This window comes from Tasmannia lanceolata, unplaced genomic scaffold (genome assembly GCF_043159265.1).
Source record: "Tasmannia lanceolata isolate RefF3 unplaced genomic scaffold, GAP_Taslan_0.1 ptg000024l, whole genome shotgun sequence".
Classification (NCBI taxonomy): domain Eukaryota; kingdom Viridiplantae; phylum Streptophyta; class Magnoliopsida; order Canellales; family Winteraceae; genus Tasmannia; species Tasmannia lanceolata.
This window is the reverse complement of record NW_027518701.1, coordinates 13,031,157-13,175,335: the sequence shown is the minus strand read 5'-3', so window position 1 is coordinate 13,175,335 and position 144,179 is coordinate 13,031,157. Positions and strand designations below refer to the sequence as shown.

At 38.7% G+C, this 144,179-nt stretch overlaps 1 protein-coding gene and 1 long non-coding RNA gene across 2 annotated transcripts; one reads left to right on the top strand and one right to left on the bottom strand.

Annotated features, from left to right (window-relative positions):
- Nucleotides 1-41,818: 41,818 nt before the first annotated feature.
- Nucleotides 41,819-80,913, top strand: LOC143857305 (uncharacterized). The gene is made up of 2 exons (XR_013238586.1): nt 41,819-42,204; nt 80,681-80,913. It is a non-coding gene; the product is annotated as an uncharacterized LOC143857305 (long non-coding RNA).
- A 32,610-nt stretch (nt 80,914-113,523) lies between these two features.
- Nucleotides 113,524-134,171, bottom strand: LOC143857314 (AT-rich interactive domain-containing protein 2-like). The gene is made up of 2 exons (XM_077367735.1): nt 133,010-134,171; nt 113,524-114,937 (listed from the first exon to the last, which is right to left on the bottom strand). The coding sequence occupies exons 1-2, from the start codon at nt 133,802-133,804 to the stop codon at nt 114,011-114,013; spliced, it is 1,722 nt and encodes a 573-aa protein (XP_077223850.1). The 5' UTR covers nt 133,805-134,171; the 3' UTR covers nt 113,524-114,010.
- Nucleotides 134,172-144,179: the final 10,008 nt, after the last annotated feature.

Here is a 144,179-nt window from a genome sequence, read left to right as displayed (position 1 = left end):
GTTTATAGAACTGATTTTTTCATTTGATGTTCTTGCCGGTGGTTTTTGTCCCTGGGCGATATTATTATGGTCAATTTTTAAATCGTGACTTTATCTTTGATTCATTTTTGCATGCCCTGTATGTAAGGGAATTGGACTATACCTGAATTTCACAGATGGAGTGGCCCAACAAATTTGTTCTCACTCGATTTCTTGGGTTTGGATCCAAATGCACTAGGATTTAATCTTGGGATCAGACAACCTACTTGTGATGGCAATATTGTGTTTACAAATCAATTTAATAATGCTTCATAGTTTAGTGGGTCTAATGCATCAATTTATATCCTTCAATGTCTTGGATCTTTATTAATTCATGGCCTGATAATATCCATATTGTTTGATTATTTCATTTAGTTTGTCAGGTTTGTGATAACTGAAGCTTTAGATAGCATTTGTGCACGAACTATATTGCCAGTTTTGTGTTTTCAAGGTGTTTGATAAAATTTCAAAATTATGTTCCTGATCAACTTGATTTGATGATGGTGTTTTCCTAGCCTTTGGATGTCTCGATATGAGAGTTAAAGTTAAGAGTAGCTTGTCAGGGCATTCTTTCATGACCCATTTTTGTTGATTATGCATTGTTAAATTCTATGTCTCTTCACATCGCATAACCACCTAGTGTTATTAAGTCGTGTAAAATTTAGAGCATAAGTGTTTTTCACCTGAGCAAAAATGAATGCCCTAGATTAAAATTTGTTTTAAGAGTCTACATCGCTCCGTAAAGATTTTAACTCTGCTTGAATGGTTGTTACCCTTTTCTTGAACTGTGGAATTAAAATCTTTTGAATAAAGGTGATTAGTCATATGTATTTGGGTAATGAGTCGGTGTCTCGGCCCGACTTATAAAATTCTCTGAGAATTGTTGATTCAAGTTGTAGGGTTTCTAATGAGAGAATCATTTCGGTTAGTAGAGCGGAGAGTGTAGAGTGGAGGATTTATCATTAGAGCCTCTCTATCCATCCCTTGCCCTTCAAGTCTCTTCTCCTTACCTAGGATTTCTTACGAGACTTAGGGGTCCCACCTCTTTCTAAGCCACCACTTCTTATGGGGCTCGGGGGGTTTTCTTCTTCTTCTATTTCATCATTTCCTGGGAGGCTTAGGGATGCCCTTCTCTCTAGGTTCACTACTTCTTTCAGGGTTTGAGGGGTTTTCTTTCTTTTCGGGATTGTTCTTCATACGTTCCTTGGGATCCTCTTCGAGTTTCGATGTTCCATCATGTTTTGGGAACACTTTGTCGGGTTTGGCGATGATAGGGATACTTTGAGCCGTCCTTTGTATATAGGAGACTTGCCCAGTCTCATCAGAACTCTTGTTTACGTTATTTGTGTCTCAGAGACAAGCCTTGTCTCATATAGAGAGATTCCCCTTTAGGAGGCTTACCTAGCCTCATGTTAGAGTGACCTCCTCCTTTAGAGCGAGTCTTTGACTTGGTAGTATTATTAGAGAGTCTCTGACTCGTTTGTATTCCCTCCCTAGTGTTATTAGTTAGGGGTTTTTTCATTAGAGACTAACTCAGTCATATAGAGCCTTCCCTGCTTGGATCTTAGATTGTTTTCTCTGTTCTTGGGACATTTGTTTACCTGTCGTGGTCCGTCTCTTTGAGACGCTAATTGCTTGTTGTTTGTTCGGGGTTTCCCCTTTAGATTTAGGGCTTTGCCCTAGTTTGTGGTGTTACTTGCGTGTTCCCTTTAAGGGTGAAAACATTTTAAGGTCCAAAAGTATTGGAATATTTGAAAACTCAAAAACATTAGAAATTTAAAACGTCAAAAACATTTGAAAGCATAAAAAACCTTTAAAAATTCTAAAGTGTTGAGTGTTTTTAGTAGCGTAATTGGAAAGTTCGTTTCGAACTACGTTGGCTTGATCCTCTTCCACGAGGTACGTAGTGCAGCTTGGGATCTTCATCCCAAGTCCAGCCAAACTTTGTAAATAAATCATTTACCCCTTTTAAAAAAATACCAAAAATCTTCCAAAACATTGTTTTCGAAAGAATCTTCTTCTAGAGTTAGGACTTTGTCTTAGATAGAGAGTTTTAGAGTTATGGTTTTGTCTTTGATTTGTTTGTTTGTTGTGTGCTTGTTTTAGAGTTAGGGGTTTGTCCTAAAGTTATAGGAGTGCCTCCGTCCGGTCAGTTGGCGATTCACATCTCCGACTGATGACTAGGTCTAAGATGCGCTAGTGATCCCATTATTTTCCTTAGGACACACAGCCTGGTTACACATAGGTTGTAGGAACCACCTGCATTAGCTTAGGGCTAATCTGCGTTTAATTAGGGCATATAGGGTGTCCTAAAATTTACAATTCACTGGAATTTAAATAATCGCACAAGAAGCTATAATGACTCATTCGGTCTTTTAGATCGAGTATAGGATAAAGGTCTAGGTGTCTTAGGCATCCTAGCTTATAATAGGCGCGAAGAACTACGTTGCCTTGATTCTCGTGGAGGCGGGGATACGTAGGCTTCTTTGGATGTATACCAGACCATCCGAGGACTCGGGCTAATCATTTAGATTCTTAGGATTTGTTGTGTAATTATTGTATTTCTTTTGATGTGTTTTCTTACTTTCTTGCACTGATCCTACACCTTTAGCTATAGCTTGCATGTGTTTGCACATCAGAACTTAGACACCCTTTAGGCATGTCACTCATAACCTAGCTATGCTTAGGCAACACACCTTTCATTTTATTTTATGGGTGCTTATTATATTTATCTTCAGGAAATGCATGCTTAGGTAGACGACTCCTGAGGATTGTTCCCATATCACATGATTTTTGCCCAAAACTCTTCGAGGTTAATAATAAATGGCATAAGAGACCAAGTGTTCGCACTCGGGCGAATTGGGGGCGCTCTTCAGACCTTCTCCATTCGTCATCAGGCACGGACCTTTTGTATCTCTGGTTATCCATTGCAAACAGAGCATTTGTTTTGGTTCAATGGCGCATCCATGGATGGCGACTCTGAGTTATTTTCAGATATATCTTGGTTTCGAGCCCTGGCTCCGGATCAGGATGTATCTCTTTCTTTTTATATCGTCACTCATGCTATGCTGTGAGGGTGGCAACAGTTTCGAGAGTTCCTTGGTAGAGCTCTCCTTCACGTTGTGGAGATCTAGAGGAGGGTGTTAGGGACTCGTTCCCTCACTCGCCGTCCTCGTATCGGGGTTCACAGGCTGGCGACTCTGGTGGGGAGTTCTTGAAACATTGCCTGACTCTATAAAAGTGCCATTTTTACTAACTTTGGAGAATTTTGAGCTAAAATCATTTTAAATGGGAATTATATCGTTAGAATCCAGGGGCACCAGATAGGTGCGTAATTAAAACGAGGGATTCACACACTGCACATCATACATTGGCATATTCTTTATTTCTTTCATTATTTTTATTATTGGCCCCAGGGAATAGATATGGCGCGTACCAGGCGGGTAATTATGACCTTGAGGGAACCGTTGTATCTATTTCCAAGCTATGCGTCGGAGCTGCAGCCGTAGACACTGGGTGTGCTGGTGTTCTACAGCAGCCGATGAGCGGTGAACATACTCTGTATAATGCTGGGTGTGCTGGCATTATACATCAAGGGTATGGTCATAAGCATAGTACCCTGCAGAAATGCCTGGGCCCTACTTTTATTTCATTATATTATGTATATATATATTCAGTTGCTCCCTTTAGAACCAAAATTAGGGAACCCTTGCTAGGACACTATATATATGCATTCATATAGGGTCGAACATGTGTTGCTCACACATGTGGAGCCTAGAGCTAGGAGCTTTGTCCCATTTGTAGACTAGGGTAGCTCATTTTATATGGCTACAACATGGTCATAGCACACTCATCAGTATGTCTTGAGTCAAGATCTCCTTGACTCCGCTAGACTATATTTAGGGCTGGTGCCCCTGGTTAGGTTGTACATATATGTATATATGCCTTTTTATTGATTATTAGAATAGGGTTCTCCTCTTAGTTAGGGTTTCTTATCCAATTCAATCGGTTATATCAATTCTTTATTCAGATCCTGATCTGGTCAGTGGCTTTTGCTTGCCATTACCTTGGCCATGATCTGTCCTTCGATCTGTTGTTTATAGGATTTGACCCGTTGTCATATGTTCTCACCTTTGGTCAGTCCTTCATTTGATTACCTTTCTTTGGTAACCATATTTTGTTTACCGATTATGAGCTTATCTTGCTACCATTATTCATATACATTTGGTTGAGTTGTGGGAATCCTTTCTAGTCGTTATGTTGTCAAATTTTTCGCAGAATATTTTGAGCATGACGGCTATCCTTTAGAGTTAGCTAAACCATGAGTTTACCTTACCTCGACCTTCTTGTATAGCTGTTATGCTGCCGGATTTTACGTGGAACATTTTGAGCATAACTGCTATTCTTCAAAGTCAGGGATAGACCATGAGTTTGTTGTATCGTGATCCTTTTGTTTATTCCTATTTATCCATTTGTGGATTATCATCAGATTCTTGACTTTAGTCATAATCTATTTTTTGATCTTTTTGTACATATAATTGATTCATATTTTTCGTCATGGATTTACCCTTCTTATACCATGATCATTGATGGATTAGCTAAATCTAGCCTATCTGTCGTAACTGCATGATTATTGCTGAGGTCTAAACTCATTTAGATTAGGGGTGTTATCATTCCTAATTTTTTTCATACCTCAAAAGAGAGCAGCCATATCCCAAAAAGACTTAAAGGGATAAATTGAAGATTCCTTGAGATCCTGTTGGTGTAGGTCATGTTATCAATGCATACCTTTCTTTGACCTTCGTAGATTGACTTACCAGTTTTGTAATTCAAGCATGTTCGGGATTGTTTTTGTCTCTATTTGTACAAGATATTTTATCCCCGTTATCATCCATTTAACCTAGTGTTTTAACCTCCATTTCAGTGATTCTTAAGGTGAGCAACTATCGTTATCACCCTCAAAAGAGATAACCAATTGAAACCTGCTTGGTCTAGACCATCTTCGGTATCTAGACTCAGTTGATCCTCCCATTTCATCGAGAATACCTTTACTCTCTTTGTCTGAGTTGTCTGAGTTACCAGAGGTTCATCCAATGGCTGACCCAGTTGATCCTATGATAGTCATTCAAGAGATGCTGAAAAATCTTACTCATGCTGTCTCGCCACTAGCTTCGATAAATGTCATTTCTACTGAAGGAGCAATCTTGGATCCTGCATATCTCATTCACCCTATTTCTGAGACCCAACTTGTCCCATCAAGCACCCGATCTGTAGAAGAATCTGTTGAGAAGACTACACTTGTCAGAATGGAAAGCTGGATGGTCAAGCTCTTTGGTCAGATGGCTATGCTAACTGAGGAGGTGAGGGAGATGAAAATTCAGATGCAACACTTGCCCATTAAATGCGACTCTGCTCCAAAGCAACTTGTGGATATGGGTACTATGATAGAAGAGGCCTCTGTTCAGAGTTTAATCCTTGATAGATATGTTGATTTGCATAATGGGAAAAAGCCTTGCATTGCTCCAAAGGAAGTTAAAAGTGTTGGATCTTCTCGCCAACCTCTTAAGAAGCCTCTCATTACTCCGAGAGAGGTTAAGAATGTTGGACCTTCTCGCCAACCTTTAAAGAAGCCAGTGGTAGAGGAAGAAAAGATGGGTCAGAAATGAGAAAGAGATTTCACTCAAATGCCTTGTTCTCTTATAGCCATCATGAAGAAATGGGTCAGTGAAGGTTGTTTGAGACTTCCAGATATTAAACCTGTGCCTGAAGCATTCCCCAACAATTGGAGGATTGATCAATATTGTGAGTATCATAGAGGCCCGGGTCATTTGACAGAGAATTGTTTAGCTTTGAAACATGCAATTCAGAACCGGATAGAGAAAGACTTTTCTGCTCTTGCTGAAATCTATGCTTTTGCGAACCAGGCGCTTGAAAGAACCACTCAACCTCTCAGAGATCCCGTCACTTATGTCACTTCAAAGCCGGGGAATAAGTTGAAGGGAAAAGAAAAAATAACAGAGTTTGAATCTCCTAAGAATGTTGAGGCAGAGAAGGTGCTGTCACCAGCAGGTTTTCAAAGCCAATTTGGGCCAAGTCAACAGGACTTCAGAGGACCACCCTTTCCAAGGTTTCTGAACCAGGGTCGAACTCCTTAGCCAACATTAACATGGAGGAAAGCGTGCTACTTGTGAACTTCAGTGCCAAGTCCTCGCCTCTGTTCAACTGTTATGTTTCAAGAGTCATATGTCAAGTATCTTGTTTCAAGATTCATTTTTTGTCAAGTTTATACCAACTCCTAGGTTGAAAGTTGGTGGGTCTTGTAATGTCAATGTCAAAAAAGAAAAGAAAAAAGAAGTGTCATGTCTATCAGTCTTTCATATATAGAGTCAGTGTTTTGTTTTTTATCAGAACTGATGAAGAGCCCATAGAGGCGTGTCTGTGAGTCATCTATGTACTTCAAAGTTTTCAATTCAATATAGCATTTGGTTCTGTATCTTCAACGTTTATGATTCACTCTTGGATTTAATGTTTAAAACAACTAAAGACCCCCTTCTCGGATGAGAATGCAGACAAAATTCACCTCAAGATCTGAAAGATGGTCAAACGAGAGGAAGAGCGTCGAGCATAGCCACTTGAAGAAGAAATCGAAGCCATTGATAATGGTATTGAAATTCGAAACTCGAGAAAGATGGAGTGGCAAAACTTTATCTCCCGAGGAGCGCAAATAATTGATAAACCTGTTTAGAGGGGTTTGAGGTAGTCTTGCTTGATCCTATAAGGATAAACCAGGGGAATGCCCTGTCATTGAGCAAAGCAAGACTTCATCGGCTTTAAACATCCAGTTGAAGAGTAAAATTTTTAAAGAGATGAGCATCAGACATCCTGTGGAGCTGATGAGATAATGAGGGAAGGCTTTCATCCAAGGAAGTCGTATTATAAATTCGAGCCTTAAAAAGAACAATTGGGCTGCATATTTTCAGTATGATTTCGAGGTGGAACATTTCAAGAGTAAAGACATTCCACATGTTTAAAAAAAAAAGAAAAAGGAAAAAAAAGAGACAAGGAGTTGTGGAACCTTAAGCATAAATTTAAGATTTTCAAGATGGGAGTGGAGCACATCGGTTGAAGTCTTGCCTGACATGCCGTCAGACTCATCAAAAAAAAAATTCTAAGTCTTTGGACTTTAAGCAAAAGAGCTTGTACATCAAATACATCAGGAGGCCATCCTTGGACGTCTGAACTTTTATGGCCAAAATCCCAATGTTTAAAAATCCTTCTATAAACCCTTTGGGCCAAAAGCAAAATTAAACAATTTCTTTTCAAACACATTATAAACCCGGGGCATTTATGCACCTGAACTACGTCGGACCTAATCCCTAACTCTTCAGGGGTACGTAGGCAACTTGATTAATTCAAGTTCGGTCAAACCTTGGGATAAATTCCCTTTCAAAATTTTGAAGCTAAATGCTAAACATTCTTTGAAAAATCCGAAAGCGAACTACGAGGATCTGATCCTCCATTTTTGGGGTACGTAGGTAGTCTGGCTAGACCAGATTCGGTCCAAATCGTTTGAACTTTAAATATCCCACCCTTTTGAACCCAAGCCTTCATAGAAAGTCTTTCTGGTGAAACAAGCAAAAGTTGAAACAAGTGGTCTTTTAGATCGAAAATTGGAAGGCTAATGTTTTGACTTCTTTCGAAAAGAGAAATCAAGGAGACGGAGAAGCAACCACTACACAAGGCAAGATCCCAGAATCCGAGTCATGTCAACAAGACTTACTTCGATACCCTTTTAAACTAGGAGCATTAAAACTAAGCAATCCGAAGGGGGTAATAACCATGACGGAAATCCCGATGGAAGAAACTAGAGCCTCTTGACATGGTTTTCGAGAGTACTCTAAGAGTGGCTAGCCTTACCATAATAAAATTACATATTTTATCTAAGGGTAAATCAAAAGTGAGTCAAGTCCCTTGAGTAATTTGAGTCTTCTTTGATTGAGTCATTGGAAGTCTTTTTCTTATTTTTATCATTTTTTTCTCTCTCAATGTCTGAAGTGTTTGGCACTGGAAGAGAGAGAGTACACCTTCTGAAATGTGAAAAAAAAATTCAGAGTAGATCCTGGTTTAGAAATTAAGGAAAGGGCAAGAGACATTTTGTTCAAGCTTGCAAGAGACATCAAAGCCTCAAGTAGTGAGCAATGAAAGAAAAAAAAATTTCTCAGACTCATCCATTGTGGATATCCTTTTACCCATATACCAAAGAAAGAACCCATGCAAGCTTAAACTTTCTTACCTATCCTGGTTTTGCTCTCCTATGGATCCTGTCATGTAAGTAATCATACTAGGGGCATCTTTTATTACTTGCATCATAAAAGATATCAAATACAAGATAATTGAGATAAATATTTTCAGCAAATAGAAGCAAGAGAAGCTTGAACACTCTCTTGAATCAAATTCCTCAATTGAACTCATTCTCTGAAAGAGTAAATGTTTCAAAAAATCTAGTTCCTAGCGGAATCTGGAGCCTGCTTTTGCAGTTTTCAAACCCAGTAGAATGTAGTTCCCTTGTTAAAAGGAGTCAATACCCCAAAATTCTTTCAAGTTACTTGAGTTTGGTTTTCAGTAATGATCATGCACTCCCATTTATTCTCGGCAGGAGATAGCTATGCTCTCAGTGAGCTCGATATAAGATCGATAAATGTTTTTGTGTTGAGTTGAGACTCTTTGAGTAGTTGAGGCCCTTTGAGTGTTACAGACTCTTCGGGTAGTTGAGACTCTTTGAGTATAAATGTTTTGATGTATTTGAGACTCTTTGAGTAGTTGAGACCCTTTGAGTGTTACAGACTCTTCGGGTAATTGAGACTCTTTGAGTATAAATGTTTTGATGTATTTGAGACTCTTTGAGTAGTTGAGATCCTTTGAGTGTTACAGACTCTTCGGGTAGTTGAGATTCTTTGAGTATAAATGTTTTGTGTTGCTTTGAGACTCTTTGAGTAGTTGAGACCCTTTGAGTGTTACAGACTCTTCGGGTAGTTGAGACTCTTTGAGTATAAATGTTTTTTTTGATGTGTTTGAGACTCTTTGAGTAGTTGAAACCCTTTGAGTGTTACAGACTCTTCGGGTAGTTGAGACTTTTTGAGTATAAATGTTTTTTGATGTATTTGAGACTCTTTGAGTAGTTGAGCCCCTTTGCGTGTTACAGACTCTTCGGGTAGTTGAGACTTTTTGAGTATAAATGGTTTTTGATGTATTTGAGACTCTTTGAGTAGTTGAGACCCTTTGAGTGTTACAGACTCTTCGGGTAGTTGAGACTTTTTGAGTATAAATGTTTTTTTGATGTGTTTGAGACTCTTTGAACAGTTGAGACCCTTTGAGTGTTACAGACTCTTCGTGTAGTTGAGACTCTTTGAGTATAAATGTTTTTTGATGTATTTGAGACTCTTTGAGTAGTTGAGCCCCTTTGCGTGTTACAGACTCTTCGGGTAGTTGAGACTTTTTGAGTATAAATATTTTTTGATGTATTTGAGACTCTTTGAGTAGTTGAGACCATTTGACTGTTACAGACTCTTCGGGTAGTTGAGACTTTTTGAGTATAAATATTTTTTGATGTATTTGAGATTCTTTGAGTAGTTGAGACCCTTTGAGTGTTACAGACTCTTCGGGTAGTTGAGACTTTTTGAGTATAAATGTTTTTGGGTGTATTTGAGACTCTTTGAGTAGTTGAGACCCTTTGAGTGTTATAGAGTCTTCGGGTAGTTGAGACTCTTTGAGTTTAAATATTTTTTGATGTATTTGAGACTCTTTGAGTAGTTGAGACCCTTTGAGTGTTACAGACTCTTCGGGTAGTTGAGACTCTTTGAGTATAAATGATTTTTTGTGTATTTGAGCCTCTTTGAGTAGTTGAGACCCTTTGAGTGTTACAGACTCTTCGGGCAGTTGAGACTTTTTGAGTATAAATGTTTTTTGATGTATTTGAGACTCTTTGAGTAATTGAGACCCTTTGAGTGTTACAGACTCTTCGGGTGGGTGAGACTTTTTGAGTATAAATGTTTTTGGGTGTATTTGAGACTCTTTGAGTAGTTGAGACCCTTTGACTATAAAAGTTTCTTTGATGTGTTTGAGACTCTTTGAGTAGTTGAGACCCTTTGAGTGTTACAGACTCTTCGGGTAGTTGAGGCTCTTTGAGTATAAAGGTTTCTCTATGTAGTTAAGACTCTTTCGAGTATAAAGATTTTTGCATGTGTTTGAGACTCTTTGAGTAGTTGAGACCCTTTGAGTCTTACAGACTCTTCGGGTGGTTGAGACTCTTTGAGTATAAAGGTCTTTGCATGTGTTTGAGACTCTTTGAGTAGTTGAGACCATTTGAGTGTTATAGACTCTTCGGGTAGTTGAGGTTCTTTGAGTATAAAGGTTTCTATGTGTGTTTGAGACTCTCAGAGTGTTACAGACTCTTTGAGTGATTGCTTTTAGACTCTCAGAGTGTTACAGACTCTTCGAGTGATTGTTTTGAGACTCTCAGAGTGTTACAGACTCTTTGATTGATTGTTTTAGACTCTCAAAGTGTTACAGACTCTTTGAGTGATTATTTTAGACTCTCAGAGTGTTACAGACTCTTTGAGTAATTGATTTGATATTTTTTGAGTAATTGATTGATTTACATCTGCATTGATAATGGTCTACATTCTCTGAAAAGTAATTTCATTGTGTTAGTTTTCTTAAAGCTTTGTTGTTAAAAAGAGTGTGTTTGTGTTTACTTTAATAGAGCCCTTGCGTATTTGTTTTAGATAGTTGAGTCGTGAGTATTAGAGAGAGGCCATCTTAATGAGATGTCGTGATTGCCGAGTTAAGGGTCGGTGAGAGGTCTTCTCCCTTCTACTTGTAGTTTTTGATTCTCGTAGGGTTACTTTGTTATGTGCCTTTGTGAATACCATCTTTAGAACCTGAAAACCAAAAAATTCATTTTGCTTTCGGGTCAGCCAAAATGTGTTGTCTTGTCAGCTTTGCCATTCGTGGGACAAGCACACTCTGCCAAAGAGGGGCATCTGTAGACACCCCATTTGACCGTGCCCTGCACGTCCATGTTTTGTGCTTAACTTTTTCAAATTAGTGTGGTAGGACCCCAAATTACATTAGTAGGCGATTGTCCAAGCGAGTGAAGGGGGTTGAATTTACCATTTTCTCATATGAAAAGGGGAATGAATTATATGAAAGAAGAGCTGTCCATAGAAATTGAAAGGGTCGGATTTATCATTTTTTCCTAGGGCTTACTTGTACCCAGGCCCCCATGTAATGTGAAGAGTAACCACAAATGCAATATGTGGCTGTCCAGAAAAGAGAAGGGGGGTGCTAAAATATCATTTCTTTTCCTTTGCCCTCGCTATTGCCCGAGCCACCCCTATAGGATTAAAAGAGTAGTGATAAAATACATTAAATAGGATTGTCCAAGTAAGAAATAGGGGGGGGGGTCGAATGACTCATTTCCTCTTTAAAAAGAGAAAAACGAGTTAGGGTTTCGAGGGGGGAACCACATTTTCTGAGGAAGAGGGAGAGGGGCAGCCGCAAGAATGGCAGAGAGAGGAGGGATGGGGGTTTTGGTGGCTGGCCACCATTTTCTCCCCCACAGCTGCACCTCGCCGCCGTCGCCAGCAAGCCTCGATCATCTCCTAGCTTCTTCTCCTAACAGCCACCTCCTCCGACCACCTCTAGCCGCCTCTAGCCACCGACCGCCACCACCATCATCTCCACTACCTTCGGCCCAATTTTTCACCCCCACCACCACCACCACAAGGTATCTTCTTCTTCCCTAAACCCTTACCACCACAGCCACCACCCGACCAAAACCCACTTCAAACCTCAGCCACCGCCATCATCTTCTCCATCAAACCCTCTCCACCATAGCAGCCACCACTCCAACCGCCTCCACCAACCACCATTAAATCCGCCCAACCTCCACTCTCACCATTTTTGCCCCTAACCCCCATCTTTATTAAACCCATTCCATCTCTTTTCTCAGCCACCATCTTTACATCCATTAAAACCCCTCTCCATCTCCCCCACCGAGCCACCATTTTCATAAAACTCATTTCATTGTTTATCCCCACCATCACAGCCACCATCAAAACCCATCTCCTACGATTCAACCCCATCTTCTTCCCATCTTATCTTCACCAAATCCCTCTTCAGTTAAAACCTCCGCCATCACCGTCCCCATCTAAACCCATCTTCCCAAACCCACAAATCACCACCTTCATAACCCAACTATCAATAAAAATAACCCCTCCCTCAAAACCACCCACCAACCGGTCGACGAAATTCCTCTGGGGGACGTCACTTCATGGACGTCCTCCATTGCTCGCCTTTGCAAACAAGGCCTTCTCTCCGAAGCCGCAACCACATTCTCCAGCATGCTCTCTTCCGACATCGAACCCAATCACGTGACCTTTGTAATTTTGCTCTCTGCTTGCGCCAATTTCCCATCCAAAGCTTTCTATTTTGGTTGTTTAATTCATGGGCACGTCCTTAAATTATCTATGGATGAAGACAATGTAGTACTGGGAACAGCCATAGTTGGTATGTATGTGAAATGCGGTCGTGCGGATTTTGCCCACCAAGTGTTTGATAGAATGACTGTGAAGAATTCGGTTACTTGGCATACGTTGATTGATGGGTATGTGAGGAATGGTGATGTTGCCAATGCAATTTTGTTGTTCGATCGGATGCTGAGAAGAGACAAAGTGTCGTGGACTGCAATGATTGGTGGGTATCACTGCCGAGCCAACCACTGCCTCAACAGCTCTATCAGCAGTGCACCATGGTATCATTTTTATTTCCCCCCTTTTATTCTAGTTTAAGTTTGGTACAGTCTCTTCTTTGAACGTATGGTGATTGGTTTATAGAACTGATTTTTTCATTTGATGTTCTTGCCGGTGGTTTTTGTCCCTGGGCGATATTATTATGGTCAATTTTTAAATCGTGACTTTATCTTTGATTCGTTTTTGCATGCCCTGTATGTAAGGGAATTGGACTATACCTGAATTTCACAGATGGAGTGGCCCAACAAATTTGTTCTCACTCGATTTCTTGGGTTTGGATCCAAATGCACTAGGATTTAATCTTGGGATCAGACAACCTACTTGTGATGGCAATATTGTGTTTACAAATCAATTTAATAGTACTTCATAGTTTAGTGGGTCTAATGCATCAATTTATATCCTTCAATGTCTTGGATCTTTATTAATTCATGGCCTGATAATATCCATATTGTTTGATTATTTCATTTAGTTTGTCAGGTTTGTGATAACTGAAGCTTTAGATAGCATTTGTGCACGAACTATATTGCCAGTTTTGTGTTTTCAAGGTGTTTGATAAAATTTCAAAATTATGTTCCTGATCAACTTGATTTGATGATGGTGTTTTCCTAGCCTTTGGATGTCTCGATATGAGAGTTAAAGTTAAGAGTAGCTTGTCAGGGCATTCTTTCATGACCCATTTTTGTTGATTATGCATTGTTAAATTCTATGTCTCTTCACATCGCATAACCACCTAGTGTTATTAAGTCGTGTAAAATTTAGAGCATAAGTGTTTTTCACCTGAGCAAAAAAGAATGCCCTAGATTAAAATTTGTTTTAAGAGTCTACATCGCTCCGTAAAGATTTTAACTCTGCTTGAATGGTTGTTACCCTTTTCTTGAACTGTGGAATTAAAATCTTTTGAATAAAGGTGATTAGTCATAGGTATTTGGGTAATGAGTCGGTGTCTTGACCCGACTTATAAAATTCTCTGGGAATTGTTGATTCAAGCTGTAGGGTTTCTAATGAGAGAATCATTTCGGTTAGTAGAGCGGAGAGTGTAGAGTGGAGGATTTATCATTAGAGCCTCTCTATCCATCCCTTGCCCTCCAAGTCTCTTCTCCTTACCTAGGATTTCTTACGAGACTTAGGGGTCTCACCTCTTTCTAAGCCACCACTTCTTATGGGGCTCGGGGGGTTTTCTTCTTCTTCTATTTCATCATTTCCTGGGAGGCTTAGGGATGCCCTTCTCTCTAGGTTCACTACTTCTTTCAGGGTTTGAGGGGTTTTCTTTCTTTTCGGGATTGTTCTTCATACGTTCCTTGGGATCCTCTACGAGTTTCGATGTTCCATCATGTTTTGGGAGCACTTTGTCGGGTTTGGCGATGATAGGGATACTTTGAGCCCTCCTTTGTATATAGGAGACTTGCCCAGTCTCATCAGAAGTCTTGTTTACGTTATTTGTGTCTAAGAGATTTGCCCAGTCTCATATAGAGAGATTCCTCTTTAGGAGGCTTACCTAACCTCATGTTAGAGTGACCTCCTCCTTTAGAGCGAGTCTTTGACTTGGTAGTATTATTAGAGAGTCTCTGACTCGTTTGTATTCCCTCCCTAGTGTTATTAGTTAGGGGTTTTTCCATTAGAGACTAACTCAGTCATATAGAGCCTTCCCTGCTTGGGATCTTAGATTGTTTTCTCTGTTCTTGGGACATTTGTTTACCTGTTGTGGTCCGTTTCTTTGAGACGCTAATTGCTTATTGTTTGTTCGGGGTTTCCCCTTTAGATTTAGGGCTTTGCCCTAGTTTGTGGTGTTACTTGCGTGTTCCCTTTAAGAGTGAAAATATTTTATGGTCCAAAAGTATTGGAATATTTGAAAACTCAAAAACATTAGAAATTTAAAACGTCAAAAACATTTGAAAGCATAAAAAACCTTTAAAAAATCTAAAGTGTTGAGTGTTTTTAGTATCGTAGTTGGAAAGTTCGTTTCGAACTACATTGGCTTGATCCTCTTCCACGAGGTACGTAGTGCAGCTTGGGATCTTCATCCCAAGTCCAGCCAAACTTTGTAAATAAATCATTTACCCCTTTTAAAAAAATACCAAAAATCTTCCAAAACATTGTTTTCGAAAGAATCTTCCTCTAGAGTTAGGACTTTGTCTTAAATAGAGAGTCTTAGAGTTATGGTTTTGTCTTTGATTTGTTTTTTTGTTGTGTGCTTGTTTTAGAGTTAGGGGTTTGTCCTAGAGTTATAGGAGCACCTCCGTCCGGTCAGTTGGCGATTCACATCGCCGACTGATGACTAGGTCTAAGATGCGCTAGTGATCCCATTGTTTTCCTTATGACACACAGCCTAGTTACACATAGGTTGTAGGAACCACCTGCATTAGCTTAGGGCTAATCTGCATTTAGTTAGGGCATATAGGGTGTCCTAAAATCTACAATTCACTGGAATTTAAATAATCGCATAAGAAGCTCTAATAACTAAATCGGTCTTTTAGATCGAGTATAGGGTAAAGGTCTAGGTGTCTTAGGCATCCTAGCTTAGAATAGGGGCGAAGAACTACATTGCCTTGATTCTCGTGGAGGCGGGGATACGTAGGCTTCTTTGGATGTATACCAGACCATCCGAAGACTCGGGCTAATCATTTAGAGTCTTAGGATTTGTTGTGTAATTATTGTATTTCTTTTGATGTGTTTTCTTACTTTCTTGTACTGATCCTACACCTTTAGCTATAGCTTGCATGTGTTTGCACATCAGAACGTAGACACCCTTTAGGCATGTCACTCATAACCTAGCTATGCTTAGGCAACACACCTTTCATTTTATTTTGTGGGTGCTTATTATCTTTATCCTCAGGAAATGCATGCTTAGGTAGACGACTCCTGAAGATTGTTCCCATTTCACATGATTTTTGCCCAAAACTCTTCGAGGTTAATAATAAATGGCATAAGAGACCAAGTGTTCGCACTCGGGCGAATTGGGGGCGCTCTTCAGACTTTCTCCATTCGTCATCAGGCACGGACCTTTTGGATCTCTGGTTATCCATTGCAAACAGAGCATTTGTTTTGGTTCCATGGCGCATCCATGGATGGCGACTCTGAGTTATTTTCAGATATATCTTGGTTTCGAGCCCTGGCTCTGGATCAGGATGTATCTCTTTCTTTTTATATCGCCACTCATGCTATGCTGTGAGGGTGGCAACAGTTTTGAGAGTTCCTTAGTAGAGCTCCCCTTCACGTTGTGGAGATCCAGAGGAGGGTGTTAGGGACTCGTTCCCTCACTCGCCGTCCTCGGATCGGGGTTCACAGTTAGACCAAGGTTTCTGTAAGCCCAAGGGTCTACTCTCCTATCTTGTTTTGATGATTCTAAACATAATTGATTGTGTTTTTGAATACTAATCAATTTGCTTTGAAGTGTTGTGTTTGAGATAGGATTGATCATTGAAGAAACCAACACACAACATGGTCATGCTTGGAGATATCCCATACAAGAGTCAAAGGAGCTAAGTGAAGCTCACCTCATCTCTCAAGCAAGCATACACAAGATGGAAGATCAATTGAAGACCAAGACTAAAGAGAAGTTGAAAGCTGCATAGGTATCATTGTACATCCTTTCTCTTTAGATTTCCAAGTCAAGGCAAAGTGTTTTCAAAATGTTTTTCAAAGAACACTTAAGAACTTAAAATGGATTAGTGAATGCTTATGTGGTGGACCAACATGTTGGGACCCTCATAAACATTCCAAAATAATCATAGGAGATGAGTTCCAAAAGCCAAAAATCAAACAAGAAATAAAATCTCAAAATATGTGGATTTTTAGGCTTCTCGGAACTCCGAGATTTTTTCTCGGAGCTCCGAGATTTTTTCTCGAAGCTCCGAGCTCGGAACTCCGAGAGTTCCCTCGGAACTCCGAGAAAAGGTCCAGTAGCGTCTGGACATTTTCTCGGAACTCCGAGAAATGGTCCAGTAGAAAAATTCCATTTTCTGGCCGTTGTCTCGGAACTCCGAGAATATTTCTCGGAACTCCGAGAACCTTGCGACAGCTCAAAAAAGAGCCGTTGGGTTTTGATTTAAAATTTGATTTTTGTTATCTACACCCCCAAACGGTCATATTTTGAGGAGAGACTATTTATACAATATCTAGAGGATTATTTCCTCTCTCTTGATTTTTGAAAAACCCTCTTAAGCACTCAAGCAAACTTGCAACCCTTTCAAGCTTAAGATTTTTGGTTTTTCCCAAACTTGCCTTTCACTTGTGAACCTATTGAGTTTGGATATTTTAGAGCTATCACTTGCAAATCCTTGTTGAAGAGCAATCAAGGAACTACAAAGGGCATCAAGCTTTCAAGAAGAAGCCAAGCTATCAATCCTTCATATCTTGTATAGGTGGCTAGGGTATTCCGTTTTTAATTCCCTAGAGAGCAACCGCTTAGAACTCGGCGGAGAAGGAGAGTCTTTGTAAAGGTGTAAGGGCATCCTTGTTTAATATCCCTTGGAATTGTAACCGCCTCGGAGCCGGGCATCGTGGAGGTCTCCAATAGTGGAATCCCTCAAGTGCGACCTTGAGTAGAGTGGAGTAGGCCGTTGGCCGAACCACTATATATCGGTGTGTCATTTCTCACTCTTGCATTTCCATTATTGTTTGGCTTGGCATTTTCACTTTGTTTTTCAATTATATTTGCACTAACCAAATATTTAATTAAGTGAAGAAAAATTCCAATTAGGATTCATAGGTAATTTTCAAAAGGCCTAATATTGAGTTAAATTCAATTCACCCCCCCTCTTGACTATTTCAATTGGTATCAGAGCCTCGTCTCTAATTTTTAGAAAACCCTAACCGGTCTAGAGTAAAGATTCTAAAATGGCAAACTACCCTCAACACCATGAAGGTTATTCAAACACTAGGCCACCCTATTTTGATGGAACAAACTATGGTTTTTAGAAAACCAAAACGAAAATCTTTTTAACCCAAGACTATCAAATGTGGAGAGCAATTAATAATGAATACATCTTACCCACAAGAAATTTAAATGATTGGACCGAAGTCGAACAACAAGCTTCGAATTATAATGCCAAAGCCATGAATTCTCTTATTTGTGCTCTATCTCCCGGAGAATTCAATAGAGTATCAAATTTGAATTCGGCTAAGGATATTTGGGACACTTTAGAAGTCACCCATGAGGGAACCAATCAAGTAAAAGAATCTAAAATGAACCATCTTTTTCGGCAATACGAACTCTTTCAAATGACATCCGATGAAACAATTGCCGACATGTACACTAGATTCACCAATCTTGTAAATGGATTAAGGGGTCTTGGAAAATAATTTTCCAATAGAGATTTAGTGACTAAAATCCTTAGGTCCTTACCTTTGTCTTGGGAATCCAAAACCTCCGCAATCACCGAAGCCAAGGACATGAACACATTGAACCTAGATGAACTAATAGGGTCCTTGATCACCCATGAAATGATTTTCAAAACAAAAGCACCCGAAATCGAAACTAAAATCGAAAAAGGAAAAGGAATTGCTTTTGCTTGTAATGTAGGTGAAAATGAGGATGCAAAAGAAGACATGGAAGATGAAGTTGCCCTCCTAACAAGAAGGATCAAATTCTTGCAAAGGAACATGGGAGGGATGAGAAATAGAAGGACAAACCCTCCATTCAAGAAGAAAGAAGAACTCGGTGATGGATCTTCTCAACCACGATGTTACGGTTGCAAGAAGCTTGGACACATTCGCCCGGATTGTCCACTCAACAATGAACCCACTTCAAACAACCGCTTCAAGAGAAGAGAAGGCAAGAAAGGAATGACCGCCACATGGGATGAGGAAATTGAAAGCGAAGGCGAACAAAATGATGGCGAAGATTGCTTGATAGCAAGGAACGTATGCTTCATGGCCTCAACAAACGACAACAATGAGGTAAACACTTTAAATGATGTTATTGTTTTAAAAGAAGTTCTTGATTCCCTACAAAATGCAAATGATGAACTTGAAATTCAATTTGATAAAATTGCATCACTTGAAAATTCTCTTGCTAACATGACAAAAGAATTTGGTTGGTTAAAAAAGGATCATGAATTTTTAGATGATAAGAATGAAAAATACAAAGTAGAAATTCATGAGTTAAATGCTTCTATCAAAATCTTAAATAAAAACCGACAAGAACTCTCAAATGAAAACAACAATCTAAAGCATGAAAATGGTAGATTATCTTTTGAGTATGATGAACTAAAGAAACTTTTTGAAAAATTTGAAAATAGTTCATTAAAATTGGATAGGCTTGTAAATCTTCAAAGAATGTCAAGTGACAAAAGTGGACTTGGACATAAATGGAACACCACAATATCCAACTATAAAACTAAACTTGAAAAGGTTTCTTCTAGCGGTACCAAAATTTGCTTTTATTGTGGTCTAGAAGGTCATTACAAGGTTGCTTGCTTACATGCTAAACAAGATAAGATTAAGTTGAACTCTAATGTGAAAACAAATGAACATAGCAAGATTAGGAAGATTTGGGTACCTAAGGGATCTCACTTGCCTATTCATATGTAGGTATGCCTTAAAAGCCATAACAAGAAGAACACATGGTACCTTGATAGTGGATGCTCTAGACATATGACCGGAGACCTTACTCAATTCGCGTCCCTATCGCTCAAGGATGGTGGAGACGTTACCTTTGGAGATGATAAGAAAGGAAAAGTCAAAGGTGAAGGCACCATAGGTAACTCTACCGCTCCCATACATGATGTACTATTTGTTGATGGCTTGTCCCATAATCTTATTAGCATTAGTCAATTATGTGATAATGGTTTTGAAGTTGTCTTCAATCCCGATAAATGCATTGTTAAAAATAAGATAAATGGAGAAGTAAAATTCATAGGGTCTAGAGACAATAACATTTATACAATTGGACTAGATGATCTTAGACTCCAAAATGTGACTTGTCTAAATGCCATTAGTGAGGATTCTTGGCTATGGCATAGGAGGTTGGGTCATGCCGGAATGGATCTCATTTCGACCCTCTCCTCAAAAGAAAGTGTTAGAGGATTGCCTAAGTTCAAATTCATCAAGGATCACATTTGTAGAACTTGTCAATTAGGAAAACAATTGAAAAGCTCTTTTGCACCTAAAAATATGATTTCAACTTCCTACCCCTTGGAGCTACTTCATATGGATCTTTTTGGACCAATGAAGACTAGTAGCATAGGTGGAAAGAGGTACGTGTTTGTAGTTGTTGATGACTACTCACGATTCACATGGGTCATATTTCTAGGACATAAAGATGAAACTTATGAAAACTTTCTTACATTATGCAATCAAATTCAAAATGAAAAAGGTATTGCCATCTCCCACATTAGAAGTGATCATGGAACTGAATTTGAAAATGTACATTTTGACACTTATTGTAATGAACATGGCATAAAACATAATTTTTCCGCACCTAGAACACCTCAACAAAATGGAGTAGTAGAAAGAAAGAATCGAACTCTCCAAGAAATGGCTAGAACTATGTTGCATGAAAATGATCTCCCTAGATATTTTTGGGCGGAAGCGGTTAGCAACGCTTGCTATATCATAAACAGGGTATATCTAAGGCCAATTTCTAAGAAAACACCTTATGAGCTTTAGAAAAACTTGAAACCAAATATAAGCTATTTTAGAGTGTTTGGATGTAAATGCTTTATTTTAAACATCAAAGATAATCTACACAAATTTGATAGGAAATCGGATGATGGAATATTCTTAGGGTATTCTTCTCACAGCAAGGCATATAGAGTATTTAATAGGAGAACCCTAGTAGTAGAAGAATCCATGCATGTGACATTTGATGAAAGAGAGCCAACATCACAAGAAATGCCACATGATGAGGATGAACCCATTGAACATCTTTTTCCAAAATTGAGTGCTCCTCCTCATGCATCAACAAGTCATACATTACCTAGTGAGGAAGTAGAAAATGAAAATGATGACTCATTGCCTAGGGATAGGAGAACATTGGTAGATCATCCTGAATCCCAAATTTTAGGTGATGCCACATTGCCAGTAAGAACTAGATCATACTATCGTAGTGTTAGTAACAATTTGGCGTTCCTATCCGAATTAGAACCAAAATCCATCAAGGAAGCTGAAAAGGATGAATATTGGTTGATGGCCATGCAAGAAGAGCTAAGTCAATTCGAAAGGAACAAAGTGTGGAGGCTAGTACCTAGACCTAGTGATCATCCAGTCATTGGCACGAGATGGGTGTATAGAAATAAATTGGATGAAAATGGAATTATCACTAGGAATAAAGCTAGGCTTGTAGCCCAAGGGTACAATCAGGAGGAAGGGATAGATTATGATGAGACATTTGCTCCTGTTGCCCGTATGGAGGCTATTAGGATACTTTTGGCATATGCATCTCATAAAGGATTTAAACTATATCAAATGGATGTCAAAAGTGCCTTCCTAAATGGCTATATCCAAGAGGAAGTGTATGTTGAGCAACCTCCAGGTTTTGAAGACTTCAAACATCCAAATCATGTCTTCAGGCTTGATAAAGCTTTATATGGATTAAAGCAAGCTCCTAGAGCTTGGTATGAGAGGCTTTGCACTTTCTTAGTTGAAAAGGGATTCGAGATGGGAAAGGTGGATAAAACCTTATTTATCAAAAGAGAAAATCATGATATCCTCCTTGTCCAAATCTATGTGGATGATACCATCTGTGGCTCAACGAATCAAAAATTGTGTGATGAATTTGCAACCTTAATGAAAAATGAATTTGAAATGAGCATGATGGGAGAGTTAACCTACTTCTTAGGACTCCAAATTAAACAATACAAAAATGGAATATTTTTAAATCAAGAAAAATATACAAAGGAGTTATTAAAGAAGTATGGCATGGATAGCAGTAAGACATCAAGAATTCCCATGAGTACTACTGCTAAGCTAGAAAAAGATGAATTTGGCAAATCTGTGGATCAGAAACTGTATAGGGGTATGATAGGTAGTTTGCTCTATTTGACAGCCAGCAGACCAGACATTATGTTTACTGTCTGTCTCTGTGCTCGATTTCAATCGGATCCTAAAGAATCTCACCTATCAGCAGTTAAGAAGATCTTCAAGTACTTAAGAGGAACCCAAAGTCTAGGACTGTGGTATGAAAGATCATCTTCCTTCACTCTCATCGGATATTCAGATGCAGACTTTGCTGGATGTAGAGTAGATAGGAAAAGTACTAGTGGGACTTGCCAATTCTTGGGTAAATCACTTGTTTCATGGTTTAGCAAGAAGCAAAATTCAGTAGCTCTGTCCACAACAGAAGCAGAATATGTGGCAGCTGGAGCTTGCTGTGCTCAAGTCCTATGGATGAAAAGCACATTGATGGACTATGCAATCAAAATGGAAAATATTCTCATCCAATGTGACAATACTAGTGCTATATGCTTAACAAAGAACCCCATACAACACTCAAGAACAAAACACATTGAGATTAGGCACCACTTCATCAGAGGTCACTCACAAAAAGGGGATATTTGCTTAAAATATATCAACACTGAAGATCAATTAGCGGATATCTTTACAAAACCCCTTAGTGATGATAGAATTTGTTATATCCGAAGTGCCTTAAACATTTGGAGTGCGGATCAAATTAAAGAAATTGCCAAATAAATACTTTGTGCCTTTAACCAGCTTATTTATATAGTATTTATATATATAATCTTTGTTTGGTAGTATCTGCATGAATGAGATGTCAAACTTTTAATCTTAAAAATCACTCAATTGATATTCTTAGCCTTCTTAGTTTTTCTAAGTTGGAGAGGTATCTTCACTTTAATTAAAATACCTAACATCTTGACATATGTCAACATCTCAATCATGAACAGGTATATGTGCATTACTTGGTTAAATATTTTTATACCATAAGCATTGATTTAGGGGGAGTTATCTACTCCTAAATTTATTTATTTTATTTTTTTACACCCTTTCTGTCGATGACAAAAGGGGGAGAAGGTTTCAAATTGATTATCTATTCAAATTTACTATATGCACCTCATGCTTATAACTTGTATCATGTATATGTGTGCATATATTGAGGGGGAGTTCTAGTATTCAATTGCCTACTATGTCACTCCACACACACCTCATAATCAATTTTGTTTGTCATCATCAAAAAGGGGGAGATTGTAAGCCCAAGGGTCTACTCTCCTATCTTGTTTTGATGATTCTAAACATAATTGATTGTGTTTTTGAATACTAATCAATTTGCTTTGAAGTGTTGTGTTTGAGATAGGATTGATCATTGAAGAAACCAACACACAACATGGTCATGCTTGGAGATATCCCATACAAGAGTCAAAGGAGCTAAGTGAAGCTCACCTCATCTCTCAAGCAAGCATACACAAGATGGAAGATCAATTGAAGACCAAGACTAAAGAGAAGTTGAAAGCTGCATAGGTATCATTGTACATCCTTTCTCTTTAGATTTCCAAGTCAAGGCAAAGTGTTTTCAAAATGTTTTTCAAAGAACACTTAAGAACTTAAAATGGATTAGTGAATGCTTATGTGGTGGACCAACATGTTGGGACCCTCATAAACATTCCAAAATAATCATAGGAGATGAGTTCCAAAAGCCAAAAATCAAACAAGAAATAAAATCTCAAAATATGTGGATTTTTAGGCTTCTCGGAACTCCGAGATTTTTTCTCGGAGCTCCGAGCTCGGAACTCCGAGAGTTCCCTCGGAACTCCGAGAAAAGGTCCAGTAGCGTCTGGACATTTTCTCGGAACTCCGAGAAATGGTCCAGTAGAAAAATTCCATTTTCTGGCCGTTGTCTCGGAATTCCTAGAATATTTCTCGGAACTCCGAGAATGGTTCTCGGAACTCCGAGAACCTTGCGACAGCTCAAAAAAGAGCCGTTGGGTTTTGATTTAAAATTTGATTTTTGTTATCTACACCCCCAAACGGTCATATTTTGAGGAGAGACTATTTATACAATATCTAGAGGATTATTTCCTCTCTCTTGATTTTTGAAAAACCCTCTTAAGCACTCAAGCAAACTTGCAACCCTTTCAAGCTTAAGATTTTTGGTTTTTCCCAAACTTGCCTTTCACTTGTGAACCTATTGAGTTTGGATATTTTAGAGCTATCACTTGCAAATCCTTGTTGAAGAGCAATCAAGGAACTACAAAGGGCATCAAGCTTTCAAGAAGAAGCCAAGCTATCAATCCTTCATATCTTGTATAGGTGGCTAGGGTATTCCGTTTTTAATTCCCTAGAGAGCAACCGCTTAGAACTCGGCGGAGAAGGAGAGTCTTTGTAAAGGTGTAAGGGCATCCTTGTTTAATATCCCTTGGAATTGTAACCGCCTCGGAGCCGGGCATCGTGGAGGTCTCCAATAGTGGAATCCCTCAAGTGCGGCCTTGAGTAGAGTGGAGTAGGCCGTTGGCCGAACCACTATATATCGGTGTGTCATTTCTCACTCTTGCATTTCCATTATTGTTTGGCTTGGCATTTTCACTTTGTTTTTCAATTATATTTGCACTAACCAAATATTTAATTAAGTGAAGAAAAATTCCAATTAGGATTCATAGGTAATTTTCAAAAGGCCTAATATTGAGTTAAATTCAATTCACCCCCCCTCTTGACTATTTCAGTTTCAGTTATCAAAATCCCCAGAAGAAAAGAAAGATAATCTTTTTGCAAAAAAAAAAATCATGTTGAAGCTTCCTGATAGCGTTCCTAAACCATTCTCGTTAATCATGTTGCATAGTTCCTAAGGTTTGTTGTCTCGTCATTCGTCAAAGTCTTAGTTTCCAATATCTTTATCGGGAAAAATCTCTATTATCCCTGATTTCATTGAGTTCAAAAAATCTAAAATTCATCAAATCCAATCTTACGTCAATTTCAAATTCATGAAAAATCTCTAAATTCTTCGTTGTTGAATTCATCAATCAAAGCTATCTCGTTTCTTTGAGCCCGTTTGGGAACGGTGTCTCATTTTCCTAGTCCATTTGGGAATGGTCTCTTATTTTCTTGTCTCATTTTTCGAATCCATTTGGGAATAGTTTCTTATCTTCTTCGAGCCCGTTTGGGAACGGTGTCTCATCTTCCGAGTCCATTTGGGAATGGTCTGTTATCCTCTTTGAGCCCGTTTGTGAACGGTGTCTCATTTTCTGAGTCCATTTGTGAATGACCTCATATCCTCCTTGAGCCCGTTTGTGAACGGTGACTTATTTTCCGAGTCCATTTGTGAATGGCCTCATATCCTCCTTGAGCCCGTTTGAGAACGGTGTCTCATTTTATAAGTCCATTTGTGAATGGCGTCATATCCTCTTTGAGCCCGTTTGTGAACGATATCTCATTTTCTGAGTCCATTTGTGAATGGTCTCTTATCCTCTTTGAGCCCGTTTGTGAACGGTGTCTCATTTTCCGAGTCCATTTGTGAATGGTCTGTTATCCTCTTTCAGCCTTTTTGTGAACGGTGTCTCATTTTTGAAGTCCATTTGTGAATGGTCTCATATCCTCCTTGAGCCCGTTTGTGAACGGTGTCTCATTTTCCAAGTCCATTTATGAATGGCCTCATAACCTCTTTGAGCTCGTTTGTGAACGGTATCTCATTCTCTGAGTCCATTTGTGAATAGTCTCATGTCCTCCTTGAGCCCGTTTGTGAACGGTGTCTCATTTCCCGAGTCCATTTGTGAATGGTATCTTATCCTCTTTGAGCCCGTCTGTGAACGGTGTCTCATTTTCTGAGTCTATTTGTGAATGGCCTCATATCCTCCTTGAGCCCGTTTGTGAACGGTGTCTCATTTTTTCGAGTCAATTTGTGAATGGCCACATATCCTCCTTGAGCCTGTTTGTGAACGGTGTCTCATTTTTCGAGTCCATTTGTGAATGGCCTCATATCCTCTTTGAGCCCGTTAGTGAACGGTATCTCATTTTCTGGGTCCATTTGTGAGTGGTCTCATGTCCTCCTTGAGCTCGTTTGTGAACGGTGTCTCATTTTCCGAGTCCATTTGTGAATGGTCTCTTATCTTCCTTGAGCCCGTTTGTGAACGGTGTCTCATCTTTCGAGTCCATTTGTGAATGGCCTCATATCCTCTTTGAACCCGTTTGTGAACGGCATCTCATTTTCTGAGTCCATTTGTGAATGGTCTCATGTCCTCCTTGAGCCCGTTTGTGAACGGTGTCTCATTTCCCGAGTCCATTTGTGAATGGTCTCTTATCCTCTTTGAGCCTGTTTGTGAATGGTCTCTTATCCTCTTTGAGCCCGTTTGTGAACGGTGTCTCATTTTCGAAGTCCATTTGTGAATGATCTCATATCCTCCTTGAGCCCGTTTGTGACGGTGTCTCATTTTCTGAGTTCATTTGTGAATGGTCTCTTATTTTCTTTGCGCCTGTTTGTGAACGGTGTCTCATTTTTCGAGTCCATTTGTGAATGGCCTCATATCCTCTTTGAGCTCGTTTGTGAACGGTATCTGATTTTCTGAGTCCATTTGTGAATGGTCTCATGTTCTCCTTGAGCCCGTTTGTGAACGGTGTCTCATTTTATGAGTCCATTTGTGAATGGTCTCATGTCCTCCTTGAGCCCGTTTGTGAACGGTGTCTCATTTTGTGAGTCCATTTGTGAATGGGCTCCTATCCTCCTTGAGGCCGTTTGTGAACGGTGCCTCATTATCCGAGTCCATTTGGGAATGCCTCTTATCCTCCTTGAGCCCGCTTGTGAACGGTGTCTCATTTTCTTCTAAAAACCGTTTGAGAACGATCTTTGTTCCTTCTCTTCAGAATCCATTCGAAAATGATATCTCATTCTCTCATTGCCCGTTTGTGAACGGCGCCGTATCGGGATTATTTTTTATTCTAAGTTGCGTGATTTTCTTTCTTAGATTGAATTCATTTCTCCATTTATTCTGAACTACCAGCTCATGGTAGCAAGAATAAAAATGATTTTTTATTACATTCCAATTCTAGGACTTTGTTTAGGGTCTTGCATTAGGTAAGTATATGTTTGCGTCTAGGTTGCATTTTGTCTAGAGTCCTTTGTTGATTAAAGTTGCGCAAAATGGCTCTGTTACTTTTGCTTTGGTATTCGATGACTACGTCATCTCTACCAAAGAGGGGCATCTGTAGAAACCCATTTTGCTACGCTTTAAAAAGCGAAAGATTCGGTAGTACCATCGAGTCTTGAGTCCGTATTCAGCATTATATTAGGCATCCATACATTTTAGGGTAAATTTCACCTCATTATGGGAGTTTTGAGGTTGATTCGTGATCCTGAAGGTCTCTAGGGGGTTCCTTTGGCATCCGGAAGATGTAAAATCAAGTTTCCAAGCAAGTGAAAAAACCTGCTATTTTTAGAATTTTCAGGGTTTCCCTCATTTTTGCCCATTTTGCACTACAGGGGTATTTTGGTCATTCTTGATGTGTCCCGTTTGAACCCCGAGCTGTGTCCGAGAGATCTTGAGCAATTAGATGAATTTTGAAAAAGCTGCTATTTTTAGAAACTCATGGGGCTTCCACATTTTCATCATCTTATGGATGTTTAAATCATTTCTCATATATCCAAAACCATCTCGAGGGTACGGCTGATGGATTAGGAGTAATTTCGTAAGATTTGGAAAACCTGCTAAATTTAGATCTCTCAAGATTTTCTCTTAGTCTTGCACTTCGAGGGAATTTTAGACATTTCTAATATATCATATTTGATCCCTAAGTTGTGTCTAAGAAATCTTGAGTCCGTTCATAAATTTTCGGAAATCTGCTATTTTTAGAATTTCTCAGGGTTTTTCTTAGTTCACAAATTCTAGCACCTCGGGATAATTTGGTCTTTTCCTGTGTAATTCTTTTGATCCCCGAAATATGTCTGAGAGATTATGAATGATTTCTTGAATTTTGGAAAACCTACTAAATTTAGAATTTAGAATTTCTCAGGGGTTTCGCTTAATTTGGAAATTCTAAGTGTTGAGGGCATTTTGGGTATTTTCAGTGGATATCAAATGATCCTGTTTAATATTACTCACCGAAAGGACCCAATTTTGAAAGTTTCTATTTTTGAAGTTTGACTACAAAGACTTTCCATTTTTAATTTTTACCTTTAGGGGTGAACCAATCTGAGGGTATTTTGGTCGCATTTGGATGTCTAAGAGTCAAATAGGGGCATTTTGGTCGGAAAAGTTATTTTTCAAAAAAGATGGTCCGATCATGTGTGAGGGATGCACCATAAATGTGAAATGGGTTGGGTCCATATATAGAATGTTGAATTTAGAAAGATTTTATTAAATTTTTACGAAAAAATCCGAAACCCGTGTGAAATGACCCATTGCTCTAAAGCCCGCAAAGATGGAGATCATGTGGGTTCACCCATATGGGTTGATCACCATGGTGGGCACCCCACATGGCTGACCCACATGAGTTGAGCACCCAACCTTGATGATGTCACAATGGTGACATCATATTTGTTAAAAGAAAAATAAAAAAGAATAAAAAAAAAGAAAAGAAGGAAAAAGGAAAAGATGAATGATTGCTTAAAAAAGTTTTCTTTCAAAGAAGCAATGTGGAATGAGAATAGCATGTCTTGATTGACAAGAAATTAAGATTGGAATCAAATCAAATTTGGAAACAAGAAAGAAAGAAAGCAAGGGGGGAAAATTGGAAACAAGCAAAAAAGGGAGCTCTCACATTGAAAACTACTATTTATTTCTTAACCCTATCTTTTTTTGTATAAAAATCAAAGCAAACAATCACAGGAATGATCCAAAAAAAAATTCAAATTGGTCATTTTTCTCTCTCCTCCTCCTCCAAAAAAAAGAAAAAAAAAGAATGATATTCTTTTATTTTTTATTCAATATGGATTTAAATCGGATTATCAAAGCAAGTATTTGAAAACGTGGGTTTCCTTAAAAACTGATATTTTTTTGGGATTTCTATAAAATAAAATACTACTGGAAACTTAATTTTCAATCGTGGTTTGGCCGTTTTAATTTTCATTCCATTTTTCAAAAAATAACCCCAAAAGGGGTTATTTCTTGATGAACGAAGCCAAACGTATATCAAACCATGTCTAAAATTTGCGAAATCTTGTTTCCAAACCAATTTTTTAATTTCCAGACAACCCAAAAAGTTTCAAAGTTTTTTGAATTTTTTAAATCCGGTTTTAAATTATTTTAAATTTCGACAATTTTTAATAAATATCAAAAGGTTTTAAAAATTGATGAACCTCTCCAGAATTACTGTTCAATAATAAATTGAATTTCTCATGAATTTTTTTTTTGAAAAAAGGTTTTTTTATTTATTTTCTAATCGCTTCTTCGTTTTACGTGTCGTAATTATTTTTTATATTAAATAAATGAAATTTGAAATCTTTTTCCTACAAACCAGTAGTTTAGGCCATTAGAAGGTTAGTGAAATATTTTAAAAAGATTTTACAAAGGTTTAATATGATTTCACAATTTTCTTTTAAAAAAAGGGGTTTTAATTCCTAGGAAACGAAATCCCCTTTTTATTCAAAAACCAATTTTATGGAGGAGCATTAATTATTAGGTCTTGAAATTTTGGCAGTAAATATATAGGCTATTTTATATCTACTGGAATTCGTACATGATTTTAGGATACCATTTAATCTACTTTTTAATTGATTCATTGTGATTTGTTAATTTGCAATCTGACCTAAATTTTGAAAATTCAGAAATTGATATCAAAACGTATTCTAAATTCATGAAACTCTTCCAGTAGTCTAAACTCATTCATATCTTATTACGAAAAAAGTTGCAATGAATTTGGAGTTCGATTGCTTAGGGTTACTGTGTAATCCTAGCAATCTGGTCTTAATGTTAATAAATCACAACTTAATAGCAAATCAACACAAAAGTCAGTAAAAACTTCCAGAAAACCCTAATTTTTATCATATAGTTACCCTAAAATTGTTTGAAACAAAAACCCTAGAGGTTATAAATTCCCTTTGTAAATTGACTATGCTTTGACGGTTTAACTGCCGAGATCGCATTCATAATCGTATACTAATTGTGATTGTTCCTGCATAATTTGAGCATGTCAATTATAGTATGTTGTTGGCTCCGAGGTCCACTGTCCACGAAAATCCTGAGAATCATGCCAGGCAATAATATACTATAATTTATGTGTTAAATTATACAAGGATTGAGAGCACGATGCCCTTCCATGGATGCAACTAAAGGCTAAAATTTGTGAACCATAGAGCCTTTGGTATTCCTTAGATGTTTAGGAATCGAAAATACTTTGAAAAATAAAAAATCAATAAGTCCAACAAATTGAATTAACTCGATCTATGTCTTTAGAACCGTTGGATTGCGGTCTCCTCTCGTAGGAACCTTTAGGACCCCCTTAGGAACATTTATGTCACGTCATCTCCTAGGTTTTAGGGAGTCCTAGACTTAGGAGTCCAGCCTCATCATGGCTGATTGCTATGGATAGCAACCGTGCCATAGATCTAGTTACACTAGTCACCCAATTTTCCCTTAGGACAAACCTAGTTACCTAGAATGTAGGTTAACCTGCATTAGTCTAAGGGACGTCTTACACTTAGATAGGACCATATAGCATCTTAGATGAAGTCCTAGGATAATAAAATCTTCATCTTGAATTAAATAATTTCTCTTAAACTGTTAAAATAGTCAATCCAGTCTAGGTCGGTGTCCTAAATGAGTTAGGCATAAGTAGCTTAGTTCAGGTGCACCGAACTACGATCGACTCTGATTCCAGTGAGGCTGTGATACGTAGGCAACTTGGATACTTGAGTGGCATACCAAGCCCGAGTCGGCTCCACACATAAGTGGTGGGGTTTTGTATATTAATCCTTAAATTAAAAGTAATTAAATCACTGAGGACTTTCAATGAAATTAGAATTTTAGGAGAACTTTCAGTTAGATTGAATTCAAACAAATTAAGAAAATTAAGATACACATTTAGAAATCATATTAAAATTAGATTTTAGGATGCATGTCACGTAATTCGCATATTAATATAGAGTTAAGTGAGCCATTTAAAAGAAATTCAAAAGAGTTAACTTTTGGAATTGAAGACCGATTATCGGGCAGGAATGGTGCATGTGGTGGTAACTCCCCATACCTTCTATTTTCATAACCAGGTAACGAGTCTAGATTTTTGGTCAATTATGGGTCCTAGATTCCTCATCTAGGTGGCGACTCTGCCACTCTCTTTTGCGTGGAATTCGGATTACCTTAGTGATCTCAAGTTCACAGAAAAGATGAATTAAATCATACCTTGCTAGGCTCGGCGGCTTACCCCTGCCCTTATGGGTACTGGGTTGCACGTTTGTTTGCACCCTATGGCTTGGTTGTTGCCTGCTTGGTTGGGTAATTAAAATCAATAATAAAAAGCACACGCCAACCGCGTGGGTACGAGAGACCAAGAGAGAGTGTAGCGCCTCACGGCCTCGCGACCCTCTCGCGGGATCGGATCCCACACTATTGTATAGTCTCATATGTGTTGGTGGATGTGTTACTGGATCAAGTATCGGAAGGGCATAAGATACCCAATGGCTTTAAAGATGTCGCATACACAGTGGCAAGCAGAGCAATGAATAGTCGATATGGGAAAGATATGACGAAAGAGCATATCAAAAATCGAGTCAAGAACCTCAAAAAGAAATACGTGGCCGTCAACACTATAATAAACACAAGCAGATTTGGCTGGGGATGACGTCAACAAGAAGATCGAAGTGATAGAAGATGTCTACAATGCTTGGGTCGCTGTGACTACAAAGTGACATCTTTGTTTCATTTGTTGATTACTCTGGCTCGTAATATTTATAACTATTTTTTTGTATTTGTTGTAGGTTCACCTTGAAAATAAGAAATATTTTGTAGAGAAACATTTGTTGATAGATGATTTTCGCCACATTTGTGGCGAAGACTATGTCACGGGTGCGTGGAGTAAGGATGACGTTGCCCCTAGTCAGGAGGTGCAGAGTTCAGCTCCGCATATACATGACTTGGGGATTGACGATACCCCTGAGACTGAAATAATTCCAGAGTCTCCTATGGTGGGTGAGAGCAGTAGGGGAGCTGGGCCTAGAACGTCATCTCCGGTCAGAGATTTTACAAGAAACGATGAAGGTCAGAGGGGGACGAAGCGTAGTGTAGCAAAATACATGAATTTGATGGAAGGGTTTACTTCAACTTTGGAGAAGGTTGTAGATGCAATCAAGGATCTATCGAAGGAAACTTTTGACAATGACGAGCTTCATGAATCCGTTTCTGGGTTACAGGAATTTGAGGAGGAAATCTTGGAGAGGAGTACCTCAACAGTAATGCTACGGAGGTTCGTGCTTTTATGAAGTACACCATGAAAAGGAGGGAGCACTACATGTGGAGGAAGATGGAAAACCTTACATTCTGAGTGGTTGTGGATGTGGATGTGGACGTACATAAACATGTGGTTGTTGGATGGTGCTGGATGTGGACATCATTTGGACATTATCTTTTTTTTGGTTGGCTTGTCTGTTCTTTTTGGTGAACATGTTTATGTACTATTTTTGTTAGTTGGCTTGGACTTATAGATGTAAGGACTTGGCTTGGTCATTTTGTTATGCGATATTACGGTCTGCTTCTTATGTGGTATTGTTTTGTATTATACGTTGCAAGCCCCATTCCATGTCGTGTTTGGGGCTTCTTTTTATTTGTTACATACTATTATTGCTTTTGAATCCTTCACTTTGTATGTTATTGTAGAATATAGATATGGAGAATATGTGGAATCTAGATATCGATAGGACTTTGTTAGCCAGCATGGCAAATCAAATAACGGAAGGGAATAGAGGGATGGATTCAACAATGTGGCATTTACCAATACCGTCCTCCATATCAACAATGCTCACAATTTGAACCTAGGCATATCCCATATTAAGAAAAGGTTCAGAACCATGAAGAAGAACTACAAGAAAGTGAAGACACTCTTGGAACAAGGTGGGTTTTTTTGGGATTCAACAACTAAGAGGGTTTCTATTTCCAATGAACTGGGCATAGCACATGTTACGGTATGTATGTTTATGTACTATTTTATGTTCTGTTCTCATATAAAATGACGATTCTTACATCTGTTCTTCAATATTCTTCCATGCAGGAAAATCCTGAAGTGATGGGTATTTTGACAGGGGGAGACAATTTGTTCGAGGAACCCCTGGTTGTTTTTGGGGATGATTATACAACTGGGCAGTGGGCCCGTTAAGTAGGATCTAGTGGGATACATATGTAGTTTTTATGTTAAGTCTATGTTGGTTGGCTGATTTATATCTTGGCAATTCTATCTTGGCAACTCTATATTTGCGACAATTTGATTGGCATTGTTATTGTTCAACTCTATCCTGGCAACTCTATATTTGTGACAATTTAATGTCAAGTCTATGTTGGTTGCCTAATTTATATCTTGGCAACTCTATATTTGTGACAATTTGATTGGCATTGTTATTGTTCAACTTCTGTTTGTCATAGTTTTCTTATTTTGATTGACTTCAGAGGGTTGGACCCACTTATTTTAGACTAGATTCTATGTTGGCATCATTCTGCATGTCAGTTTGTCACAATTTGTATTTAACAGATTCCTATTGAGTTTTCCTGCAACGAAACGAATATTTCTATAGTTTCTGTTAGTTTCTGTGAGGTTTCTGTTAGGTTTCTGTGCAACGAAACGCTCATGTGACAGGTTTTCTGTCAGGTTTTTTTTCCTTCACTTTCCTTTCTGCCACATCAGTTTCCTTCCCTTCACTTCCATTTCCTTTCCTTTCCCGACGAGAGAACTGAGCATAGAGGATGACTTTCCAATGTACTTATGACAGTGCCATTAATGTCCCCTGTCCTAGCAGCCACTTTCCCTCCAATTTTAGGACCCCTGGGTATTGAAGAGATCCCAATAGCATCAACTAAATCCGAATCTAATTGGCTTAAACCACCAGACAAAGTTGAGCTAGCTGAATTTTGGCTATTCAAAGCTGGCCCACTCCTCTTTGTAGCAGGTTTTATTTCTAAAGGAGGAAAAACCAGATTTTCCATGTTCAAGGTGGTATTGGTGTTAATAACAACAAATTTTGCAACTGGAATGGCAGTTTCTGCTTTAGAAAAGTGGTTTTCTTCAATGGAAGAGCTTGAGTAGAGAGAATTCATATTTGCATATAGGAAGGGGATGATGTCCTCTTCATCTTCAATGCGATTCTTCATTTGAGACTTATTCTTATTCCTTGAGTTCTTCATTTTTTTGGCTGATGAACTTGATTGTGATATTAAATAACTGCAAGTGCACGGATCGTGTAAATACGGATCGAACTCAGGGAAGAGCTTATTGTGATTTCTAACCTTATACTACTTAAAATAAACTTATGATATATTGTTGCCTGGAATGGATTCAGGATTTCCGTGGACTAAAACCTCGGATCAAACAATATATTTTAAATTTATAAACTAAATAGACACGGGTTGAAAACAATAAAGAAACGATTACAAATTTAACTCTTATATTTAGACAAAGTGAACCAAAAGGAATTCTATTAATTATCTAACCTAATTATAAAACCAAAATCTAAAGCCTAAATTGATTGGAAAAATTGATTGGAAAACTACTCTAAACTGAATTGAAATTCTATTGGAAAAGTAATTGGACATCTAATTGAAACTTTAATTCAAATTATCCACCATGGGTTTGGATTGGATAATCAATTATACCAATTTTTGTATTGAATTGTATATTTTATAATTAGTCTATGGGAAATAAGATCAATGGATGTCATTGCCCATGAGTAATTTATCAAACACACTATCCAATTTATATTAATTATATAGGAATTATATTTGTTTATCGGCAATTACTCATACAAAAGGAGAAAGCTAATGGCATGAGTGAATGGGATCCAACAAATATAAACTCCTATATATGATGTTATATTATGCCATTGATTTTAGTTAACCATCTTGCTCCTTCCCCATGGCTTCATCTAAACCCCAAGTAGATGGGTTTAGTTACTCATGGAGAAAGAGAAAGAGAAAGAAACAAAGAAAATAGAGAGCGAAATTAGAATTGCCATTAAATTAACTTAAAAGGAAAAAAAGAACAAAGGGAACTCTTCTTTAATTGAAAGTAAAAGCAAAAGTACTTGAAATGAAATTGAAACTAAATAATAAAACAAAGAAACTTATTCTTTTTCTTCTCCTCAAGCAATGGTTGAATCATTGTCCTTCTTCAAGCTTTGATGTCACCCTTTGATTGAATCTTGAAAGGTTGGACCGAGCATTGGTTGAGAGAGAAGAAAAAGAACTTGAAAGAGAGCAAGGGAGAACAAGAGAGTAAAGCGAGAGTAGAGAGAATGTGTAGAAAGTGAGAGAGAGCTTTGTTGATTCCAATATATAGAGGACATACACTTCTACTTTCATCTCTCAAGGAAAGACACAAACTTAGCATCTTTTGTGTAGTTTTAGCAACTACCACCTTGTGTATATAATTTCAGCAACTTCTACTTTAATTTTGTAATTTTCAGCAACTTTTACAATTTCAGCAACTCTGTACCGGTCTTGGTAATTTTAGGTTGACTTTTCTCTTGCCTTAGGTGAGAATGGGTTGAAATTGTCCAACAAGACAAAAGAAAACATGAGTGGGTCTGACGTGCTTGCATGTATTTGCATGGCATGGAAATTGAAAGTACTATTTTTCAAATCAACCAAAAGTGTGTGCTGCTGTGTACCAAAAAAAAAGTTGCATGCATTTGTAATTCCAAGTGGGTCCCACATATATTGTAATAGAAATAAGTGAGAGACCATTATTTTAAGCCAAAACATTGGAAGGCATCAAGCTGGGCGTGAATGGAGAGTTGCCAAAATTTGATTGCCGCCATCCATTTCGGGAGAGAAAAGGCTAATCCAAAGGGGAAGAGAGACGAATTTGGAAAATGGAAGAGAGACAGAGAGTGTCGGTCGAGACTCTTCCCTATTTTTAGGTAGTGATGAGTCGACCCATATTTTCTTCCCCTGGATGATCCTAATCGTTCAACTTGATGGGCCCACATAAGTTGCATCCAAAATATCATTTTCATTAGTTGATGCTACCCCTTTCATATAAACAGAAAAATCAACCTCAATAGAATGGAGTGTTGCAGCAGGTTGCTCCCCAAAATATCATCTTCACTAGTGGGGTCTATAATTCAGCCTTAATGTTATGTACGATCCTCACCATAGATGATCTCAACCACTCATTGGTGGGCTGTAGTGTAATTAAGATTTGTCCCTTAACCATTTCCTCATGATGATCCCCATAAAAATTATCGCCCATCACATGCTTGATTTGGATCATCCATGGTGTAAGCAGTACACTTAATTGGGTGATAAAATATCGTCCACTTGATTAAACAAATTGTGCCCAAAAAAATAATTTCCATGGACAATCTAAACCGTCAAATAGATGGGCTGCAACTAAATCATTCTTGTGAGCTAATCCAAACCACCCAATCTATAAGTCACGGCTAATATAAAATGCACCCACTAATCATCTCCATAAAATGATCCGAACCACTCTTTTAAAGGGCCACTAGTTATGTAGATAAATTGTGCCTTCCAAATCATTTCCAAGGATGATCCTAACTGTCTGAATGGTGGCTACAAACATGGAATCCCAAATTCGTTTCTGTAGAATGATCCACACCACCCATAAAAAAAAAAACTATTCGACTCCCACAAAGAGGGATTGGGCGGCTAAAAAGTAGGGAGATATTCCGAATGAAAAAAGGAGGGGAGAAAAAATTCGAAAACTAGGGCAGATAAAATTGTGCCTTCCAAATCATTTTCCAAATTTTGCTTTTTCACTTGAAATTCCATCTTTTAAGCTATATTTTCCATGGAAATCTAGAAAACAACCTAAAACACCAAAAACAAGAAAAATACCTTAGTAGTACCGCTATAAATATGAAATATGCATGTTTTTCCTACCTACTATTCACACATAAATGTGCTCATCGGAACTGCTCCCCAAAGCTGATGAGTTGAGCTCTTTCTTCAAGAGTTCCAAGTAATTCATTTTATCTTTCACTGAGACCTGTAAGTGATCAAGATCTCCCCTGACTATTGAATCTCGAATTTTCCTTAGTTTCTCATATGGAGATGGTGAAGCATCAATTTTGGATTTGACCAACTCTCCAAAAGTTGCTGGTTGAACATCGCTATTTGAAATTGCTGGGTCAGTAACAGGTTCTTCATCAATGAAGCTGTTATTGTGAGGAACTTGTTGGAGCAGCACAACTTAATCAGGAGAAGTAGTAACTACCTCTGCTTCAGGTTCATCTTCAGCTTTAGGGGGGCCAACTGGTAGGAGACCAGGAGACCATCCTTTCAGGTTAGCAAAAGAGGTTCCATCTTCTTCCTCTGAGGAGTCAGAGTGAACGGTGAGGTGGTAAGAAGTTGGGGGGAGGCATTGAAGGAGAGTTGTTTCAATTTCCGCAACAATGGTGTTCTGAACTGAAGAGACAGTGGGATTTTGGACTAACTCAACTCCATCATCGGCCTCAGATTGGAGGGAATCCATGGGTGCCGGATTGAACTGAACTGATCCACCAGTGCACTAAACTTGAACATAAATGGTGGACAGAAATCACAAATCTGAACTTAAAACCAGGGAATCACAAAGACTGAACCTAAAACTAGGGATTCACCATTGAAAAAGAAACTAAAACTAGGGAAGAACCATTAGAAAACATCACGATCCCAACTAAGATTTGTCAATCCCATGGATGATCAAGAGTTGTGAGAGCTTTATGGGAACCGTGTGTCTAGCCTTTATTGAGTCTTGGACTACAAGCCTTTTCATGTAATCTCGATAAATATGAATGAGAAAGAGGGAGATGGACTTTTGATTGCTGTAAAAATATTCTCTACGAATTTCCGTACTTTGGAGTTGAGTGATTCCTCCTACAAATCAAGCTTCTGGCTTGGTCGGGTTGAGTGACTTCCGCGATTAGCAACGTTGAGTGACGTCGGTTGCCTCCGGTTGAGGATTCACGGAATTATCCATTTATTCTTGGTTGAGATCATTTTGATCGTGTCCATCCTTGTAGACTCCGGCATGCGTCAAAGTGGTATCAGAGCTACAAGAACTTGTGGCGCACTTTGTTCAACAACACAATCTAGAATTATCATAGTCTAGAAGGTTAGGGTCTGTTTCATGCTGTTTTTGAAGGGGTTATCGGTGTCCGATCTGAGCAAGCCATATACCAACAAAAAGATCTCCGAGCCTAGCTTCTAGCGCAACAAACGGATCATAAATCGGAGTTTTCTACAGCGAGACATTAGCGTTTTACTAAAGGCCGACGGAGGGCACTACAAATCCAAGTTTCCTTGATTCTTCATGCTTATAAAATGCTTCGTGGATGATGAGGTCATGGACAACCTATTACTGAAATATATGATGATGACATGCGAGCTGAACTTGCTGCACTCCGTCAATCTAATTAAGAATTTTGACAAATGGTAAATGAACTCTTACAAAGATAGTCGGCCCCCTCTTCTCCTCGAAGTAGGAGAAGTGCATCATTTGATCGTGAAAAGATGAATACGAACGAAGACGGTCACTCATACCAAATGATCGATGGAATATGGAATGCTTGGCTAGAGTTCTTGAAGGATCCGATAGAACCTTTGAAGTTAATGTCTCTGATTTTGAAGAAAAACTCAATCCGGATGAGTATTATGATTGGATCGCCTCTTTGGAAGCATTCTTTGAGTGAAAGGATCTCTCGGACGAGAGGAAGGCACAATTCATGGCTACATAATTGAAGGGACATGCTCTTTACAAAATTGAAGGGACATGCTCTTGTTTGGTGGCTACAATACCAGTGAAATCGAGATCGAAGAGGTGTTCGAAGGATTAGGTCATGGCCAGAAATGAAATTGAAGTTAGATGAGAAGTTTCTTCCGTTGGACTACCCAAACACTATATAGTAATTTTCACTAGTTACATCAACGTAATTTTCACTAGTTACCCTCAAACACTTTACAGAATTGAAGGGACATGCTCCTTACAGAATTGAAGGGACATGCTCCTTACAAAATTGAAGGGACATGCTCTTGTTTGGTGGCTACAATACCAGTGAAATCGAGATCGAAGAGGTGTTCCAAGGATTAGGTCATGGGCACAAATGAAATTGAAGTTAGATGAGAGGTTTGTTCCGCTGGACTGCCCTCAAACACTTTATAATAATTTTCACTAGTTACATCAATGTAATGACCAATCAGTGGCTGATTATACAAAGCAATTCTACAAGCTAATGAATTGAATTAATTTGAAGGAAAGTGATGACCAACTTGTTGCCTGATATAAAATTGGTTTGAAATTTACTCTTTGTGGTGAACTAACGATGCACTCAATTCAGTGGATTATTATACAGAGCAATTCTACAAGCTAATGAGTCGAATTAATTTGAATGAAAGTGATGACCAACTTGTAGCCTGATATAGAAGTGGTTTGAAATTTAGTCTTCGTGGTGAACTAATGATACACTCAATTCAATCTCTTGAAGCAGCATATCAAATGGCACTCGAAGCAGAAGATAAGAGTAAATGGAGCTCTTTTAGAAGAGGTGAACGTTCTAAAGTTTTAAAGGAAAAGATGGTTGCAAAAGGAAAGAAAAATTACGCACCTACTTTTGAACTTGCAAACCCACGTGATGGGGGAAGAAATAAGGACAATGGAAAGGGTGTCTCTTCCTCAAATAAATGTTTTAGATGTGGAGAACTGGGCCATCAATCTTATGAGTGCCCAACAAAGAAGGTTGAAGTGAACCTTGTTGAAGAGGAACTTGAGAAAGAAGAAAAATAACCAATTTATGATGACTAACCTGAAAATGAAGGAGAAGAAGAGTATAGTAATCCTAATTGTGATGCTGAAGGTCTTGTAATTCATCAGGTGATGACAGTTCAAGAAGATGACCAGTGACTATGACATAATATTTTCGCACTTATTGCTTGTATTATGGGAAGAAATGTATGATGGACGTCGAAAGTTATGAAAACATGGTTTCAAAGACTATGATTGATAGGTTGAAGCTCAAATGTGAACACCACCCAAGCCCTACAAAGTGTCATGGTTCAATAAGTTAGGTGAAATTATGATCTCACAGTAGTGCCGAATCAAGTTTTCAGTTGAAAAGTATGAAGATGAGATCTACTTCGATGTTCTTCCTGTGGATGCTTATCACCTACTCCTTGGGAGGCTGTGGAAATTTGATCGGAATGCTCAACATGATGGAAGGAAGAACACATACTCTCTTGCCAAGAATGGGGTAAAGTATATGTTGAATCCGTTGAAAGTTATGCCCACCATTGTGCAATCTGAAAATAAAGTAAGCTTGATGTGTTTTAAAGCTTTTGAGCATGCTTAAATGAAGGAAAATGTGGCTTATGCTTTGGTAGTTGTGGGAGAGAGCCAAGGCAATGTCAAAGTGATTCCGGAAGAAGTTTCAAAGTTGATAGACAGATTTAAAGGCTTAGCTACTAAAGAACTATCGGTTGGTTTTCCTCCACTTCGTGATATTCAAAACCAAATTGACCTCATTTTAGGTTCTACCATTCTTAACTTTCCTCATTATAGATTGTCTCCTAAAGAACATGCTTAAATACAAATACAAGTTGAGGAATTGGTATGTCTTGAAGAAATTTATGGGCAAATTTGTTGTCTATTTTGATGACATCTTGATTTACAGCCGAGAAAAAAATTCAACACTTAGAGCATTTGGCGAATGTGTTTCAAGTCCTTCATGAGCACCAACTGTATATCTGTTAGAGCTAGTGCCCTAAAACTCAGTGCATTTTGTGTTTCTTTTGATTGAAGTACCAATAAAGTTTCTTTTCATGATATATTATGGGTATTAAACATAAGAATGTGTGTGTGATGTACTTACTTTATGACACGTATTCGTCCTTAGTAGCAAAGTAGGAATGCGATCCTCAAGGATTCATAGATCCAAGGGAGAAAAGAGATATGGCATTCCGGGTCTTTGTAGACCTTAAAAGTTCCTGGTTGGGGCTGAGATTGGACATCTCTTCCTATATACAACTAGCACCATCCTTGCCTACATGTACGTGTCGTGAGATGACTTATCTCGGTTATCTGGGTAGTGGACCCTAAGCAAGAAGAGTGGGTGCGACGATTGGATCGCGCAGTGAACATGATCACATTGGAACACGTATTTGTCCTTAGGTAGCAAAGTAGGAAACCTATGCTCATGGATTCATAGATCCTAGGGAGCAAGGAGATATGGGATTTTGGTTCTTTGTAGACCTTAGTAGTTCCTAGTTGGGGTTGAGGTTGGACACTTCCTCCTGTTGTAGACACCCTATTTTGACCGAACCCCTTTACATCTCATTTTGAATAAAAATCCTTCAAATAGTTGAACTAGAGTCCCAAATTTGTGCCTCAAGGTAGGTTAGGATCCCAGGTAGGTTCCTTTAAAATTTCGTCCAGATCCATTGAGGTTTGCCCAATAAACGAGTATAGTTCTTAGTGTAGTGTAGTGTAATGTAATAGGGGGTGAGTTATCCTGCAGGGGTATGTCAATACCAATCTGTGAACGTAAAGAAAATACCAAAATATTCACTCCTTATTTCTATCCCAGACCACGGATTTGTTTATAAGAGTAACCAAATTACACCATAAAGGGGGTTGTCCAAGAGAGAAGGGGGGTACTTGTATCATAATTTTGTTTTGCTTTACCCTTTTCCATTACAAAGCCCACCCTTAAGAGCAAAAAGTGTTGTCATAAGTATACATGAGGGGGCTGTCCGGGTGAGATTTGGGGGGGGGGGGGGGGGGGGGGGTCAAAAATATCATTTTTATGTATATACCATCGACCAAAGGTGAACAAGGGTGGTGAATTAGCTCGTCCAAACCCCAACCTATTTCGCGCGCTCATCATTTTTTGGTGCGCCCATCAATTGGGGGTTGCCAATATCAGTGGCCTCTTCATCACGATAAAAAAAGGGGAAGAATTTCATTTTCGTAAAAAAAAAAATTCGAGAGGGAGAGTGAACTGAGAGAGAAAACCCAAAAATTTTGAAACCCTATATCTCTTCTTCTTCGTTTGATTTTTCTTCCGATCAAAGCTCATCTTCTACGGCCAACTCCGGCAACTTTTTCAGCCGAATTTTCACTTCAATCATTTTGTTTTCTTCTCTTGCAAGCCTTGATTGCTGTCATTTTTCTTTTTCCCTCATCATCTAAGTTTCAAAACCGATCTTCCTTTCAATTGTTTTGAAATTCCTTTAATCTTCGCTGAATCAGAGATATTAAGAAGGTTACACATGAACATGAAAGGAGCAGAAAAAGAAAAGTTGTAGTTGTGTGGATCTTATCATCTCGTTTCTCATCAAAAGTTTAAGTAGTTCTCAATCAGGTATTCTTTTATTATATTATGTGAAATATGCTGCTCTGTATGTTAGATATTTGTATTTTGTTTCCTTGTTATAGATTAAAGTAATTATCACAGGTTTTCATAAGCAATATTTTAGGTTTTTCTTTCGATTTGGGGGTCTGTTGTTGAATTGACGTTCAAAATTCATAAATCTTACTCTAATCTTTGCGATTGTTACATTCAAATCATTTTTAGTGTGACAACCATTTTTTTTTTTTTGAGAAGTAATAGTGATTAGAAGGTATATCTCAGGTTTTTATTTGTTTGTTGAAGGCCTAATCACATATTTCTGTGTGAACTTATTCAATTCCAATATTAGTTGGCATATGCTCTTGTTGTAATTCATGCTTGCGTGTGGACTTATCCTTATGGTTTAGCCGTCGCATGCTTTCAATAATCCTTTGTGATTCGCACAGTTCAATTTCTTTTCTGAACTGAGTTATTCATCAGCTTTCACTTTAAATTGATTTTGATCATATGTTGGGGTTTGAATAGATGTTTGTCTCTTAAGAGTCTCTGGAAATCATATTTGTATGATCATCATATCATGTCTGTTTGTATTACTATATCTTGTATAAGTTTTTGAGGAGTCAGATGATATTGTCATTATATCAAGTTTCAAGTTTCAGAGCACCTTTTGCATACTGAAAGTATTTTGTTGTTTTAATTTCCCAAGCAAAAGAAGATTAGAATATTAGTTTATGTCTTTATCATGGGACGGAGTTCAGGTTGGTTGTTCCCAATTATGTCTTGATTTGACGACCTGTTGGTCGTAAAATTATCCTTTCTATAAATTTAGAGATTATTATATTGTCATGCTAAATTGAATAAGCACTCTGTTGGATAGATTTCATTGTGATTCCTAGTATGTCCTCAAGTGTTTTTAGGTTTTTGTCGAACAATTTATATCTTAAGTCTCAAGTTGTACACCATTAAAATGGTGATAAATGAGTCATAGGCAAAGGGGAATGGGTGTTTTGAGTATTTGTACTCTAGTAGTTAAGATATATGGATATGACTTTGTGATTCTTGAGGAGTACGTACTAGCACATGTTTGTGATTTCACTTGAAAAAGTAATGATAGGTTCATTACAAATTTATAATTTGCTTTGGATGGTCACATGTAGGTGGATATGTTGATATGTGTGTTGGTATAAAATGTCTTAGTGTGTGTTGTGTGTGTTTGTGTGTCTTTGTATGTAGATGTGAATGTATCAATGTGCTTATGTGTGTATGTGTGAATGTTTGTATGTAAGCGTATATGTGTATGTGAGTGGCTGTGAGTGTGTATGTGTGTGTGTATGTGTATATGTCTGTGTGTGTGTGTGTGTGTGTGTGTGTGTGTGTGTGTGTGTGTGTGTGTGTGTGTGAGTGTAGGTGTCTGTGAGTAGGTGTGTATGTGTATGTGTGTGAGTGTGTGCCTAAATAGGTGTATACGTATGCTTGGATTTTGATTCACAATTGAATTTTCAAATGCTATTAAAGTAGCTATTCTATTTGAGATGTGTGTCAGTAGCATGTTTGCATTTCATATGTTTTGGTTGAGAGATTAGAATAACATTGAGTGTGTATATGATAGGGGGCTTTCCTAACCGACTGGAAAGGGTTGGATGGGCATATTTCTTCTTGTTTAGGTTGTTTCTCTAAGATTGAAGTCTGAAATTGCTTAAAAGGTTGATGTCTATTTTATTTTTTATGGCTGGTATTTCACAGTTATAAGATAGGCTTTTTTTTTTTTTTGAAAGTTAGAACTCAGGTTGTAAACACAACTGGGTTTACTTCATCTTGCACATAAGTGGTTCAATTTTATTTGTTTTTTTTCTCTTCTGACCTTGTATGAGAAATGATATCAACATAACCATGTTTTATAGCCATACAGACCTTGCCCATTTTTTATATTAATCTCAACATCGCAAAGATTTTGGGTTAATTTGCCCTAGTGATATCAACCTGGGTAGATAAAATAAAATGACCCCCCATGATTCAAGTGAATTTTTTTCCTGTGTATACCATTTTGGCAATTGTTTAAGTGACCATCTGTAGACACCCTCATTTTGCTCCGCTTTAATCAATTAATAAGTTAGTATTTTCCTATCGGTTTTTCAGTGTTTTCCATTTTCGTGTCCGTCTCTTATGTTTTGCCGATCTTTTCAGTCATCTTCGCAATGTTTTGCATTTTTTCACCGGGTGTTGAGAAGGGTTATTCACAGGAATCTAAATAAGAGAGAGAGCTTTGGGATAATTTGCTTCGGGCAGAGTCAATCGAATGGTCCCACGCAGTGTTTTGGAGAAGAAATGAATTTGGCTTACTTGGATCCAATACTTGAGGTTGTTCGGGAAACTTTCTTTGATGTATCATAATGAATCTATGGTTCGGATCATATGGGGTTAATTTCTATGCGCATCCCGTTGTGGCCTCGTAAATGAATGATTCAAATTGCTTGTAAAAATAACTTTGGGGTGTGTAATCAATTTGTCTCATGACGTGTCAGATGAAATTTAAGATCATTTTATTGAAAGTGGTTTTGAGGTATAACTTATTGATATTGCAGCCTAACAAGATCAATGGCTCGGATCCACCTATGGCGGTGGGTTGTGAGGCGTAAATCAATTTACATCATGGATCTCCAATTAAGTGGTTCGGATTATCCAATGGAAACGGGTGTGGAATATAACCAACTTACATTGGGTTTCAACAAGCGGACAGTTTGGATTGCACTCTACATTTTGTTGGTGTGGGGTCTGCCATTTGAAACCCCATGATTTGAAGGTGGGCTGACCATTCGATGGAAAGGATTTTGGGCGCCATGTCATGTACAGTATGTCTATCCAATGAGTGGTTCAGTTCATCCCAGGGAATTATTTTGGAGTGTAACCTATTTACATTGCAACCTACTTACATTGAGTCTCATCAAGTGAATGGTTGGGATCATCCAATTGAAATTGTTTGCGGGCGATTAATTTACGGTTTGGATCATTCTCTGGAATGGGTCCCACTGATTCCGAGAATTTTGATGGATTCGGCCACATTTGAAGTTGGACCCACCATTATTTAGAAAGCCAAATAAGTTTCAAAAGGATTCGGTTAACACATGTGAGGCCTATATGAAGAAAATAAAAAGTTTCTAACTTTGGGTATAAAATTGATCCATCTAAAGTGAACCCTACTTGGAGTTGATTCAAAACCCAAGAGTGAATAAGACACAGACTTTATAGGTTGACCATTATGGGTTGATGGTGTAAAAAAAGGACTCTCTTTTTAATACTATATATAATATAGACTCACAGATTACTAATCCAACGGGAGTTTTTTGTTTTGCTTCCATGATTTGGTGGGCCCAGCTCTACTCGTTCGCATGATTGGATATATTGATTTGAGCGGTCAAGATCATCACGTTTTAACCCATCAAATGGACGACTTGGATCAGCCAAAGGGAAATTGTTTTGGGGGCCACGTTAATTCATGTTGTTACTCACCAAATGAACGGTTTGGATCATCCCACGAATATGATTTATGGGATACACCAATTTACATTGTGGTTTGTCAAATGAACAGTGAGGATTATCTCATTTGGTTCAAGTTTGAAGTGCACCAATTTACAGTGGGGTACTATCGAATGAGTGGTCAAGATTATCAAGTGAGAATAATTTGAACACAAGTCCAATTTACATTGTGACTCACCAAATGGACGGTTTAGATCATCCAATGAGAGAGACTTAGGGGGCGTGTCTGATTTTCAAATTGAGGCCCCCAAATTATATTGTCAACCATCAAATGAATGGCTCAGATCAGCCCACTAAAATGCACGGTTAGATCGTCCTATGGAAACCAATTTGGGGAACCTTAGATGAATGTGGCAGGGGGCAGTTTCGTCATTTGAAGAAAAAAGTAATCCAAGTTGAGTCGGTTTGCTCATTGGGAAAGAGAGAGAGAGAGAGAGAGAGAGAGAGAGAGCCCAACGAATTTCTATTCAAGGATAGGACAAAAGGAGTGTTATTTTTAACAATAGTGAGAGAGGACAGCTGCTGTAATGGGCATATCAAATGCTATTAAAACAAGCAACTTACTAATTTACATTAAAGAGCTTTAGGAAATGTTAGAGATGAAAGAGAAGGTCATTGTTCGGATGCACCATAGTGGAAAGTTGGTTTTTTTTAGCCATAACTTTATTAGGAAATAAGAGGCTGAGTTTTTAGCATCTTCTGTAGGCTAGGAAGAATATAAGGTTCCCATTATACCCTCTTTTGTTTCTTATGTAGTAGGAAACAAAATTAGGTGATTGGAAGGATATTATAAAAACTTTCATTCTTTGAAGAGCAAATAAAAAAGAGAACGACCAAATTGTTGGGGATCTTTGATCTCACAGAGCTCTTTCTCTCTCTCTTTTTCGAATCCTCCAACCCTCTCTTATTATCACTCTCATCTCTCGGTTCTCTCACTCGAACCTTCTATCATATCTCATCACTCATCTCTCATTCTCTCTCTCACTAGATTTCAACTCTACCCTCTCTCATCTCTATCTCTCACAAATCTCTCTCTCATATATCTCTCCGACTCCCTCAACCATCTTTCTGCGGGACTTCACACATAGCTTTGGTTCGCAACTTCATCAAATGGGTTTTCTAGAGCGTATAAAAGGGTGCGACAAAGCGTATACCTTAGATTTACGCACCCTAGTGACAAGGAGCGCGATCAACGGTAGGTTCCTTGATTTTTTATAATATCAAAGGTAGAAAAGCATGCTTAGGGCCGTTTCTTCTTTGTTTTCTTCATGATTTTCGTAAAAGCTACCATGCATGATCTAATATGATTTTGGTAGGTTAGTTTATTTGATTATTAATTTTGGTAAAAAAATGAATCGTTATATGAGAAAATTGGGCGTTTAACCGATTGGGATATCTAGTGGCTTTTGAATCGTTTTTACAAAGTGAGTGTTTTAAAACCAAGGGTTTTTCATGAAGCTATGTATTCTTAGTCTTAATGTAGTTAAAATAGCACCAAAAATCAAAAAATTCCTGTAGATTTTATTTGTTTTGATGGCTCAAAAATTCGTTTAAATAATACCCGAAAATAGGATTTTGATGGTTCTAAAAATCATTCATATAACAAAACCATTCAAAACTGATTGAAATTTGGTTCTCAGTAGATTTTCAATGTTTAAATATTATAAAAAAAATTTCAAAAGATTTACAGTTTATTTATTATTTTTACTGGAATTGTTTTGATAAAATCACTGATTTTCATGTATATGAAGGACACATTATTAAACGAACTCCTTAAAATCTGGAATTTGGTAGTAAGATGAACTGATCAGTCAGAATCATATTGTAAATTTCTCGGGAATTTTTGACATATTTTAATATTTTTTATTGACTTTTAATTGCTCTAACCAGAACATAAATATATCTGTTTAAAATAGCAAATTATCGAAATAATATCTGAAAATTTTCTCATAATTTTCTATTCATCTGAGAATGTGTTAGTAAAAATTTGGTTGGATTTAGAATTCATTTTCGGTATATTGTAGTGAAATGTCATCAATCTGACCCGAAAGTGGAAAATCAATTAAAAATTGAATTTCAATCTTTAAAATCATGAAAAATTCAACCAGAATATATTTTTCAAGAACACATCATATCCTAAAGTTTCTAGAACAGATAACTTAATTAGGTATAGGCTTCTTTGTAAAGTCATTAATCTGATCCAATTGTGATAAATTCATTTAAAAATCCAAATTAATTCAACCTTGAAAATTTTCAGAGAACTCTAACTTTTCATCATGTATTCAGTCACTAAGCCATCTGAAATAAAAATCTTAAGAGTAATAGATTTCCTTTGTAAAATAACATGTTAGGATAATTTAGATGTCGAGATCGTAACCATAATCGTATACTAATGGCGATCGATCCAGCATAATTGGAGTGCATAAATTATAGTATGTTATTGGCTCCGAGGTCCACTGTCCACGAAAATCTTGAGAAATATGCCAGGCAATAAGATACTATAACTTACGTGCTAAATTATACAAGGGTTGAGAGCATTATTCCCTTCCATGGTTGCGATTCGAGGCCGAAACTTGCGAACCATAGAGCCTTTGGTATTCCTTAGATGTTTAGGAATCGAAAATTCTTAAAATAAAAAATCATCAAGTTCAACAAATTGAACTAGCTTACTCCATGTCTTTCGGAACCGTTGGATTGTGGTCTCCATCGTAAGAACCATTAGAGCCCCATTTAGGAACACTTGTATCATGTTGTGTTCTAAGTTTTAGGGTGTCCTAGAGTTAGGGAGTTCAGCCTCATCACGGCCGTTTGCTACTGATAGCAACCGTGCCATAGATCTAGTTACACTAGTTACCCCACGTTTTCATAGGACGGGCCTAGTTACCTAGGATGTAGGTTAACCTGTATTAGTCTAAGGAACGTCGTGCATTTAGCTAGGACCATATAACATCTTAGATGAAGTCATAGGATAATAAAATCTTCAACTTGAACTAAATAATTTCTCTTAAAATTGTTAAAACAGTCAATCCAGTCTAGATCGGTGTCCTATATGAGTTAGGCATAAGTAGCTTAGTTTAGGTGTACCGAACTACGATCGACTCTGATTCCAGTGAGGCTGGGATACGTAGGCAACCTGGATACTTGAGTGGCATACCAAGCCCGAGTCGGCTCCACACATAAGTGGTGGGATTTTGTATATTAATCCTTAAATTAAAAGTAATTAAATCACTTTGGACTTTTCATGAAATTAGAATTTTAGGAGAACTTTCACTTAGATTGAATTCAAACAAATTAAGAAAATTAAGATACACATTTAGGAATTATATTGAAATTAGATCTTAGGATGTATGTCACGTAGTTCGCACATTAATATAGAGTTAAATTAGCAATTTAAAAGAAATTCAAAAGAATTAACTTTTGGAATTGAAGACCGATTATCGGGCAGGAATGGTGCATGTGGTGGTAACTCCCCATACCTTCCATTCTCGTAACCAGGTAACGAGTCTAGATTTCTGGTCAATTGTGGGTCCTAGATCCCTCATCTAGGTGGCGACTCTGTCACTCTCTTTTGCGTGAAATTTGGATTGCCTTAGTGATCCCAAGTTCACGGAAAAGTTGAATTAAATCAAACCTTGCTAGGCTCGGCGGCTTACCCCTGCCCTTATGGGTACTGGGTTGCACGTTTGTTTGCACCCTATGGCTTGGTTGCTGCCTGCTTGGTTGGGTAATTAAAATTAATAATAAAAAGCACACGCCATTCGCGTGGGTACGAGAGACCAAGAGAGAGGGAGGCGACTCGCCCCCCGCCCCTCTCGCGGGATCGGGTCCCACACCATTAAGTTAGAGAAAAAATGTCAGGAGTAGGGTCCCCTGTTTATTCTCGAGCCATGATTGTTTTTTACCCATGCCCTGATTTTTGTTTACAAAAATGTATGAAATGAATTTTGGTTAAGCTTTAAATATAGGTGTTGCTTTACTCGTGAGTAATTTGATGGTGTGCTTGCCCCCACATTGTATTATCTCTTCTGTATGAAATTTTCGAAGCAATGGTAACTGAAAGATTTTGGTCTTTGGCTTTAGAAAAATTTAAGAGTAAAGATCATTTGAACTAACTAGGTAATCGATTAGACTTTTATTTCCCCTCTACATGATCTTGATTTGTTTCTCTTGTTGTATATAAAAGGTTTTTCTAGGATTAGTTTATAAATTTCAATGCCTGCTAGTTTTGTGGCTTTATAAATTTCCAAATTAAGAGCATGGTCTACTAAAGCAATACGAAAGTTCTGTCTATTTTTTTTATCTGCTATATGCCATCAGTTTTTTTTAGGGGTAACATGTCACTTGATTAGGGCCTTTATACCCCATTTGCTGGTAGAGGGAGAAGTATCCGCTTCTCTCTAGTTTGTATAATATTTACTTGGGATTTAAATGATTTTTTCCTTTGGGTTCTTTTCCTTAGAAATAACAGGTTAATTATTTCATTTTTTTGCCTCGAATTTTGTGCTATTGTTTCCATTTTGAAAAGAGGTGAATAGAATTTTTTGATTTATCTCGCTTTGTTATTTGGTTGATACGAATGAAATGGATTGTGATTTGAACTATGAATTGACTCTCTTTTGTTCCCAGTGATGAGTAAAGAATTTGGCAAACATGATTTTAATCACATGATGCATATGGTAAAATGCTATAGTTATTATATTGTTGTTGAGGAACTGAACTGTTCTATTCTGCTGGAGATATTATTGCCTAACGATGGGAATTTAAGAGCATGAATTCCATAGTAGTTTTAAGCTCTTAATTCCAAGTTGTAGGATATTAAGCCATTAGAAGAAGCTAAGTGAAGAATTTATTTTCTAAAAGTGTGTCTTTTAAAGAAAATCAATGACATATATGTATTTTTTACATGTGCAAGATAAGTCTGGTGGACTGTAATGCTTATGTTATGGTCGAAGTTCCTAGCTAGTTGTATTATGAAAGCTATGTTGGTGATGTCATGTAGTATGTGTTTCTATAAAAAGATTTTTGGAGGAAGAAGTTGGTTTTGTATCTTAGGGGTAAGATGGAATATGGTAAAATGTGCCATTTTCTTAGTATGAAGAGTTGTAATAGTGTGGTTATTCAAAATAATGTGCGATTGTATGAGCTGAAATGAGAACAGAGTAATCATGACCATGTATCCTAGTAAGTCGATTTGGTTGAATGATATTTGGGTGAAAGAGTGCATAACCTGTCTTGTTTGTCTTGATGATGGTGAATGTCATTAAGGAATTCCCATTCAACATGCATTACACATTTAAATAAGCCTCACAGGTCTGAAATTATGAACATCATAGTGTGGTCTGCAACCTGAATGTATGAGTTGTGCTGATGTTTAGATGCTTGGCATTATGAAATCATGATATGCTAAGGTGTAGGCTGCATTAATCATTTTGCAATGATTTCGAATAAGTGCTTATCAGGTACTAGAGTGATATGATACTTTACATTTTATCTGTTCGTCTAGAAGTGATATCAGTTTAGCCATGTTCTGATATTTGCATAACTCTAGTGCTAATATATATGCAAAATTATTGCTGGAGTCTTTTAACATTCGGGTTGGCTATATCTAGAAAATTATATGCTTCAGTTTATTTTTCTTTGAGGGACGTTGGAAACTATAGAAAATTTGACATCCCTCAAGATATCGAGTGGCAAGATATATTAGTACAAGAAATGAACCTAGTTGTGTTGATGTGGTTTCTCCTTAAGTGGCCACACAGGTTAAATTTGTATTTGTCTTTTATGTTTGCATTTGTTTCAAGTTGTTACAAAGGATAATATTTGTCTAGGTCTTCAATGGGTTGATATTTGCATTGCTATATATTGATAACAGCAGTTACATTGTTTTTCAAATGGTTGTTCTTTAGAGAATATTCCTTATAGTTTCTTTTAAGTAACAGTTACTTTATCAATACAGTGGGAATAAATTATACGTCCTTTTCAGTGTACTAGTTATCAACAGATGTTACATTTTTTATAAACCTATAAGTGAGAAAGAGCAGGGTAGGCTTATAGGCAATATATAGCATATTCCTAGTTTGTGTAGAGGATGTTTTCATTGCTTTGTCTGGGTTAATGGATGAGGGCGATGAAGGAGTTATCTTAAGCCCATATTTTAGGGGGCTTGCTTAGTCTTGGTAGCATTCCCCTCTCTTATTTAAGAGACTTCTTTAGTCTTTTATACATGAACCCTTAGACATTTGTTCTTCCTCATTACAAGGGCGAGGAAGGTGTTAACCCAAGCCCATTCTTAGGGGACTTGCTAGGTCCTAATAGCACTTCCTTGTTTTATTTAGTAGACTTTCCCAGTCTTTTAGACACCTTTAAATATAATCCTTCCCTCATTGGAAGGGCAATGAAAGAGTCATCTAGAGCCCCATTAGGAGACAAACTTTGTCTCATTTATAGAGTTTGCCTATAGGAGACTACCCAAGTCTCACATGTAGTTGCACCCCCTATTAGTTGAAGACTAATTTAGTTTATTAGTTCCCTTATTCCCTATTTATCATTACAAGGACAATGATAGGGATACTTGGAGCCCACCTCTGTATTTAGGAGACTTGCCCAGTCTCAGTAGCACCCTATTTAGTGAGTCTTTGACTCATTTACCCTTTTGGTAGAGTTATTAGAGAGTTTTTGACTTATCTGCACCCCCTTTAGAGCGTTAGTCATACTTTGACTTATTTGCCCCTTATTTATAGAGTTGTTAGACATATTTGGTCTTATTAGTACCCCTTATAGTGTTGTTTGTTAAGGAGTCTATCCTAAAGACTAGGAGTTTATCCTTTAGTGTTGTTGTCATTTTTCTTTATTAGAGACTAATACAGTCTTATTAGAGCTTTGCTTACTTGGGATCTTAGATCATTTCTTTCCTTGGGACACTAGTTTACTCGTTTTGAGGTCATTTTACTTTTAGTGAGTTTGTTTGTTTGGGATTTCCCCTTTGCCCTAGGTTTGGCCGTAGGGTGTTGCTTTGTTTGTTCCCTTTGGCCTTTGACCAAAAGGGTGAAAATATTTTAAAAGAAAATCTAAAAAACATTTGAACATTTTAAAAATCTAAAAAACACTTGAAAATTTTTAAAAATCCAAAAGCATTGAAACATCTTATAATCCAAAAATAATAGAAATTCAAAACTTAAAAACATTAAAACATCTTAAAAGAACAAAAACATCAGAAGATTTTTATAGTTCTAGGAGTGTAGTTAGGAAGTTTGTTTCTGAACTACGTTAACTTGATCCTCTTTCACGAGGTACGTAGGCAACTTGGGATCTTTATCCCAAGTCTAGTCAAACTTTGTAAATAAAACTTTTGAAAGTCTTTTAAACCTGTTTTTGAAAAGATCGTCCTTTAGAGTTAGGAGTTTGGTCCTAGATAGAGTGTTTTGGTTGTTGTGTGTTTGTTTTAGAGTTAGGAGTTTCTCTTAGCTAGGAGTTTGTCCAAGCCTCTGTCAGGTCAGTTGGCGATACTCTTCGCCAATTGATGAATAGATTAGGAAGCGTTAGTGACCTTATTGTTTTCCTTATGGTACACGGCCTAGTTGCACATAGGTTATAGGGACTACCTGCATTAGCTTAAAGCTAACTTGCATTTAGTTAGGGCATATAGGAAGTTTTAAAATCCACAGTTCGCTTTAACCTAAATAATGTTCAAGAAGCTTTAAAAATCAGTCCGGTCTTTTAGGTTGAGTCTAGGGTAGCGGTATAGATGTCTTAGGCATCATAGTTTAGAATAGGCACGCAAGAACTACGTGGCTTTGATTTCTGTGAGGCGGGGATACGTAGGCAGCTTCGGATGAACACCAGACTATCCGAAGATTAGGGTGAAAATATTTAGAGTTTTAGGGTTTGTTGTTAGCATTTTTTTATTTGAGTCCGTTATTCAGCATTGTTTCATTGCATAGGTACATGCTAGTGTGTTTACTACTTTCTTCTAGTTATCTTTATTTTTGCACAGCCTCACATGTTTGTTCACATTTAGCTGTAGTGTAGGGTTGTTCTTTCTTTATTGTTCTCACATGTTTAGACTTAGTTTATTTACTCCTTTATTGCTTACCTTATTGTTTATTCACATGTATAGCCATAGTTCTTTGCTGCTTTCTTTGTTGCTATTTCACATGTTTAGTTATATCTCTTTATTGTTTTTGTTAGCCCAAGGGTTCAACAAGTACTCCCATTGAAATATTTTGATGATTAACAAACTAAATTTATTATAAAATAAAAGCTTTATACACTAATGATTTCCATTGGCAAAGTTATAATGTTCACAGCATAGAATCTTCAAGAGTGCATGACAAATGGCAATTCATTCAAGCTCGAAGTGATATCAAATGCATCACCATCTCAAAGGTACTCAAATACAAGGTTGAACTCAAGCCTAACAAGAATGGTAATCATCTCAAAAGTTCAAGCTTGGCTCAAGCATCAGTGGAGTTGAGTGAAGAGATGTCAAGGCCTCTACAAGGTGCCAACAAGATTGAAGACCAAGTCAATTTAGAATGTAAATGGTCCTTCATGTTTAATCTAGGTCTATGGCACAAAGGAGATTTAAAATCAATCTAATTAGAACTTAATAGGTTTGTGAATGATCATAGTGGTGTTCCAACATTGTTGGACCCTCATGACATTTTAATTATCTTGATAAATCAAAGTTCCAAAAGCCCAAACGAAAACAGCCAAAATATAAGAAAAAATCTGCTGTCGTAGGCTTCTCGGAACCTCCGAGAATTGTTCCAGGTTAAAAAAAAATAGACTCGGAGCTCCGAGCCCGGAGTCCGAGAAGACCGTTGGAGAGCTAAAAAATTGTGTATTTTTTCTCCTCTATAAATAGGAACCATGGGACTCTTGGAAGATCACCTAAGGAGTTTACAAAGATTTCAAGAGCACTAAAAGGCATTTATTCACCTTCTCTTGAAGATCTTCATTCTCCATCTCTCTCTTGTGCCATTTACCTTAGATTATTCTTGAGAGACTTTAGAACCTTCATTTGTTCATCTTGTTCTTGTGAGAGTGAGTGAGCTTTACTTTAAATTAGCCTATCTAGAGGCAAGCAAGCTTTTTCATTTCATCTTCTTTGTATTTGGCACAAAGGGCGCCGTAGAAGACCCTTGGAGCGTGAAGCTCGATTTATACAAGGTGGAAGGAACGCCGTATTTAAGTTCCTTGGAGAAGATAGTGGAATCCTCAAGGAGAGTAACTTGAGAAGAGTGGAGTAGGTCTTGAGCTAAGACCGAACCACTATAAAAATCTTTGTGTCAAAGCTTCCTTGTCTCTTCACCTCTTCTCTTGTGGTAAGCTTTTTACTATTGCTTTAAATACTATTTTTGATTTCCTATTCAATCTAAAACTAGTGCAATCTAAGTTTTCAAAATCCTTAAAATTTGAAAAGAAACCCAATTCACCCCCTCTTGGGTTGCTAGGTGGAATTTCACTTGGTATCAGAGCATAGGCTCTTACATAGGATTTCTCTTTGAAAACCTACAAGGGAAAGATCTAAATGGCAACCTTTTCTCATAGCAATGAGGGGCAATCCACTACTAGACCTCCCTTCTTCAATGGCTTAAACTATCCATATTGGAAACCTAGAATGAGAGTGTTTTTAAAATCCTTAGATTTTGATGTTTGGAGAAGTATCCAAACTGGATATAATGAACCTAGTATTGATATGGAACTATGGGATGAAAATGAAAGAAAAGAATCCACTATCAATGCAAAAGCAATGAATGCCCTGATTTGTGCCTTATCTCCCGAGGAGTTCAATCGAGTTTCTACTCTTGAAACCGCTAAGGAGATTTGGGATATGTTAGAGATAGCTCATGAAGGGACAAATCAAGTGAAAGAGTCCAAGATGAATCTTCTCTTTAGAGAGTATGAATTATTCATGATGGACCCTAATGAAACCATTTCCGAAATGCATACTAGGTTCACAAACATAACAAATGGGTTGAAATCATTAGGTAAACAATTGTCTAGCAAGGACTTAGTTACCAAAATACTTAGGTCATTACCTAAAGACTGGGATCCCAAGGTCACCGCCATTGAAGAAGCAAAAGACGTATAAAAAATGGGCTTAGAAGACATAATAGGTTCCTTAATAACTTTTGAAATGGTTTTAAAATGAAGAGAAACCTTAAACAAACAAAGGAATATACAAAAAGGAAAGGAATAGCTTTCAAAGCAAGAGTTGAGAGTGAAGAGGAAGAGAGTGAAGAAGACACACAGGATGATCTTGCTCTCTTCACCAAGAGATTCAAGAAATTTCTCAAGTTCAAGAAAGGAGGCAACTCTAGCCAATGAAGAAATAGGCCTTCAAGCAAAGAGGAGATGAGATGCTATAAATGCAACAAGGTTGGTCATATACGACCAAATTGCCCACTCACCAACAATAATGACAAGGATAGGAAGAATAGAAGAAATGGCAAAAAGGCTTTGTGTGCGGCGGCTTGGGATGAAGGGAGTGCTTCATCCGGAAATGAATCCAACGGAAAGGATGAAGATGACCTTTGCTTCATGGGACTCGCCGATGTGACACAAGATATCTCCGTATCCGAGGTAAATGATGTTGATGATATGTCTCATGAATTCTCTAATGATGAACTAATATTTGCTTGTGAAAAACTTCATAAAAATTTGGATTTACAACTTGCCAAAAACAAAACAATGAAAAATTCCTTACAAGATATCACTAGGGAATTTGGGCTCTTGAAAAAGGAATTCGATTTGCAAACCAATACAAGTGAAAAATTGATTTTGGAAAACAAAGCTTTGAATGAAGAAATAGACAAATTAATCCTTGAACACAAAAGCTTGAAAGAGGAAAATGAGACACTTGTTTTGAAATGCAAAGAACTTGATTTAACGTTTAGAAAATTCTCATGTGGCAAAAACAAACTAGATGAAATTCTTGAAAATAAGCTTGTCTCTTTAGAAAAAAATGGTCTTGGTTACCAACCCTTTTCTAAAGGAAAAACTTCATTCAAAAATAAGTTTATAATAAATTCCTCCCACATCCATGCTAACACTAGTGCCTTTATTCCTACTTGTCACTATTGTGGTAGAATATGACGCTTAAGGTTTGCATGCAATGTTAAGAAATCAAAAGCATCTAAATTTATGTGGGTTAAAAAGGATGAGCTTTATGATGTTGCTAACCTTGAAGGACCCAAGAAAAAGTGGGTACCTAAAACTTCAACATGAGCTTTGATTCTTGTAGGTGTGCTTGAAAGAAAAACCCTCAAAGGACAAGTGGTTCTTGGATAGCGGTTGCTCAAGGCACATGACGGGAGATGTAACCAAGTTCGCCTTTGTCACCATGAGTCATCAAAGAAATGTCACCTTTGGAGATGATACAAGAAGCAAAATCATCGGTGAAGGTACCATTAAAATTAAGGACATTAAAGTTGAACATGTTTTGCTCGTTGACGGTCTTTCATTTAATTTAATAAGCATTAGTCAAGTATGTGATCTTGGTCACAAAGTTCTTTTTGAAAAAGATAGTTGTAAGATTTTGAATGCTAAGAATAATGAAATTGAATTTGTTGCATATAGAGATGGCAATATGTATTCATTAGCATTAGAAGACCTTGAAAATCAAAACGTCCAATGTCTCTCCGCCATGGATGATAACCCTTGGTTATGGCATAGGAGACTTGGTCATGCTCATATGGATTTGATTTCAAGATTATCTTCTAAGAATCTTGTGAGAGAGTTACCTAAACTCAAATACATTAGAAATAAAGTTTGTAATGCTTGCATTCATGGAAAACATGCTAAAAACTCTTTTAAACCCATAAGTGTATTATCTACCTCTTGTCCACTACAACTCCTTCACATGGACCTATTTGGTCCCATGAAGACTAGTAGTAGAGGAGGCAGTAGATATGTATATGTGATTGTTGATGACTACTCTAGGTTCACTTCGATGTTGTTTTTAACTAGTAAAGATGAAACCTTCAAAAAATTTCTCAACTTGTGCAAGCGAATTTAAAATGAACAAGGGGTTTTCATAAATGAAATTAGAAGTGATCATGGAACCGAGTTTGAGAACATTGAGTTTGATACATTTTGTAATGAAAATGGAATCAAGCACAATTTCTCGGCTCCAAGAACTCCCCAACAAAATGGGGTAGTTGAAAGGAAAAATAGATCACTTATTGAAATGGCTATAACCATGTTAAATGAGCACAATGTTCCAAGAAACTTTTGGGCGGAAGCCGTTCACACGGCTTGCTATATTTTAAATAGAGTGCTCATTAGACCCCACCTTAACAAAACACCTTATGAACTATGGAGTGGAACACCCCCCAAAGTTAGCTATTTCAAAGTTTTTGGTTGTAAATATTTTATATTAAACATGAAAGACACCTTGCACAAGTTTAATTCAAAATCCGATGAAGGTATCTTCTTAGGCTATTCAACCCATAGTAAAGCTTATAGAGTCTATAACAAAAGAACTCAAATTGTGGAAGAATCCGTGCATGTCAAATTTGATGAGTCATTTGAACCTCCTAAAGTCATTAATGAAGATGATGACGGTGTCAATCTTCTAGAGCCTCATAGCCAAGTAGAGTCCATTGTTCAACCCTTAGAAAATCTTGATTTAGAAGGTCAACATATAGAAGAACTTGAAGTGGAAGGTCTTCCTAAACATAGTAGAATCATGTCTAGTCACCCTTCTACTCAAATCTTAGGTGAAACCTCACAAGGAGTTAAGACAAGATCTTACTATAAGAATGTTTGTGCCAACATGGCCTTTATCTCCCAAATAGAACCCAAGTCCATAAAAGAAGCTGAAAATGATGAATTTTGGATGATTGCTATGAATGAGGAACTAAACCAATTTGAGAGAAACCAAATATGGAGGTTAGTTCCTAGGCCTAGTGATCACCAGGTTATTGGGACTAAATGGGTGTTTAGAAACAAACTCGATGAGCATGGAGATATTCAAAGGAATAAAGCTAGATTAGTAGCCCAAGGTTACAACCAAGAGGAAGGTATCGATTATGATGAGACCTTTGCTCCGGTTGCTAGATTGGAAGCCATAAGGATACTACTTGCATTTGCATCCCATAAAAACTTTAAGTTGTATCAAATGGATGTGAAGAGTGCATTCCTAAATGGGTATATTATGGAGGAAGTTTATGTTGAACAACCTCTCGGTTTTGAGGATTTCAAATACCCTAATCACGTATATAGGTTGGACAAAGCCTTGTATGGTCTAAAACAAGCTCCTAGAGCTTGGTATGAGAGGCTTAGCTCCTTCCTATTAGAGAGTGGCTTTCAAATGGGCACGGTTGACAAAACCTTGTTCATTAAAAGAAAAGGAAAAGATATGCTTATTGTTCAAGTCTATGTAGATGACACAATATTTGGTGCTACCAATGATAAGATGTGTGAAGAATTCGCACAATCCATGCAAAAAGAGTTTGAGATGAGTATGATGGAAGAACTTACCTATTTCCTAGGACTTCAAATCAAACAATGTAAAAATAGAATTTTCATCAACCAAGAGAAGTATACTAAGGAACTCCTAAGAAATTTAGCATGGATAGCTCACAAATCAAGCCAACTCCTATGAGTACTTCCACCAAATTAGAAAATGATGAAATTGGCAAACCGGTTGATGAGAAAAAGTTTAGAGGAATGATAGGTAGTCTATTATATTTGACCGCTAGTCGGCCGGATAATGTTTTGCGTATGTATTTGCGCTAGGTTTCAATCGGCTCCTAAAGAGTCTCATTTGAGTGCCGTTAAGAGGATATTCAAATATCTCAAAGGAACTCCTTCTTTAGGTTTATGGTATGAACGATCGAATGAATTCAAACTAGTAGGATTTTCGGATGCCGACTTTGCCGGTTATAGAATTGATAGAAAAAGCACAAGTGGCACTTGTCAATTTCTAGGAAGGTCTCTAGTGTCTTGGTTTAGCAAAAAACAAAACTCGGTAGCCTTGTCTACAACTGAAGCAGAATACATTGCGGCCGATGCTTGTTGTGCACAAATCCTATGGATGAAGAACACTCTCATGGACTACAATCTTGCATTTTGTAATGTTCCAATCCATTGTGATAATACAAGTGCCATCAACTTGACAAAAAATCCAATTCAACATTCTAGAACTAAGCACATAGAGGTAAGGCATCATTTCTTAAGAGATCATTCTCAAAAAGGGGATATTGAAATTAAGTACTTCCACACCAATGAACAATTGGCGGATATCTTCACAAAACCCCTTAATGAGGATCGATTTTGTGACCTTAGGAGTGGACTCAACATTTGGAGCTTGAATCAAGTCAAAGAGTTTGCACATGAAGCATGAATAGAAGACACAATTCTCCATGTATTTATATATATATATATATATATATATATATATATATATATATATATATATATATATATATATGAAATCCAAGTAGTGACTTGGTTTGGCAACCTAGAGGGGGGGTGAATAGGATGTTTATAAAACTTTTACCTTTTGAAAACTTTTACTAAAATTTCACCCAAGACTTATCCCTTGTTTAATTAAGTTTGAAATAGTTGAACTTAAACAATATTACAAATTAATATAAGTTCAAAAACCCTTGTTGATTAGCAAACTTAATTATGTGATTTATAGCCTAGTTAGCAAGGTACTAATATTCAATCAAAACCAAAATGCTAACTACTCACTCAATTCCAAATATGTAAGAATGCAAGCACAAATAAATAAGAAAGTGAGAGGGAGAGAAAGATAGAGAAATACCAACACAAGTGACACAAAGATTTATAGTGGTTCGGCAAACGGCCTACTCCACTCTACTCAAGGTCGCACTTGAAGATTTCCACTATTGAGACCTCCACGACGCCCGGCTCCGAGGCTTTTACACTCCAAGGGAATTAGATAAGGATGCCCTTCCACCTTTACAATGACTCTCCTTCTCCGCCGAGTTCTAAGCGCTTTCTCCCAAGGGAATTAAACACGGATGCCCTTGCCACCGATAGAATAAAGAAGAAGATAAAAGCTTTGCCTCTATGTAGGCTACAATGCAAGTTGAAGCTCCAAAGATGCTCTCAAGAATAAACAAGTTTAAGCCTAAACCAATCTCAAAAGATTTTCTCAAATCAAGGCACAAAGAGTTTGGTTGGTGAGAGAATTTAACCAAAAATAGTTCACAAATGATTTTCTATGGTTTGTTGAAGTTGGACAATGTTCCTCTCTTGTTTTAGACCCATTAGATGGGTATATATGGTGTCCCAACTCCATGTGACCGTTTGGGGGACAAAACAGTCAAAACTGGGTCAAAAATTCAACTAGCCGTTGGACAACAACGGCTATATTTTTTTGAATTCATAGTGTTCTCGGAGTTCCGAGACATTTCTCGGAGTTCCGAGCAAATTCTCGGAGTTCCGAGCAAAATTCTCGGAGTTCCGAGAATCCAAACAGAGCCTTTATTTTTAGAACCTGGACCATTTCTCGGAGCTCCGAGAATGGTCTCGGAGTTCCGAGCTCGGAGCTCCGAGAATAATTCTCAGAGTTCCGAGCCTGGATTTCCAGCAAACAGTGTTTCATTTGAAAAATTCATATCTCCCTCATTTCTCGTCAGATTTCGATGTTCTTATACTCTACGGATATGAGAAAAATGAGAGCTATCTGGTAAAAATATTTTCAAAAATATTTGAAAATGTTTTAAATAAGTTTTGATAGGATTTAGTTGCTGGTCCAGGTTGTTGCTTCGGAACTCTGTTTTGTTCTTTCTTGTGTTGAATGCCATATGGGTTCCAACATGTTGGTACACCACCATGGCCATTCACTTATCCATTTAAGTCCTTAAAGGGTGTGTTAGTCTCTTTGAAAAATATATTTTAGGGGTTTTAAGATGTGCCTTGATCAAGAGAAAACACAAGAGAGAAAGGTGATACATACTACCCTTTTGAACACTCTCTTGAATGAACTCTTGAGCCAATCTTCATTTGATCTTCAATGTGGTTCTTGGATTGCTTGTGGGATCTTCACTTGAGCTCCTTGCTTTAACATCTTCCAAGGATGATGCCACCAATGTGTTCAAGCTCCTTTGCATGTTGATCCTCAAGCATGTGTTGTGTTGCATTGTGTAATGGCGATATGACATGTCAAGCATGTCAAGTTCCTGTCTAAGACACAACACTCAAGGCAACTGATCAGTCCATAAACGACTAATCAATTTGTATTTGTTAATCATCAAAACAAGGTGATTCACTGAACCCATGGGGAACCCTTGGGCTTACAATCTCCCCCTTTTTTATGATGACAAACCAAATTGATTAGATAGGTGGGAGGAACCTCTTATGAGGATTAGATGGACAATTTAATCATGACTACTCTCCCTCAACATATGCATGAGATATATTCAACAAGGTATAATACAAGAATGCATATGATAATGGATCTAATCAATTATACAAATTCTCCCCCTTTTGGCATAAGCAAAAAGGAAGAATTAAGCACTTAAGCACAATACATAAAGCATCAAGATATACAATGAGAATATGATGCTCCCCCTAGTTTCTTGTCATGATTTACCAATTAAATTAATGTATATATGGCATGATAAGAGATAATCAACATAGGAAAGGAATGACACAAAATAAATCAAGCCTATGTTGGAAAAAACAAAGAGACATTCCAAATTTAGCACAACTTTTTAGGGTATATCTTAGTATATATATATATCCAATATAATTCTACCCTATGACCCGTAATATAATAATAGATTAGCAAGTTAAAGCTTATATTTTACTTATCATGAAAGAAAACAAGCAAGTTTAAAGTTTAGCATGATAAGCCCCCTTTTCTTTTTTTTCTTTTTTTTAAATTTAATGATATGCAATTTTTAGCATAATTAGTGGGAAAATGCTTGAATGGATAGTGTAAGCATCTTACAATGATCCATATAAACATAAAGATAGCAATAATTAGCTCTCCCCTTTGGTATTTGTCATTGGCCTTAGATAAACCTAAGATTTAAGGCATGACATGACCTAATAGGCCAAAGATATGACAATGGAATACTTGGCCACCAAAACTTATTCTTGGAATAGATGATATCATATTAGACCATCCAAGATAAGTCAAAAAGCCTAGAAGAATATGTCACTAAGACCTAGGCTATGGGCTTCTTGTCTTAAACTCTAAAACACACATAAAAGCACAAGACAAGCCCGAACAACTCATGTGGAGCAATCATGCTCCAAATGAGTGTACTTATCATATGTGAGGTGATAACCACATTAAGAATCATATGATAAGTAACTAAGGACAAATTTACCTTTAAGCTCCCCCTTTGAAAATGAATCATGCAATGCATGAATCCAAAGGGATGTCCTTGCATAGACTCCAAAGGTTTTTGGATATATTTTCTAAAAGATACCAAGTTAAACTCAACCCTTGGGCTACAATGACACTTGCTCTCCAAGTGTCAGTTTATCATGATAAAATGATAGCCATAGTCTAGCTCATCATGATAAACAAGCATAGCACAAAAGATTTTCAATCTTTGGCTCATGCTCCCCCTAAATGTGATATCATATTCTCAAATTCACGCTTTACTTCCCTAAGTATGTAACATACATAACTAGCTAGGGAGATCACATATAAATGTATACTTATTCATGTTTGAGATGTTGGCACAAGGCCAATTTGTTAGATATTTTAATTAAGGTGAATGTACCATCTCCCTCTTAGAATCTAAGAAGGCTAATGGCACCAATTGAGTGACTTTTAGGATTAAGGTTTAACATCTCATACGTGTAGATATTATCAAACAAGGGGTGATAACTATAGAATATATATATACCAATTTGAGTTCAATTCTATAGGACTAAGACATAGTGAGAATGGTCAATAAAATACCATGTCTTAGAGAGACATCCATGATTCATGAAGGTGAGAGTATACCTTATGAGAAAGATATGATCATCAAGGTTTCCATGGATAATCTACCATGTTTGGACACAAAGGGCATAACACATAATGTGCATGGTCCAAACATTACATCTACATCCACAACCACATGTAAAATGACAAGGCAGTAGGCACAAGGTGCATAAGCCCTATTGAAAACCAAAAATGTGTGGGAGGCACATGTTCCCATCACAATCTAATGTATACAACCACCTTAATGAATTTTAATTTTACTCAAGTGAGTAAATGCCCAAATATGATTCTAAATATCTATGATATTGTCATTTCAAGTCATACATTGAATCTAGATTCATGTTTCAACTTCTCTACATATTATATCATTTTGTGATTCTAGGGAAAGATCCAAGGAAAATAGAGTTTAAAGAATAATATTTTGGCATATTCACAACTTTCACTCAAAAACTATTTAATTGCCAAAAAAAATTTCCATTTAAGTTCAAGTCTTTAAACCTATGGGTTTCTTCTCTTTTTGGTTTTGCTAGAGAGATGTGATAGATCGTATAACCTAGCTTCTAGCAACTACCAAAATAATGTTCAAATATGATGATATACTTGTGAGTACAATTTGAACACAAGGGCACAAAGGTGTGGTTGAATATCCTGTAAGCACAATTTATGGTTTTCACATTAATGCTCTATTGTGGTTGTCATGTGGATGAAAGACATATTCTAAGTGCGATAAGATTTAAGTCATAGTGTGTGCACTTAGCAAAAATACATATAGATACATACAAGTCAAACAATATAAGTATATTGTATATATAGGTTGTTTCGTCACAAATGATTTGATCATGAAGCACACATCAACTAGATATTAAACATAAAATATCTAGGGGACCTTTTCCAATAGATATAACATTTTAGTGCAAGATATCAAAGCCTTATCAAGTTTCAAGCATAAAGACTTTGGATTTTCAAGGATGATCATTTGAAGCACAAAATATGGATACATGGCATTCAAGCAAGACAAGTATATTGTATCCAAACAAATTTTCATATGATATAAAATTAAAGCACATCCCCTAATCTAAGATAAACACAATACATATCATGTTGGGGTTTTTGGAACCCAAACTATCTTGGTTCCAAGCAAGTTTGCTCTAGGTGATAAGTCCTTTTTAACCCAAACAAACTTACTGCTTTTTACAAATCTAAACATACATTTAGATTTGTAATGTCCAAATCTACCACAAAAATCACAAGACATATATGAGTAGGTAGATGGACGGGATGAACATGATGATCTACAAGAATGGTCATGATGGCAATTATGTTTTACACTTTCTTGTAGTTTGTAATTTTCCAACTCAAGTTTCTCATTCTTGATTTTCAAATCATTGATTTCCATTTTAAAGTTATTTGTTTCAAGAGATGAGGAATTCTTGATTTTATCTTCTTCTTCTTTAAGAAGTTCATTTTCTTCTCTTAGTGATTTAATGGTTTCACTTAGTTCGATAAAATTATTTTCAAACATTTCATTCTCTTCACTAAGATGTGCATGGTCTATTTCTAGTGACCTAAACTCCTTGTGAATACTAGCTAAATTATTTTTTAAGTTTGAATTCTTAGTTAGTTGATCCTCAAGTTTCTTATTCAAATCTTGAAAAGCACAATGTAGTTCTTCAAATGTGAAATCAATATTTTCCAAAGCATTTTCATTAGATTTCTCAATTATTCCACTTAAGCATAGGATTTCACTTTGACAAGATTTTTCAAGTTTGTTTAAAATCTCTTTAGCATTAGTACATGAGGATACCTTCTCATAAATGTGTGGTGGTAATGTACAACATGTTGCAATTAGGGCTTTTGTATTTAATAAAGATAATTTTTTATTATATTCATTTAATCCTTTAGATTTAGCATTTAAAATAAATCCATTTTCAATTATCTTTACCATATCTTTATCTAGACCTTTTAAGTATGTCTTCATATGGATCAACCATGATCCATAATCCGAACCATCCAAAATAGGTAGTCTAGATCCCATCTTTTAAGTTGCCAAAAAAACTAGATCGTTCAACTCTTAACCGGTTAGGGTCTTAATCAAGAGCCCAAGCTCTGATACCAATTGAAATCCAAGTAGTGACTTGGTTTGGCAACCTAGAGGGGGGGTGAATAGGATGTTTATAAAACTTTTACCTTTTGAAAACTTTTACTAAAATTTCACCCAAGACTTATCCCTTGTTTAATTAAGTTTGAAATAGTTGAACTTAAACAATATTACAAATTAATATAAGTTCAAAAACCCTTGTTGATTAGCAAACTTAATTAGGTGATTTATAGCCTAGTTAGCAAGGTACCAATATTCAATCAAAACCAAAATGCTAACTACTCACTCAATTCCAAATATGTAAGAATGCAAGCACAAATAAATAAGAAAGTGAGAGGGAGAGAAAGATAGAGAAATACCAACACAAGTGACACAAAGATTTATAGTGGTTCGGCAAACGGCCTACTCCACTCTACTCAAGGTCGCACTTGAGGATTTCCACTATTGAGACCTCCACGACGCCCGGCTCCGAGGCTTTTACACTCCAAGGGAATTAGATAAGGATGCCCTTCCACCTTTACAATGACTCTCCTTCTCCGCCGAGTTCTAAGCGCTTTCTCCCAAGGGAATTAAACACGGATGCCCTTGCCACCGATAGAATAAAGAAGAAGATAAAAGCTTTGCCTCTATGTAGGCTACAATGCAAGTTGAAGCTCCAAAGATGCTCTCAAGAATAAACAAGTTTAAGCCTAAACCAATCTCAAAAGATTTTCTCAAATCAAGGCATAAAGAGTTTGGTTGGTGAGAGAATTTAACCAAAAATAGTTCACAAATGATTTTCTATGGTTTGTTGAAGTTGGACAATGTTCCTCTCTTGTTTTAGACCCATTAGATGGGTATATATGGTGTCCCAACTCCATGTGACCGTTTGGGGGGCAAAACAGTCAAAACTGGGTCAAAAATTCAACTAGCCGTTGGACAACAACGGCTATATTTTTTTGAATTCATAGTGTTCTCGGAGTTCCGAGACATTTCTCGGAGTTCCGAGAAAATTCTCGGAGTTCCGAGAATCCAAACAGAGCCTTTATTTTTAGAACCTGGACCATTTCTCGGAGCTCCGAGAATGGTCTCGGAGTTCCGAGCTCGGAGCTCCGAGAATAATTCTCGGAGTTCCGAGAATAATTCTCGGAGTTCCGAGCCTGGATTTCCAGCAAACAGTGTTTCATTTGAAAAATTCATATCTCCCTCATTTCTCGTCAGATTTCGATGTTCTTATACTCTACGGATATGAGAAAAATGAGAGCTATCTGGTAAAAATATTTTCAAAAATATTTGAAAATGTTTTAAATAAGTTTTGATAGGATTTAGTTGCTGGTCCAGGTTGTTGCTTCGGAACTCTGTTTTGTTCTTTCTTGTGTTGAATGCCATATGGGTTCCAACATGTTGGTACACCACCATGGCCATTCACTTATCCATTTAAGTCCTTAAAGGGTGTGTTAGTCTCTTTGAAAAACATATTTTAGGGGTTTTAAGATGTGCCTTGATCAAGAGAAAACACAAGAGAGAAAGGTGATACATACTACCCTTTTGAACACTCTCTTGAATGAACTCTTGAGCCAATCTTCATTTGATCTTCAATGTGGTTCTTGGATTGCTTGTGGGATCTTCACTTGAGCTCCTTGCTTTAACATCTTCCAAGGATGATGCCACCAATGTGTTCAAGCTCCTTTGCATGTTGATCCTCAAGCATGTGTTGTGTTGCATTGTGTAATGGCGATATGACATGTCAAGCATGTCAAGTTCCTGTCTAAGACACAACACTCAAGGCAACTGATCAGTCCATAAACGACTAATCAATTTGTATTTGTTAATCATCAAAACAAGGTGATTCACTGAACCCATGGGGAACCCTTGGGGAACCCTTGGGCTTACAATATATATATATATCCTTTTTTATAGTGACTACATTGTTTTAGATGATCCAACCGTAACTCTAAAACTCACTCAATTGGTACCCATAGCCCACTTCAAGTCAAGGGGGAGTCGGTACCATCACCCTTAATCAAGATACCTAAAACTTTGGCCATGTGTCATCATCTGAACCATCGATAAGTCATATGTGTAACTTACATGCCTTGGATCATGTAATCATGTCATCCAACCATTCAAAAAAAATAAAAATTCTCGGAACTCCGAGAAAAGGGACAGAGGGCACCTGGAAAGGTTCTCGGAACTCCGAGAAAATGTCTCGGAACTCCGAGAGTTCGTCCAGGTGGTCCTCGGATCTCCGAGAAATTTTCTCAGAACTCCAAGTTTAGGTCTAGTAGAAAATAAAAATAAAATGAGTGTGTTCTCGAAACTCCAAGATTTTTCTCGGAGCTCTGAGAATCGGGCCAGGAGCGTTAAAATCCCTGGACCCGGTTTTTTTTTTCTTTTTTTTCTCTCTTCTTTCCCTCTTCCTTCCATTTCTCCTCAAACCCTACCTCCATTTTCGTTGTTTTTCTTCCTTTTCTCCCTACACCTTCCTCCACAACCCTCTTCTCCCTTCAAAATCCCTCTCTTCTTCCTAAAAACTTTTTTTTCTTCTTCAAACCCTAAGATTTCACCCATTTTTCGTTCTTTCCTTCTTCTTTTCTCCATTTCTCCTAATTTCCTCCATTCTAGGGCTATTCTCTCTTTTTACACCATTATCCCTCTCTATTTCTCCTATTTTCCTTCATTTTAGGGCTATTTCTCCTTTTTATTTTTCTCTCCCCTCACATTTCCTCTCACAATGCCTCCTAAAACCAAAAATCTCAACATTGGAGGCTCTTCCCAAGCTGCAGACCCCGAATACGTTCCTGAAGAAGTTCCCGAGGAAGAAGGGCCTTCTCGGAAGAAGGCGAAGGCGAAGGCTGTGGCGGCCGAGGTTATGCCCAACTCATTTTTCACTGGGGATAAGGCCAAGAAACTCTGGGCCGACGTCGGCACTAGGGGCATCCTCACCGGCAGGTACATTGATCCCCCTATCCTTCAACATTTTGATTTACAGGCCAAATTTGATGCCCTTCATTGGACACCCATCCTTCACCTCAATGAACCAGTATACCCTCGATTGGTGCGTCTCTTCTATGGCAATCTCACCATTTCCCCTTCCTTCTTCAAAATCGAATCCAAAATCAAGAAAACAGTCATCAAACTCAACTATCACACCTTTACCACACTTCTTGGGATTAGCTCTGATGGCCTCTCACACTATTTCTGGCCGGAAGATGGGACACATTCACTTGATGATATTGATCATGACACTGTCTATGGTCGGATTACGCGGCGCTACCGCTCTAATATGCCCGTCCAATCCGCCGACCTCATTCCGGTTGCGCGCATGCTCCATAACTTCATGTACCACATCTTCATCCCTCGTGCTGGGATGCGTGAAGCCCTAAGACCCTTAGAGGCCTATATTATCTACAACATCCTAGAGGGCCGCCAGCTTTGTCTGCCTTATATCATGTTTCGCTACATATTTCAGACCCCTGGCCGCTACCGCTCTTCGTTACCCTATGGCATAGTTCTCACCCGTGTCTTCCGTCACTTTGGCATCACCTTGGATGGAGAAATGACCATGACTCCGACTGCCCCGTTTGATGATCAGACCTTTAACCGCATGGCTCTGAATCAAGCAGCAATTGACGTTGATTCTGACGATGGAGGCGGCTACGAAGCTGAGGCCCAGGCTGCATCGGCACCCCAGCCGTCACAGGATACATCTCAGTTCTGCACTCGCCAGGATTTGGCTCACATGCAGGAGGCTATTGCGCGATCCATGGCCACACAGTTTGCGCAGCTGTCTACCCATGTCGACTCTGCGATTTCGACTCGCTTCCAGACCCTGACTACCCACGTTGATGACCAGTGGGCCGCCTATTATCGCTACATCTCCAGTGATCAGTGGGGCCAGGCGCCGGGCAGTTCTTCTCATCAGCCACCGCCTCCTCCGGAGCAGTAGATGTCTCTCGTTCTCTGATGATGGATCCCATTTTGCTCTGTTTTAGGCTTCTCTATATGTTTCTATTTGCCTCGTCCTTGTATTATAAGTTGGTTGTATGGATCCTCTTTAGCTAGATGTTTCTCAAAGTCAGTTGGATCTTTTTGGGATGTATTTAGTTTATCAAATTCTGTCACTGTTATGATGTGTAGTGGATGCTATGTCCTTTGACTGATTGTATGCACTTTTATATATGCCATTTCACATCATCTATATATATATATATATATATATATATATCTTTGCTTTACTGTGCCGTGTGCTTCTCTGTTCTATTTTTTGCTCACATACCTTGTCTTATGCCTGCTTTCTCTGTTGCATTGCACTTCACTTGTCTCATTGGCTCTCACCTACCCTCTTTCCTTTTGTTCCACCTTTTTGGTGATGACAAAAGGGGGAGAATATTTGAGCTCCCAATGCATATATTAAGAGGAGCAAAGCTCTATGCTTATAATTTTGCAATCAAATTTCAATCATTAAAAGTAATGCCTTACATGTTCAATTAAATCAAACTCTTAGGGGGAGCCCAAATTGTTTTATTCATCCCTAAAGGGGGAGCTCCTACCCTAAAACAAATTATGTTTGTCATCATAAAAAAGGGGGAGATTGTTAGCCCAAGGGTTCAACAAGTACTCCCATTGAAATGTTTTGATGATTAACAAACTCAATTTGTTATAAAATAAAGGCTTTATACACTAATGATTTCCATTGGCAAAGTTATAATGTTCACAGCATAGTATCTTCAAGAGTGCATGGCAAATGGCAATTCATTCAAGCTCGAAGTGATATCAAAGGCATCACCATCTCAAAGGTAGTCAAAGACAAGGTTGAACTCAAGCCTAACAAGAATGGTAATCATCTCAAAAGTTCAAGCTTGGCTCAAGCATCAATGGAGTTGAGTGAAGAGATGTCAAGGCCTCTACAAGGTGCCAACAAGATTGAAGACCAAGTCAATTTAGAATGTAAATGGTCCTTCATGTTTAATCTAGGTCTATGGCACAAAGGAGATTTAAAATCAATCTAATTAGAACTTAATAGGTTTGTGAATGATCATAGTGGTGTCCCAATATTGTTGGACCCTCATGACATTCTAATTATCTTGATAAATCAAAGTTCCAAAAGCCCAAACGAAAACAGCCAAAATATAAGAAAAAATCTACTATTGTAGGCTTCCCGGAACTCCGAGAATATTCTCGGAGCTCCGAGCTCGGAACTCCGAGAATTGTTCCAGGTTAAAAAAAAATAGACTCGGAGCTCCGAGCCCGGAGTCCGAGAAGACCGTTGGAGAGCTAAAAAATTGTGTATTTTTTTCTCCTCTATAAATAGGAACCATGAGACTCTTGGAAGATCACCTAAGGAGTTTACAAAGATTTCAAGAGCACTAAAAGGCATTTATTCTCCTTCTCTTGAAGATCTTCATTCTCCATCTCTCTCTTGTGGCATTTACCTTAGATTATTCTTGAGAGACTTTAGGACCTTCATTTGTTCATCTTGTTCTTGTGAGAGTGAGTGAGCTTTACTTTCAATTAGCCTATCTAGAGGCAAGCAAGCTTTTTCATTTCATCTTCTTTGTATTTGGCACAAAGGGCGCCGTAGAAGACCCTTGGAGCGTGAAGCTCGATTTGTACAAGGCGGAAGGAACACCGTATTTAAGTTCCTTAGAGAAGATAGTGGAATCCTCAAGGAGAGTAACTTGAGAAGAGTGGAGTAGGTCTTGAGCTAAGACCGAACCACTATAAAAATCTTTGTGTCAAAGCTTCCTCGTCTCTTCACCTCTTCTCTTATGGTAAGCTTTTTTACTATTGCTTTAAATACTATTTTTGATTTCCTATTCAATCTAAAACTAGCGCAATCTAAGTTTTCAAAATCCTTAAAATTTGAAAAGAAACCCAATTCACCCCCTCTTGGGTTGCTAAGTGGAATTTCAGTTTTCTTTATTGCCATATCACATGCTTAGCTGTAGTCTTTTACAGCTTTTTCAGTTTATTATATCTCATCATATTTGTTCTTTTATCATCTGCTTAGCTGTAGCTATGCATGTATTTGTTTACCGCTTTCTTAGATGTGTTGAGTTAGGATCAGATGTGATGAGTTAGGACTTCGAGGTTTACTTTTCTTTATTTATCCCTGAGTCATGCATGCTTAGGTAGACATTTTCTCCGGGATCTTTTTTCCATTACACATGATTTTCGCCCAAAACTCTTCAAAGTTAATAATAAATGGCATAAGAGACCGAGTTCGCTCAGGCGGATTGGGGTGCTCTTCGGACCTTCCTCATTCGTAATCAGGCACAGACCCATATATATTTCTGGTTATCCATTACACAGAGAATTTATTTATTTTTGTTCCATGGCCTATCCATGGATGGCGACTCTGAGTTATTTTAGGTACGTCTTGGTTTCAAAGCTTTTGTCTCCGGATCAAGAGGTATCTCATTTTATATCGTCACTTGCGCTATGTTATGGGGGGTGGCACCGTTTTGAGAGTTCCTTGGTAGAGCTCTCCTTCATGTGGAGATCCCAAAGGATCGACGGGGGACCCGTTCCTCGCTGCCTCCTCAGGATCGGGGTCCACACCTGTATACAACTAGCATCTATCTTGCCACATGCATGAGATGTGGAGTGACTTATCTCAGTCACTCGGGTAGTGGACCCTAAGCAAGATAGAATGGGTATGTGTGGACCCCAATTCGAGAGGACAGGTGTTGAGGGACGCGAGATCCCCCTGCAATCCTATGAGATCTCCACAACGTGAATGAGAGCTCTACCAAGGAACTCTCGAAATGGTTGCCACTCTCACAGCATAGCACGAGTGGCGATACAAAATGAAAGAGATACCTCTTGATCCAAGGATAAATCCCCAAATCAAGATGTACCTAAAAATAACTCAGAGTCGCTATCCATGGATAGGCTATGGAACCAAAAAAATAAATGCTCTGCTTGCAACGGATAACCAGAGATACAGAAGGTCCGTGCCTGGTTACGAATGGAGAAGGTCTGAAGAGCACCCCCAATTCGACCTAGTGCGAACACTTAGTCTCTTATGCCATTTTTATTAACTCCAAAGAATTTTGGGCGAAAATCACGTGAAATAGGAATGGAATATCCCCAGAAGATGTCTATCTAATCATGCATGACTCGCGGATAAGAAGCGCACACAAAATAATAAAAGAAGTGTCACCTAAGCATTATTAGGTTATGAGTGACATGCCTAATAGGTGTCTAAATTCTGATGGACAAATACATACATATTACAGCTGAAGGTATAAGGTTTGCACAGGATAAGGAATCTAAAAATAGCAGTTAATCATGAAATGAATTAAAATACAATAAACGAAGTAAAGAATAAACAGAAATGTAGGTAGATAAAAAGAATGAGCATATGAACGAAGTAAAGAATAAACAGAAATGCAGGTAGATAAAAGAATGAGCATGCGAGAAAGCCAAGAAATGAACACACACTATCATGATTCTATGCAAAAATCATCATCAATATACAAACACAAAGCCCTAAAGTGCTAACAACAGACCCTAAGACTCTAATGCTCAAGTCTGAGTCTTTAGATGATCTAATGTTCATCCAAAGAAGCCTACGTATCCCCGCCTCCACGAGAATCAAGACAACGTAGTTCTTCGCACCTATTCTAAGCTATGATGCCTAAGACATCTAGACCTCTATCCTAGACTCGACCTAAAAGACCGGACTAGTTATTAAAGCTTCTTGTGCGATTATTTAAATTCCAGTGGATTGTGGATTTTAGGACACCCTATATGCCCTAACTAAATGCATGTTAGCCCTAAGCTAATGCAAGTGGTTCCTACAACCTATGCATAACTAGGCTGTGTGTCCTAAGAAAAATAATGGGATTACTAACACATCTTAGACCTAGTCATCAGTCGGCGATGTGAATCGCTAACTGACCAGACGCAGGCGCTCCTAGCTAGGACAAACTTCTAACTCTAACACATACACATCAAGCACACGACAAATCAAGGACAAACTCCTAGCTCTAAAAAACTTTATCTTGAACAAACTCCTAACTCTAAAGGAAGAGCTTTTTGAAAATAATTTATAAAAGTTTTTTGTGTTTTTTAAAGAATTCAAATAATTTATTTACAAAGTTTGGCTGGACTTGGGATAAAGATCCCAAGCTGCACTACGTACCTCGTGGAAGAGGATCAAGCCAACGTAGTTCGAAAGCAAACCTTCCTAACTACTCACAAAATACTTTAAATTTTCAAGTGCTGTTAATGTTTTTGGAGTTTAAAGTGAGTTAACACCCTTTCGGATAAAGGGGATCCAATAGAAGAGCCTCTAAACCCACCATATCGCTCCCTAAAGCCTAAGGGGAAAGAAATCAAAACGGGGAGAACCAAAACCCCAAGGAAAAGAACAATCTCGAAGAGACAAAAATAAAACTAATGAGCCCTAATCAATCTCCAAAGGAGACGATATTTAACCCGCGAAGGAAAACCCTAAACAAACGAGAGATGAAAAGCATCTAACCCTAAGGGTAAACTTCTAAACAAAAGGGGACAGAAAAACTCTATAAGAAGATCTACTAAACGATTAGTCACTTAGTAAGGGTCCTAACTAGTTAAAACACTATAAGATGAGGGAATCTCTTAACCTGCGAAAACTCTAAGGCAGGAAGGAAAGAGATTGGCTCAAGAAATGCTCCATCGTCGCCGCCTAAACCCGAGAGAAGTGTTCCCAAAATCGATGGAATCCCAAAATTCGAAAAGGATCCCGAGGAACTTGCAAAGAATAGTTCCGAAAAGAAAGGAAACCCCTCAAACCCTGCGAAGACCCTAAGATGGGGAAAATGATAGGAAGGGCAAGGGGTTGGCTCTCAAGAAACATTCCGTCATCGCCTCCTAAACCCGAGAGAAGGATTCCCAAAATTGATGGAATCCCGAAACTCGAAAAGGACACCCGAGAAAATGTCCCCATAATCAATGGAATCCCGAAGCTTGAATAGGATCCCTAGGAACGTGAGGAGACTAAACCCGAAAAAGAGGAAATCCAGAACCTTGTCAGAAATAATGATCATGAAGAAGAGGAAACCCCTAAGCCCCATGAGAACTGATAGCTTCGAAAGAGATGAGACCTCTAAGTCTCATAAGAAACCCTGGACAAAGGGAAGAAACATAAGGGCAAAGGGTGTCTGACAATAAATGGGAGTGACTCAAATGAGTGCCAAACCACTCTCTGATAGAAATCCTAAGTACGAGAGAGGACTCTAGAAACTTAGAACAAGATCCGAATAAGAATGCTGAATCCAAAGGAGAATGAGGAGACATAAGAATCTCGAAATAACATAATCGATGTCCCCTCCCCCCAATCCCCTCCTTCAAATACTCCTGAAATAGTCACTAAATCCAAATGAGATCAAGCTCGAGAGTGAGCATTCACTTTGCTTATCTTCTTATGGGAAAACATCCTCCATGAGTAATTCTCGAGGCTAAATTATATATATATATATATATATATATATATATATATATATATATATCCATGAGAGTGAATTTCAAAGGCTGCAGTGCGACACTCTATTGACCAATCAACACGTCAAACTCAAAATATGAAATGGGTATACATATTATGAAAACATGTCCTACTGTGATAAAACAAAAGGACGGTCCAATTCCATATATGTTTCAATATGATCCTGGTATCATGATTCATTAGAGTTGTAAACATGAATGAACATAAACAATGGCAAACCTTCATGATTGTATATATTCAGATCATCGCATCTATAATGATATCAGATTTTTCTTTTTGTATCAAGTAGTTGATATGAGGTTGAACATCAAAGTAAATCCTATGTTCTATAGAATCTACATGCGCCATTTGGTAACCGAACTCAAATTTCAGCTGTAGTTATTGAGACTACCATAAGAGATAATTACCCACACCATAGGCCTCTCAAACTCAAGTACTTCTAATTCAATTAGAATATAAGACCACACAGACCTTTTTAAGGATTTTTAAATCAAATTATTGTCAATAACCACCTGAAACCTTAGAGCATGCAATAGACAATGATTATGTAAGAAGATGCATTTCAGTTATGTCCAAAAATAATCTAGTAAAGAAATATTCTATGAGAGTTAAAATTCCAGTACTATTTTCTTTCAGTTTTCAGGCTTATAGCATACATAGATTTATGAGTTAATGGGGCCAGTTACTTTGAGACATCATACATATAATGATTTCTTTGCAAATTTATTACCTTGTCTTCACAGGACTATTAAATTCAGCATGTACAAGCAATCATCATGAATATAAACCGCCATATCTTTTATTGACAGAACATTTGTCAACCCTTTAGAAATGCTCAAAAGAGGATTCAAGATAACAAAATCAGCAAGTATAAGATATTGGTATATTTTTTTAATTTTTTTCTTTTTTAGAGATGCAATCTCTGTAAACCAAGCAGGGTTATTATATGAAATTTGTAATGGTTACTTCATTCCATGAGATATGAACAATGCAAGCATTAAGATGAAAACACAGTTATGGAGCTGACTACAACATTCCAAAGGAAATGGAATGGCACACTCAGTAGAATTGATCATCATCTTGTAGTCTCAAAACACATTGGATAAGACTAATCCCTTTCATGCGAAACTTAAGGTTTTTGCCTAAGATCCAAAAGAGAATTATAACAGATCTTGACAATATAACACGACCTTTTTGCTATCTAAAAAAAAACTAAATGATACATCTCTCATGTCAGAACCCAATATTGGCCAAGCATGAAACTGACCCAACACTTTTAGTATCACGACTAGCATCACAAACTAGGAAAAGCATCACAATCAAATTATGCTATTATTACAAACAGATAGAGCAATCATCAAAGGAGAAAAACATGTTAATCAGGTATAAAACAAAGCCAACATCTCTATCATCAAGATCAGCACTGAAGTGCTAATTGAAACAACAGAATCTTCATATGGACGCTAGGGATTACCTTACTAGGGAGAGATTTCGGAGATTTGTTGGAGATGTTTGATCTAACAATCTTCTTGATGGAGGAACTGCTATCGTCAACAAGCAGTGAGATGATTGAAGGAGCCAAGGTAGAGATCCCAGAATTGCGGAGAATTCCAACAAGATTCTCAGTCTTCCATGATATTCAAGGGCTGGATTGTGAGCAACGGAAATGGATCTCGGTTTTTTTTTAAGAGGAGAAAATGAGCTGGGTTTAGAGTTTGGATGGATTTGGGGCTTTAGATCTAGAGTTTCTGATGGTGGAATTTCTAAACCTAGAGTTTGGAATTTCAGTAGTGGTTTCAAAGATGGTAATAGCTAAAACGGATGGGGAGAAGCGGGTGAGAATGATGGTTGGTGACAATGACGGTTGGTGGCTGTGATGGTATAGAAGTAGTTAGAATGGGGGTGGGTCGAATTTGTAGAGGGATTTTGGGTGGCAAGGAAGGTGGCGTTAATGGGGACAACGAGGATGGTCAGAAAAATGGTGGCTGGAGATGGGGATTCTCTGAAGTAATGGAGGAATGAAGTGGGTTTTGGTGAAGGATCAAAACAGAGGAAGGATTTGATAGTGGCTGTGAACGATGGTGATGGAGGAGGTGGTTAGAGGTTGAAAATGGTTGGGTTAGAGGCAAGGGCCGGATTTGCAGAGGTGGTTAGGGTGGAAGAAACGGGTTTGGGGTGAAGAGATGAGAGGGGTTTAAGGAAGGAAATGGGGGGAAGGGTTTGGATGGGGTTTGATGGAAGAAGAAGAAATGGGTTTAGGTGATGGTGGATGTGATGAAGATAGGGGTGTGGGTGCGGGTTGATCGGAGAAGATAAGATGGCTGGCCGGATTCCGGCGAAAATCCCACCAGAGAAGAAGAGGGAAAGGAGCAAAATCTAAGGATTCAATGGGGTTATAAGAAATGAAAAGGGGGGCTGTGAAGATGGGAGGTGGGGTTTTGAAGATGATGGTGTGGTTTGGCCAGAGATAGGGGTGGAAGATGGGGTTTTGGATTGGGTTGGATTGGGGATGGCGTTGAGGAAGAAGAAGATGGGGGTGGGTTTCCGGCGAGCTTCTCGCCTGAGAAGGAGAGGAAGACCGGCCATGGCCTCTTCCATGGATATGACCGACACCTCCAATGAAAAACCTGTCAAACTGACATCGTCTGCCTTCCCAGCCATAGGCTCCTGTGAAATCTGCCCAATCTCTAAATCTGGGTCACCCTTTACAGTCACTACCCTGCTGTTATGAATAAACTTCAACTTCTGATGAAGGGTAGAGGGGATAACTCCGACCTTATGCAGCTAAGGTCGACCCAATAACAACAAGAAAGAAGCTTTAATCTCCAATACTTGGAATTCTATGTCAAAGTCTTCTCCCCCTATCTGGATTTAAGTGGCCAGGGTTCCGTTGACATCTCGCCGGGTGCCATCATATGCTAATATACCCTGCTCTTAAGGAATGAGATCCCCGGGCCCAAAGCCCAAAGTTGCAGCAGTACTTGGTGGACAAATATTCAGAGCAGACCCATTGTCGACTAGTACTTGGGTACCCTCTTCTTGTTGCAGATTACAGTGATTTTGAGTGAACGGCTGTGATCTCTTCCTTCAGGAGGTAAATCATCGTCTGTGAAATATATGGCATTGGAAGTCTTAGCCACAACGACTAGGCTTACCAATTCATCGGGTGTAATCTTAGTTGACACCTGAGCAGCATTCAATTCTCTGAGTACAACTTTCCTGTGCTTAGACGAAGACATAAGTAGACCCCAAATGGAAACGTTTGCTTGGGTCTTCTTCAACTGCTTTAACAAATTATCTTCTTCCTCATCTGCACTCAGCCTATTCTGCCCCTGATTCTCGGCTGCTCTTACTGCTTCCGTAGGATTTTCTGCTCTCAACTCCGCGGGCTTGAATACACGGCCACCCCTGGTAACATGACGAAGCTCGTCACACTGATCTTCTAATAGAAGCAAATCATTTGCATCCATTCTCAAAACATACGGAGTTTCATTTATCTCTTCTTCCTCAAAATCATCAATCCTTAGCACATAAGGAGTTTCTTTCTCTGCCCCAATATCTTCGCATCGAAGGACATATGGGTGAGAGGATGCCTCTGCCAGACCGGTACTACCCATCCAGAGGGCATAAGACCCTTCTCTTTCCATCTTATGTTATAAGGTTCATCAGAAGTGATTACACAAATGAGAGCGGATGGATCAAGAACTGGCTCCTCGACAAAAATGGCGTTCGTCGCTGGAGGAGGAATAGCACGATGGTTAGGAAGGGGATTCTGAGTTACATTGGGCCTCTCCACCTCAAGCTTTCGCTTCTCTAACATAGTCTGGAGCGCATGCTTTAAAGCCAAACATCTTTCAGTGAGGTGACCCGAATTTCTGTGGTACTCACAATACTGGTCTAATCTCCAGTACGGGGGCAGCGAGTTGCGTACTGGCCTGATTTCGGGTAGTCTAATTTTCTTATCCCTTATCAACCTTTTCAGAATCATAGGTAAAGGATACAGGAGTGGATCAAAGTGCCTCTGAGGTTTCTGCTCTACTGGTGCTGGCGCTGGCTTTGCCACTTCCGTTACAGTCCTGGCCGCTGGGCGAACATAGTTCACATGGTCTACTTCTTTCTGTACGACCACAGGTCTCTTTCCTTCTCTAATGTCCGATGGAAGTCTGGCCCTCAGACCCTTAGCTATTGCATCCTCAGTCCTCGTCCCAGTCTTAATCAGATGATCAAAGTTGGTGTAATGCTAAGGGGACATGAAATGGAAATACTGCGGCGACAAACCCCTAATCACCAGCTTGATCTGATCTTCTTCTGATAGCCTCTAACTTAGCTGGGCAGACTTTCGACGCCAACGATGGATGAAAAATGTAAAGGTCTCCAAAGAACCTTGCTTTAACTGCTTGAGGTCTCTCTTGGTAACCTCTATTCCTTCCTCCATAGAAAACTGCTCTACAAATTTGTTGGAGATGCTTTGCAAGGTCTTCACCTCTTCGGGTTTCCGACGCATAAACCACTTCTTTGCAACCCCGGTAAGAGACATCGAAAAGACCCTGGCCATTTCCTCAGGAGCTAGCCAATACACCACCTCATATGATTCCGGGGACACCCAGTCCCATCATATTTGTCATAATCGGGGGTTTTGAATTTCGGGGACAAGGTGACTCCAGGAGACATTATCAGCTCGGATATATCAAACTGCTTTGGGTCTTGCTGCTTCAAACTTTCCATGTCTTTTGTCAGCTTCTCCAATTGATTAGCTACCTGCTTCTCCTTATTATACCGGGCCATATCTGGAATGCAATATTCTTCAGCGTACTACTCTTCATCTAGGTAGACATCTACTGGTGGAATGAAAGGACGGTTCAAGTTTGCAGGGCTCAGATTTGTAGGTATAACGGGAGGGGGTTGAACTGCAGGTGCTCTAGAAGTAGAGACCTTTTCATTAGACTGGGCTTTCATTTGGGCCATCTCTTCTTTCATAGAGGCCATATCCCGAGTAAGATTCACCATCATCTCTTGAATTTTAGCTAGCGCATCATTGGGTTCAGCCATTTGGACAGATTCTAAGGATTCAGATGACTCGGATAAAGAGGGCGCAGATTGCTCAGGTAAGGTTAGCGGTTCAAATTGACGAAGGAGTCTAGACGTCATTGACTGTCTAGACCACGCAGGTTGACTGACACTTGAGGGAGCGATGTTTGCTCGATTTTAGAATCCTGTACTGGAAATTAACATACTAAATTAAAACGATAACAATTGAGATAAAGTATTTTGTACCAATAAAGATAAGAGAAAATCATGAGTACTATTCCATTGATCAATAGTCAAACCGTAGTTACAATCAAAACATTAATCTTTGTTAACTATTTACAATGAAATTTGAAGAAATTAAAATGACAATTTCATGCAAAAAGGAATCTTTAAAGCTCTCTAATTCGAGCTTTCCGGTTCGCAGGCTCCTCCAGTATTTCTCCCTTCCGAAGCCTAGACGTGAAAGCAAATCTCTTCTCTGTGACTTTGTCTCTCCAAGCAGCTACTATGGGTCCAATTCCATATATGTTTCAATATGATCCAGGTATCATGATTCATTAGAGTTGTAAACATGAATGAACATAAACAATGGCAAACCTTCATGATTGTATATATTCAGATCAACGCATCTATAATGATATCAGATTTTTCTTTTTGTATCAAGTAGTTGATATGAGGTTGAACATCAAAGTAAATCCTATGTTCTCTAGAATCTACATGTGCCATTTGGTAACCGAACTCAAATTTCAACTGTAGTTATTGAGACTACCATAAGAGATAATTACCCACACCATAGGCCTCTCAAACTCAAGTACTTCTAATTCAATTAGAATATAAGACCACACAGACCTTTTTATGGATTTTTAAATCAAATTATTGTCAATAACCACCTGAAACCTTAGAGCAAGCAATAGACAATGATTATGTAAGAAGATGCATTTTAGTTATGTCCAAAAATAATCTAGCAAAGAAAGATTCTATGAGAGTTAAAATTCCAGTACTATTTCCTTTCAGTTTTCAGGCTTATAGCATACACAGATTTATGAGTTAATGGGGCCAGTTACTTTGAGACATCATACACATAATGATTTCTTTGCAAATTTATTACCTTGTCTTCACAGGACTATTAAATTCAGCATGTACAAGCAATCATCATGAATATAAACAGCCATATCTTTTATTGACAGAACATTTGTCAACCCTTTGGAAATGCTCAAAAGAGGATTCAAGATAACAAAATCAGCAAGTATAAGATATTGGTATATTTTTAATTTTTTTCTTTTTGAGAGATGCAATCTGTGTAAACCAAGCAGGGTTATTATATGAAATTTGTAATGGTTACTTCATTCCATGAGATATGAACAATGCAAGCATTAAGATGAAAACACAGTTATGGAGCTGACTACAACATTCCAAAGGAAATGGAATGGCACACTCAGTACAATTGATCATCATCTTGTAGTCTCAAAACACATTGGATAAGACTAATCCCTTTCATGCCAAAACTTAAGGTTTTTGCCTAAGATCCAAAAGAGAATTATAACAGATCAAGATCTGAGACAATAAAACATGACCTTTTTGCTATCTAAAAAAACTAAATGATACATCTCTCATGTCAGAACCCAATATTGGACAAGCATGAAACTGAACCAACACTTTTAGTCTCACGACTAGCATCACAAACTAGGAAAAGCATCACAATCAAATTATGCTATTATTACAAACAGATAGAGCAATCATCAAAGGAGAAAACATGTTAATCAGGTATAAAACAAAGCCAACATCTCTATCATCAAGATCAACACTGAAGTGCTAATTGAAACAACAGAATCTTCATATGGAAGCTAGGGATTACCTTATTAGGGAGAGATTTCGGAGATTTATTGGAGATGTTTGATCTAACAATCTTCTTGATGGAGGAACTGCTATCGTCAACAAGCAGTGAGATGATTGAAGGAGCCAAGGTAGAGATCCCAGAACTGCGGAGAATTCCAACAAGATTTTCAGTCTTCCATGATACTCAAGGGCTGGATTGTGAGCAACAGAAATGGATCTCGGTTTTTTTTTTTAAGAGGAGAAAATGAACTGGGTTTAGAGTTTGGATGGATTTGGGGCTTTAGATCTAGAGTTTCTGATGGTGGAATTTCTAAACCTAGAGTTTGGAATTTCAACAGTGGGTTTCAAAGATGGTAATAGCTAAAATGGATGGGGAGAAGAAGATGAAGAAGGTGAGAATGAGGGTTGGTGGCTGTGATGGTGGGGAAGTAGTTAGAATGGGGGTGGGTCGAATTTGTAGAGGGATTTTGGGTGGCAAGGAAGGTGGCGTTAATAGGGACAATGAGGATGGTCTGAAAAACGGTGGTCGGGGATGGGGATTCTCAGAAATAATGGAGGAATGAAGTGGGTTTTGGTGAAGGATCGAAACAGAGGAAGGATTTGATAGTGGCTGTGAACGATGGTGATGGAGAAGATGGTTTGAGGATGAAAATGGTTGGGTTAGAGGCAAGGGCCGGATTTTCAGAGGTGGTTAGGGTGGAAGAAACGGGTTTGGGGTGAAGAGATGAGAGGGGTTTAAAGTAGGAAATGGGGGGAAGGGTTTGGATGGGGTTTGATGGAAGAAGAAGAAATGGGTTTAGGTGATGGTGGATGTGATGAAGATAGGGGTGTGGGTGCGGGTTGATTGGAGAAGATAAGGTAGCTGGCCGGATTCCGGTGAAAATCCCACCGGAGAAGGAGGGAAAGGAGCAAAATCTAATGATTCGATGGGGTTATAAGAAATGAAAAGGGGGGTTGTGAAGATGGGAGGTGGGGTTTTGAAGATGATGGTGTGGTTTGGCCAGACATAGGGGTGAAAGATGGGGTCTTGGATTGGGTTAGATTGGGGATGGGGTTGAAGAAGAAGAAGATGGGGGTGGGTTTCTGGCGAGCTTCTCGCCGAAGAAGGAGAGGAAGACCGGCTCCCTCTCTTCCTCTTTCTCTGCCTCTTTTTTTTTTTTTTTGCCTCCTCCTCCCTCTGCTATCTCCCTTCTCTCTGCTATGCTCTTTCTCAGTATTTTTCTGCAAGATGAGAAACCCTCTTTGCGTTGGGTTCTATACTCTGTGGGGCAATGGAGGTGGTAGTTCTAAAAGGGGGGTTGGATTTCCATTGGGGTAGGATTTAATGGGATCCTTGGCCAGACTTGGGTTGGAGAAGGCAGGATTTCGGTGGTAATCGCCGGAGAAGATGTCTTAAATGGGTTTGAGAGTGATGGCTGTAGAGATGGAGGTGTAGAGAGGGTGGAGAAGGTTGCCAGAGATGAGGTTTGTGGTGGTGGATGAAGGAGATGGGGGAAGATGGGTTTGGATATTAGGGATCTCTCTTTTCTTCCTCTCTCTGGTTTTTTTTTCAAGAAAATTAGTCTCCTCTCCTACAAACCCTAGTTCGATGGATTTTATTAAAGGGAAATGATAAATTTGACCCCCCAACTTCACCCTTGGACAGCCCTATATAGTGAATTCGTAACCACTTTTTAGATTAGCAAAGGGGGGCCTGGCAGAAAACAGGGGTAGATGAATTCCCTTTTCTCTCTCCTAATCTCAACCCTTCATTTGCCTTCGCAAATGAGGGGTTAAGATCAAAACCCTAAAAATATCTAGGAAGCTTCCTAAGATGCTTCCTAACTAATCATAGTCTTAAGCTTCTCACTAACCTAGCTTAGGGCCTAATGGTGACTTAGAGGGGAGGAAAAGCATCTTCACTATTTACAAAATTGTCCTGGCCTCGGATAATGCACCCCTCAATTATGTAACACACACTAATTTGCACTCCTGCTTATTCCACTGGACAGCCCACCGCAGTAAACTTAAACTGGCTTTCCAGGTTCAAGCGCACCCCCTTTTCTGGCTAAATTGCCACCCTTCTTAACTTGCATCACACTACTTTCTGAGGTTCATTGCTGGGCAAATCAGCTCGGATTTCGATGAAATTTTGTCGGGACCTCGGTGGGACCCTAAGCTAGCCTAGGGTGTAATTTGGGGGTCAAATTCGATGATTTGAAAAAGTTATACACAAAAACATGGAGGTGTAGGGCACGGTCAAAATGAGGTGTCTACAGTATGATAATGAGTTTGCATACTGAACAGGATCACATTAGAATAGGTTGTGGACATGAGACAGTTGAGCTATTCTACCAGACAGGACCCTTTACATCTCCTCTGACCTGAGGGTTCATATTGGTCTGATGGCGAGTCTTTCTGAAATTAGGGTCTTTAGAACCAAGAGGGGGGTGAATTAGTTTTATCAAAAGTTATACCAATTTAAATTTAAGTATTAATCCTAATTTGATTTTTTCTTCTCTTGATTAGATTTTGGTTAATTCAAATAATATCAAATCAAAAAGGAAATGCCAAACCAAACAAAAATGAAAGTGCAAGACAAGGAAGGAGCACACCGATATATAGTGGTTCGGGCAAAGCCCTACTCCACTCTTCTTGAGATCGTCCTCAAGGATTTCCACTATGTGAGACCTCTACGATGCCCAGCCCCGAGGCGATTACACTCTCAAGGGGTATTAAATGAGGATGCCCTTGACACCTTTACACCGACTCTCCTTCCCTGAGTTCTAAGTGTTACTCCTTAGGGTATTAAAAATAGGATGCCCTAGCCACCTTTACAATGAATGGAAGATGAAGATTGCTTGGCTTCTCTTGAAAGCTTGATGCACAATGAAGTCCCCTTGACTGCTCTCCACAATAGGTTGCAAATGAAAGCCCTAAATCCAAACTCTAATGATTTGCGAGTGCAAGGCAAGTTTGGTGGAGAAGAAAAACAAAGTCTCAAGCTAAAGGGATTTGCAAGTTCTTTGAATGCTTAAGGATGTTTTTCAAAATATTCAAGAGAGGAAGATAATCCTCTTGAATGAGTATTTATAGCTTTTTGAAAAGATATGGCCGTTTGGGGGTGTGAGTATCAAAAGACATCAAAAACCAATTTTTAATTTCAAACCCAACGGCTCTTTTCTGTGCTGTCGCGGCGTTCTCGAAGTTCCGAGAACCATTCTCGGAGTTCCGAGAACCATTCTCGGAGTTCCGAGAAACATTCATGGAGTTCTGAGAGAATGGCCAGAAGATGGAAAATACTGTTGGACCATTTCTCGGAGTTCCGAGAAAAATTCTCGGAGTTTCGAGAGAACGGCCAGAAGTAGGAAAATACTACTGGACCATTTCTCGGAGTTCCGAGAAGCCTAAAATCAGTAGACTTTTCTGTTTTTGTTGCTATTTGACTTTGGGCTTTTGGAACTCAAATCTTATGATAATTTTGGAATGTTATGAGGGTCCCAACATGTTGGTCCACCACATAACCATTCACTTAACCAATTAATTTTAATACGGGGGAGTGTGGTTAGTTTTGAAAAAACATTTGAAAGATTTTGCCTTGACTTAGAAATCAAAGAGAGAGGATGTACAACAAATCTAAATATGGTTACGCTCCTCTTTGATCTTGGTCTTAATAGATCTTCTATGGTGTGCTTGCATTGCTTGAGTGTATTGAGGTGAGCTCCACATTGATTATTCTTCCAAGGTGAGTTGTCTCATGTGGTCTCTAGCTCCTTTGACTCTTGTGTGATACATCTTCAAGCATGACCAAGTGATGTGATGATTCCTTCTATGATCAGCCTACCTTATCACAACACGTCAAGGCAAATTGATTAGTATTCAAGAACATAATCAATTATGTTTAGAATCATCAAAACAAGATAGGAGAGTAGACCCTTGGGCTTACAATCTCTCCCTTTTTTATGATGACAAACAAAATTGATTATGAGGTGTATGTGGAGTGACATAATAGGCAAGTGAATGCAGGAACTCCCCCTCAATATATGCATAGTGATAAATGATAACAGGTAAAAGCATATAGTGTATATAGGCAAGTGAATAGACAATCAATTTCCAAACTTCTCCCCCTTTTGTCATCGATAGAAAGGGCGAACTTAATCAAGGTTTAAGCGCATACATGAACAATGTGATATTCGAGAAGTAGTTTATGTTGATTAGTTGTAAAACCCCCTCTTAAACTTTCAAATGAGGCAAACTAAGATGTATAGCAAATATGAGTGAATGATGATTGAGTTAGGTACTCCCCCTAAATCAATGCTTATGGTATAAAATATGTAGCCAAGTAATGCACATATACCTGTTCATGATCGAGATGTTGACATACTGTCAAATTGTTAGGTATTTTAATTAAGGTGAAGGTACCTCTCCATCTTAAAGAACTAAGAAGGCTAAGAGTACCAATTGAGTGATTTTTAAGATTAATGTTTGACATCTCATTCATGCAGATACTACCAAACATGGATGATATATATATACTATATAGATAAGCTGGTGAAAGGCATAAAGTATTTATCTGGCAATTTCTTTGACTTGATCCGCACTCCAAATGTTCAAGGCACTTCAGATATAACATATTCTATCATTACTAAAGGGTTTTGTAAAGATATCAGCCAATTGTTCCATAGTGTTGATATATTTTAAGCAAATGTCCCCTTTTTGTGAGTGATCTCTAATGAAGTGGTGCCTAATCTCAATATGTTTGGTTCTAGAGTGTTGTATGGGGTTCTTTGTCAAGTTTATAGTACTAGTATTGTCACATTGGATGGGAATATTTTCCAATTTAATTCCATAGTCCATCAATGTGCTTTTCATCCATAGGACTTGTGCACAGCAAGCTCCGGCTGCCACATATTCTGCTTCTGTTATGGATAGAGCTACTGAATTTTGTTTCTTGCTAAACCATGAAACAAGTGATTTGCCCAAGAATTAACAGGTCCCACTAGTGCTTTTCCTATCCACTCTACATCCAGCAAAGTCTGCATCTAAATATCCAATGAGAGTGAAGGCAGTAGATCTTTCATACCATAGTCCCAGACTTTGGGTTCCTTTTAAGTACTTGAAGATCTTCTTGACTGGAGATAGGTGAGACTCCTTTGGATCCGATTGAAATCAAGCACAAAGACAGACAGTAAACATAATGTCTGGTCTGCTGGCTGTCAAATAGAGTAGGCTACCTATCATACCCATATACATCTTTTGGTCCACAGATTTGCCAAATTCATCATTTTCTAACTTAGCAGTTGTACTCATGGGAATTCTTAATGTCTTGCTGCTATCCATACCATACTTCTTTAATAACTCCTTTGTATATTTTTCTTGATTTATAAATATCCCATTTTGGTATTGTTTGATTTGGAGTCCTAAGAAGTAGGTTAACTCACCCATCATGCTTATTTCAAATTCATTTTTCATTAGAGTTGCAAATTCATCACATATTTTTTTATTAGTCGAGCCACAGATGGTGTCATCCACATAAATCTGGACAAAGAGGATATCTTGATTTTCTATTTTGATAAATAATGTTTTATCCACCTTTCCCATCTCAAAACCTTTTTCTACTAGGAAGGTGCAAAGCCTCTCATACCAAGCTCTAGGAGCTTGCTTCAACCCATATAAAGCCTTATCAAGCTTGAAGACATGATTTGGATGTTTGTAGTCTTCAAAACCTGGAGGTTGCTCAACATACACTTCCTCTTGGATATAGCCATTTAGGAAGGCACTTTTGACATCCATTTGATATAATTTAAATCCTTTATGAGATGCATATGCCAAGAGTATCTTAATAGCTTCCATACGGGCAACAGGAGCAAATGTCTCATCATAGTCTATTCCTTCCTCCTGATTGTACCCTTGGGCTACAAGCCTAGCTTTATTTCTAGTGATAATTCCATTTTCATCCATTTTGTTTCTATACATCATCTTGTGCCAATGACTGGATGATCATTAGGCCTAGGCACTAGCATCCACACCTTGCTCCTTTCGAATTAACACAACTCTTCTTGCATAGCCATCACCCAATATTCATCCTTTTCGGCTTCCTTGATGGACTTAGGTTCTAATTCGGATAGGAACGCCAAATTGTTACTCACACTTCGAAAGTATGATCTAGTTCTTACCGGCGATGTGGCATCACCTAAGATTTGGGATTCAGGGTGATCTACCAATATTCTCATATCCCTAGGTAATGAGTCATCATCTACACTCTCAACTTCCTCACTAGGTAATGTATTATTTGTAGATGCATGGGGAGGATCATTTGTCTTAGGTAAGAGGTGTTCAATAGGTTCATCCTCATCATGTGGCATTTCTTGAGGTGTTGGCTCTCTCTCATCAAATGTAACATGCATGGATTCCTCTACAACTAGGGTTCTTCTATTAAATACTTTATATGCCTTGCTATGTGTAGAATACCCTAAGAATATGCCATCATCTGGCTTCTTATCAAATTTGTGTAAGTTATATTTGATGTTCAAGATGTAGCATCTACAACCAAACACTCTAAAGTAGTTTATATTTGGTTTCAAGTTTTTTCAAAGCTCATAAGGTGTTTTCTTAGAAATTGGCCTCATATACACCCTATTTATGATATAGCAAGCGGTGCTAACCGCCTCCGCCCAAAAGTATCTAGGGAGATCATTCTCATTTAACATGGTTCTAGCCATTTCTTGGAGGGTTCGGTTCTTTCTTTCTACAATCCCATTCTATTAAGGTGTCCTAGGTGCCGAAAAGTTGTGTTTGATGCCATGTTCATTACAATAAGTGTCAAAGTGTATATTTTCAAATTCTGTTCCATGGTCACTCCTAATGTAAGATATGGCAATACCTTTCTCATTTTGGACTTGATTACACAACTTAAGAAAGTTTTCATAGGTTTCATCTTTATGTGCTAAAAATATGACCCATGTAAATCGTGAGTAGTCATCCACAACAGCAAACACGTACCTCTTTCCACCTAGACTACTTGTCTTCATTGGTCCAAAAAGATCCATATGAAGTAGTTGCAAATGGTAAGTGGTTGAGTTCATATTTTTAGGGGCAAATGAGCACTTCAATTGTTTGCTTAATTGACAAGTTCTACAAATGTGATCTTTGGTGTACTTAAACTTAGGCAACCCTCTAACAATGTCTTTTGAGGGGAGGGTTGAAATGAGATCCATTCCGGCATGACCCAACCTCCTATGCCATAACCAAGAATCTTCACTAATGGCATTAAGACAAGTTATATTTTGGAGTCTAAAATCATCAAGCCCAATACTGTAAATGTTATTGTCTCTAGAACCTATGAATTGCACTTTTCCATCTATCTTATTCTTAACAATGCATTTGTCGAGATTGAAGAGTACTTCAAAACCATTGTCACACAATTGACAAATGCTAATAAGATTATGAGATAAGCCATCAACATAAAGTACATCATGTATGGGAGAGGTAGAGTTACCTATGGTGCCTTCTCCTTTAACTTTTCATTTCTTATCATCTCCAAAGGTCTCCACCATCCTTGAGTGATAGGGATGCAAATTGAGTGAGGTCTCCGGTCATGTGTCTAGAGCATCCACTATCAAGGTACCATGTGTTCTTCTTGTTATGGCTTTTAAGGCATACCTACATATGAATAGACAAGTGAGATCCCTTGGGTACCCAAATCTTCCTAATCTTGCTAAGTTCATTTATTTTTACTTTAGCGTTTAATTTGATTTTATCTTGTTTAGCATACATGCAAGCAATTTTATAATGTCCTTCTAGACCACAATAAAAATAAGTTTTAGTACCACTAGAAGAAGCCTTCACAAATTTGTTCTTATAGTTTGACATTGTAGTATCCCATTTATGTCCAAGTCCACTCTTATCATGTGACAATCTTTGAATATTAACAAGCCTATCCAATTTTAGTGAACTATTTTCAAATTTTTCAAAAAGTTTCTTTAACTCATCATATTCGTGGGATAGTTTACTATTTTCATGCTTTAGTTTGTTGTTTTCAATAGATAGTTCTTGTCGATTTTCATTTAAAATCTTGATGGTAGTATTTAAATCATGAATTTCAACTTTATATTTTTTATTTTCATCATCTAAAAACTCATGATCTTTCTTTAACCAACCAAATTCTTTTGTTATGCTAGCAAGAGAATTTTCAAGAGATGCATTTTTATCAAGTTTAATTTCAAGTTCATCATGTGCACTTTGCAAGGAATCAAGAACTTCTTTTAAAATAATAACATCATTTAAAGTACTTACCTCTTGATTGTCATTTGTTGAAGCCATGAAGCATACATTTTTTGCTATCAAGCAATCTTCTCCATCATTCGGTTCATCTTCACTTTCATTGTCCTCATCCCATGTGGCGGTCATTCCTTTCTTACGTTCTCTTCTCTTGAAACGATTGTTTGGAGTAGGCTCATTGTTGAGTGGACAATCCGGGCGAATTTGTCCAAGTTTCTTGCATCCGTAGCATCGAGGTTGAGATGATCCGTCACCGAGCTCTTCTTTCTTCTTGAATGGAGGATTGGTCATTCTATTTCTCATGCCTCCCATATTCCTTTGCAAGAACTTGATCCTTCTTGTTAGGAGGGCTACCTCATCTTCCATGTCTCCCTTTGCCTCTTCATCATCACCTATATTGCAAGCAAAAGCAACAACTTTTCCTTTTTCAATTTTATTTTCAATTTCGGGTGCTTTTATTTTGAAAATCATCTCATGGGTTATTAAGGACCCTATTAGTTCATCTAAGTTTAATGTGTTCATGTCCTTGGCTTCGGTGATTGAAAAGGTTTTGGATTCCCATGACAAAGGTAGAGATCTAAGGATTTTGGTCACTAAATCTCTATTTGAAAATTATTTTCTAAGTCCCCTTAGTCCATTTACTAGGTTAGTGAATCTAGTATACATGTCGGCAATGGTTTCATCGGGTGTCATTTGAAAAAGTTCATATTGCCTAAATAGATGATTCATTTTAGATTCCTTAACTTGGTTAGTTCCCTCATGGGTAACTTCTAAGGTGTCCCAAATTTCCTTAGCCGAATTCAAGTTTGAACCTCTATTGAATTCTCCGGGTGACAAAGCACAAATTAAAGAATTCATTGCTTTGGCATTGTAGTTTAAGGCTTGTTGTTCGGCTTCGGTCCATTCATTTAGCCAAGGTATATCCATTATGAATGGCTCTCCACATTTGATAATCTTAGGTTAAAAAGATTTTCATTTTAGTTTTCCAAAATCCATAATTTGTTCCATCACAATAAGGTGGCCTAGTGTTTGAGTATCCTTCATGGTGTTGAGGGTAGTTTGCCATTTTTAGAATCTTTTCTCTTGACCGGTTAGGGTTTTAAACAAAGTAGAGATGAGGCTTTAATACCAATTGAAATTAGGGTCTTTAGAACCAAGAGGGGGTGAATTGGTTTTATCAAAATTCATACCAATTTAAATTTAAGTATTAATCCTAATTTGATTTTTTCTTCTCTTGATTAGATTTTAGTTAGTTCAAATAATATCAAATAAAAAAGAAAATGCCAAACCAAACAAAAATGAAAGTGCAAGACAAGGAAGGAACACACCAATATATAGTGGTTCGGGCAAAGCCCTACTCCACTCTTCTTAAGATCGTCCTCAAGGATTTCCACTATGTGAGACCTCCACGATGCCCGGCTCCGAGGCGATTACACTCTCAAGGGGTATTAAATGAGGATGCCCTTGACACCTTTATACCGACTCTCCTTCTACGCCGAGTTCTAAGCGTTACTCTTTAGGGTATTAAAAATAGGATGCCCTAGCCACCTTTACAATGAATGGAAGATGAAGATTGCTTGGCTTCTCTTGAAAGCTTGATGCACAATGAAGTCCCCTTCAGTGCTCTCCACAATAGGTTGCAAATGAAAGCCCTAAATCCAAAATCTAATGATTTACAAGTGCAAGGCAAGTTTGGTGGAGAAGAAAAACAAAGTCTCAAGCTAAAGGGATTTGCAAGTTCTTTGAATGCTTAAGGATTTTTTCAAAATATTCGAGGAAGATAATCCTCTTGAATGAGTATTTATAGCCTTTTGAAAAAAGATGACCGTTTGGGGGTGTGAGTATCAAAAGACACCAAAAACCAATTTTTAATTTCAAACCCAACGGCTCTTTTCTGTGCTGTCGCGGCGTTCTCGGAGCTCTGAGAAACATTCTCGGAGTTCCGAGAGAATGGCCAGAAGATGAAAAATACTACTGGACAATTTCTCGGAGTTTCGAGAAAAATTCTCGGAGTTCCGAGAGAACGGCCAGAAGTAGGAAAATACTACTAGACCATTTCTCGAAGTTCCGAGAGAACTCTCGGAGTTCCGAGAAGCCTAAATCAGCAGACTTTTCTGTTTTTGTTGCTATTTGACTTTGGGCTTTTGGAACTCAAATCTTATGATAATTTTGGAATGTTATGAGGGTCCCAACATGTTGGTCCACCACATAACCATTCACTTAACCAATTAATTTTAATACGGGGAGTGTGGTTAGTTTTGAAAAATACATTTGAAAGATTTTGCCTTGACTTAGAAATCAAAGAGAGGGGATGTACAACAAATCTAAATATGGTTACGCTCCTCTTTAATCTTGGTCTTCATAAATCTTCTGTGGTGTGCTTGCATTGTTTGAGTGTGTTGAGGTGAGCTCCACATTGATTGTTCTTCCAAGGTGAGTTGTCTCATGTGGTCTCTAGCTCCTTTGACTCTTGTGTGATACATCTTCAAGCATGACCAAGTGATGTGATGGTTCCTTCTATGATCACCTTACCTTATCACAACACTTCAAGGCAAATTGATTAGTATTCAAGAACATAATCAATTATGTTTAGAATCATCAAAACCAGATAGGAGAGTAGACCCTTGGGCTTACACTTTCATTTTTTATCTATCTAACTATGATTCTCTTGGAGTCACCAGAGGGTAGTACTGGAGTGTTGGACAGACCTTCGAGGTCAATAGCGATACCCGACATGGAATTCTCCACCTATTTTATTGGATAACATCTACGGTTTTGGTCAGAGCAGTAGGCCTAGAAAAATAACTTACCAGGTGGATTTGATAAAGTGGTTATGAAAAGGATTTCATAAAATAAGTTTTGAAATGGGTTTAGCAAATGCTTTTTCCGGCCAACACTGCTTGACTGAAAGGTATACCATGAGTGAGCCTATGGGGTAGTTGATGTCCAACCCCCGTAGGACTCAACTCGGTAGATGTAGACTTGGAGAAAAGACTTACACATTTGATGTGATTAGGGGTATGATGATTTGACGGCTATCTTTAGGGTTACGTCTCGATGGAGGCCACTGACTCAATGTGATTATAGCGTTAGCTACGGAGCAATAATTGTAGTGGGGCCTACTTGTGGGTTCTGCCGGATCTACCTTTAAATCACTGCTATGATCCCACTCACTACTCGATTGACCTATTATAATCTATTAGATAGAGGTTAAAATACAAGGTGACAACCCAAGAGGGGGGTGAATTGGCTAATTAAAATTTTGAGGCTTAATTAAGTGGATTACTAAAATCAATTTACCAACTCAGCCTTAACAAGTCTAATCCATGATCAACCAATATAATGTAGGCTAGGGATTAGATATTACTTTATGCCTATATACTCTAACCCTTGTTCAATGAAGCATAAACAAAAATAAAGGGTAGAGATTTACCAAACACCAAAGTGCAAAGAGAGAGAGAAGAGAAAGCATTCACAAGGCACAAGTTATATAGCGGTTCTGTCACAACTTGACCTACTCCACTCATTCCAAGTTTTCCTCCTTGGGATTCTTCACTAAACCAATAAGATTCTTCAACAGGCGAATTTCAAAGCCGTACACCAATTTCTCCTTCAAAGGGATCACACCCTTTCTGCATGAAGCCTTGCGATGGCACACTCCATCTTACAATGATTCACCTTTCTTAGCGGGCTGAATCGGAGACCCTCAATGAAGAACAAATGAAAATGTAAATGAAACTCTCCCTTGTCTCTTAATAGGCTAATTACAACTTTGAAAGTTCACAAACTCTCCAAGGAATAGATACAAATGTAAAGCCGATGGAGATCCTCTTGATAGAATGTACAAATTCAAGTTCAAAGAGGTTTAACCTTTCATATAAAAGTTTAGATTCAAGAAGATAGGATTTGATCTTTGCAAAAGGTTATTTAGAAAGGTTTTGATAGAGTATATAAAGCCCACAAGGAAATATGAACGTTTGGGGGTAAAACTATAAATTACAGAGTTGAAAAAGTCAACCTGCGAAAGCCCCAGCGGATCTATTTCCAAGCCGCGGCGGTCGACCGAGGCACGGCGGTCGCCCGCTCTTATCGGGCTTTCATTTTGAAATTCAAAATTCCTACAGTCGCAGTAGACCGACCCTAGGGCGGTCGCCCGTCGACGGCTACCTGTTTGAAATAAATTTTCGGCTCAAAACACTATCGCGATCGACCGGACCTATGGTGGTCAACCTCCAAGCCCAACCTGGATGTTTTCTGAATTTTCAGAAAACATATCCCCGGTCACCCGGCTTACCCCGGTCGACCGGCACGATAAATTTCAAGATGCCCTGGAATTCCAGGTAGCATCCCTCGGTCCCTCGACATAGCCCAATCGACCGACCCTAAGTAAAATTTCATTTTTAACTTTTAAATCCAGGGGCTTTGGGCTTTGGTCTTTGGGCTTAAGTCCTAGGTTTTCAAACACATATTTGGGTGTGTGAAATGATTTTCAAATATATAAGAAGGTAAGTATGAAAACCATTTGAAAACCTATTGAAAGTGCATTTAAACATAAAATCAAGAGGACCCCAAATACATTCTAAAAATAAGAACCTTGAGTCTTCTTGGAATGTCTTGGCTCCTTTGCACTTCCTTGGACTTCTTCTGCTTGAGTGAACACCTTGAACTTTGTCTTGGCTCTTATGACTTCCTCCAATCTTCACTGCATGTTGAGAGGTGCATGAAGAGTCACCAATGGCTTGTTTAACACCAAGCTTTTTCTTGACACTTGCTGGGGAACTTGTGAGATCTTCATGTTGAGCTCCTTGACTTGATCATTTCCAAATGGTGATGACTCCAATGTAAGTGCAAGCTCTTTATTTCTTGCTTTCTTGATCCACAAGCTATGTGTTGAGTTGAGTTGTGTAATGGCGATTATGACATTAAATTCTTGTATATGACACAACACCTCAAGGCAACACATTAGTCCATAAAAGCTAATCAATTTAGTTTGCTAGCATCAAAACAAGAAGGTAAGGTGAATGATTAACTCATGGGAACCCTTGGGCTTACAGATGTCTAGTATTTATTTAGTTGCTACACAAACTAGTTTCGTGGCATTTGATGCATTGAAAGGATATACACAATGTATATAGTGTATATACACTATGGGATGCATTGGAAATACCAAAATGGTTAAGTATTAACCATATGGGGTATTTGGGTTAAGTATTAACCATATGGGGTATTTGGGGAATATAATGAATTATATTGGAGCTTTAATCCTAGTGGAATGCAATGGGAATTTGAAATGGATAAGTGGACCCACATGGGATGAATTTGGGTGGGACCCATGGCCACACGCCCCATGTGGTGTGTCATTATCAATTTGAAATTCAAATAATATTTAGAATATTGTTGCTTGATTTGGTTTTCAAAATTAAAGCAACACATGTGATGAAATTGGAAAGAGAGAGAGAGAGAGAATCAACAAACAAAATTGAAAACTTGGAAACCACATGGGGCAACCAAGGGTTGCTTGGGCAGCAAGCAATCCCTTGCGGGACGTCCCATGTGGGTTTCCCATTATGGGGTTGTTTGCTTTGCCCAATTGGAGCTTCCAATTGTGGCTAGTATCCATAGTTTTTGGGATTTCTCTAGAAGCTTTGGATTGTGCATATGAAAATTGAAAACTCTATAAATACAAGACATATTGCTGGAGTTTTCAAGAGCTCTTCCATAATTCCATGTGCTGAAATTGGTAGAGACTGTTAGAAAGGTTAGAAAACTCCGAGCAAAATTGCAACATGTAGCAGAAAATTAAACTGTGTATCTAACCAAGGATTCCTAGGGACTAATGAATTTTATAGTGATTTAATAAACATAAATATAAATACCTTATTTTGCTGATGAGAAGAAAAATGTCTGCGTGATCTACTCCTCGAAAATCCGCCAACGATCTAATCGTTGCTCAAAGGATCTTGTAAACAACTCTTTGTTTACTCTATAATCTGATTTAAATCAAACTATAATATGGGAATATGTATTTAGATCAATGGAGCTTGGTTGGATGTTTGTCTTTGACTTAGAAAAGACAAAACTAGTTGATGGAATTGAATAAGAAGAAGATAAAAACTTTGAGGTGTCTACCAATTTCCAGCACATGAAATTCTGGAAGAGTTATTGCAAACCCTATTCCTTTGTGTTGTATTTATAAAGTTCTCAATTTTCATATGCACGATCCAAAGTTTCGAGAGAAATCCCAAAAATAATAGAAACTTAGGTGCTTCCAATTTGGAAACAAGCTAGTTTGCTTTGTCAAAATAGAAACCAAACAATGTGGGAATATTTTTAGAAATTCTTAGACTTTTAGAAATCCCTAAATTGAGTTTTCCAAGTAAAAAATGTGGGTTGCTTTATTGGATAAAAACAATCCCTAAAATATCGCCAACACTCTTTCCTTTTTCTACATTCCCGCTATAATATTGTAGGTCAAATTTTGACCTCATTTTTGGACAAGTAAATGGCTTAATTATAAAAACTCATAAACTATAAAGTTGTAGATACTTCAAATATCTTCGAAATGAGTACTTAAACATTAATTGTGGCCCAGAGATGAGTAAGTTATGACTGTTTTAGTAATACAAGTCTATAAGCTAAACTTACAATTGTTTATTTAATTTTTTAAATTAAATAAACATATTTCCTCCCATCCAATGGGATAAAAGCTCCATCCATATTTTTCTAAAATTTCCAAAATAACCTTTATGATTAATACTTAACCATTTTGGTATTTCCAATGTATACCATAGTACAAATACACTATATACATTGTGTATATCCTTTCAATGCTTCCAATGCTACGAAACTAGTTCGTATATGCAATGAAATAAATGTGGGACCTCTATCTAATAGATTATAATAGGCCAATCGAATAGTGAGTGGAAACGTAGCAGGAATTTAATGGTAGATCCTACAGAACCCACAAGTGGGTCCCACTGTGATTATTGCTCCGTAGCCGATGCTACAATCGCATTGAGTTAAAGGCCTCCATCGAGGCGTACCCTGAAGATAACCGTCAAATCATCATACCCCTAATCACATCAAATGTGCAAGTCCTTTCTCCAAGTCCACATCTACTGAGTTGAGTCCTACAAGGAGTAGACATTAACTACCCTCTGGGCTCACTCATGGTATACCTTTTAGTCAAACAGTGTTGGCCCGTAAATGCATTTGCTAAAATCATTTCAAAACTTATTTTGTGAAATCCATTTTTATAACACTTTATCAAATCCACCTAGCCAGGTATTTTTCTAGGCCTACTGCTCTGACCAAAACCGTAGATGCTATCCTATAAAATTGGTGGAGAATTCCATGTCGGGTGTCAATATTGATCTCGAAGGTTTGTCCAACACTTCATACTACCCTCTGGTGACTCTAAGAGAATCACGGTTTGATAGACCAAAAATGAGAGACTCGCCAACAGACCAATATGACCCCTCAAGTCAAAGGACATGTAAATGGTCATGTCTGGTAGAATAGCTCAACTGTCTCTTGTCCACAAGCTATTCTATGTGATACTGTTCAGTACGAAATCTCATTGTCATACCCATTCTATCTTGCTTAGGGTCCACTACCTGAGTGATTGAGATAAGTGACTCCACATCTCATACATGTTGGCAAAATAGATGCTAGTTGTATGCAGGAGGAGGTGTCCAACCTTAACCCCAACTAGGAACTACTAAGGTATGCACATAACTGGAATCTCATATCTCCTTGCTCCCTAGGATCTTTGAATCCATGAGCACGAATTTCCTACTTTGCTACCTATGGACAAATACGTGTCAATAACAAGTATTATATCACATATATTTAACCTTTTATACCCATAATTTATCATGAAAAGAAACTTATATTGATTAACATGCGAAATATACTAGGTTTTAGGGCACCAAATCTAACAGTCTCCCACTTGCACTCAAAGCCAGTTATGCATATATCTCAGACCCATCCCTTCAACATGCCTATCAAACACCTTTTGACTAAGAGGCTTGGTAAAAGGGTCTGCCACGTTATCCATTGAAGCAACCTTTGCTATAGCCACATCCCCTCTGTCAATACCCGTGTCGCATGATACTTTCGAAGTACATGCTTGGACTTCTGATGAGACCTTGGTTCTTTTGCTTGAGCAATCGCTCCGCTGTTATCACAATACAGCGTAATGGGTCTCTCAACAGAGGGCACGACTCCAAGGTCGTCCAAAAACATTCGCAGCCATACCGCCTCTTTCGCTGCTTCACTCGCAGTGATGTACTTAGCCTCAGTCATGGAATTTGCTATTGTGTCTTGCTAAGGTGAACACAAAACCCGATGATGATTTCATATCATCAAAGTCAGACTGAAAGTCTGCGTCGGTAAAACCAGAAACGACTAACTTATTTGCACCGTAAACTAAATAATAATGTTTAGTTCTCCTAAGATACTTAAAAATATGTTCGACTGTCGTCCAATGCTATAGACCTAGGTCTGACTGATATTTGCTTACCACACTTACAGAGTGACAGATATATGATCTTGTACATAACATAGCTTACGTAAGACTTTCCACAGCCAAAGCATAGGGAATGTTGTTCATAACCTGCTTATCCTAAGGTTTCTTGGGAGACATCTTCTTAGATAGCTTGATTCCATGCCTGAAAGCAACTAATCCCTTCTTAGAATTTGCCATGTTGTACCATGCCAATATCTTATCTATGTAAGTTTCTTATGATAGCCCAACCTACCTATTCTTACGGTCCCTAAACAATTTAAGTCCTAGAATGTATGAAGCTTCTCCCAGATCATTCATAGGAAACGTGCTTGAAAACCACAACTTGTACTTGATAACATTCCTATATCATTCCCAATGAGTAGGATGTCACCACATAAAGAACCAAGAATGTCACCCCGCTCCAACTGACCTTCTTGTAAATATAAGCATCATCTACGTTTTGACAGAAGCCAAACTCTTTGACTGCTTGATCAAAACGAAGGTTCCAACTACGAGAAGCCTGCTTCAATCCATAAATGGATCTCTGTAACTTGCATACTCTTTTACTACCCTCTCCAGCAGCCTCAAAATCCTCTGGCTGGATCATATAAATATCTTCTTGAATGTTTCCATTCAAGAAGGTTGTTTTGACGTCCATCTGCCAGATTTCGTAATTGTAAGCCCAAGGGTTCCCATGGGTTAATCATTCACCTTACCTTCTTGTTTTGATGCTAGCAAACAAAATTGATTAGCATTTATGGACTGATGTGTTGCTTTGAGGTGTTGTGTTGTTTACAAGATTTCATATCATAATCGTCATTACACAACTCAACTCAACACATGGCTTGTGGATCAAGGAGCAAAGGAACCAAGAGCTTGCACCTACAGTGAAGACATCCTCATTTGAAGATGTTCAAGTCAAGAAGCTCATCATGAAGATTCCACAAGTTCCCAACAAGTGTCAAGAAGAAACTTTGAGTTGAACATGCCATGGTGACACCTCATGTACCTTTCAACTTGCTGAAGATTGGAGGAGAAGTCACAAGAGCCAAATCAGTTGCAGAAGTTCACTCACAAGCCGATGAAGTCCAAGAAAGTGCAAAGGAGCCGATACATTCCAAGAAGACTCAACGGTATCATTTTTAGAATGTATTTAGAGTTCTCTTAATATTTTGTAAATTGCACTTTCAAAAGGTTTTCATACTTAACTTTTTACATCTTTGAAAACCATACACACACCAAAAAATGTGTTTGAAAACCTAGGACTAAAGCCGTCCAAGAAAGTGCAAAGGAGCCGATACATTCCAAGAAGACTCAACGGTATCATTTTTAGAATGTATTTAGAGTTCTCTTAATATTTTGTAAATTGCACTTTCAAAAGGTTTTCATACTTAACTTTTTACATCTTTGAAAACCATACACACACCAAAAAATGTGTTTGAAAACCTAGGACTAAAGCCTAAAGATCATGGCCCAAAAGCCCCTGAACTTTAAAGTAAATATGGAATTTCATACAGGGCCGGTCGACCGAGGGTGTCCCCGGCGACCACTGCAAGCTTGCTAGAATTCTAGCACTTGCAGGAAAATATTGGGCCGGCCGACCGGGTCAATCCGGGCGACCTCAAAGGTGTCCCTGGAAAGCCAGGAACAATCCATCATGGGTTTGGGCGGGCAACCGTTGTGGGTCGGTCAACCGAGATAGGTTTTATGAGCCGAATTTTTAGCAAACAGGTAGCCCTCGCCGAGCGACCGCCATGGGCCCAGGCGACCACGAAGGTAAGAAATTTGAAAATATAAAAGGGCGCCCGATAGGGGCGGGTGACCGCAATGGCTCGGTCGACCGCCGCGGTCGAGTAAAGTAGCCGTTGGGGCGTTTTCTGCTTGACTTTTTCAAGCTAGTTATTTTCAGTTTTACCCCAAACGGTCATATTTTCAAATACACTATATATACATTATTAAAACCTATCTCTACAAGCTTTTGAACATTTGAGAAAGATCAAAACCCATTTTCCTTGAGCTAAAACCTTCTATCAAAAGCTAAACCTCTTTGAACTTGCATTTGCACATTTTATCAAGAGGATCTCCACTAGGCTTCTTACATTTTCTATCTTTGGAGAGTTTTGTGAGCTATAAGTTTGTAATCCGCCTATCTAAGAGGCAAGAGAGTTTTTCTTTTATTTTCTTCATTGTATTTGAGGGTCTTCTCTTCAACCCAATAACAAAGGTGAAGACATTGTGAGGGTCTACTCTTCGTACGAAAAAGGGTGTGTCTCCTTTGGAGTTGAAGAAGTTGGTGTACGGCTTGGAGATTCGCCCATTGAAGAATCTCATATTTTAGTGGAGATCCCAAGGAGGTAAACTTGGAAGAGTGGAGTAGGTCTTGTGATAGACCGAACCACTGTAAATCGTGTGTTCCTTGTGGTTGCTTCTCTTCTCCTTCATCTCTTGCACTTGGTGGTGATTGGTAAACTCTACCCTTTCTTGTATTTATGTTTTATTAAAATAAGGGTTAGGGGAAATAGGCTTAAAGCAATATCTAAACCCTATATTTCAATATCTTGAATATTTGAACAAGGGTTAGATTAATAAGAGCTTAATTAGTAAATTAATTTTAATAATCCATTTTATTAAGCCCAAAATTTTTAATTGACCAATTCAGCCCCCTCTTAGGTTGTCAGACCCGTATTTCAGTAATCATAATGTCCAGAGATAGCTAGTAAAATCCTAATGGACTTTAGCATGGCTACTCATGAGAAGGTTTCCTCATAGTCAATATCAGCCTTTTGACAATATCCCTTCGCCACTAGCATAGCCTTATAGGTCTCCACCTTTCCATCAGGACCCTTCTTCCTCTTGAAGAACCATTTGCATCCAATTGGTTTAATTGAAGGAAGGCTATCCCCTTCCGGCAAGATCGCTGTGTGCAGCGGAACAAAAATCACATAGAACTTTAAAATTTTCTTTTCAATCTTGCTTTTGGCCAAGATCCTAGAGTCTAGATTAGTTAATTATGTTAATCAAACATAAATAAATACCTCTTTAAAGAAGAAATCAAGGAATCACGCTGTTTGATCTACTCCTCGAACCGTTGCGATCGTTCTAAACGCCGCGGACCCCGCAAGTTGAACCGATGGATTCTTTTTCTTTGCTTGGACTATTGTAGAAGTGAATAACACTAATTCACTTATTTAAGGTCGGATCTAATCAGTACCTTTGTTGTAGAGAATAGAGAAATTGATTGGAAGTTTTTCTCTTTGAAACTATTTCAATTGGAAGAGAAATATAGAGAGAGATGGAAAACTATTTTTCTAAAGGGGGAAGCAAGGGAGAACAAATTTTTTAGTATTCCACACACCAAAGTCATTCTCCCCTCTCTCCTTTATATAAAGTAGAATTTTGGTTTGATAAATCCTTGTTTCTCTCTCCCAATTCCAATTCAATTGAGAAACCAACTTGAATTGAGACTCCTCGAGTAAATGAGACTCTCTCAAATCTCCAAGGCTGGGTGGGGACAGTTAAGATACATGGGAGAACGTGTATGGATGCCCTCCTCCAGCCCTTGTGGCCTTATCTCATAAGAGTTGATGTTGGAAACAAATTGCTTGCTTTATAGATTCTATAATTTAGCAATTCTTATCCAACAAGGAGTTTGAGTGCAACTCAAAGTAATTTTTCAATTGAGACTCTTTTTCCCAGCTCTCCAACTGATTTAGGAGTTTTGTGGGTACCACAAACCTTATCCAAATGTGTAGTCCTATCCTAATTCCCAATTCCGCTCCAATTCTGCAACTTTCGCAAAACCAGTTTGAGAATAACTATCCTCATTTATATTACACATTATTATGCTTATTATTAATCAAATTAATAATACATAATAATGTATAATAATTGAATAATTAATTAATTAATTAATTAATGATTTAATTGATTAATAACTTACATCCAGTGGGAGTTATTTCGGCTCCAATTTGTCATTGAAAAATTCTCTTACTGTCTCTTGGTACTTATTTAACAAGGACATATATATATATATATATATATATATATATATATATATAATTAATATGCACATTAATCTAACAGATCATATCCGTCCGTGCAATTACATAAAATGTGGAACCCTGATCTATTTGGATGTTACTAGGTCATTCGAGTTATGAGTGGGATCGTCGCAGGGATCCGACGGTCACTCCTGCAGAACCCTATGGTGGGCCCCACTACGATCTCGCTCTGTAGTTAAACTACACTCGCATTAGGTCAGTGGCCTCCATCAAGACGTAACCCTGAAGATGACCGTCAGATCATCTTACCCCTAATAATATCATGTATGTGCAAGTCCTTTCTTCGTAACCACATCTACTGAGTTGAGTAATACAGGAGGTTGACACCATTTACCCCCTTGGCCCACTCTTGGTATACCATTTTGATCAAGCTGTGTTCGGCCTCCAAATGCACTTGTAAAATCCTTTGAAAATAATTCAATGTTTCATAAAACTTTCCGATAAACATTTTATCAAATCCGCCTGGCCAGGCTATTTAATAGGCCTACTACTCTGACTAAATTGTAGATGTCAATCCCTAAATTTTAGGACAAAGAATCATTTGTTGAGTACCACTATTGGTCTCGAGGGTTGCTTTAGGATATAGCTTTATCCGAATGTCACTCTAAAATAGAATCACTATAAGATAGACTAATACCCTAGAACGGGCCAACAGACCAATAAGATCCCTCAGGTCTAAGGACTTGTGAAGGGTCCTGTATAGAAGAACAACTTTATACTTTCTTGTCCACAAGTTGTTCTTTATTTGATCCGGTTCGGTTACGCGATCCAATCGTCGCACCCACTCTTCTTGCTTAGGGTCCACTACCCAAATGACTGAGATAAGTCACCTCATGACACGTGCATGTAGGCAAGACTGGTGCTAGTTGTATACAGAAAGAGATGTCCAGTCTCTTTCCCAACTAGGAATTATTAAGGCTTGCATAGAATCGATATGCCATATCTCCTTGCTCCCTTGGATCTGTGAATCCTTCGAGCATGGCATTTCTACTATACTACCTAAGGACGAAAATGTGTAAATAAACAATCACATCACACACATTCATTAATATAATTACCCATTCATGTCATAAAATATAATATACAGGTGTGACAACCCAAGAGGGGGGTGAATTGGTCAAATAAAAATTCATGGCTTAATTAGGTGGATTAATAAAATTAATTTTCTAATTAAGCAAATATGGTCTAACCATTATTTAAATATTCAATATGATGGAAGCTAGGGTTTAGATCTTACTTTAGCATACATTCACTAACCCTTATTAAGTTAAAACATAAACACAATTAGGGTTAGAGATTACCAATCACCAATGTGCAAGAGAAGAAGGAGAAGAGAAGCAACCACAAGAAACACATGATTTATAGTGGTTCGGTCTATCACAAGACCTACTCCACTCTTCCAAGTTTACCTCATTGGGATTCTAAAATGCAAGATTCTTCAACGGGCGAATCTCAAAACCGTACACCAACTTCTCCTTCAAAGGGATCACACCCTTTCTGCACGAAGCCTTGTGAGGACACACTCCCTTTTACAATGATTCACCTTTCTTAGCTGGCCGAATCGAAAACCCTCATATACAAATGAAGAATTAAAAGATAAGAACTCTCATTGCCTCTAGATTAGGCGGATTACAACTTTGAAAGCTCACAAACTCTCCAAGGAATGGATACAAATGTAAAAGCCTATGAAGATCCTCTTGAAAGAATGTGAAAATACAAGTTCAAAGAGGTTTAAGCTTTCATATAAAAGTTTAGGTTCAAGAAGATAGGATTTGATCTTGCAAAAAGAAAATGTTGTTTATGAAGGTTTAGATAGTGTATATATAGCCCACAAGGAAATATGACTGTTTGGGGGTAAAACTGTAAAATACAGGTTTGAAAAAGTCAACCTGCGCAAGCCCCAACGGCTCTATTTCCAGGCCGTGGCGGTCAACCGAGGCACGGCGGTCGCCCGCCCTTATCGGACTCTCTTTTTTTAATTTCAAATTTCATACCGGAGCGGTCGACCGGCCCTATGGCGGTCACCTGGCAACGACAATCTGTTTGAATAAAAATTCGGCTCAAAAATACTATCACGGTCGACCGGACCCATCGTGGTCGTCCACCAAGACCAACCTTGAATGATTCTGTTTCGACAGAACCATTTCCGCAGTCGCCTAGCTCACCCCGATGGACCGGCCCGATAAATTTCGAGATGCCCTGGAATTCCAGGTTACATCCCGCGGTCGTCCGGCATAACCCGATCGACCAGCCCTGAGTAAACTTTCATTTTTAGCTTTCAAATCCAGGAGCTTTGGGCTTTGGTCTTTGGGCTTTATTCATAGGTTTTCAAACACATATTTGGGTGTGTGAATGATTTTCAAAGATATAAAAACTTAGGTATGAAAACCATTTGAAAACCTATTGAATGTGCATTTAAATATAAAATCAAGAAGACTCCAAACTACATTCTAAAGTGTATATCATTGAGTCTTCTTGGAATGTCTTTGCTCTTTACACTTCCTTGGACTTCTTCGGCTTGAGTAACCATCTTGAACGTTGTCTTGGCTCTTGTGACTTCCTCCAATCTTCACTGCATGTTGAGAGGTGCATGCGGAGTCACCAATGACTTGTTCAACTCCAAGCTTCTTCTTGGCACTTGTTGGGAATTTGTAGGATCTTCATGTTGAGCTTCTTGACTTGAACATCTTCAAATGAGGATGCCTCCAATGTAGGTGCAAGCTCTTGGTTCCTTGCTTTCTTAATCCACAAGCTATGTGTTGAGAAGAGTTGTGTAATAGCGATTATGACATGAAATTCCTGTATATGACACAATACTTCAAAGCAACACATTAGTCCATAAAAGCTAATCAATTTAGTTTGCTAGCATCAAAATAAGAAGGTAAGGTGAATGATTAACCCATGGGAACCCTTGGGCTTACAAAATAAACCTTTATTGATTAGAAAATGCCATTCTACTAGCTTTTCAGGGTATATACTCTAACAATCTCCCACTTGCCCTCAAAGCCAGTCATGCATGTATCTTAGACTCATTCCCTCCAGATGCTTGTCAAATACCTTTTGACTAAGGGACTTGGTCAAAGGATCCGCCACGTTGTCCACTGAAGCTACTTTAGCAATGGCCATATCCCCTCTTTCGATAATCTCTCGTATCACATGATATTTTCGAAGGAAGTGCTTTGACTTCTGATGAGACCTTGGTTCCTTTGCTTGAGCGATCACCCCACTGTTATCACAATACAGCGTAATAGGTCTCTCAACAGTGCGCACAACTTTACGTTTGTCTATAAACTTTCACGTCATACCGCCTCCTTCGCCGCATCAGTCGCAACGATGTATTCTGCCTTAGTCGTGGAGCCCGCCGTGGTGTCTTGCTTGCAACTCCTCCATGAAACTGCTTCATTAGCTAAGGTGAACACAAAACCTAATGAGGATTTCATGTCGTCGACATCTGACTGAAAATCCGCATCAGTATATCCAGAAACGACTAATTTGTCTCCTCCATATACTAAACAGCAATGTTTAGTTCTTCTGAGGTACTTAAAAATATGCTTAACTACCATCCAAAGCTCTGGCCATGGATTTGATTGATATTTACTAATCACACTTACAGAGAAATAAATATCTGGCCTTGTGGACAACGTGGCATACATCAAGCTTCCCACTACCGAAGCGTAAATAATCCTGTTCATTTCCTCCTTCTCTTCAGATGACTTAGGAGACATCTTCTTAGAAAGTTTGATTCCATGCCTAAAACATTTCCTCTTCCTTGTGTTTGAGACTTTTTCTAGTCTTTTCAAGTTGGCAAAGTTTGCCAATTATCGAAGGAACAAAGAAGGAATCATCAACTAAAATGCCTTGCAAATAAATTTGACTTACTATGTGTTGAATTTCATGCAACTGATTAATAATAGATTTATCACCTACCATGCGCGTGCAATGTGGGCAGTGAGCTGTAAAGCACTGGTGGCGCTTTTTGGCTCACTTTGCATGTATGGGCAGTGATAAATTCAACCCCTTATAGGATAAATTGGCATGTATACAGCGAAAAGCATTAAAGTCTGCTAGCTTCCCTTTTTTAACCGGTTAATAGGATCTCTCTCTCTCTCTCTCTCTCTCTCTCTCTCTCTCCTTCATTCCCTTGGTGGGGCCCAACTGCACACTCTCTCTCTCTCCCTACCCTTGGTGGGCCTCATTGTATTGTTAAAAAAAATACACACAGGGACGTACTAAGATTTGTACATAAAAGTGTACTAAAAAGTACTCACTTGGGGTCACTTTGTTAAAAGATCCAAACCGTTCATTTGTTGGCCTCAACATAAATAGTCTTGCCCATAAAATCTTCTCCGCAGGATGATCCTATCCCTCCAATCTGTAGACGGGCAACACCATACATAAACCTCTACATTTCAAAGAGTTAGGACCATCCTATGGAGATTATTTTTTGGGAAATGCTTATTTACATAGGGGCTCAACAAAATGAACAATTTGGATCTCCAAAAAGGTGGGCGCCAGTGAATTTTCTAATAAATACATGCTATGTGAGGTCTGTACGTATGTGCATGTATTTTTTTTTTAAAACGAAAATGATATGGAGACCGAGAATAGGACCTAACAGGGGACCTGCAATGAGAATATGCCACGTGTTGATAAAAAATTACTTTTCTCAGATTTCCCTAAAATAAGGGTTTGCTCACGTCACTTGTGATGCTGTGGCATGAATCAATTTGCTGGGTCCCCTTCTAGGTCCTATTCTCGGTTTCCCTAGCATTACTATCGGGGCCTGTTGTTAAACACATTGTTCAAACATCTATCTAAATAATCAGTTGTTGAGGCCCAACATAAATAGGCTATACCAATAGAGATGACTTTTGGGGCACGAAGTGGGCCCCACGAACTAGATGGTTTAGATCTTTGAAATATGTGGGCCCCATGTTTTAAACAAATATATATACACACACACTAGTAAAAAACCCCGTGCGATGCACGGGCCGTCAAAGAACTGTACGGACCACGTCATAGGTTGATCCAAACCGTCCATGTGATGGAACACAACATAAATAGGTTGTGCCCCAAAAATCATTTCCATAGGCTGATCCTAGCCGTCCAATCTATAGAGGTTTCCATAATTCCTCTTAAATCGGATGGTTAAGATCACCCTATAGATTTTTTATTAAAAAAGCATAAAGGAGGGGGGTAAGATTGAAATTATGTGGCTTTAATGGGTGCATTTGTTAAAAAGCATAAAGGAGGGGGTAGGATTGAAAATATGTGAGTTGAATGGGTGCATTTGTTAAAAAAAGTCAAAAAAAGTGATGTATAATTCTCATAGAATTTTCTAAAAATTCAAAAAATTCTCTTCTTTTCTCTTCTGCTATATATATATATATATATATATATATATATATATATACTAGTAAAAAACCCGTGCGATGCACGGGCCGACAAAGAACTGTACGGACCACGTCATAGGTTGATCCAAACCGTCCATGTGATGGAACACAACATAAATAGGTTGTGCCCCAAAAATCATTTCCATAGGCTGATCCTAGCCCTCCAATCTATAGATGTTTCCATAATTCCTCTTAAATCGGATGGTTAAGATCACCCTATAAATTTTTATTAAAAAACCATAAAGGAGGGGGGTAAGATTGAAATTATATGGCTTTAATGGGTGCCTTTGTTAAAAGCATAAAGGAGGGGGTAGGATTGAAAATATGTGAGTTGAATGGGTGCATTTGTTAAAAAAAGTCAAAAAAAGTGATGTGTAATTCTCATATAATTTTCAAAAGAAATCAAAAAATTCACTTCTTTTCCTCCCAGCTTATAGTAGTAGATACTTAAAAAATCCCCGTGCGATGCACGGGCCGACAAAGAACTGTACAGACCACATCATAGGTTGATCCAAACCGTCCATGTGATGGAACACAACATAAATAGGTTGTGCCACAAAAATCATTTCCATAGGCTGATCCTTGCCCTCCAATCTATAGATGTTTCCATAATTCCTCTTAAATTGGATGGTTAAGATCACCCTATAGATTTTTTTATTAAAAACCCATAAAGGAGGGGGGTAAGATTGAAATTATATGGCTTTAATGAGTGCCTTTGTCAAAAGCATAAATGAGGGAGTAGGATTGAAAATATGTGAGTTGAATGGGTGCATTTGTGAAAAAAAGTCAAAAAAAGTGATGTGTAATTCTCATAGAATTTTCAAAAAAATCAAAAAATTCTCTTCTTTTCCATCCAGCTTATTATAGTAAGTATATATATATATATATATATATATATATATATATATATATATATGAGAAAACGGTTCCTACACACATGTGTAGATAAGTTATCTACACACTAGCTTAAAATACAGTGGGGGCCACATTATTTGGGTGATCCAAACCATTCATTTTTGTAAGCCCAATGGTTCCCACCTTGGCAATTCCCATCTTATTTTGATGATTCCAATACACAAGTGATTTAAGATCACTAATGTGTTTGATTGTCTAAGTTGTAGATCATAATTGCTTAAAGTCAAGATTGCTTGGATTGAGGCCAAGAAGCTCTCATTGGACCACATTATGAAGGCAAAAAATATTGGAGATCCAAGGCTTGGAATGAAGACTTGAAGCTCAATTGAAGATCAAAGTCATATTAGATTGTATTAGATCCAATCTTAGTATTAGATTTTAAGAGGCATAAATAAAGTAAATAAACACACTCTCAAAATGCTTAAGTGATTGTCCTTGTAGTGTTCCAACACTTTCGAACCCTCATAACAATCCCAACTTGGTGTAAAGTTGGAAGCCCAAAAACAAGAATTGAAAATCTGCCTGACATAGGCTTCTCAGAACTCCGAGAGAATTCTTGGAGCTCCGAGTTCGGAACTCCGAGAGATTCCTCGGAGCTCCGAAAAATGGTCCAGTAGCTTTTTTCCAATTTCTGTTTGTATTCCCGGAACTCCGAGATTTTTTCTCAGAACTTCGAGAAAATCTCTCGGAACTCCGAGACCACTATAACGGAAAGAAATGTGACGTTAGGAACTTTGCCAGATTTACGACAATGCCCCTCCAACGGTCATATTGGGTTTTCCTATATATATGGGTATTCTAAACTTCCCAATTATCAATCCTAACACTCAAAAACTCTATTTGAACATCCGAAGAGTGATCAAAGCTTGTTTATGCCTCTCATCCTCTAAGATTAGGATTTGGATCTTTAGGCTCAAATTTGTACATCTTCTACAATTTGTAAACCCTTGTGAGGGATTGTTTTTAGTTCTTTCTTTCTTTATCAAGATTGTATTCGAGCGAGTGTTCGGAGAAGCGGAGCCCACTCTCCGTGGTGAAGATTGCCACCAAGGTTAAAGGCATTCAGAATTGTAATCTGCATTGATCTTCGCCGAAGTTAAGAAGATCAAATAGTGAAGCTATCAACGAGTTTGGTTGGTGGAGTGGAGTAAGCCTTGTGTGTTTGAGGACCGAACCACTTTAAATTTCGGGTGCACTTTCTCTTATCTCATGCTCTTAATTTGCATTTGCACTTAGGATTTAACTTGTATGCTTCATTGTCATTCTTGATCTCTTAATCTTCAAAATTGGGTTTGAAGTTTTCAAAAGATTAAAACTCATTAGCAACCTAATTTTACCTCCTCATAACTTGCCGTACTAGGGACCACCCTTGGAATTTCAATTTTTAAGGCCCTCTCATAGATAGGGTGTCCACAAAAAATCAGATCCATAGGATCATCCTAACCATTCGAACTTTGGAGGCAAAAAATGAACTAATTTGTGAAGGTTTAAAGACATCCATTTTACCTCCACAAATCGTAGGGTTGGGATGATCCTATGGATCTGATTTTTTGTAGACACCCTATCTATGTGAGGGCCTTTAAAATGGATGGCTTGGATCACCCAAACAATGTGGGCCCCCACTGTATTTTAAGCTAGTGTGTAGAGAACTCTCTACACATATGTGTAGGAACCGTTTTCTCATATATATATATATATATACACCCCACATAGCATGTATTTATTAGAGAACTTATTGGGGGCCACCTTTTCAAAGATACAAACCGTTCATCTGTTGGCCTCAAGATAAATAGGGATGCCCATAAAATCTTCACCATTGGATGATTCCAAGCCTCCGATCTATAGTCGGAATGTAGATATCAAGGTTAGATCCTCTGTATAGCCAGAGGAGTAGAGGAGGCGGGTAGGAAAAGCACTGTCGTTTCGCACTTAGGCGCACAGAGTGCCGTTGCTAATGATTCTACTACGGTGCCACAAATTCGCAAGCGGATCCTAAATAATCGTTGTTGACATCTAGAGTTTTTATATGATGCCTGACCATCAAGTAGCGTCAAAAAGCTACCGCCCTTGATATTTGATCCAACAGCAGCCCACTTTTAAAGAGGCTGTTGTTGGATCAAATATCAAGGGTGGTACTTTTGAAGTACCCCCTTGACGCTACTTCACGGTCGGACACCATATAATTTCTCTGCCATCTAACACCCCATTCACCCTCTCACCTTGCCTTTAGGGCTGCAAATGAACCGAGACGGCTCATGAACATGTTTGGGTTCGGCTCGTTAAAAGCTCGGCTCGGGCTCGTTCGTTTACTAAACGAGCCCAACCCGAGCCCAAAAATTAGGCTCGCCAAATAAACGAGCTGAACTTGAGCTTTGTATAGTTCGGCTCTGAAAAGCTCACGAGCTTTTTAGGCTCGATTCATAAACGAGTCGAGCCGAGCGGAGCATTAAAGCTTGGATTATGTTTGTTTTTTATATATAAAATAAAAGAATGTGGGTTGTTGATTACAAATGAAAGTTTGGCCGAGCGGTTAAGGCGCCAGATTTAGAGGGGGCTTGGGTTCAAATCCCACAAAATGTATGTTTTTATCATTCTTATCTTCTTGAGACGAGCCGAGGCCGAGCCGAGCCGAGCTTTTTCGGAAACTAAACGAGCTGAGCCGAACACGAGCCTTCATAAAAACTAAACGAGCCGAGCCCGAACACCCCAAAGCTTGGCTCGGCTTTGTTCATTTGCAGCCCTACTTGCCTTTGCAAATACTAAAATGTTCAGGTCCCTGATTATATAAGTGCACCCCACCGTTGTTGTTTTCCAACCCTTCTCTTTTTTACCTACCTATCCATCTGAAAGTTAATAACCACAGCCCTTTTTGTGCTTTTAAGCAAATGTCCACCCCTCATATTTGATAGTGCATTCATCACACCTTTGATGTAGCTGATATTTGCAGTCATTATCCCAACTGCTGGTTGTCTCTTCCTCATTTTTTTTCATGTTTTTTTTTTTTTTTCATTTCTTTTTGACATTTCAGCTTAGGTACCTTACTTAGGTGCGTGTTTGAAATACTTACCTTCCTCTACCTAGTAGGTTGAGGTGCCTCGTTTTCTTGAGGTGCGTGCCTAAAATATAGTTTCTAATTCCATAAGGATAAAAAATGAAAACCGATCTATGATGTCTTGCCCATCAAGGCTGATTCTTACCAATTGTAGCATTGGTCCATAGTGAGTCATTTTGATAATGATTGATATCTAAAATTGGTCTATGAAAACTCGCTCGTCGAGGCTTGAGTATCATCTATCTACACCATTGAAGCTCTTCACGGCATATCAACTAGGGGTGGCCAACAGGTTCGGTTCTCGGTTCCTTTTTTTTCGGTTCTCGGTTCTCGGTTCCATGAACCGTAAGAACCGAACCGAACCGTAGTACACAGTAGGACCGAACCAAACCGGACCGAACATAATCGGTTCGGTCCGGTCCGGTTCTTCAGTTCAAATGGCTAATTATTAATTATTAATTATAATTTATAAAAACTTTTAATTAAAGTTATAATATAAGTTACTTTCTTATTATAATAATAGTATTAACTATTACTTATTAATATTATAAGTAATTTATATTATTAAGTATATGTATAATAGAAATATAAAAATATTATATATATATATATATATATATATATATATATATATATATATATTATATATATATATATATTCAAAGTTCGGTTCTTCGGTTCCGGAACCGAACCGAGAACATTAGACCCGGAACCGAACCGAATAAGTTCGGTTCTTCATCAGCAGAACCGAACTGGACCAAAAATATTTTTTTACAGTTCGGTTCCGGTTCGGTTCTTCGGTTCTGGCCACCCCTAATATCAACAACGCAACGCCTTCTTCAACAATTAGCATCAGTTCCTATCATCGGCAACATCAACAACCATCATCAAGGGGTTTTCATCATCAACGAATCAAAATTGTTGAATTTTACTTTTCTTTTTGGGGATATTTATTGAAATCAAAAGTATCAGTTTCCACTCCATATACATTTGAGGCATGCTAGAATATGTGATATCCAACCGTTGGATTGGGTGTAGCTCTCTTCGTTGGATTATCTTGGTGTTAGAATAAACAATTTGATTACATCATGTAACCTAGGTATAATAGGCACCAAATTAGATTAGATTAGGATGATTCTATCTTTATCTCATCCCATAATTATTCCTTAATTAGCTTTCTAAGTTTATCTTTTGAGTGTTCTATTTAAGCACTCATTTAGGGTCATTGTAATTCAATAAAAGTTAGTGAAATTCCTAAATTTATCACTTTTTTATATTCCCCTCACCACCACGCTCTCAAGTTTTTCCCTCTCCTGCCTCTTTTACAATTGGCCTCACAGATATTCCATGGAATATTTGTTCAAGGTTGCCAAACATGACCAAAAATAAATAATTTGGATCTTACCATGAAAACTCATAACGGGCCGCAGACAGGAGATCACTTGACTGACACTTTGAGCTTTCAAAATAAAATGCTCCATTGTTTCAGGCTCCTAGTATCATCAACCAGCTGGATTGCTGCCTCCACTGCCACTAAGCAGCAAAATCCAACAAAAAATGTTGAAGAAAATTGCCAAATCGCTCCCTTAACTCTGGAAATATTTGATGCTGTGATGGTTGATGTATTGATTAGAAAAGACAAGAAAGCGCCCATGATCTTCACTGAAAACCTCCACGCTTGTAATTCATATAAAACCCAAAAATTTACACCCCCAAAAATCCTTGATTCCTAATCCATATCTGTATAATCATCCAGATCCACACATTGCTTATTCTGAGTGCACAAGATAGACTTGGACCCAGAAACCTTCACTGCGTCATGACCATAACTATTACTTACAAATCCAAATTCTGATTCGTCATTATCACTGTCAATGCTGTTTGGAGTCACCCTGTTCTGGTAACTTCTGCATCTGAGAAGATACGCATTGAAATAATAGCTCACCAAGGCTTGCCTTCTTTTTGAAGGAAAGCTTATGTAAGCCTTATCCCAGAAATTATTGTGTAGAGATTTAGGATTTAGACGCACCATAGCCTTGAACCTCAGTTCTTCATCACCTGTCCAAGACAGCGAAACTTCCTCACCCATGTGATTGAATCTCCAACTGCTGAAGGCGGAACCCAACTCTTGTTTTAGACGGAGCCTTTTCTCCGCCACATGAAATCTTACACACTCTACAGAACCTCGAAGTTCGCAGCCACATGAATGTGGTCTTCCCTTCCCAATAGCATTATCTTCAGTTAGTACTTTAAAATCTTTCACTTTGGGGGGCCAGTGCAGTGTACCCAACCATTTGGATTCATAGGAAGACTCAGAAACCGGACCAGTCCAATCTGGCACTTCGGCTTGATAGAGTGAACCAACAGGGACCCGCTTCCGGAATCGATCTTCACAGAATAAGTCAACTATATTTTCTGCACTTAATGATTCAACAGTGCCGAGTACTAGTTTTTCAGGGTCATTCTCCAGCGCTGGAACATATAAATGCGGACATTGATCCAAATCATTGTTATTGATGGTTGATGTCTCCAAACAAGAGCAAGAGTTACTTCTCTTGTGCGGGGAAAGGGTCCTCAGGCTGCATGTTAATTTCTCCGTAGCCAGATCAGAACCAACATAATCTTCACACATGATGGGATCCATCTTCTGCCTCTTCTGTAAGGCCAATCAAAACCCACAGATTATGTCAAAGCAAATACCAATAATATTCCATTTAAAAAGTTGGTGTCTAATTATTTTTTATTTTTTAAGATAGAAGTACAACCTAAATCAAACACTATAAGCAATAGCCTTTTAAGAAGAATATAAGTTCCAATTATTAAGAATGATTAATGACTCCGTTCTCAAGATTGCAGACCCATGGATAAGATGGCGGCAAAGTTGAAAATTCAAATTATTTCTCCTACTTTGCCCATGCATTCAGCTCCAGCTGAAGTGTGGAGACGGGTCATCAGTGTTTTCTAGAAGTACAAAAATATCGGATTGTGGTGTTAGTATTCTAAATTAAAAGAAGACCTACATTATCAATTCCAAACAAAAGATTTTGGACCATTTCACTACTTCTTAGAAAATGAAGGTCAAAGAAAGATATCAATCTATCTCAAATAAAAGATGTAGTTGATTTACTTAAGGAGACTGGTTATATCGAGCAAAGTCAGTTGTCACTCCTAAGGAGGTTAATAGTAATGTACTTGTCGATGTGGGAGAAGTTTGAAGAACAAAGCAGTTATTGAAGAATGGTTGGTAAGCTAATCTACTTTATCTCTTTTGTTGTGAGTGGGGGCTTATCAATTTATGGAATCTCCTCAAGTGCTACATTGGAATACAGTTTGTTAGAATAAGTCTAGTAGGGACATTATTGTCATTGTACTTCTCTTATTATATAAATACATCAGTGAGGGGGAGCCATGCCCTAACTCACTATTCTCCTTCTTCCTCTTTCTCTCATGTAACATGGTATCAGAGCCTTAGGGTTTCCGATCCCTAGGGACAATCGTCAGCCTTCATCTTCTCCATCTCCTCCAACCTCCACCCAAAGCCAAATCCATCTACCGCCCCTCCTCAACCCACCTTCTTCCTACCCTTACCAGTCTACCATAACCCTTACGGCACCCCACCCACCTACCGTACCCCTTACAGCATCCCACCCCATCCTACGACACCCCCCATCCTTACGGCATCCCACCCCATCCTACATCTCCCCACCCCCGTACGATTCTGCCCACCCCATCCCCCAAGCCAGGTAGTTCACCCACGACCTTACTCTCTAGCTCTGAGTCATGGATTATTGACTCGAGAGCCTCCAATCACATGACCGGCAACTCATCTCAGCTCTCATCTTTTCATTCATTTTCATCTAACTTTCAAACCATTACCCTAGATGATGGGTCCACGACTCCCATCACTGGTATTGGTACGGCGTGCCCCTCTCCTAGTATTTCATTATCTTCTATACTATGTGTCCCTAAATCACCATTCAGTTTACTGTCTGTTAGTCAACTAATGAAAAATCTTCACTGCTCCATCTCATTTTATCCTTCTTATTGTTTGTTTCAGGATCTTTCGACTGGGAAGACGATTGGATTGGGACCGTGAGGTGGATGGCCTTTATCATCTTGATTGCCGACCTTCTACTACTGTCTTGCATAGCTCTGTGTACACCTTTCAGTGGCACTGTCGTCTTGGCCACCCATCATTTTAGCGGCTCCAGCAAACGTCTTTAGTTCCTGCTTCTGTTTCATCATTCCAGTGCGAGTCTTGTGAACTCGGTAAGCACCATCGAGTGTCCTTCGTGGTACTTCTCCCTTTCAGATCTTATATCCTCAGCAGGATCATTTCCCACTCACACCTCGTGTCTTTGGTTGTATCCGTTTTGTTCATCATTTAGGTCCTGGTAGGGACAAATTAATCCTAGGTCGGAACGTTGTGTCTTTCTGAGTTACTCTCGAACTCAGAAAAGCTATCGGTGTTACAGTCCCTGCCTTCATTGGTGGTTGGTGTCGGCCGATGTTACATTTTTTGAGTCTGAGCCCTTCTTTAGTTTTCCGTCCGCGTCTAGTTCCACTATCCTGGAACCCAAAGTTTCCATCTCCCTTCCTGTCATTCTTGACTCGGTTCCGGTACTAGTTCCTGCACCGTCTGCACCACAGTCTCAGCCTCTTCCAGGTGACTCCTCTGACACACCATCGACTCCACGACCTACTACAAAGCACTATCAAAGGCGTCAGCGCAAAGATGGGCCTCCGCCTACTCGACTCAAGACATTGTCTTCGCACGTCGAGATCCCAGTACCATCTACTTAGGTATCCTCTCTACCTTCCTCTGTCATTACTTCTAACCCACCTATTGCCTCTTGTACCCGTTCTCACTCTACTGCACATCTTATTTCTAACTTTGTCTCATATGATCGTCTGACTCCTACTTTCAAAAGCTTTGTTTGTTCTCTTTCTTCTGTTGTGTTACCACAGTCTTTACAGGAGGCTCTCGCTCACCCTGGATGGCGGACTGCCATGGATCTTGAGATGAGTGCTCTACATTCGAACTAGACATGGGATCTGGTTCCCCTTCCCTCTGGTGCTAGACCGGTTGGTTATCGATGGGTATTTTCTATCAAATATTTACCTGATGACACCATTGAGCGATTGAAGACCCGCCTGGTCGCTAAAGGATATACCAAACCTTTGGGGTTGATTACAATAAGACCTTCTCTCCGGTTGCCAAGATACCTTCAGTTCGTGTTCTTCTCTCCCTTGCAGTTAATCATGGTTGGGATCTCCATCAGTTAGATGTCAAGAATGCCTTTTTACATGGCAACCTCCACGAGGAGATTTACATGGAGCAGCCTCCAGGGTATGCTGCTCAGGGGGAGATGTCCTCCTCTGTCTGTCGCCTGAGAAAATCCCTCTATGGCTTTAAACAATCTCCACGAGCATGGTTTGGGAGATTCAGTGAGGCTATTATGCGGTTTGGTTTAAGACAGTGTGTTGTAGATCATTCAGTATTTTGTCATCAGTCCTCAGCTGGGTGCATTCTATTAATTGTATATGTTGACGATATCATCATCCCAGGCAGAAACTGAAAACCTTCTTACAGAGAGAGTTCGCTACAAAGGACTTGGGACGCCTTAGATATTTCTTGGGATAGAGGTGGCATACTCCTCTCGTGGTCTCTCTATTACAGAGGAAGTCTTGGATTTGTTGGAGACGGGGAATCTTGGCGTAAAACCTATGGATCCCAATGTAAAATTAGTTCCAGAAGGAGATTTGTTGGAGGACCCTGGCAGGTATAGAAGACTTCTGGGCAAGCTCATATACCTTATCGTTACTCGTCCTGATATATCTTATGCTCTAGGAGTAGTCAGTCAGTACATGAGCTCCCCACGTACCTCACACTGGAGTGCAATGATCCAGATTTTGAAATACCTAAAGGGTGCACCAGGAAAGAGCCTATTATTCAAGAGACATGGTCATATGCGAATTGAGGGATTCTATGATGCTGATTGGGCTGGATCTACCGCAGACAGGAGATCAACTACAGGGTACTATACCTTTGTAGGAGGTAACCTGGTGTCATGGAAAAGCAAGAAGCATGATATTATTGCAAAGTCAAGTGCTGAGGCAGAATACAGAGCGATGGCACACACGAGTACAAAGTATATCCGGTTGAGATCACTCCTGTCTGAGATTGGTATTTTATCTTCTTCGCCTTCACAGTTGCACTGTGACAACAAGGCTGCCATCTATATTGCAACAAACCCAGTCTTCCATGAGCGAACAAAGCAGATCAAAGTTGACGGTCACTTCATTCGTCAGAGAATTCAGAAGGGGGAGATATGTACTGTATTCACTCGTTCTGCAGATCAGTTGGCTGATATGTTCACAAAGCCGTTGAATAAAGCAAAGTTGTGCAATATTTGTAACAAGCAAGGAGTATATAATTTATACATTCAAGCTTGAGGGGGAGTGTTAGAATAAGTCTAGTAGGTACATTATTGTCACTGTACTTCTCTTATTATATAAATACATCAGTGAGGGGGAGCCATGCCCTAACTCACTATTCTCCTTTTTCCTCTTTCTCTTACGTAACACAGTAGTTCACATCTTGAGGTATATCAAGGAAGGTTTTCAATTTCAGCTTCAATTTCAGTTTCAAGCAGCATGGAAAAAGAAATGTTTCGGTTTTGATTGAAAATTTCAATAGAAATCTTCTAAAATTATGGACACGTATAGAAAAATATGCAAATGATTTACATTTAAGATGAAGCTCCAGAAAGTGCTACAACAAGCATAAATAGAGACTAAAATATTATCATAGAAGTAAAATCTGCCCCTAATGGTTTAACATCAAAAGCATGGTGGCATGTGTTGTTGGAAAGTCTAATAATTCAGTACATATCACATTTTACATGTAATTTTGTATAAATATAATTATGTAACACGAACTAAATATAGTACTAATACAGTTGCGGTTTTGGTTTCGATGTGTTTCACTTTCGGCATGTGTTTCGGTGTGGTTAGAAATGAAAACACTTTGGTTGTTTCAGGTCGGATTCCGTGCAAATTTAAAATTATGATCTCAAGAGAAGTCCAATCAAAGGAATTCTATAAAGATATGGTGGGCATAAAAAAGTAGAAGGGTACATAGAGAATATGACACTAAGATACTTGTATAGGCTCATAGCACCCATGTCAATAGGATATGGCACAAATACGGGTACAAGATGCAATTTCTTGCAAAAGAAGCTTTTATTTTCATTTCATCAAACTAGATGTTCCATTTTCCACGTAAGATCCAAGCGTAGTGGAAGGATCACCCATAATAGTGTTTGTATGAACAAGCACAATAATGGATATTCAAGCACAAATAAAAAGAGGGGGCGGGGGGCAATGCACGCAGCCTTACCCCTGCTTTGAAGAGAGGCTGTTTCCGTGACTCGAACCCATGACCGCCAGGTCAAAATGGAGCAACCTTACCGTTGCGCCAAAGCTCGCCCTCTATTCAAGCACAAATAAATACTAAAAAATTATCACATAACTAAAAAAAAAACTAACCACAAAGGTTTAACAAAAAAAAATGTAGTGATGTGTTGTCGGCATGTCTAATAATTCAATACATACAACATTTTACATGTAATTCATATAACTAATTATACATAATACATACACTGTATTTAACATGCAATTTATATAAATATAATTATGTAAAATAAATTGGTATAGTATATTACTAATACACGTGGTTTTGGTTTCGTAATGCGTTTTGGTTTCAACATGTATTTAGGTGGGGATGGAAATGGATCAATACTATGTTATAAATCTCTCATAAGGAAAGCTCACTAGGAAATTCATTTGGTACAAAATGCTCAAAATGATGTAGCATTCCTTGGATCTCTCTTGGGAGCTCTCTAGCACCAATTCATATTCAATTACTACCTTTCCAATAAGAGCATAGATCTGTCCACTCACTTGATTTTCCTCAATTAGTTGACGAGTACTTAAGAGATTAGATGCATCTACCCTTTTAGGTTTAGGACGAACTACTTATTTCATGGGTCCAAGGTGAAGTTTTATCTAATCCTTATTCAAAGTGTAAGAACTCGATTTTCCATAGTGGATAATTTTTTGATAAAAAAATCCATGTACTACTCAAGAGTATATGACATGCGTCTATGGCCAACACATTGTACCAAACTGAATCTTTGTAATCTTTGCCGAGAGAGATATTAACCAATAGGGATTTGAGCCATAGTTCAATGGTCAAGGCTTTGTTCTTCAGCCTCGAGGTCAGAGGTTCAATCTCAGCTTACCTACAAAAAAAACAGACATTAACCAACCAACGTCCATCAATAAGAACTTTTGCACATTTATTGAACCATGCCACTTTGAAGGGTTGTGGGCATAGTTGTAAATACCGTTTCGTTTCGTCCGGAATGGACGAAACGAACCGGTTTCGTTCAAATTCCGGAATGAAATTGACAAAATTTCGTTTCGGACGAAATTTTGTTCCATTTCGTCCATTCCGGACGAAATTTTCCGAAATCCGGAATTTCGTCCGGAATGGACGAAATTCTCCATTCCGGCCGAAATCGTCCATAACGGCTAGTTTGACTTGCAGAATTTACGACAATGCCCCTGCAACGGCTCTTTTTGGTTTTTGACCATTTTAACCTCAAAATGTGACCGTTTATAGCTGTTGGGAAGGGTATTTTAGTCATTTTTAAATGCACAATCAATAAAAAAACTCTATAAATAGCATTTTCCCTACCTTCTTTTCCTCCACCTTCACATAAGTGATTCTCCTTCTCTTCTCTACTTTCACTTACACTATCTATTCTACTAAATTTCCTACAAGTCTACCCTCTTCTTCAACTCAATCCAAGTCTATTTTGGAGCAAAGGGAAGGCATACATTCAACTTACCACTACAAGAAGTCAAGAACTATTTCCAAAGGCTTATTTCAAGTGAGTGAAGGCTAATTTTTTCTTCTTCTCTTCAACTCAAGTTCAACCCCAAGGTTCTCTTTATTTCTTTCCATTTCCTTTCTTTTATTTCTTAGTTTTTCATCTTTTTCTATTGATTTTTATTTTTTTGGATTTTTCTCATATTTTTTAATATATTTTTTGTGTGAACGAAAAGTTTCGACCGAAATCCACCGAAATGACCGAAATCCCACCGAAATTCCGTTTCGGTGGCCAAAACGAAATGGCGACCGAAACGGAATTTACAACTATGGTTGTGGGTGTTTCTTCGCCTTCAAATAAAGGTTTGTCACCGTCTTCGTAAAATCTTCTGAGCTAGCATTTATGATGATCACAGTTCATACTGTCTCCACAAACCACCCTAGTCCAAAATATGATCCCGAGATGCCAATCCTCATCTAGCTCTTGGTTAGGTGGGATCATCACAATTTATATATGAAGTGACTCCATTTTCTAGATCTCAGTTTAGAACATATTCATCTTCACAATCCTCTTCATGAAAAGAAATTATTCTGTCATTAAGGACAATTTCCCAACTCCTCCACACTTGTCACAGGGTTCTATTAGAGCTGTCCTTTCACATATTAGGAGAAGCTTTCACATGTACTCGCACAATTGGACCTTCCCTTACTTGATGGTTTGGTTTGTAAACCATAGGCTGAAGCAGCAGTTTAACGGTCGCTATTAGTACTTCGGGCGGCACTAAAGTCCATCCTTTGTTGGTTACAGTTGAACGGATTCACTGATTGCCAATTCATTTGAGTTTTTCTTCAATGCAAAGGGCTAGTTGAGATCTTAAAAAATCCAAATTGTTAGACCACGGATTCATCCTGAATTCGAGTGCAAAGGCCGAGAACATAATGGGCAATAGTTCGTTTCTGGTTTCAACTAAACCATCCCATGTCACTAATTCGAAAGATTCATCCATATAATCTTCCACACTCCTCTCGTTGTCGTAAATTACCGATTGAAGAGAGCTTAGGCACAGTAGGCCGCTAGAAACCTTCTCCTAAGCTTCTCTTTCATCAGTTACCATCATTGAATTAAGGACAGTCCTTATAACTCCCTTGAATCTTATATTTCTTGCCACCAAATTGATGCAGATCCCTATGTTTGGCCTTGACAGACTTGACCTTTTGATCTTCCCTCATATCATGCCAATCAGTTCTCCAGGACCCGCTCTAGGAAAGTTTGAGGGCGAAGATTTCTGTAAAAATCAGTCACATCAAGCTTAACACCCTCTCTCTACCATAGAAGGATCAATCTTCCAAATCGCCATGTTGCCCCAAGAAGTAATTCTCGGTAGTATGTTGGTTGATTTTAAGTTCGTCATCTGACATCTTCTACTTTGGTATGATCAGTTTGGTTTGTCAAAATTTCTCTATCCCGATTCCCGCCAAATCAAACCCTCTTTCCACCTCTCGGTTGGGTTGGGGCTTGAGTTCCACCTCAGACACCTTTCAACTAATTAGGGAATCCTCTAGAGAATTATCGGCCTCCGTTGGTGTCGCCCCAACTAATCATTATAGCAAAGGTTGAATCTCTCAGATATATCAATCCATCAGTCTCATCAAAGTATCTCCTTGTCTTGTCAGGGCATTAACAAAATATTGATTGATATTCTCTCGACCTACAGGAATATTTCAACAACACCATAGTTCCTTGCAGCGATATTATCAAATACAGGCATATGCCTCAATAAAAGACAAGGAGAGTCGGTGATGCAGACGGCTCAAAGGGGATGCTCAAATACCACTTGATGTAGGACAGATGCCAAGAAATCACTTCACGGATGCCAAGAAATCATTTCTCATATAGCTCCAAGCCTCTAATACCATTTGGTTTGTTTTCTTTTGTGCAAATCGTAGGGAATTCATACACCCTCAAGGTGAGATGCCTAGGAACCCTTGGTGAGACAGCCGAGAAAGTGAGATGCCAACTTATTAATCTCTGTATTCCTTTAAATAGCAAGTTATCGTTTGTGTTATCACTGTTGTAAATATATTATCTCCTTGTTGGTTTTGTGTCTGTATCTGTTGTTTGCTATCTTTCATTCCTCCTTTCATTTGGAATAGTGAGAGCAATGTTGCAAGGGGTCACCCTCCCACCTGCCGACCCACGATCCGAAATGTGGGTCGTTTGCGACCTGGATCGCCAAAAATGGGAGCCCACGGAAAAGGGAGAGATGTATAGAGAAAGGGGGGAAAGAAGGGGGAAGAGAACAAAAAACAACTCTCCTTCCCATCTTTAATCAAATCATATCTCATTGGAGGTAAAAAAATAGAGAGAAAAAAAAAAAAAAAACAGAGAAGACCTAAAACAAAACAGATGTTGTTCCGAAGAAACTAACTTGAAACAGATGTAGTTCCTACAGTATTGTAAAACCGCCTTCCCTGTTTCCTTCATTTTGCAGAGAGAGAAAGGGTTTCTATATGGCATAAAAGATGAGGGAAAAGGGAAAACTTAAAAACCCTAAACAAAATATCCGACCAAAAGCCTACTAATATTAGCACTATAAGTTTTAACCTCTTTTTTAAACAGCTGCAAAATGTTATTGCCTTTCCCAAAAACTGATACTGGCACTACATGTTTTAAGACGTAGTGAGACGTTGCGATCTATTTCTTTCTTTGTTTCTCTTAGATTTCATGGTTCCTCTTCTTTCCATGTTCCAAACAGATTTCTAGTAATCCATGTTATCATCTTGTAGTTAAAAAAATCAAGATCTGTAGTTCTTGCAAATTCTGGAAATTTCTTGTATTTTCTATAGTTTTCTTGAGTTCCTCTTCCATTCCCTAGTTCTCCTACATCAGTAAGATATGGATACTGTCTCAAAGAGAAAACAATAGAGAAAAGACAAAATTACTTTCATAAAACTTCAATTTTCATAATGATTACAAAGTCAGCCCAAAGATCCATCACATGGACCATATACTTGGCCTTTATAACTCCAAAACTTCCCAATAAGGACTCCTAATCCTAGACAATTTCCATCTTTAAAACATACGCAAAAGATTTCTAATTTAATTTGGGTTCTGATCACATTTAAGTATGAAAACTTCCCACCTAAAACCAGTCTCTAAAAATGCGAATTGAGGCATTATAGAAGCCACATAAAATCCATCCATAAGGGTAAATAAAATAATAATAATCTCTGGCATGCTAACTTCAGCAAGGTTTTGTATACATGTCATCATAACAACACAATAAAGGTCAGGTTTGACCCTTCTTTCTTATTTTCCTGGTTTAGACTTCCCCTCCTTCAGTACTAGGTTTGAATGTATCAGTATTAGTCAACCCAAACAGCATAACAACCATTTATAAAGACATTGCTTCCTTTTGAAAGCAATTTTCCATTTATCTTCTTCTTTCGATCCCCAATAAGGTGGTAACTAGACTTCAGACCTAATTTGGGAACATATTTAATGTGCTTCCACTAAACAAACAAAATATCAATGAATAAGGTGTACCTTTTCTTTATGGTGTTCTTCTTAGGAACACAATAGTCTATGCACATGCATCCATCCTTTGGCACACGCACAAACAGAAAACTTGCAAGCAAGGAAGTAGGTCAAATCAACCCAAGGTCAATCAATACTTTCACATGTCACTCCAGTCCATCAACTTCAAGGATTGACTGTCAATACAACCATATATTCAGCAGTAGAGCATCTGAGTACGTGAACTCCACGCTCAATCTCTCCGATCAGCAGTAACCTACTTGGTTCTTGCAAAAATATCATGGAACTCATTCACTAACTTTGTCACTGCTTTCTTTTGCACCATAGAACTAACATCACCCAACAAGCATTCCTCATCATGCATCTCATAGTTAGTGCCCTAATAACCACAGAAACAAATCTATAACTAGCACACACCAAATAATTTGTGCGGAGTAAACTAGCTAGAGCTTCTTTTCTTCCAAACCAACAATTCAGTATCCTATGCCATCTTTCAACAAATCTCCATTGATTTAGCTTTTAATAAAAGCATATATCCACATCCCACGAATAGGGGCTCTTGGAAATCACAAAACACACATCAACCGAAACAACATCTCATGAAATTTCATTTGAATTAGCACTGATTACAAATTTCCAAGTGTATTTTTCTTTTAGATTTACCTTGAGTCCTTGTATAGCCATCAGAACTAGGACAACCAACGAACCCAGACAGTCCAACAGATCCTTTGGATCCGACTTCATTTGGATGTGACTACAGAATATAACAAGATCTATCGGATCTCCCAACTCTCTCATAATTCAAATCCCCACTGCAAGAGAATGGTACTCATGCTTTGTCACCTCCTTTAAGAGTGTAAGAAACACTCTTCCTTTTTCTTCACCAAGGGAGATAAATGGGATAGGTTGGTTTTTCTCCAAAACCCCATTAGGCCACATGTGGGTCTCACCAACTACAAATGTGCTAACTTTTTAAACCCATCAACAAATCATGAATCTAGATGGAACAAGTCTAATCCTACTCCCTATTCTATTCTTGAACAGTTGGGGGTTCAGAGATTGAAGAACAACCAAAATCTGGAAGAAGATGATTTGAAACTTAAAGAATATTTCACTCCTTTAACATCAACCATCATGCAATCAAAACTTGAGATAAAAGCATTAAAGAAGTTTATGACAAAGATGAATGTACATGACAATTGTTGACTACCCTTTAACCTGTCTCAGTAACCTCTATTAGATAACCTAAATTTTGAATTTAAGAATATGAAAATCAAACTCAATCAAAGATGCTTAGACTTGAAAATTGTGGGGATAATAAAGATTACACCCTACCATAATTCCAAACCAAACTACAGCTTTTGTTAGTGTTGGGAAAGTTGCCTCGTTTCCCAAGTATAGCGGGAAGTGGAAATAGGAAACAAGTTTATTATAGATTTTTGGTAAAAACCTATGATACAAAAAGAGAGGTATTTTCTCTTATGTGGTTGGCGGCTGCAAAACATGAGCAAGAGAGAGAGAGAGAGAGAGAAGGGGCTTTTCTACACAGGGGGTTTTCTTTTGGGTTTTCTTTTAGGTTTTCTTGGGCTACTCTCTTGTATATTGCTTTTCTGATAGTGGAAGATCGTGTTTTCGCCCGTGAATCTAAGAATCTTGGCCGAACCATGTAAAATCTCATTGTGCATTCTGTGGCTTGCTTTTTGTTGTTTCTTTTTCATTAATTTGTACACGATCGGATCGGATCGGATTTGCCCGACAGATTTTCTCAACAAGTGGTATCAGAGCTCAGGTTGGAGCGATCGTCGTTGGGCCACATTTCGAGTGATCGTGAGTGTTGTGATTGGATCGCGGTTACAATAATCGTCGAAGGGTGTTGAAAGAGGAGAATAGAGAAGAGAGTGAGAGAAAAATGAGTTATGAGACATGCTCCCCTCACTTATGTATTTATAATAAGTGAAAGAATACAATGACAGCTATGCCCTTAGGCCAATATATATATATATATATATATATATATATATATATATATATATATATATATATATATATGAGGAAAGTGTTGGTGAGCTTAAGCTCACCAAACTTATGGTGAGCTAGCTTGCCCAATCACATGGGTCCCACATTTTGGGGAGTGATCAAAACCATTCATTTGCAAGGCCTTATCATAGATAGGGGGTGTACCAAAAATCAGCTCCATAGGATCATCCTAACCCCTCCATTTGTGGAGGACAAAAATGGGGCAAATTTGTGTCTGTCCATTTTTGTCCTCCACAAATGGAGGGGTTAGGATGACCCTATGGAGCTGATTTTTGGTACACCCCCCATCTATGTAAGGGACTTTCAAATGAATGGTTTAGATCATCCTAACAAAGTGGGCCCCCATGTGATTGGGCAAGCTAGCTCACCATAAGTTTGGTGAGCTTAAGCTCACCAACAGTTTCCTCTATATATATATATATATATATATAGAGAGAGAGAGAGAGAGAAAACTGTTGGTGCACTTAAGCTCACCATTTTTTTGGTGCGCTTAAGTTGTTATAACGCCTCCCATTTGTTTAAATGTTTGGGTCCCGCTGGGTCCCGCTTAAGCGCACCAATGGGAGGCGTTATAACAACTTAAGCGCACCAAAAAAATGGTGCGCTTAAGCTCACCAACAGTTTTCTCATATATATATATATATATATATATATATATATATATATATATATATATATATGTTTTAACACCCCTTCTAAAGCTGGAAAGTATATATCATACATTCCAAGCTCGTTACAAATATCGCTCAACTTAGCCCTTATGATTTTGTAAGCATACCAGCCAGCTGATCCACTGATCTAGTGAAAACTGTGCATATCTCGCCCTTTTGGATTCTCGGACAGATGAAATGGCAATCCACCTCAATGTGTTTAGTCCACTCATGGAAGACCGAATTTGTAGCAATATGAATCGCATGCTTAATATCACAATACAACTGAGAAGGAGGAGCGATACCAAGGGAACGCATACAGATGAGTTTTGTACTCGTGTGTGTCATGGCCCTGTATTCGGCTTCTGTACTAGATTTTGCTATGACATCTTGTTTCTTGCTACGCCATGACACCAATTTACCTCCTACGAAGGTGCAGCATCTAGTTGTTGATCTCCTACCTGCTAAAGATCTAGCCCAATGTGCAACAGAGAACCCCTCTATCTTTGTAAGACCATGCTTCTTAAACAATAGGCGTCTCCCTGGGGCGCCTTTCAAGTATCTGAGAATCTGATGAACCGCAACCCAGTGAGATATACAAGGTGAGCTCATATACTGACTGGCTACACCTACAGCGCATGAGATGTATGGGAGAGTGACTGTGAGATATATGAGTTTGCCAACCAACCTCCTATATCTGCCAGGGTCATCTAACATGTTGCCATCTTCTGGAAGGAGTTTCACATTAGGGTACATGGGCATAATAGCAAGTTTTACCCCAAGGTAACCTATCTCATCTAATAGATCCAATACATACTTTCTTTGTGAGAGAGACCTCTAGTTGATAGGTTATCTCTATCCCAAGAAAGTACGTCAGGCGCCTAGATCTTTGGAGAAGAACTCTTTCTGTAAGAGGGTCTTCAATTTCTGTATACCCCCCGAGTTACTGCGAGTAATGATAATATCATCAACATATACTATTAAAGAACGCAGCCAGCTGCAGACTGATGACTGAAAATGGAATGATCGACATCACATTGTTTAATGCCAAAACACATGACAGCCTCATTGAACCTCCCAAACCATGCTTGCAGAGATTGTTTTAAGCCAAAGAGAGATTTTTGCAAGCGACACACAGAGGACATCTCCCCCGGAGCAACGTACCCTAGTAGTTGCTCCATGTATACCTCCTCAGTGAGGTCGCCATGGAGAAAAGCATTTTTCACATCTAACTGATAGAGGGGCCAACCATGATTAACGGCCAGTGAAAGTAAGACACGAACAGATGGAATCGTGGCGACAGGAGAAAAGGTTTTTGTGCAATCGACCCAAAAAGTCTAAGTATATCCCTTCACACCTAAGCTCGCCTTTAGGCGCTCAACTGTCCCATCCGACAAATAGTTGATAGAGAAAACCCAGCAACATCCCACGGAGCGAGCACCCAAGGGAAGGGAACCGAAATCCAAAGCACCAATCTCAAGGCAGCACGCCATCCCGGGTGCGCGAGAGCCTCTGCCACAAACTGCGGCAAAGAAACAAAAGACAAAGAAGACACAAAGCTCCGAAAAGCAAGGGTGAGATTATCATAGGAAAAAAAGTTAGAAATAGGATGGGCAATACAACGAGAACGGGTACGTGAAGATAGGATGGGCAGTATAATGAGAACAGGTACATGAGGCAATAGGAGGGGCGAGCACCCAAGGGAAGGGAAACCAAACCCCAAGTATGATTCCAGTAAAGAGCGCCCATCTCAAGGCAGCACGCCATCTCGGGTGCACGAGAGCCTCTGCCACAAACTGCGGCAAAGAGACAAAAGACAAAGAAGACACAAAGCTCTTAAAAGCAGGGGTGAGATTATCATAGGAAACAAAGATAGAAATATAATGGGCAGTACAACGAGAACGGGTACGTGAAGATAGGATGGGCAGTACAATGAGAACGGGTACGTGAGGCAATAGGAGAATCTAGATTAACATCAGAAGAAGGAAGAAGGAACCTAAGTGGTAGACGTCGGTATCTTCGGCTGAGAAGAAGATGCCTCAAGAGGAGGTGGAGGTGGATCTGCGTGCCAACGCCTTTGATAGGTCTTCGTAGTAGCACGAGGAGGAGCTGTCGAAACCTATAATGGTGCAGAACTCGATACAGAGGAACCATTGACACCTCTACAGGAGGAGGAGAGGGTGAAACTAGCCCAAGGAGTGGCGGAAGAGGAAGAGGAACCGCCAAGTCGAGCACAGCAGGACTATGCTCATGTGAGAGAGAGAAGGGCTCGGACTCATAGAAGGTCACGTCGGTGGAGACAAACAATCGGTGTAAATGGAGACTATAACAGCGATAGCCCTACTGGGTACGAGAGTAGCCCAGGAAGACACAGTGCTCCGCCCGAGGATCCAATTTACCGAGGCCAGGACTGAGGTTGTGAACAAAGCAAACACAACAAAAGACACAGGGTGCAAGAGGAAAAGGATCCCGCTGAGGAAGTAGGACTATGAACCTAGAGGCATCATCAAGAACCGAGGAAGGGAGATAGTTAACCAAGAAACAGGCGGTAAGGATGGCGTCACTACAATAGGCTTTATGGACTCGCATTTGAAAGAGAATATTGCGGACTATATCAAGTAAGAATCGTAGCTTCCTCTAAGCGACACCATTTTGTTGAGAGGTGTAGGCACAAAAGGACCGATGGATGATGTTGTAGGTAGCACGAGAGGAAAGCGGCGCCTGATGGTGGGGGCGAGGGTGACATGAGGGAGAAGGAGGAGAAGAAGAGGGTGGGGGCAAGGGTTTTGGCTAGGACTAGGGTTAGGGTTTGATGATGGAGAGAAAGAAGGAGAAGGAGGAGGAGGAGGGAGTGGCTATAGTAGAATGGCTATGGTGGGCCCTAGGGAATCAAAATCCTATGGCTCTGATACCATGTTGAAAGAGGAGAAGAGAGAAGAGAGTGAGGGAAAAATGAGCTAGGAGACATGCTCTTATGTATTTATATTAAGTGAAAGAGTACAATGACAACTATGCCCTTAGGCCTATATATATATATATATATATATATATATATATATATATATATGTGTGTGTGTGTGTGTGTGTGTGTGTGTGTGTGTTCTAACAAAGGGAAACGATGGGAAGTTGGAGAAGATGATGGATACCTAGTGAGAAATATTGAGTCGAAGGCGGTCAGAACAATTCGGCTATGTCTGGTAGATAATGGTATGTTTAATATTATGGAAGAAGAAGATGTGCTTAAGTTATGGGAGATGTTGGAAAAGCTTTACATGTCAAAAAGTGTGGCCGACAGATTGTATATGAAGCGGCAAGTGTACGAGCTGAAGATGCAGAAAGGCGAGAATCTTCTAGAACACATTACCGTGTTCAACGGACTTCCAGATCAACTCCACAAGGTTGATGAAAAGTTGATGGAGGAAGACATGATCATTTTGCTTCTTACTTCACTTCCTGATTCGCATGACAACCTGATGACAACTTTATTGTATGGCAAAGATATGGTGACATTAGAGGAAGTCACGGCGTCTCTCTTATCGAATGAAATGAGGAAGAAACATGTTCTTGATGGGAGTTAAGAGAATAGGATGGTTGTTCATGGTGGGAATCAAAGAGGAAGGTCGTCTGACAGCAGCAAAAAGGCTGGTCAAGATCTAAGGTCAAGATCCAAGGTCAAGGGAAAGGGAGTGCAATGTTATCGTTGCAAGGAATACGATCACATCAAGCAGGATTGTCCGAAGCGAGCTGACCAATCGGACATTAGTTCTACAAATACGGTGGTAGCCATAACGGATGAGCAGAGCAAAGAGGTTGGAGACGTTCCCACAGTCTCTATAGTCATTCCACTTCCCATGATGGGGGAATTCTAAATTCAGGGTGCTATATTCATTTATTCTAAAGAAGGAAATATTTTTATACGTTCCAAGACACAAAGTGAGGTGTAGTGTCTTTGGCTGACGGGCTTGCTTGTGACGTCACGGGAATTGGGACGGTGAAGATCAAGATATTCAGCAACATGTGAAGACATGAAACTCAAATGCGACTGTATGGTTATTGTTGAATAACGTGTATTTAGGGTAGTTTAGTCATCCCTTGTAGATTAGGGGTATTGTAGTCATTGTATATTGGATGCCTTATTTGGGGCTTATATATACATCATTTACATGATAAGCTCCCTAGTGGAGACTCTCCATCTCTACATTCCTCTTCTTCTTCCTCTCTTCTAACCCTAACTCTATTTCTAACAGTTATGATGAAAGGAGAGAAGTGTGATAGATTATATCGTCTGGTTGGGGACACTGTGATTAGTGTTCCTAAGATCTCGATGGTTTAGAGACGGGTTTCCAGGTTGCAGATGATGGTCAAAAGGTGTCAGTACCTTTGTTAGGGAGCATAGATCGAGATCCCTCTTTAGGGTTAACTAAGTGAGTCAACGGGTTGGCAGTTACACATGTGCATTGGTTGTGGTGATCGAGTGGGGAGGAGTCAAAATTAGGATGATTGGATGGTGTGTAACTGGTACTTCAGAAGACCAATCTTGGTTTGCAAAAACAGTGGACTGGTGGCAACATCAACGAAAAATCTTTAAGTGGCTGGGAAATAAGTCAAGGTCGAGATTGTTAGGAAAGTTGCCTTGTTTCCCAAGTTTAGTAGGAAACATAAATATGAATAAGTTTTTTATAGGTTTTTGAAAGAGAAGTATTTTCTCTTGTGTGGGTGGCGGCTGCAAAATGTGAGGATGAGAGAAAAGGAGAGAATGGGAGCAAGGTTTTCTCTTGGGTTTTCTTTTAGGTTTTCTTGGGTTACTCTCTTGTAGGATCTTGGGTGAGAGGGCAAGTTAACGGTTACAGGTTTGTGGGTTTGCGTTAATCCATCGTAATCCTTGTATATTGATTTTCTTATAGTGGAAGATCGTGTTTTCACCCATGGATGTAAGCATCTTGGCCGAACCATATAAAATCTTAGTGTAAATCTTGTGGCTTGCTTTTTGTTTTTAATTTTCCGTAGCTTTGTGCACGATCAGATCGCATTTCCCAACAGATTTTCTCAACAGTTAGGCTAATAAACCTTAATGCCTGCAACAAAGAACTAACCAATTATTCTGATGGAAATTTCACTATTAGAAATTAAAATCTTATCAACCATAATATAACATTACAAAAATCGCAAGCATACCCTTCAATTTCATACACATGCTATTACTGAAAATGTCCAACACTAAAATGTAAATAACCAAAATTCTCCATATTGAAGAAATTCCACACAAATTTGCATCACATACAACTGGAACTATTGCCCTATTTGGATTGCAAGAAAAACTTTTTTGAGAGAAATTTATTTCTTTCGAAAAATTTTCTTCCCACAATTTAGAGGAAAATGATCTGATTATGGCTAATTCAGGGGAATAACATTTTAAATTGAATGTCCTTCTATATAAAAATTGAATGGGGCTAATTCAAGTTATCTTTTTTCATGTGTAAGAAATTTTAAAAATATTTTCCTTTCCCAACTTTTCCAGAAAATTCTTGCAATCCACACAGTGCCTAAAAGTTTTTCCATGGTGAAATAGTAACAAGGGGGGGGGGGGGGAACTCCATGGAATACCTGCAAAAGAGATCCTTCAAGGCTCAAACAATCATTCTTTTTCACAAGTAACACTTCTCTAGCTATAAGGGCCTGAGCAAAGTAATACTCCTCTCCACGTTCCCACCTAAATCCTTCCAGTCTCTTCCCAATAGCTGTATCTCTAGGGTTTCTAGCTATCTTCATCACCCAATCGAGCATACCTAAAAGAGTCTCTCTTTCTCGCTTTCTTTTAAGAGAAGAAAAATCCACACCTGCAAAGCTCTGATCCAAAATAATAACCTCATCATCATCATCATCATCATCACACCCCTTTTTAGAAACATCAAAGAGCAGCCCTTTGATCTCCTTTTCCAATTCAATAGACAACAAACTGCCCAAAATCCCTTTCTCTTTAAAAATTCTAGGTAGCCAAAGATCAAAAGGATTCAAATATTTCAAATAGAGCAATTTCAAACATGACCCAACTTCAAAACCTAACCCAGATTCCTCTGCTACCAAACCCCAACAGCCATTTTCTGCCACCAAATCATACCCACCTTTTCCCCTCACGATCTGATACAGATTAAACAAATCAACAGATCGTCCATCACCAAGCATAGCTGGTTGAGGCTTAATCTCATGGTTTTGGGACTTTACTTTTAAGAAAATGGTGAGAATCTTATCAAATAAGCTTCTGAGTTTATCATCGCTAGGGTCTGGACTCTCTTTCGGAGGAGCGTTAAGATCCAAGCAAAAACCGTTGTTCTGAAGGTTATGAAGGATCTCTTGGCAATCTAAAGCAGGCCCATCTGATAAAAGAGACCATCCGGCCATGGAAGTGAATGTTGGATTTTTAAATTCAAACCCTAGATGAAACTGTGATGCAGTCTAAGAAACAGAGGTTCCCCGTTTGTTCCGCAGCGGGTGCAAAATAGATAAAAAAAATTAAAAATAAAAGGACCCTTTGCTCACCGTCGTAGGAAATAGAATACTTCAATCATCATCGTATCAAAGTCGAGTTTCTCCGAGCGAAACTAAAAATTGCTCCCAGTCATAAGAAATAGATACTTCCATCACTACAAAAAAAAAAAAAGATCAAAGTCGAGTTTCTCATAGCAAAACTAAAAACTACTCCTTTACGGGCTAATCCTAGGAACCCAATAGTTATCAAAAAACTCAAAAGCTCAGAAGGCAAGTTTCATGATAGAAAGCTTTCATAACATCTATTTATAATAAGAAAAAAACCCTAAAGGGTAACTTAAGACCTAAGAAATTAACCTCAACCATCTATCTAAAGTAGCCTAAATAAGAGAAGCAATTAATCTCAACCGTTAATTTAAAGTAACCTAAATAAAAGTTAAAAGACAATGAAAAATTCACCACTTTGAAGGATAAATTCACCAACCCCTACCGGTAGTGACCCCACAATCAGTACAACATTGGTACACTTTGTACCTCTCTCCGCCCTTTCTTCTCTCTCTCTCTAAACCCTTGGAGAGTCCTAACTGAATTGTTTAGATCTTTGAATAAGGTAGGCCTCACCCAAATTTATTCTCACAACTTGTACTCTGTCTTCTCTCTGTCAACATGAATTCTTAGTGGGGCCAACAATGAGTGGTCTATACCTTTGTAGAAGGTGGACACCGTAAAAGTGTAATTTAAAAAAAAAAATCACTTGAGCTCACTCTGTTCAAAGATCTCAACCGTTCATTTGTTGCCACCTAACATACACAGGGCTTGCCCCAAAAATCATCTCACTAAGGCACGAACTCTCTAAACGGTATCGATTTTTATATGAGGTGTCGTCGTATTATATTGGAAGGTTAAGATCCGACAGGGATGATTTTGGGGGCACAACCTATTTACGTTGAGGGGGGAAAGGCCTATGTACATAGGATACACACATTTTTGGTGGGTACAGACCATTCAGTTGACTCATGAACGTAGGTGAACGTATTTTCTTAAAATTAAAATGAGGCAACCACCAACGTAAATACATCGTCCCACGAAAATCATTTCCATTGGATGATCCTTGCTCTTCAGTCTATGGAGATTTTTATATGGTATAATTTATCTACAAATTAGAAGGTTAGGAACATCCAATGGAATGATGTTTTGGGCACAATCTAGAAACATAAGGGCCCAACAACTGAATGGTTCTTCGAGAGCTCACCTATGAATGCCCATAGATATTCTGTAATTTCGTACAGACTAATCATTAATTTCGTACAAAATTTGAATATTTAAAATTTCCTGGGAGTACTGACTTTTCGAACGAATTTTCCCCATTTTCGTATGAAAATAGGCTAGAAATTCATACGAAATTCCAGTTCTTCAAGAATTCTTGCTTAATTCTCTGGAAATTCTGAGATCCAAACTCTAGTGATGTTAGATGGGTTATTAGAAACCTAATTCTAATGAATTACCTACTAGATCTATTACACATTCTTTAGAAAATTCATTGGGACCTCTTTGTATGAAGATCCAAACCTTTAAATTGTTGAGCCTCAATGTAAATAGGTTATGCCTCAAAAATCATCGCCAACGGATGTTCCTAACGCTCCATTCTAATACAAACCCTCTAATCTAAAATTACAACACCTAATACCACAGTTCCAAGAGATAGGATCATTCCAAGGAGATGAAGTTTGGGGCAAGGCCAATTTATGTTGAGTCACAACAAATGAACGGTTTGGATTTTCGAACAGAGTGAGCTTGAGTGATTTACTTTTAAAATACGTTTTTATGGTGTCCACCTTCTTCAAAGACCATTCATTGTTGGCCCCACTAAGGATTCATGTACCAGTTGTGAGGATAAGTATGGGTGGGAACTTCCTTGTTCAAATATCTAAACAATTAGTTGTTGGGTCCCACCAAGGGAGGGAGAGAGAGAGAGAGAGAGAGAGAGAGAGAGAGAGAGAGAGAGATCAGTACAAGTGTACCGGTGTTGTACAATCAGTAAAGCCCGGGTGAATTTATCCTTCAAAGGGGTGGGCTTATCACCACCTGAGTTAAAAATTTGACAAAAATAACCCTAAAATAGAAATATTGTAATAGACACATCATGTACATAAATCTTCCACAAGTGCCTCAAATCATGTTCAAATTGCGTGATCTAATGATACCAAAATCATTCGAAATGAACAAGATTTATAGCTAAAAAATATGCTACAAATGAAATGACAAAAATAATACATGAAGAAGGAACTTGTTCCACGCTTTGTAGTCAATGACCATGGCATATTATTCTTCGTTGATTTAGCCTCCATTAAATATGAATTTTCATTTTTCTCAAGATTTTGAACATTGGAAAGGAAAAAAGAGATTGCCGATTATATCTCCAAGAGATGGGTTTGGGAAAGAATTGATTGATCAAGGGCAAGAGAGCTCTTGTTGCCTTATAATTGTGTTTCACTTTTGTCTTTCAGTTTCCTCTCCTCTTTCTGTCTACCTCTTTCTCTCCCTCTCAATAAATGCCAAATTTAAGAAGGGCCAAAAATTCGGCAGAATAACGGCGCTACTCGGACGAAGGGGCTTCGGGTTTTCTAAAAATTCGGTAGAACAACGGCGCTATTCAGACGAAGGGACTTCGGGTTCTCCCAAAATTCAGCAGAACAACGGCCCTATTAAGACGAAGGGGCTTCGTGTTCTCCGAAATTCGGCATAACAACGACGCTAGTTGAAGGATGTCGCTCTGAGTCTTCAGAAATTCGGCAGAATGCCGACGTCCAGTGTGTGCTTGTAGACACCCCATTTTGACCTGACCCAAATTTCCCAAAAATTGAATAAATCCTGAAATCGACTAAAGTTCCTAAACCCTTGGATCTCAAAAACAATTCCCTGATGTCCTAAAGCCGCACTTCAACTTTAAAAATGGAAGAACCGAACCCAAAATGCAAAAGACCCCGACAAATCTTCATTTGCAGATTATTGTCGAAACCTTTGTAAGCCCAAATGATTCCCCTAAATTTCCGAGTTCCGAGGCTTAATTGTGCGCCCTGTGAATGCTTGTTGTTTCTGAGTGTGTCTCTGCAAATTTTCAAAGTAAATGGACAAAGAAGTTGAGAAAAGACAAGCTGAGATTGTGCAAATATCGAGACATAGTGGTGCTAGTTAGGCAAGACGAGAGGGCTTAAAATATGGTAGTGCTGATACCATTTCAAAAGATAAAAGGAGTAGGGGGAAAATGCCATTTCCCCCTAAAAGAAGGTCGATTAGGGCTTAAAAAAAAGAAGAAAAGAAAAGGGGCAGGGCCTCATTGCGGAGAGGAGGGGGTTTTTCTTGGAAAAAAGAAGAAGAAGAGTAGCAGAGGGAGAGAGCCGCTGATTCGATCATCGCCACCCTCATCTTCACCGGAGCTCCGACCTCGCCCCTCCATCATCTCCACCGCACCAGCCACCATCTCCAACCGCCACCTCCAAAACCGCACCACCCAATCACCACCACCCCTCAAAACCCATCTCCACCGCACCAGCCACCATCTCCAGCCGCCACCTCCAAAACCGCACCACCCAATCACCACCACCCCTCAAAACCCATCTCCACCGCACCAGCCACCATCTCCAGCCGCCACCTCCAAAACCACACCACCCAATCACCACCAGCCCTCAAAACCCATCTCCACCGCACCAGCCACCATCCTCAACCCCAAACCCGAAACCCAAAACCCATACCCACCACCATCTCCACCCCAAACCCGAAACCCAAAACCCATCTCCACCGCATCACCACTAGCCACCACCACCGACTACCACAAACCCTTCGAAAACCCTCTTCCATCCTCCACCTTCACCTTCCTCAACCCCCAAAACCGAAACCCTATTTTCTGCACCTCCAAAAACCAAAACCCATCTCCACCGCACCACCACTAGCCACCACCACCGACTACCACAAACCCTTCGAAAACCCTCTTCCATCCTCCACCTTCACCTTCACCTTCCTCAACCCCCAAAACCGAAACCCCATTGTCTGCACCTCCAAAAACCGAAACCCATCTCCACCGCACCATCACTAGCCACCACCACCGACCATGCCAAACCCATTTCGAAAACCCTCTTCCACCCTCATCTTCTCCAACCCCCACCTCCAAAACCGAAACCCATTTCCACCCCAAACACACTTCGAAAACCCAAGTCCATAACCCTTAAACCCCTTCTCCTTTTCGTCTAAAAAAAAAGAGAGAGGCGGAGAGAAAATCCAGAGAGAGAGAAAGAGGGGAAGGCCGATCATCTTCCCCAGCCTCCCCGTCGCCTCCACCCGAAATCCGGCCGGCCGATCTTCCCCTCCACCACCGCTACCTCCCATTTTCAAAAAAAAGGGGGAAAACAGAGAGAGAGAGAGAGAGAGAGAGAGAGAGATAGAGAGAGAGAGAGATATAGATATATATATATATATAGAGAGAGAGAGAGAGAGGTTGGGGGTTGTCTTCTTCGGCCTCGTTCTGCCAGCCATTTGCTCCGGCCACCGACCCTACTACCATTCTCTTTTACCCATCAAACCCACTTGGGTTTTCTTCCATTTGCAGCCACGATCCCACTCTCCGTTGATCTATGCCCCAAATTCGATTCGTCATCATCTCTGGCAATTTCGCCCCGATCCGCCGTCTTTGCCCAATTCAGAAGAAGAAGAAGAAAAGAGGAGCAAAAGCTTGAACCTACAAGGCTCCAATTTCAAGTAATTCTCCCAATCTCTTCCTTCATTTCATTCTTGGTACTCTCTATTTCTCTTTCTGTTTCTTTCATTTCTGATGGTCTTAATTCCACGTTATTTTGTTTTGGTCTTGGAAAACAACAAATGATTGGTGTGTGCTTTATGTATGTCCATAATCTGTTTGATTAAAAGCCTCTAAGTGTCGAACATTTATTTGAGTTTTCTTGGGCCATCTTAGATGTGCCGATTGTGATTTGAGGCTCTATTCTTTGAAGTCATAATACTTTTGTCTTTAGATTGTTAAGATGAGAAAACCATCTATACTACCAAGTACCTATCTCTTTTTGGATGTGTGTTCTCATGCCTACTCTAATTTGCTAACTTTTGCCATCATGTACATGTCCTCAGGTTCTATGTCTAGTAGTATTGGAAGTTATTATCTGTGTTCGGGGTCTTCTTCTGTTCTTCAGGATTTCTATCGCCTTTTCGGAAACTCCTTCTCGGGCTAGGGCGATGACAGAATGTTTCCTGACCCATTCCTTTGCCCTCCATGCCTCTATCCTTATCTCATCATTTCTCATGGGCTTAGGGATTTTCCTTTCTTGGAGGCCATCCTTTCTTACAGGACTCAAGGGTTCCTTCCTCTCCGAGATGTCGGGTTCATCTTTTCACATGTTCCTTGGGATTCTCCTTGCGTTTCGGGATCTCCATCGATTTTGGGAACAATCATCGGTTTTAGGCGATGACGGACGGCAATCTCTTGAGCCAAAACCCCCTTTCAATCAAAAGGGATAAAAATACATAAAAATCAAATAATAAAAATCCAAAAAACATCAAAAAACAACAAAAGCGTATTTCGAAAAGCTGTTTCGAACTACGTTGGCTTGATCTCTTTCTATAGGGTACGTAGGCAGCTTGGGATCTTCATCCCAAGTTCAGTCAAACTTTTCAATAAAATCATTTAAACCCTTCAAAAAAAATCATTTCAGCATCTAAAAATATCTTTCAAGCTTTTCCCAAAAATACAAAAACCAAAATGGGCAAGGATGGTGATTGCTAGGTCACTCGGAGCCTTCTTTTCATTTCATTTCCGATTTTCATCGTGGTTTGCCTGTTTTATCGGTTTTTTGACGTTTTATCGGGTTTTGGGATGGGCGATGACGTAGCGTGGCCCCTTTACAGGGATTGTCCTCGCTGAGCCCAACGATAGGCTATGACGATCGCGAGACTGGTCCGATATTTAGCGGATCAGGATCACTGAGCTCGATTCCTTTAGAATCGCTCCCTGAGTCTATCGTATGTCCCATTTTCTTTTCCCTAGCATTTCGGGTTTGCGCATTCCGCCTATTTTCTGATTCCTTTCTTTCCTCGCATCTTTTAGCTTATCGTGTGTGTGTCTTTGGTTCCTTGTGTGTTTACTGTAAGCCCAAGGGTCTACTCTCCTATCTTGTTTTGATGATTCTAAACATAATTGATTGTGTTTTTTAATACTAATCAATTTGCTTTGAAGTGTTGTGTTTGAGATAGGATTGATCATTGAAGAAACCAACACACAACATGGTCATGCTTGGAGATATCCCATACAAGAGTCAAAGGAGCCAAGTGAAGCTCACCTCATCTCTCAAGCAAGCATACACAAGATGGAAGATCAATTGAAGACCAAGACTAAAGAGAAGTTGAAAGCTACATAGGTATCATTGTACATCCTTTCTCTTTAGATTTCCAAGTCAAGGCAAAGTGTTTTCAAAATGTTTTTTTTAAAGAACACTTAAGAACTTAAAATGGATTAGTGAATGGTTATGTGGTGGACCAACATGTTGGGACCCTCATAAACATTCCAAAATAACCATAGGAGTTGAGTTCCAAAAGTTAAAAATCAAATCAGCAATAAAAATCAAAATCTGTGGATTTTTAGGCTTCTCGGAACTCCGAGATTTTTTCTCGGAGCTCCGAGCTCGGAACTCCGAGAGTTCCCTCGGAACTCCGAGAGTTCCCTCGGAACTCCGAGAAAAGGTCCAGTAGCATCTGGACATTTTCTCGGAACTCCGAGAAAATTTCTCGGAACTCCGAGAAATGGTCCAGTAGAAATTTTATTTCTTCTGGCCGTTGTCTCGGAACTCCGAGAATATTTCTCGGAACTCCGAGAATATTTCTCGGAACTCCGAGAATATTTCTCGGAACTCCGAGAATTCTCGGAACTCCGAGAATGGTTCTCGGAACTCTGAGAACCTCGCGACAGACTAAAAAATAGCCGTTGGGATTCAAATTAATTTTTGGTTTTTGATATTTCCACCCCCAAACGGTCATATTCTTTGGTGAGACTATGTATACAACATGTAGAGAAGTTTTTCACTCTCTCTTGATCTTTGAAAAACATCCTTAAGCATCAAAAACATTTGCAATCCATTTTAGCTTGAGTTTTTGTTTTTCATCCCAAACTTGCCTTTCACTTGTGAATCTTTTGAGTTTGGATATAGTAGTGCTTTCACTTGCAAATCACCATCTTTGAAGAGCAATCAAGGGTCTACAAAGAGCATCAAGCTTTCAAGAAGAAGCCAAGCTATTCTCTTTCAAATCTTGTATAGGTGGCTAGGGCATTCCTTTTTTAATTCCCTAGAGAGCAACCGCTTAGAACTCGGCGGAGAAGGAGAGTCTTTGTAAAGGTGTAAGGGCAACCTTGTTTAATATCCCTTGGAATTGTAACCGCCTCGGAGCCGGGCATCGTGGAGGTCTCCAATAGTGGAATCCCTCAAGTGCGACCTTGAGTAGAGTGGAGTAGGCCGTTGGCCGAACCACTATATATTGGTGTGTCATTTCTCACTCTTGCATTTCCATTATTGTTTTGGTTTGGCATTTCACTTTGTTCTTTCAATTATATGTGCACTAACCAAATATTTAATTAAGTGAAGAAAAATTCCAATTAGGGTTTATAGATAATTTTCAAAAGGCCTAATATTGAGTTAAATTCAATTCACCCCCCCTCTTGAGTATTTCAATTGGTATCAGAGCCTCGTCTCTATTTTTTTTGAAAACCCTAACCGGTTTAGAGTAAAGATTCAAAAATGGCAAACTACCCTCAACATCATGAAGGTTATTCAAACACTAGGCCACCCTATTTTGATGGTACAAATTATGGTTTTTGGAAAACTAAAATGAAAATCTTTTTAACTCAAGACTATCAAATGTGGAGAGCAATTAATAATGAATATATCCTACCCACAAGAAATTTAAATGATTGGACCGAAGCCGAACAACAAGCTTCGAATTATAATGCCAAAGCCATGAATTCTCTCATTTGTGCTCTATCTCCCGGAGAATTCAATAGAGTATCAAATTTGAATTCGGCTAAGGAAATTTGGGACACTCTAGAAGTCACCCATGAAGGAACCAATCAAGTTAAAGAATCTAAAATGAACCATCTTTTTCGGCAATACGAACTTTTTCAAATGACACCCGATGAAACAATTGCCGACATGTACACTAGATTCACCAATCTTGTAAATGGATTAAGGGGACTTGGAAAACAATTTTCCAATAGAGATTTAGTAACTAAAATTCTTAGATCCCTACCTTTGTCTTGGGAATCCAAAACCTCCGCAATCACCGAAGCCAAGGACATGAACACTTTGAACCTAGATGAACTTATAGGGTCCTTGATCACACATGAAATGATTTTCAAAACAAAAGCACCCGAAATCGAAACTAAAATCGAAAAAGGAAAAGGAATTGCTTTTGCTTGTAATGTAGGTGAAAGTGAAGATGCAAAGGAAGACATCGAGGATGAAGTAGCTCTCCTAACAAGAAGGATCAAATTCTTGCAAAGAAACATGGGAGGCATGAGAAATAGAAGGACCAATCCTCCATTCAAGAAGAAAGAAGAAGTTGGTGATGGATCTTCTCAACCCCGATGTTACGGTTGCAAGAAGCTTGGACACATTCGCCCGGATTGTCCACTCAACAATGAACCTACTTCAAACAACCGCTTCAAGAGAAGAGAAGGCAAGAAAGGAATGTCCGCCACATGGGATGAGGAGATTGAAAGCGAAGGCGAACAAAATGATGGGGAAGATTGCCTATTAGCAAGAAATGTGTGCTTCATGGCCTCAACAAACGACAACAATGAGGTAAACACTTTAAATGATGTCATTATCTTACAAGAAGTTTTAGATTCCTTACAAAGTGCAAATGATGAACTTGAAATTCAATTTGATAAAATTGCATCACTTGAAAATTCTCTTGCTAACATGACAAAAGAATTTGGTTGGTTAAAAAAGGATCATGAATTCTTAGATGATGAAAATGAAAAATGCAAAGTAGATATTCATGAACTAAATGCTACCATTAAGACTTTGAATGAAAATCGACAAAATCTTTCTATTGAAAATAACAAACTAAAGCATGAAAACGGTAAACTATCTTTTGAATATGATGAACTCAAGAAACTCTTTGAAAAATTTGAAAATAGTTCATTAAAATTGGATAAACTTGTAAATCTTCAAAGAATGTCAAGTGACAAAAGTGGACTTGGACATAGATGGAATACCACAATATCTAACTATAAAAACAAACTTGAAAAGACTTCCTCTAGTAGTACCAAAATTTGCTTTTATTGTGGATTGTTAGGTCATTATAAAGTTGCTTGCTTACATGCTAAACAAGATAAGATCAAATTGAACTCTAAAGTGAAAACAAATGAACATAGCAAGATTAGGAAGATTTGGGTACCTAAGGGATCTCACTTGCCTATTCCTATGTAGGTATGCCTTAAAAGCCACAACAAGAGGAACACATGGTACCTTGATAGTGGATGCTCTAGACACATGACTGGAGACCTCACTCAATTCGCATCACTATCACTCAAGGATGGTGGAGAAGTTACCTTTGGAGATGACAAGAAAGGAAAAGTCAAAGGTGAAGGCACCATAGGTAACTCTACCTCTCCCATACATGATGTACTCTTTGTTGATGGCTTGTCCCATAATCTTATTAGCATTAGTCAATTATGTGATAATGGTTTTGAAGTTGTCTTCAATCCCGACAAATGCATTGTTAAAAATAAGATAAATGGAGAAGTAAAATTCATAGGGTCTAGAGACAATAACATTTATACAATTGGACTAGATGATCTTAGACTCCAAAAAGTGACTTGTCTAAATGCCATTAGTGAGGATTCTTGGCTATGGCATAGGAGGTTGGGTCATGCCGGAATGGATCTCATTTCGACCCTCTCCTCAAAAGAAAGTGTTAGAGGATTGCCTAAGTTCAAATTCATCAAGGATCACATTTGTAGAACTTGTCAATTAGGAAAACAATTGAAAAGCTCTTTTGCACCTAAAAATATGATTTCAACTTCCTACCCTTTGGAGCTACTTCATATGGATCTTTTTGGACCAATGAAGACTAGTAGCCTAGGTGGAAAGAGGTACGTGTTTGTAGTTGTTGATGACTACTCACGATTCACATGGGTCATATTTCTAGGACATAAAGATGAAACTTATGAAAACTTCCTAACATTATGCAATCAAATTCAAAATGAAAAAGGTGTAGCCATCTCCCACAT

Bases quoted from the DNA above. Each gene is read 5' to 3' on its own strand.
- LOC143857314 (XM_077367735.1), bottom strand. From the start codon at position 133,804: ATGGCCGGATGGTCTCTTTTATCAGATGGGCCTGCTTTAGATTGCCAA. The intron at 114,938-133,009 runs GTATTCCATGGA...TTGGCCTTACAG, and splicing joins TTGAAGGATCTCTTTTGCAG to AAGAGGCAGAAGATGGATCC.